At 42.0% G+C, this 125,041-nt stretch overlaps 4 protein-coding genes across 12 annotated transcripts; 2 read left to right on the top strand and 2 right to left on the bottom strand.

Annotated features, from left to right (window-relative positions):
* Positions 1 to 255: 255 nt before the first annotated feature.
* IQCE (IQ motif containing E) lies at positions 256 to 29,530 on the bottom strand. 6 transcript variants are annotated; one of them, XM_075058527.1, is made up of 22 exons: positions 29,352 to 29,530; positions 27,906 to 27,953; positions 27,201 to 27,243; positions 25,647 to 25,787; positions 25,222 to 25,353; positions 24,182 to 24,252; positions 23,373 to 23,486; positions 21,456 to 21,506; positions 20,853 to 20,923; positions 20,562 to 20,634; positions 20,091 to 20,140; positions 17,296 to 17,453; positions 16,739 to 16,812; positions 16,213 to 16,421; positions 15,313 to 15,417; positions 14,452 to 14,554; positions 12,063 to 12,158; positions 11,323 to 11,346; positions 10,153 to 10,245; positions 8,988 to 9,118; positions 8,168 to 8,301; positions 256 to 3,902 (listed from the first exon to the last, which is right to left on the bottom strand). In XM_075058527.1, exons 1-22 carry the CDS (start codon positions 29,391 to 29,393, stop codon positions 3,772 to 3,774), a joined length of 2,094 nt encoding a protein of 697 aa, XP_074914628.1. In that variant the 5' UTR covers positions 29,394 to 29,530; the 3' UTR covers positions 256 to 3,771. The 6 variants fall into 6 exon arrangements, with proteins under 6 accessions (XP_074914628.1, XP_074914632.1, XP_074914629.1 ...); XM_075058531.1 differs by having other exon boundaries at positions 27,906 to 27,949; positions 29,352 to 29,529; XM_075058528.1 differs by having other exon boundaries at positions 257 to 3,902; positions 8,168 to 8,286.
* A 624-nt stretch (positions 29,531 to 30,154) lies between these two features.
* Positions 30,155 to 41,085, top strand: BRAT1 (BRCA1 associated ATM activator 1). Of its 2 annotated transcripts, none has more exons than XM_075058368.1 (13): positions 30,155 to 30,353; positions 30,697 to 30,851; positions 31,660 to 31,804; positions 32,710 to 33,082; positions 33,173 to 33,292; positions 34,449 to 34,540; positions 34,797 to 34,915; positions 35,430 to 35,616; positions 35,979 to 36,052; positions 36,634 to 36,736; positions 37,020 to 37,118; positions 38,101 to 38,279; positions 38,497 to 41,085. In XM_075058368.1, the coding sequence occupies exons 1-13, from the start codon at positions 30,170 to 30,172 to the stop codon at positions 39,226 to 39,228; spliced, it is 2,562 nt and encodes an 853-aa protein (XP_074914469.1). In that variant the 5' UTR covers positions 30,155 to 30,169; the 3' UTR covers positions 39,229 to 41,085. The 2 variants fall into 2 exon arrangements, with proteins under 2 accessions (XP_074914469.1, XP_074914468.1); XM_075058367.1 differs by having other exon boundaries at positions 31,657 to 31,804.
* Positions 41,086 to 53,764: 12,679 nt separating this feature from the next.
* AMZ1 (archaelysin family metallopeptidase 1) lies at positions 53,765 to 69,768 on the top strand. 3 transcript variants are annotated; one of them, XM_075058375.1, is made up of 9 exons: positions 53,783 to 53,871; positions 60,097 to 60,140; positions 60,242 to 60,564; positions 61,109 to 61,442; positions 62,089 to 62,256; positions 63,137 to 63,265; positions 63,604 to 63,767; positions 65,147 to 65,323; positions 69,072 to 69,768. In XM_075058375.1, exons 4-9 carry the CDS (start codon positions 61,139 to 61,141, stop codon positions 69,639 to 69,641), a joined length of 1,512 nt encoding a protein of 503 aa, XP_074914476.1. In that variant the 5' UTR covers positions 53,783 to 53,871; positions 60,097 to 60,140; positions 60,242 to 60,564; positions 61,109 to 61,138; the 3' UTR covers positions 69,642 to 69,768. The 3 variants fall into 3 exon arrangements, with proteins under 3 accessions (XP_074914478.1, XP_074914476.1, XP_074914475.1); XM_075058377.1 differs by lacking the exon at positions 60,097 to 60,140 and having other exon boundaries at positions 53,765 to 53,871; positions 60,284 to 60,564; XM_075058374.1 differs by lacking the exon at positions 60,097 to 60,140 and having other exon boundaries at positions 53,797 to 53,871.
* Positions 69,769 to 75,634: 5,866 nt separating this feature from the next.
* Positions 75,635 to 120,340, bottom strand: GNA12 (G protein subunit alpha 12). The gene is made up of 4 exons (XM_075058893.1): positions 119,528 to 120,340; positions 106,500 to 106,715; positions 83,920 to 83,970; positions 75,635 to 82,927 (listed from the first exon to the last, which is right to left on the bottom strand). Exons 1-4 carry the CDS (start codon positions 119,846 to 119,848, stop codon positions 82,358 to 82,360), a joined length of 1,158 nt encoding a protein of 385 aa, XP_074914994.1. The 5' UTR covers positions 119,849 to 120,340; the 3' UTR covers positions 75,635 to 82,357.
* Positions 120,341 to 125,041: the final 4,701 nt, after the last annotated feature.

The following is a 125,041-nucleotide window of genomic DNA, read 5'->3' as shown; positions in this document are numbered from 1 at the left end:
GAAGGGAAGACCAAAAGCAAAAGACCATCGCCTCTGTCAATTCCATTAGGCCTTGGTCAAGAACACTGTTCATTCCTGATGGGACAATCTTGAATGCCTACTGAAGAAGAAATTTCACACCTTACATGTTAAAGAGTTATCTTGTTACTATTAGCTCAGGAAAACAGCCGGAAGTAAAATGTCAACCGAGGTGCAAAGTGAAAACAACAGGAGCACACAGCAGAGGCCAGAGGAGCAATGCAAACACAGCAACTGCAGCAGAAATGCATGAACAATTAATTTACAAACTTTAACTTTATTTGAAAGGTCAACAATTAGGAGAAAATACATTGCAATTGTTTTAGCTTTTAAAAGATCCCCAAATAAATTACATAAAAGACTTGCACAGTTCTAAATATTAAAAAGATCATAAAAATTAATGGCGCTCTCATATGCCAAGATTAATCTTTTTCCATTTTGACTATATTAAAAGTTGCCTGGGATTATTTTTATAGCTATGCAGAAAACAGTACAGTTTTCAGGTCTTGATGCCTCAGTAAAGATTTACAGGCGTAGGCACTTAAGGGTAAAAAGAGATCAAGAGCGGTAACATCCCATGAAAGTCAGAAGTCTATATTCACACACGATCTCTAACTAAACGCTACTGTAAATTGCAAAAGGTTTTAAGTAGGTAACATTATCCCCTATCAGTAGAATGGAAAGTGTGCTGTTAGATAACATAGGTTGCAGTGCAGTTTAATTTTAATTCAAGACCTTGATGCCCCCACAAGGTCACCAGTACTTTTTACAGAAGATGTATTTTTCAGAAATTGAGTAGGTTTGTATTGGGCCTGTCTTGACAGGTTTGAGCCACACCGATTTTTACTGTCCTCAGCTCCCTGTTAAGGAAAAACACCATTTATTCCAAAATTAACTTTTTCGTCCTTCATTGTTCCTCACTTCTTCCCAGATTTACAGGTGCTGGCATTCAGAGAGATAACCACAGAATGAAACCTAGTGTCAATTACTATTCCCTTCAACACATTCCATTGCAGTATATAACAAAACAACATTAAAGGCCACTAATACTGTGGAAGTTTCTCCTTCTGCTGTACCACACCAAACTTTTGATGTGCAGTGAGCATATTGTTATCTTCCAAACTGAGATAGCAGTCTGAAGCCCGGCTCAAGTTAAGTATCAGATTTTTGATAGCTAGGAGATAGCAGACTCAAATTTAGGAAGCTCTAGACACATCTTCATTCATCCCAGAAAACTGGGATGGAGTAGAAAATGAAGAAGATGCAGAAAACTGCTCCTTTTCACCCTGATTTTTGTCTGTGCCTTTGGGTCATGCCAAGACACTATCTCCCCTTTATCCCAGAACTTGTGTATTGACAGCACTACTGCTAGTCATACGGTCAGTGAAAACACAAGTCTTTCTGCTCTGTATCTACTTCCTAATACTTTCATATTGGTTATTACAGCACAGTGAAGTAAAAGAATGTCATCTTCATTAGATTTGCTGTCCAAGTATTTCCCTATAGGAACAGCTAGGTAGGTATTTTATATCACTCTTGCTCCTGACACATTACATACTCTCCCCTTAATATGTCAGAGTCCTCAGCTCTAGTTACTCTCTCTGGAGGTATCCATGACAGTCACAGTTACAGACTTGAAATATTATACATAAGCAACTCAGGAGAGCTCTGCTTTTATTTAGCAAAATGACTCTCTTTCATAACATGACTTCCAGAAAAAGAGGGAAACAGGTCTCACCTTCTGCCAAGAGGATTCTGTCCCTTTTATTCTTTTATTTTATATACTTTTTTATCCTTTCTGCAGATGACAGTCATGTGACCAAAGTACCAGCAGGAAAAATTTACCCAACGGGAGTGTAAATGACATTCTTCAGACTGCTTTGGGTATGGAGAGCTCCCAAAACTGCCTTTGGAAATAGCACAGGCAGCATTTCCACTGATGGGATTAAATGAAATCAGCTGCATTGTGCTGCAGCCATCCAGTTTCCTCTTTGGCTGCAAGTACTGGCATGAAGTATGATAAGCCTCAGATAGTGCTTCATTGAAATCAAAGAACCGAGACAGCTCTGACTTATTAGTATTCTGTGAAACAGTGGCGACTGATTTTTAATTTAAAAAAGAAGAGGGAAAAGGTGATAAAAATCTTATATTTAAAAGTGTGCTTTCTGTTTACAGGAGTCTTTATTACTCCTCGATGACAATGGAACCATTAGGGTCTCCACAAAAACTTCACTGTGTGCTTGTAAAATTAAGTTCTCCTTCCAGTAAATACCAAATAAGTTATCTAGTTCACCTTAAAAAAAAAAACAAACACAACACACACTGTAATGCCTATGAAGGATGTTGGCATGATAGTAGGAACTATAAGGCCCTCCTTTCAGTCAAGAAGGGGTACAGTCTGCATTAAAAGATCTGGAAAGACCGCTCGGACCATATTCTCCAGAGCCCATTATGTCTTTGGTCCTTCCATAGACAACAATATTATCAAATAGTGTTATTTCTGGGTGTAGTCTTAATTTCTCTTATAATCCAATCTACCACTTCTGTTCCTAAACCAAACTGCATGGGTTAGGCTTTGTATATTATGCTCATCCCAATCCGTATCCCTCAGAACAGAGCTGGGAGTGCCCATGCTTTCCAGCAGTCAACCTTGTAGCTGTACCTAATGACAGAAGATGGGTGTATATTGTGACCCCTCTCCCAGCCTGTGACTGGACTTAGTGCACGCCTGCAGTATATATGTATATATTATGGGTGCACATGCAAAGTAGTACTGAGAAGAGAGATCAACAACAGAAAAGCAACATTAGACTTGAAAACCCCTTAGTGTGCTCATACACTGAGTGCTATTTAGGTGAAAGTTTCAGACAGTCAAGTGACGTAAACTAGAACAGAACATAAAGCAACATATCTCCTATTCCAAATGTTTTCACATATTAGAGATGATCCTGCATAATCCACTCATATTTGTGACATGTAAGCAAAAAAAGCAGTCACAAGTGTAGCCTTCACAGAACACTCCTGTTATTATGCACCGTCTCTGACAAATAGAAAAAATTGATTATGTGTTTGGACATTTCAAATACAAAATAGTACTATACATATCATAGCAAGCACACTTGGAAAAAGCAATAAATAAGAAAACCCTGCTGATACAGTAGGCCTAGAATAGCCCTATGACAAAGAAATGGCTTTCTAAAAGCCTTTACAAGGTCTGCACAGACTGCAAATGTTCAGTATAAAAATAAACAAAAAAGATATTAAAATATCACACAGTAAAATGTTTAAAGAGAGGACCTAGTAACAAATACAAGCTGTTCCCCTTCACGTACATGGGCTGAAAATTGGAGCCATGTCATTAATCACTTTCCAATAAAACAAATTATTTTAGTCAAACTGAAACAAAACTGTTTGACATGAAATAGCTTAAGGCTTTATTGCTTTCATTTAAATTTGGCAATTGAATTTATAATCCTCATTGTGAGACAAAATATTAAAGTGTTTTGGTTTAGTTTTTAAATCTAAACTCTATCCGTACCAGGAGGATAAGGTTAACAGTTAGTCAGTGGCTTTTAGCCATAAAGTCTGCAGAGATGGCATATCAAACAATTAATCGTTTATGGCTGAAATAATGACAACTGTCATTAAAAAGGGTCTGATATCTCCTGTTTTTCATCTTTGATATGCTTTATCTTGGTAGAAACAGTTTCGTGAATCGAATAATTCAAGATCACCAGAGCCTGTTACCAAAACTTAGAAGTGGGTGTAGTTTTTCTTCATCTGCAACAACGGAGAGACAATGACAATATCATCTGAATCGTCTGAGTGAGCTTCATCCACAGACAGAGGGAGAATAGGCTGTGATTGCTTCTCAGAGGACCTGGCTGAAATAATTACAAAGAAAACAAGGTCATCAATAAACAACATTGACAAAAACAAGCCCTTGTGGGAAGCGTAATATTCTCCAAGCCATTAAGTTTCCAGAATTACCTACAGTTATGAATAACTCTGATCTACCTTCTTCTGCGTAAAACTATTCCCATTCCTCTTTAATGAAAGAGCGTGCATGGCAGGCATTAAGTTGACATACTGACCACACATGATTTGTCTTACTGTCTTTAAATCTTTGCAAGTGGTTACACACCACAAAGTAAAGCAATTTGATACTGAAGCCATCTCAGGTCATAAAAATAAATATTTATTAGATGGCCAGAAAAGGAAAAATTGACCCAAGCAAGCTTAAGCTAAGCAGAAAGGTCATAATGAGAACTTCAGTCAGACATAGATAGAACAAAAGGAAATAGAAAAAAGATGGAAGCTCTCAGTGACTGTTTCATCCTTATACCAAAATATTCATCCAAATACCAAAAATCATATTCACATGCTGTACTACCTTAATGACAATAAAAATGGTGACCATATCATGGGGTGGGGTTTTGGGGTTTTTTTTTTTGCTTCTCTGCTATTTGAGGAAACGTTCAGGACATGAACAGATAGAACCCTAATGATTCCAGTAAAACTGGAAAATCAGAGGAATAAAATGGACAGATATGAGGCCCCTAACATCTGATGAGCAGAACCAGCAGCTTATATCCCCTCTGCAAGAGATCTATGAACTAAATGACGACAGCTATTAATACCTTCTAGCACAATATCCTCCCCTCAGCTATTAATACCTCCTAGCACAATATTCTCCCCTGAGCTCCACTTATTTTTCAGTTTCAAATATAAATTCTCTGAAAAGACTATCTCCCAAAGAAGAAAACAAATTGAGACAACCTGTGGTAGAAAGAGGAAACAGACAAGTAAGAAGCCATATACTGAGATTTTGACACTGAAATGGAAGGGAAAATGGAGGGCATACAGGGATTACTTGGGGAGAAGAACAGACATGCCATGGGTCTCACAGTGAAATAAGAGGTTCCTGACAGAAAAAAACCCCCAACCTCCTGGTATGGAAGAGGAGGCATACACAGCAACTGGAATATGGAATAAAGAAAGGGGACCGCAACCAGCCCAGAAATAGAAAAAGAGTGACAGACAGAGAGCCTGTGAATGGAAAGGAGGAATGCGGGGAGGCCATTACACTGACCTCAACCTACAGAAGCAAAGAAACACATGACTTCCTAGTTAAGTGAATTATTCTCTGCATCAGTTAACAAATAACATAAGAGTTTTTCAGGAAGATTTATGAGCCAGTAGTACTGGTGAGAAGGATGAGCAAAGAGAACTTCCAGAAGCAGGCATAACTAGAAGATGCAACTCCAACAATAAACAGATATCATATATGAAATAGCTTAATATTGTCCAAATCACTCTTGATTATATCCTGCTCTTGATGTCTGACATTTTCTTGTCCTCGTCTTCAGTTTAATACACTTCAGAGTGACAACTTTATCTTTGTGCTTGTGAAGGGTTAAGCACTGATTAGACTTAAGGGTTGTATGTAAATTCATTATGATTTCAAAAAAGCCTCAAATTAAGTTAACAGTTGTATCCAGAGTGGCTAGTGATATGCAGAGAGAAATGCTGCCCTTATTCAAGATTGCTGTGCATGTACAGAACATATTCTTCCTTCCTGCCACTCCCCTGACAGAAACAAAACGCTAAGCTACACAGACTGAATTGTTATCTGTTCCATTTCATGGGAAGCAGCAGAAATGGCTTTACAAATCTCCAAGTACTGGCCACATTCTGAAGACAAGCAAAGCCATACTGAATGCTACACCACTTTTGCTATTTTTTTGTTAATTTAGAAAACAGAGACATCTAACCTGATGCAAACAATGAATTAAAAGTCTGCAATGCTAGACCAGGATTATATAAATCTATTCTAGCAGATACATAAGGTTCTTTAAAACACATTTTACTCTTTCCCATTCCTCTCAAAATAATGCAGAAAGGCTAGTGAAATTAGATTACTTACTGCAATATATACTTTCACTGAAATTTAAGATCATTGCAAGATCTAGAGGTCACAAAATGCAAGTTTGGACTTGGGACAAATGAAGCAAGAGCTTGTTCAACAACTGCATGATTTAAAGCTAAAGGAATTTGATTGCTTTAAATCACTCAGCTGTTAAACAAGCTCCTCGTCTCATGTACTTTCCAAGCTGCAGGATGACCAGTGAAATACATTACATCAAACCCCAATTTTTCTAGTGGATTTTTACATCAGTCATGAGCTACAAATGACAGATGTTGGACTTTTAGTTAACTTCAACCTGTTTAAGCTGCATGAATTCAAATGGCAAAAAACCTGCTATAACCAAACATATTGCTGAGGGGTCAACATTTCTTCACACAGGTGGCATTCACACCAGAACGCTCTCCTTCCTTTAGTAGGTTTTTCCTGATTTGTCTTTTGGGAGAGTTTGGTTAAACCCTCCAATGCACCAAGAGCTAATACTTCACACAGCTACTCAGTGCAAGGCAGTCTTTGGGCAGTTGTGCAGTTACAGAAGCACATATCCAGTATGCCTCTTCACAAGCTGCCTAGATACATTCTATCCTCATCCCAGATGTTGAGAACATCTCCCATATTTCTAAGATCAGCAGCAAATATAGCCTGCTTTGCTCCTGATATCTCCTTTTTGATATTCACCAGAAAAGGACTGCAAGGAAAAAAGTTTGAATGTTTACGGTCTCCTCCCTATCCCTTCCAGTATAAATTCTTCCAGAACTTCTTCACTCATCACTTTGTCATCATAACCTCCAATAAAAGTTAGCTTTGGAGACTTCATAGCTAGACAGTGACTGTGCTCTATTAGTATTCATACTATTGCATTTACCAGACTAGCTTCATCTTACACCCTTCTCTGGGTCTTAGAAGCACTTCTTCAGAGGCACAAAGCATTTTTTTAAACTGATTCTTTCTCTTTGGGTAGAATTTCACAACTGTTTTACTCTGGCTTTAGACTGAGCATACCAATAATGACTACTGCAGTACAGCCCAGGCAAAACAGGATGCTACAGCTTTTTTTTTTTCTGGATACGGTCACCAGACATAAGTAAAATCACTCAAAACTCTTAACATCTTCAGAAGCAAGTACTACCTACTCCTTCACAAAGTAGAATAAGCTCCTGAATATGGAATACAGTAAAGTTTCTTAAACACATTTTCCTTCACTGAAGGGTGACTGTATTCACAACTGCTGCAGATCTGGCTTATTCCCCATCTCATATCTTAGAGAAACAGCCTCAGCTGCTTACAGCATGCTCTGTTTCTGAGCAAGTCTGCAGGGACTGTCAGCTTTTCATTGACAAAAGAACAAGTAACTGTTTCTCAGGTCACCCTCAAAGTTGCTCTTTTTTCTCCAACTGATCCATAAAAGCCTAAAATATTCCACTCTGGATAGAACCAACCTTTTCCAATTTGTTTTTAACCCCTTTGAAGTTGCTTGTCTAGGGCTGTCTTATCTGCATCATTGTTTTGCCTTTCCTACTCAGTACTTCTAACATCCTCTTAAAAGCCTCTTTGGGTTTAACTCCACCTTCTCACAAACAGCAATGAAGAATCCAAGAAAGAAACCAAATGGCATAAGACCCATAAAAAAGACAGACATTCTCCCAGTTTGTATTACAGTAGTACCATTTGGCAAGGTTATCCAGGACTTCATCTTTCCTCTTACAGCAGCAAAAGAAGACTGCTGAAGAAACGTGACTAAAGACACATGGCTGACTAGGATAGTTCTTTTACCAGATGTCTGTCCCCTTCAGAAACTAAGTCAGGATGGTGAAAACGTTCTTGGCTTGTCTATGGCTTTGGGCCCAAAATGTAGTGGAAAGTACCATACTACAGCTGCAGGGCTGGGGGGATTGAAAAAGGAAGTAGAGAGGCAATACAGGGGAACACCATGTTCCTTGAATAACCACCACTCACACCCAAGAGCGAGCTTCCAAACCACAGTTGTGACAAAAAGGCAAAGCACTGTGAGGAAGCTGGTGCTCATACTGTTAAAGCTTTTCTTTTTTATGTAAGGGACTGCACATGCTAGTATAAGCAACATGTCATAAAATTAAAGGAAGGCACACTCACAGAGTACATGTACACATGTGTGTGCATGTGCAGATGTTCTCCATAAAATTGTGTGCGCGCCCACCCACTCAAAACACCCATACTTCTGAACACAGAGGGAAATGAGATTACCAGGAAGAGGCGACATGAAGATTGAAGGAGGTCTCTGGAGCACTGCTGAGACCGGTTTCTTCTCTGTAATGTAAACTGCAGAATCTGCTTTCTCACTTGGTGCACTGGACACAGAGGGCCTGCAAAAAGACGTACTGCATAGCATAAGGCACAGAACAGTAACTGCACTCTGTCTTCAGAGGGTACGCTGAAAAGTTTCTTGTGTTGCTAGCGTCCAAGAGACAAAAGCTTATCACCTGCAGAAGTGAACTCAGACACTAAGTGAGGTGACAGCTATGCAACTCTGTTTGTAACCATGGCAGCCAATATTTAAACTTTCGGAGGAGTAAACCCTGGAGAGAAAGGAAGTATTTTTCAAGACAGAGTCACCATAAACTTAAGCAGTAAGTAAATCACTGCATTCTTCCTCAGCAAGATGGTATCCTAGCTCTTCCCTGTTCTTCCTCCACATAACCCTTAACTTTTACATGCCAGGGCTTCAGATTCACTTACATTAAGCAAGTGTACTAGCAATCAGTTTGATAGCAACTGTAATTTAATTTTTTTTTTTCCAAAGAGTAATTATTTTACTTTACTTTTCCTCATTGCTATGGAGAACAGGATATGGGAAGACTACTGCTGCAAAAAGAAACCCTTTTAGTTGCATACCCTTTGAATTTTCTCAGGAGCGAGCTCTCCCTTGTCTTTGTTGGAACAACGGCCTTGTTCTCCTTCTCTGCCAAGAAACCCACACTAAGATTCTATTAAAAAAATGAGCCCTCTCCTCTAATAAAAACAATTTTGCTACTGCATGTTGCAGAAGTATCTATTCCTCACTTACCTCTCCTCAAGCAGTACTGTACGTGCTAAGTGAGCCCTGAAAATGGACTGGATAAATGTCACAATCTCATCTTTCTCCTTGCAATCAGAAGACAAGCTCAAGGAGGTTGACGTGGAAGACATGCAGGAGTTCTGCAAAGCAATCAGATTAAAGAAAACTGACCTTTTACAGATTGCACAGAAGCTTGACAGACTCTTTCACAATCTTGTTTCTGATTGTGAAAATGGTAGTAGAGCAAATATTCCCATCTTTTGGTCTGCAGTCTTTAAGGTTCTATAAGACTAAATCAGCAGGAAATGCGAATCTGATCATCATACAAGCTTGAAGCATCTGTATTCAATTAATGAAAGAGCAGACACCTGCAAGGAAAGTTCATTTATTTTCCAGGAAGGAAACCTTTTGAAGTCAAAGGAGATAAGGCAATCTTCATGATGGATATATCTTCTGCTTATATCAAGCAAAAGTATTCAGTCCTACTGCATTGGGCCAGTTTACTGAAATAAAAGTACATGTAAAGTGCAACCAGATGGACAACCTGGATGGAGAATTACAAATTAACTTTAGCCTGCATCCAAAGGATGTTCATATAAATTGGCAAATGATTTACCGAAACCAAATGTTTAATTGGTAAGGAAATTTTTTCATATTTAGAATTGAGCAATCTGGAGTGAGTTTGACTTGACAGAGGACCCTACAAGTCTTTGGTTGAGCATACCACATGCAAGACTCCTTTACTTTTCAACCCAATCAAAGATGCTTTCCAAATCCTTATTTCTGAACTTCAGTGACAAAGGTTCGTCTATTACTACAATGATTCAGTAGTGAACGCTTGACAACAAGTACAGTTTTCAACAGCACTCCGAATTAAAAGTTAAAGGGTACACTATTAGCTGATGGGAGAACCAGAAAAAAAGAGGAGACCTGACTACAGTCCATAATGCAGAGAAGTTATAGCTTTACTTCTAAGAAAAACTGTGAACTAAAGAAGATAGAAAGGGAGGCTAGGGAATGAGCTCGATATCCTTCTGGAATTACAGCAGTGCTGCCAACTAGTGCGTTAAAACATCACCGGGTGATTCAGAGAATTAAGTCTGGAAGTACAGTACTTTACACTGTAAACTAAACATAATGGGATGCCTGGATACCCATTTTCCCCAACAATTACCTTGTGAGATTTTGCATCATGCATCCTGTTATTCAGTAACAGTTTCTGTCGAGCTAAATGTCCTCTGAAAGCTGCCTGAAGCGTAACAACTGCCTAGCATAGAAAGAAATAAGTAGATGTTAGCTGCTTTGAAAGATGGCAGCTATAAATTAAAACAAGAGTCCAGAGGGAAGAGGCACATGGGGAAAATAACTTTTCCCTGTGCAATGGAAACTCTTTGATGTCTTGACATTTTTTTATGTTTAAGGGAAACACACACATCCCCATTACTTCATAGGTACTCTGCTGCAATCCAAAGAATCCCCAGCCTGTGACAACCCACAGACATACAGCTCCATGGTTTAAATTCAATCTGGGAGATGTTCATGATTGATCTTATCAAACACAGTTAAGTTCTAGCTGCCAACAATAGCCGATGTTTCACAAATATAGCAACAGGCTCCCATTCCCATATTAGATTCTGGCTACCCAGCAGGCTCTGTGATGCTCTGATACAATCAGAAATCAAGCCAAGTCTGGTAGACCATTGTGGTGATTACACTGAACGTAAGTCTTTCCTCTCTACTCAGAGATTTTACTGGATTCTAATCAACAAAAAGCATCTAGATGTAAAACAGTATGTTTGTGTCACATGGCTAGAATTTGTTGTAATTTCTGAAAGTAGGATTTTTAACTTTCTGGAAAAAACAAATGTAAGATGCTACATTGTGCTATTTGAAGAAACAGCTTAATAAAAACCTTCGTGCAGAACATTTATCAAAAAGTGACAAGTTTGTCAAAGATGTTTCTTCTTAGCAAAGGCTTCAAATTCCTACTTCAAATCTTTCTGAAGACTCATCATAGTGAAAATGAAAGCATTATTAGAATTATGTAATGCAGAAAAACTTCCCTGTCTGTATCAAATTTTGTTCAAAATTTTCAGAAGCACTCCCCTTGCAGAAGGTGCTAAGTACAGAAAATTTGAGACCAGAAGGGGAACACTTTGACAAGATATATCAAACAAAGCCAGGATGTCAGAAGGTAGATTATGAGCCAGCCTGAAGAACAAACATGACCTTGGAACAATAGTTCATATTACAATAAAGCCTCTTTAAAAGTAAAAAAGTTATTTGTTTGTCCTTCGATACAAATTAAATTTTTACTGTTTTGTTGGGTGTCAAACACACTCACCTCATCCAGAGCAATTTCTTCTTTCTGCAATGAAAAATGCCTAAGTTAATACCACAAATATGTGCAAGTTTTAGCTAATAAAGATTTTCCAAATTTTTCCCCAACAATTAAAACACATGGAAACACCTGTCCCACCTCCCCCTGAAAACTCAAACAACAAACTTAAGGAAAAGAAAAAGCTTTTAATCTTTAAAATATGTATGGATAGTTCTTTTGTCTTTAGTTTCCTAAGCAGTATTTACAAGGCCCACCTCACACCATGTCCTATACATGGAAAAAGCAGCATTATGTTGTTGCCCATAGAACAAAACTTAAGGTTAACACTTTTTCTCTAGATCATTTTGTCCTAGTTGAGTGTAACAAAATACATGAAACTTCCTGTATTGTTTGGAGGATTTCTGCAAGGGAAATTTAACTCCTCAGTCATACCCCAAGGAAGCAACAGCAGCAGTGCTGCTTCAAACACTGCTACACTTCCTTAGTTCTCTGCTCACCCAAACTCCCCCATTCAGAAACTGGCTATCTCACAGCAGGAACAACAGGGTTCTAGGGAGCAGAGGCAAAAGCAGCAGCAGGGAGGACTTGAAAAAAAGCAGTGGAAGAGAAGATGGTGGTAAAGAATCATACTGGGAAGCACTGCTGCAGTTCCTGGAGCCTGGCAGCAGGTTACTCTAGATGCTAAAACAAGAGTAAGATTCAGAGGGGGATGTCCTCATTGTTCCCTGATAGGAGAATCTCACCTTATTTCGGTACATCTTCCACTGTCTCTGGATGATTTTGGCTGCTTGTTCCTTCCTGTGATCTTCTTCGCCTTTAACTGTGCAGACTGGTGAAGACTGCAAAGGAGAATCTTGAACTTAGTACACTAAAGGCACAACCTGGAATTCTATGAGGGAAACAGGTTACAAAATCAGCACCAGAGCTGTTAAATGTTCATCCGGCCTGCAGGGTGGAAGGAAGTTTAAGAGGAAACTCTTAGTTCTGAATACTGCTAACGTTCAAAGTCATCATCTAGATGACTGTTACAGTGAAACACATTTCTGTCCCCATTTTAGCTGTTAGCAGAGCATGGGAGTGGAAAGGTTTTCATTTACACACACTCCTATTTTTCTGTGCATTGCTAAAGCAATAGGAGCTCCAACAGTGGAACCCACTGCTTTATTGATCAGAAATGGTTTGTATGTTATTGACAGACTGAGAACAAATATCAGGATACCTAATTTTGCAATTCTTCTCCAGGAGAGACTAGTATTAATTAACTGGGGAGTGCTCTCATGTCTCATCCTGGCTTCTGTGGCCCCATAATCATCTGTTAAAGCTTACTGATGAGTTGGCCATCATATGACACCGACAAGATGGAGAACTTGTGTATATTGGCATGACTCCACTCTTCTATCTTGAAGAAATTAATTAGAGGAAAAATAAAGAAAGCAGGAACAAAACAAGATTTTGTTCCAGTTATTTCTTCTGCGCTGTGGTTGCATATTCCACCTCTCACCATCTGATCCTTTTGATCCCTAATTATCCCATACTAATTGTCATACCTCACTTGCCAAACAAAAAGTTAACTGCAATTTTAAAAGACTAATTTAATTTGTTGGTGTAAAATTCTAAGTCGAGGAACAAGAGATTTTACAGACTCTGAAAAAAACCTCGATTCTGTGAAAAGGATTTATTTATAACCTAAAAACGCTGAGTTACAGGCTTAAGTTTAGCAAATGGATCATATTATATTAAAAATGACAACCTACTATTAAAATGAAAAATTGGTAGGAACTTAGTGATAATTACAAATAATGGGAACATTTCAATAAATGGATGGTTACTGGCCAAGAATATATATAGTCTGCAGAGGAAAAAAGGAGCTGTTTGTTGGCTGTTTTTAAAGACTCAAGTTATTTGGTATTCCAAACATCATCTAGCATCCATCAACCTATAACACACAAAAAAGAATCTAAAGAATTGCACAGTATATCAAAAACCAGCACCCTCTTAAGCTAGTGGACATTTTTATTCATATTTTTTACTACCTGTATTTCAGGGTCTATTTATTTTTAAGTACAAACGATCAAAATCCCCAGTAATAATTTTCAACTAGTTTTTAGTGAAATGAGATTAACATGACCACATTGCATCTGAAAGCATGTCTGTCAGTGCCCATTCATCTCTACTGGCCAGTTACACATCATTTGGCAGAGGGATGGAAGATTGCAAAGATACCAAATTCAGTCATATTTCACAAAAATACCCCAACTGATTACAGAGGCCCATTATAGACTGCCCAGGATCAACAGATGCACAAATATATTTGCTAGATATCGGAAAATCCAGAAAGATAATGTTATGAATACCTCAACTCTAGAAAAAGATCAATTCAAAGGAAATAAGGGTTTATTTTATTGTATTGACGTCTTCCCTAATTCTTTACTCATATATGGTGTCCCATCAGCAGTGGAATTAAAAGAAACCCTCAACTTCCGTTATGATTAGTGCTCTACATCCTGTAAACCTTCCCATGAAAAAGTACCCTGCTGCCATCCAAATGGAAAGGCTAATGAATATTTTCTGACTGGACAGCACATGTGCCCTAACTGATCACCTGACCAGCATAAAAATCATTGAAAAGGAGTTTTTGTCTTTTGCTAGTCTGCCAGTGAGCAAGCTTACCTGTGTGTCTATCCTTTATCTGTCAAATCCTACAAGACCTCCCTCCCTCTACAAAATTGGACTGAAATTAGCTAATGGGTTCAGATGTTATAAGAATATATAAGCAAAACCACAAATGTCTGGTGTGTTTGTTGGTCTTTTTAAGGCAAAACACACAAACACTTAAAAGTGTAAGCTTTTTGCAACATTCCACTGAAGAAGAAAAAAGCGATGGTGAGGCAGATAACCACTAAGAGAACAGCTCCAAAAAAACCCCAAGTTGCAGTGGTAATTATTGAAACAACTTACCAACAAATGCTGGGAATTAACCATCATTCAGAATCTCTGACAAGATTTAATGCCTCTCTGAAAAGGCATGACTAGCAGCTATTTAGACTATCAGGTCAATTTGCAATATATTAGATGCAAGTGGAAAAAAAACAACCCACAAACAAAACCACAAGAAAAAAGATGTGTCTATACCTTATTAAGCTTTTCCATTGTATCTTCTGCTATTTGACTCTTCTCTTGCTCCAATTTTGACTCCAGTTTCCCTACTTTCTGTGTCAGGTTCTGGATTTCCTCACTACAGTTGGAAAAACAAAGATATTTATAGCGAGAAATTTTCTATTGTTCCCGCTTTGAAAATACTGAACCTATTTCATAAGATTTGGTTTCTTTGGGTTTTTTTAAGGCCGAAGTGAGGAACTGTTCAGGATAACATGATACATATTCTCATAGTAACAGACACATGACATCAATTCTCAAGTTGTGATAGCACAGCCTTATGTTAAAAAGTCCCAGAGTTACAATGGTACCCTTGATACTATTAATAACGCATCTAAAGCTCTACAGTTTCATATTTGTCAAAGTCCTTTCTTACAAAGCAGTAATGAAATAACTTTTTTTTTTTTGACCACCCTTGCACAGGATTATTATCAACAGTTACACAGAATACATGAAGTTAATGGAATGACTTATTGGCAATGGTCTAGAAGCATAGGCTAAGGTAAAGATACTATAGCTTTTTCTTAGAAAGAGAAAAAAAATGTCTCTGAGCCCAACATGGCAGCTTTCTTTTTTCATTTATCTTATTAATTTTTATTATAATTTCATTCTTAATTTTACCATACTTCTTAAGTCTTCCACTTCTTCTAAAACCACTCTGTAGAATTCCTCCCCTAATAACTTACTCTATCTCTCCAAAACAGTTCTGCTTAAATGAATTCCCAGCTTCCTGCAGTTAAGCTCATCTCCTACAGATTTTGAGCCACTTCAAAAGAGAATTATACTTTACCAGATTTTTTTTGTTCTGAAAGGATCTACTAATACAAAATATGATACCTTAAAGTCTGCTCTTCTGTACTCTTTTCTTCCACCTTATTCTGCCACTTCTGCAGCTCCAGCTCCACTTCAGCCTTAGCCTGCAGTAACTGCTTGATACCTGATCTACAAAGGTATAACGAAATCTAAGCAACGCTTGAGACATTCATAATTCAACAAAGTAGTTATTTTTTGTTTAAGCTTCTAAATAAAATAGGTTCTCTCAAGTTTGCCAAGTAACTAAATGTTTAATTTTTCCTTTTAAACAAAACAAAGTGCAAGCATACATTGTTCAGAAGCAAAACGCCTTTTCACATGCTCTCACTATGCATTTTTGTTCAGAGGCGAGTTGACACAGGAGGCAGAATGTCTTACCAACAACACATAGATGTGTGCACATCTCTGCTCATGATCAGATTAACCTGCCTGCCCTTATGCAATGACACACCAAAGGAGTCCAAGCAATACAAATTGCAAATGAATCGCTTACTGGGGAGAAAATAAGTCACAGTGCATCACATGGCAGAAGGCAGGCTTAAATGGAGAAAGTGGCAGATCAGGACAAAACATGTTGAAAAAAAAAAGAAGACATTTTTACAGCAAATTACTTGCAAGAAGTTGCTGTGTAAAGTGACACATAACCCTTCAAAAACCCTTTTCAATGTGGTTGGCAAAAAAAAGGGCCTTGAAAAATGTGTTAGAAACAATGAGAAATTCTCATTTTCTATCCTCTCTCTGACTTTTTTTCTGCAATATAATTTTACAACGCTAGTAGGACTAGAAGAAGCTTTTGAAATAAAAGCTGAAGGGACCCTCAAAATTCGTTTTCTTACTGAAAATGTGAAGGACTTATTACATTGTTTCATAATGTGATAGGAAATAAATAATTCAGAAAACAACTCAGACAAGATTCACACTTACTCTTTATTGAGTAGGAGATTTTGAAGTGCCTTCCTATCACTCTTCAGTTTCTTCACTAGCCCTTGGAGGCGACGACATTCCTCAACACGGTCTACCGGTTGAGAGGCTGGATGATCCAGGTCTACAGAAGGCAAAGATGACACAGCAAGTAACTGTGATGACTCACTATCTGCTGATGACACCCTGGTGTTCTCCATGGCACATACTTTCTAAACAGGATAAATTTACACAAAAAAAACACAAAAGAAAAAAGAAGAAGAAAATTAAATTTAGCATAAAATTATTTTCTTTAGGCCATGAGAAAAGATCAAATGGAAATAAATTCTAAAATGCGCATCTATATGTAAAAAGTATGAGAAAAGAAAAAAGGGAGGAAGGGTACATGGTACAGACATCAGTGTACATGCATGAGCCAGAATGCGCAAGGCTGATACATTGAAGGACAACATGCCATGAGCACAAGCCAGTGGTTCTGCATTTTCTGTTCGAACACAGGTAAGATGGCCACACCACTATGATCACTTACTTTTTCTAGTTCCGAAATCCGCCTCACCAGCCTCTGTCTGCTCCACTCGCTGTAATCTAAATACAATAACAAATCTTTAAACATGAAACTATTGGTGAGTCAACATTGTTCTTGATTTTTGAAACATCTGTCCATATAGAAAGACCATCTAAAGACCTCTGAACCCCAACTTTAAATATGCAGCAATGAAAAAATGAGAATGGTCTTAAAATATCTGACTTCTACACCAGTTAGATCAGAAATCAATATAAACTATTCACATTCATCGGTTTTGAACAACTGAAACCCAGTTTTCCAGTGAAGCATTAAATCTTCAAGTGATTCCAGTCCAGAATTCTCAGGGATAATAATAAAGGAAACCCACGTCTGACCGGAGCAGCATATCCACAAGTCAGAGACTCCTGTAAGTAGCTTCTCATTCCAACCTCTGCCCCTCCTAAATCTTTACCTTTGTAATAATTCCCTCATTTCTACCATTGTAGGGGCCTGCTCTCAAACATACCTTTCAAATGTACCTAAATCCCTTGCCCCATGTTCACCAACTTTTCAGGACATACTTTTTGTTTTATTGGAAGGAGGAGAACTGCTCAGTACATGATCTAGATCTTCCTTCAGCCTCCGATTCTCATTCTGCAATTCCTTGATGTTCCTGGATAATCTTAGGACAGCAGCATTCAGTGCCTTTAGTCGTTTTTGGGTATCTCTGCCCTCTGTACTTGGAAACAGGGTCAAAACCACAAAGTTAACTTAAAAGCAGAGAACAAAGAAGCAGCATTAAAAAAAGTGGAACAGCCTCACTATTCAAGTCAGCTGGCTATGTTAACTGACTCTGCTCCCCCCCAATAGCATTTCTCAACATTTTTTACTTGAGGACTTACCTATTCTTTTAGGGAAAAAACATGCAAAGACCATCTTGCTCAACACTTTCACAACTGTTTTAATTTGCATCAAAGAAAGAAGATACTCTGAAACTTTGAAAGTTCATTTATTACTTTTACTTCCTCCCCCACTCTGTTTCATTAATGCATAAACAAGGGTGCTTGTATGAGTTTTACTTATTTGGTTTTCTATTTGTTTTGTTAACCAACCTTACAACGCTTTACCAGTGCTCTATGGACCACCGATTTAAAAACACTTATCTTCAGCCAATTGGGAGACTCCTCCAAAAAACTGTTCATCACAAAAACTAACCTGCGTGCTCTGAATTGCTTTCTTTCACTTAAACAGATTGAGATTGGGAGGGAGAGAGGGTAACTCCCAAACAAATCCAACACACAAGTGTATTTTCAGATAAGTGTGAATGCTGCTGTAATGTAAAAGAAACTATTCCTGTGAAAGTAAACCCCAGAGAAATTTCTTTCTTCCTTTAAGGCACATTTCAATCAATGAGAGATTTGAAACACATTTGAAGAATACAGCTAACATCGATGTGATGGCAATAAAAGGCATCAGAAAAGGGAAAGCCTGCTATGTGTTAAAACTGTTTTAAAAATATTACAATCATTTTTGCCTTTTTTAATTTTTACAATAAAAGGGGGAAGAAATCTCAGCTTATAGATGCACAAAGTCATAATGCTTGTTCACTAAACAAATTTATAGTGAGATGAAATACCTGTTCTTTATTGCTATGAGAAAGTTCTAAAGTAACTGATTGACCTACTTTTGGACAAATGACACTGCCAATGACAATCACAGAACAGTTTGTAAAGGAATCTTACATCCCATCCACTGGAATAATTATAGGGTAAAGGGGGAGACAGTCTACAATTAGCATATCAGAGTGAAAAGCTGAATCTAATCTACCTTTTGGAAATTAAAAGGAAGTTAAGCCATAAAAACAAACAAATAAGGCTGTCCAGATGTCATGGATTCATACAGCTGTCCCAGGAAAAAAAGTAAAAAACAAAAACACAACACACCACCAAAACCGGGAAGTGACAGAAATGATGGAATCATAACTGTATCACTGAGTGCCATTATTTTAAGCTCATCAAAACCTAAATGAAAGAATTGCAGACCATTTTGAGGACTTGAAAGGTTGCCTAGTTTCTAGCTACAATTAGATACTACAGCTTCACATACAAATAATCATGTTTCAGTGTTAACACTGAAAAAGAGGAGGTAAATGCCATTCACTTCAGCCAGAAATAATCTAGATAAGCATCATGAAAGAAACACTCTCCTACAACTCCTTCTATGTGCCAGAGTCCTGACCTTCAACATCATTTATTATTTCAGTGCTCAGCCTCTCAAGTAGAGACTGACAGTCATGTAATGGAGAGAGACTGCCCTGACCACTGCTTTTTGAAGCTGTGAATAAATGAGGACAAGGAAGAGACCTGATGACTCATTTTCACACGTAAATAAATAAGGTGTGATTGCTCGCAGCCTCAAGAGGCTTGTCACTGCACACCTGAGCCAAAAGAGATAAATATTTTTTTTAAAAACAGTGACGAAACAAATTGCAGTTTTCAATCCACAAGAGACAGTGAATTAAGGAAACAGAAGTAGTATACATAATGACCCATAAAGAGTTCTCATATGTTTCTATCAATCTAAATAATTACACCCCAAACTAAGACAGTTGCCTGTACTTAACACTAGGAGGGCAAGTATATTTTGAAGTGGTGTGGTAACAAAATTTCCTATCCCACAAGACTCTATTACCCTCTTCGCAGCTCAAATAACACTCACTTGCATAGATGCTTTTAACTTGCTCTCTTACTGGAGCTTTGTCTTTTGCCTTTGTGCTTTGATTTTTATTTCCTCTATAGACTGTTTACCTTCACCACCATGTATACACCCGCACACTAGTGACAAGCACTAGTACAAGCTTCTCTGACAGTGTCTTACTAGTGCCACTCATGGATATCTCACAAAAGCTACCCTGACCAGTGGATCTGTGTGTACCAGAGGAAAATAACGTTGACTCCAAAATACCTTCTTTGCAGCATACACCCTAGAGCAAGATGCAGAACTGACTCAAGAGTAAATGCTGAACATCTAGTGAGTTTGTTTCAATCACCAGTGATGTCAGAATAGGTGTGATTATGGAGGAAGATGGATTTTATTTAACAGAGGTAAATTTTCAGAGCTTTCATGTACTTTTAAAATAGCTCTAGTATTTTTTCCACATCCACAAAATGATCTATCCACAAGAAAAAAAACCAACCTTGACTAAGACATATGCTAAGGCTGTGAAGCCAACCAAAGCAGTAACAAAAAGCAAATCCAGCAATCTAAATGACAAAATAAACTGTTCCCATGTAGTTGTTTTCCATCAGTTAAAGTAGTATGAGTGATACATCAAACACATATACTCAAACATTTGCCTCAAAAGAATTAAACATACTTCTTCCTCATAGTCTCAGATTTTGCCAGGAGGAGCTGGAGACGATGAACCTGCGAAATATGAAATATAGATTCCATTAAGGAGCTAGCTCTGGAAGCTGACATTGCTAATGCAACACATTTGTCCATTAGGTGAAAACCAGAACAAGACTCTTTGGGTAGTAGCAGAGGCAATGATGCCCTCACAGAAAATCAGGCTACTGTTATATTTGCTTTCACCTAGACACTACACTTATGGATGTACATTAGTTTATTTATTTCACCATTTTGGTTAACACACTCAACTTATTGAAGAAAAAAGGTTTTTCAGTACATATAGTTGGAGCTATGAGAATATCTATGAAAATCTGATTCCAATGACAGGTGCAGCTAAGCTGTAGGAAACCTATCTGAAACATTCCATTTATACTTTGACTCAACAATTGAACAACTTCCTCTCCTGTATGGACACTGAAGGACCTGTCAGACGTACCTCTTCATAGTAGGTTTCCATAGCTATCCTCATTTCTTCCAAATTAGTGGTCTTCACGTCTGCCTGGAATTTGCTGAAAATAGAATAATACAAAAAATAATTCCATCAAACCAGCAAAGACGCTGCAATACCTGTTGGTTTACAATTTCTGGGTGGGTGGTTTATAATTGCTAACATGTTCTCAGAGTTCATTAAAGTGTCTTAAGGAATACAGATGAAAAATAACATGGGTTTCACATTCCCTTTATTATCTCATCCTATACAAGCCTCTATCCCCTGCCAAAGTCATACTTAATAGTGTTGTCTTTCTCCTTGCACTGTTGTTCTAGCTTGAGAATCTTCTGCTTTAATCCACTAACCACCTACAGAAAGAACAAAGAACTCATGAGTCCTAGAATAATCCATCTCTTCACAGAAGTTCAATTTCTCCGTAATCTTGCCCTCTCTTTATAAATTGTACTTAACCATATATACTTACTCCTACATACTTCAGTACTTAGTAAATCATACACATCTGCTACCGTGTGACAAAGAGAACACCAATGAAATCAGATCCCTAACTTACCTCTGTGGTAACATAACCAGCTCAATAATATTTATACACTATCATTAAATAAAAACAACTCTGCCCATTACCCTGCTAAATTCAAAGCAGCAAATAGGGAGAATACTCCTTAAACAGATTCAAGACAGTGATAAAGACGACTCCCTAAAATAAGGTTAATTCCAGATCTTTGTTACTGGTTTCTTATCTGACTACAGAAATAATGGTTATGTGATTCCCTAATTGCTTATTCTTTCTTGCTTCATTTTATTTTTTTAATCAGCAGTGTTTCAGCTTGGCAAGAGGGAAAAAGGAAAAATGAAAGCAAAAGGTAATGAAGAAACTATTACCCATCCATTATCAGTCATCTTTTCTGACAAAGCTCGTGCCAGCTCAGAGCCCTGCAAGATAAGACATATAAAGCAAGTGACCAACCTTGCTACTTTATTCTACCGCCAGCTCTTTCCACAGAATTTTCTAACCTATTCATCTCCACAGTCATTTCACAGTTGTGACAGATGCACTTGACCCCCTTAACCAAACTAGCAGTAGTTTGGTACAGGCTCCAAAAGAGGTAAAGGCCTGAGCCGTAGCCAGGCCAAGAACTCCTCCAGACAACCCACAAAGGAGCAGAGTGACCCAGTGAGCATCGATGCATATGAGCTTGGATTACCAATCATGTGATTAACACATGAAAAGCAGGTGTTTTTTCTAACAGTCATCAAGGAACAAAGAAAGTTGTGGGTACGAGGAGTCTCATGCATACCTTCCCATACCTTGTATGCAGTTTGACTACAAGCCAATCACTTTATCTCATAAATATGACAGCCTAAGTGAGCCTTCTTTAAGCTCTCCCTGCTAGGCAATGTGGCTGCATGGCAGTGATCTCCTCTTGATCTGGGACACCTCTCAAGGTTGCTCCTCGAGGCAGAGAGACCTTTTACCAACGACAAATTGCTGGATGAGTCGAATTTGAGCGCTCCCTGAATTGCAGCTGGACTGCATGCCAGGCAACTCTCCCTGTGAGCAGGGATACCGCTTAAGGTTTGAGATTCTTTACCTGAGACTAAGAGATCCTTCCTTACCCAAGATGGAGACACCCCTTATTCACAACAGATCCTCAGTAAGTGACTGAGAGCATGCTGAACTAATACTCATGAAATCCATGTGTCTAATTCTATTAGACAAACTGTTGACCAAGTCTGGGACTAAGTTTGGATCCAGCCACACCTAGACTGCTCTCTGAGAAGGAGTTTAGAAAGCAAGGTGGTCCATTCTGAACCTCATGACTCAATGAGAGGTTTTCCTTACCCTTTGTATTAATTCCATTAGACATAAACTGCTGTCCAAGTCTGAGACTAAGTTTGGACCTAGCCACACCTAAGCTCCATCAGAAGTTTAGAAAGTAAGGGGGGCCACTCTGAACCTCGTGACTCAACAGAAGGGTCTCCCTTACCCTTTGCGTCTCCAGTCTCTGTGTAAATCACTCTAAATCGATTCTAACTTGATTTCCTTTTTATGTTTCTTCTGTGTAATAACAGAGTGAACCTTGCCATCAAACTTTGTTAAGTCACACTTTTACAAATTCATGTTAAAATCACTTTTGCTAATACCTTTGACAGTGATTCTTTAAGTGATCTAAATCACTCATTTGCAACACATTGGCATAGTTTACAGGACCCTTAATCAGGATTTGCGACAACAGTCCAACAGCTTAAGTTCTGAAGTCCCTACGCTCACTGTTTTATATTAGCACACTTCTCCCAAGATGTAGATCTGCACACAGAAAGTGACAGCCACAAGGAATTCAGTGAAATTTAGGTCTTCTAACTATGACCCTAAATGATCCTCAGCCTCATGGCCTGACAATAAGGCTTATCTTTTGCTTCCTGGTTCAGGTCTCATGATCACATGCATCAGTCACCATTCAAGAAGTTAACTCCCCTCTACTCTCAGGCAAAACATTCAGAAAGCGGACCTCTAAAGAGACAGCATTTTAATTTTACCTTGAGAAATTAAAAGTATCTTTGCTAACTAAACTTATCTGCACAGTGTGGCATGATCTTCCTTTGAACTGAGCTGGACTGGTGAGCTAAGATACACAAAACAGAAATCCTTCACACCAACCAACCAACTCTCATATTCAAGCTCATCATTCCTAGCAGCCAACGCACTACAGACTCCTGAAATCTAGAAAGACAAGGAAAAGACGATCAAACTGCTCAGCACTCTTTTGCCCCACTTTTATCCCCCCAAGAAACAGTCACCCTGGAAGGATCCAACAGTTGTTCAATCTGTTTATCCTTTCTATAGTTCTCTTCTTCTAGTCGACGGAGCTTAGTTTTCATTCGATCTCCCTCATTTTTCTGAGCTTGTATTGTCTAAAAGAGGGGAGAAAAAATTGTAAGCACATTTTAGAAATAGAAATACACTGAGTTTTCACATGGAAACATGTTCTGATGTCAGTAACAATCCAATTATGATGGTCAGGATGAAGCAAAAGAAAAAATAGAGACCATCACACTGGACCAGGGCTGACAGATAAGGGAGATGACAGGGCAAAGATAAACGGAAAAGGTTTAACAGAAAGGCAACCTTACACAAATGATCTACAACAGCCCAGATACCTGTCTATAGGTATCCCTAGTGTTCAACACGCCCAGTCCTCATCTTTCATACACTGCACTAAACTCAACTGACAAATCGTTAAAACATGATGGGTAACAGCCAGGAGAGTAGGGGGGTGGGAGGGGAAAAAAAAAAATAATGGAGGGACAAAGAAACCAAATGCAATGAACCTTTTCAGCATCCAGCTAGGGCCATGGCTGGGGTTCGGGACTGGGTATACTTCAAGGCTTCCACATCCAGTACTCAGAAGTATCTATCACACCATAAGAACAATGAAATTGCCTTAAACAGACACAAGTTTAGTTTAGCGTTACATCACGAAAGAAAAAAAATTTCGTGGATGTCCCAGTTGTAGAAACCAAAGTATTCTGAACCAACAAGGCCTGAACATCTACAGGTAGATGGAGCGACGCTATGACTTTCTATCCAAGTATCACAGAGACTGTACCTTTTTCAGTTCTATAATTTCATCATACATATCTTCTTTTTCTTTGTAGTCAGGAGTTCCAGGAATGTAGCCTACAGAAAAAGGTACATAAAATAAGCAGATCTGCAAGAAGTATTTTTAACTAACGAGAAACCTTACAGTTAAAGGAAAATATCTAGAACAGCACCAAACTGAAAACTAGGCTTTTTTTTTTTTTAGAAAGAAGAAGAAAAATCAGCAAGGAAATTAATTTTAGAAATAGAGGTGAAATAGAAATGTTACTGTATGAAACTTCTGCCAGATTTTACAGCCAATTTCTCCTAATTACTTCTCTCTGGTGCTAGATTAAAATATCCATCTCAAGAAAAATAGACGCTTCACAGAAGACTGCAGTCTTCTCACCGCAACAAATCAATTATTTACAAAAGATTTCTAAAAGATGTCCAGAATATATTTTGCTATTTATGCCTAACATGTAAAAGTCTATCATCTTTCAAAGTTACCAGAAACTCTGTATCACCAGTAACAGTATAAGTGTCATTTTAAATGGAAGTTGGATTTTTAAGTTTACAGTTCTCCTTTAAGAAAAGCAGGATAAAGTTTTAAATTTTGCTCCTCTCATAAAACTCAGTTGATTTTAATATCACAACCACATGACAAAACACTTTCTAGAGAAGAAGTAAAAGGAGTCAATTACATAGAATTTCAGGCAAGCAGATGGTTTCTATCAATGGCTCCTAAGCTGTGTTTTGCAAAGTCACAATAAATTGTCTACAGCTGGCCCATTGAACCATATTATATTTGCAACATTTTCAGCTGCAAATGCATGGCAATTTGCAAAAAGTTCTGAAAGCTAATAGTGATTCATTGCTCAAAAAAAATTTGGAAACCCCTGTCTTATCCAATTTAGAAATCTCAAAAAGTATCTCATGAATCATATTTTGACACAGGCTAAACTGAAATGGCTCTTGCTTTCCTAAAGCTAAGATCTTAAGCAACGTATGCTTTTACACGGAAAAAAGATCATTAACTTTTATTTACTACACCATTACATAGTTTACCATTATTAGAAGAACGAGAGTGTTTTGGCTTCTTCATTCCTAGAGCTTCCTTCAAATATTCTGGAGTGCTACTAGAAATGTTAGTTCGCATATGCCCCATGCCAGCATCTGATTTCAGAGGATGGCTCATTCCTGCCAACGAAAATGGAACAAAAATGCAAAAATTGGGGATAATTGTGAATTAAATTTGTGGATTTATTCTGAACAAATGCAACATAGAAAGCTCCAGATGCTGTTAATTATTCCCTCTATAAATTCCAGTGTTCAAGATCAGATAATTCCAACCACCCAAATAAATAATAGTGAAATGACTTCCTATGTAGCCTATAATGAAATACAAATCTGTTTTTTAAGAGTTTATATGTTAAGCTGAACACAACACTGAATGTTATCCATATATGCAGATAAAGTTTCTATAATAATACCTTGTTTCAGTGATCCCAGCCACATCTGCCTTGGGTTTTTTACAGCTGCATTCTCAAGATGTGCACTGCCTGTTCCCTGCAGAGATCGCCAAACTGCAGGTTTTTTAGGATACAGTTGTGTGCTAGAACTGTATGGAGACTCTATAACAAAAGAAAATATCTCAGTATTGCCGTAAAAAGCTCAAGGTCATGAAAATCCTTTCTGTCTTGTGCTTCAAGGTTCCCAGACACAGTCCTATTACTTATAAAAATAGAATTTAACAGCATACTACATATTGGCTTATATGGAGCAATGGGACATTCACCTAAAAAAAAAAAAAAATCACAATAAAGAAAAAATCCAATTCCAAAAAAATGAAGAGGCTTACAAAGAGGTATAGTGACAGTAATATGACTAAACGCATGTAGAAATATTTACACGTATAGTTTGGATAGGCATCCCTAAGATACCTGCATGTCTAAATTAATACATTAAATTGCCCTTTCAATGAGTGTATACACAAACGTCCTATCAATGAGAAAAATATGTATGGCTAAATAGACAGAACTAACTCTATAGCTACTAAACCACTAGCAATTTTCTTGCAGTAATCGAAGAACAGAATTGGTCTGATGCAATTGGTCTGTGCTGGGGAGCCCCTCGCATTACTACTTCAGGTATGGCAGTCAGGTTCAAATACTGACACTAATTACACTTCAAATTAGTATAGCTGTGCACTATATGGGCTAACTAGTTAGTCTTCAAATTACCAAGAGAAGTACATACAGGAAGAGGCAATGTCACAAACATCATAGTTGAAATTAAACAACTATTTTAAATTCCATCATTTAGGCAAGCAAAGGGATTTCAGGAAAAGAAAGAAGATAGATATACATCTACCAGAAGAGCATGCCTCCTCCTCAACCTAAAGCAAAATTTAAAAGCACAACATTATTTTTTAGAAACAAAACAAAGTAACAACAATCAGCAACACTCTGAGGTAAAGTCTTCTTTGAAACATTCACTGGAAATATAAAAAGGAAGGTAAATGGAAAAGTACAGTAAGAAACAGAAACCCCAGAAAAAAAGGACAAAACCCCACATTAAAACCGCAGGTCTAATAACGTTGTACTTCTAAGGTCACGTGAATAAAAAGCCCAAACAACAAATGCAACGGAGAACTGCTTAATTTACAAACACAGGTATCTGCTGGATGGTAGGTACTCCAGTAATTCCAGATTCTTTCTACACAGCAAGTATCAGGATTTCTCCAAAAAGACAAAGAGAAAAAGAAATGCTTGCCATTAGAAGGGATAACATCAGAAGAAAGTAGTTTATGCTGGAGAATCAAGAATTACAACTAACCCACAAACTTCAGTATTTAGCCCATGAAAGTCTAACTTCACAGGTTACAGAACAAATCTCAGATAGGTGTGCTCTGCACAAACCAGTGAATAATTTCTGAAGAGAATAATAAGATGTTGTTTCAAGTAAATCTTCCAGTTCCTGTGTCCCACAAATCTATCTTGTTCAGCAATAACAGAAGCAGAAGAAAAAAATTTTGGAACACTTACTCGGTGACTTTGGAGGCTTGTGAAAGATTTTCTTCTTTAATTTCTAGAAGAGAAAAAGAATGTTTTATGTATTTAACATATTTCACTCTTCAAAAATTTCAGCATATAAACTCAAATCTCAATGGCTTCAATCTCCATTTTGTATGGAGATCATTTGTTCTAATAAGGCAAAATCTTTTGTGTAGAAAAGAAAAATAGTAGCATTAAGTATATGCAGATTTGGCCACAGCAATCGTCACCAGAATTAAGGTGGTACCTACTGGAGTTTTATGCTACAGAGAAAAAGTAGTCTGTTCATGCTCAGAACACCAAGACCTTCCCCATCAGTATTAAATATGAGTAGCAGGAAATTAAAGATGAACACAGAGTAGAGGCTCATCTGTAGAACCATTTAGCTAAAGGGAAGACTTATTCAATTCCATTAAAACTCTGTAAAAGGATTACTTAGGCCTGTAACTTGATATGAACAGCGAAATGAAGCCAAACATTGTTTGCAGCCCCCAGTGCTGAGAATTTAGAAGCCAGAATTACATCTGGAATCAAAGGAGGTTTTTGAATCAAACTACATTGCAATAACGTTGTTAGCCCTCCTCTCTGAAGGGTGTCTTATCAACCAGGAGGCATCACATGGATGTAGTGTGTGCAAGAACGTGTTGAGAGGCCTTTTAAGGCATTCATGCATAGTGTGCCATTAATAAAACTCACCATTTCTGTATCTGATTCACAGGTTATTACAGACAGGCTGTCATCTCCCTAGGAAATAGAGACATTAACTGTGGCATTTGCTACTAAATAATTGGTTATAATACACCTCCAGAAAACTTTATATCCTTTTACTATCACAACAAAGTTTGAGTGCCATAAATTAAAATGGTAAACGTGTCACCACTGTTGCAAAAAACAGCATCATTTGCTCTAACACAAACGTTCTGCGTGATATAGCGCAAGTCACTTCAGACTTGAGCCAGAGACTTATGCGCTTCAGTGCACAGCATTACAACAGCTGAACCTTCAGGTGCCCCATCTTCCAAGGTGCTGGTTTTGCGTTAATTTCTCCACCAGTAAGAGTTAAGCAGCAACTCATCTGTTTGCCCCTTTCCTCACTCACTTGTTCCTACCCTTGCTATGCCATGTGAATGTTCAGTAAACTCAACTGGAAAAGTGACCAAGCTGAGGAAAAAAACCCCAAATCAAGGAATCAAAAAAGTGGTTAATTTTTCCTCAGATTGAGCTGACAACTTTCCCTGCTTCTCAAATGTAAGCATATCCACAGCAGAGGGAAAATTTCCGCTTTGCTTTCAAATTTTCTGAATGTATGCTGCCCTCACAGAAAGAACATTTTCACTTGCTGCTGACTCCACGGTACTCACAGCTGCAGCACCATTCATTGGACAGACGCTGATCTATCTCATTGTAAGAGGCAGCGCGGGGTGCAGTATTTTTGAGAACCCTGGTTGACAGAACAGGAGCTGGGATTGACAGCAACAAAGCAGTAAACTTTTTGTGCTGGCTGAGAGCAAGCAGGTACACATCTCACACACCATGCCGTACAGTTTTTAATTTCCTGAGGCAATATTCCTTGCAGCACACTTATTATTTTTGATATTTTAAGGCCTTTTTATCACTCTGGGAGATCTCCCTAGGTAACTGCAGCTATCACATTAAGAATCAGAGAACGTGGAAGGCACCCAGCCTCGATAGGAGATAGTAAACAACAAAACGTTCACCAAGATATAAACTTGCAATAACAAAACCACCGCAGTCTTTGGAAACCTTCACAGTCCCTTTGCTCTTGCAAAGGAGGCCCAACAAGAGCCACCTGCAACAGACGACAACAGAACACGGTGGCTCCTAGCAAAAAACCCTCCAGCTGGAAGCCGAGGGGGAAGGAGAGGAACGCTACCATCCCCCCTCCCCCTGCCGCGCTACCGGCCAGCCAGAGAGATACGGGCAGAACCCAGAACCCCACGGACTGGAGACGGACGAAATTGTCCTCCTCCCCCTCCTAGCCACCGCCTCGCCGGCCCGGCAAAGCCTGAGGGAGCTCGAGGCTTTATCCCAGCCCCGCAGGCAGACGGGAGCGTTTCGCGGGCCGGGCCCCGGCTGAGGCAGCCTCCTCCTCCTTCTCCTCCCCACAGGCCCGCTCCTTACCAGCTCCCCCTCCGCGGCCGCCTCGCCGGCCCCCCGGGCCATAGCGGGAGGGTGGCGGGGAGGCCTTAAGGGGGTGGCAGAGCGGCGGGGACCACCTCGGGCCACGGCGCCCGACTCGGGGCAGGGGGGAGGCCGCCGCGGCCTAGTCTGAGCACCAGCCTCCCCCCCTCACGGCACTTCCGGGTTGCGGAAACCATGGCAACCAGCCGCGCGGCGGAGGGGCGGGGCGGGCGCGACGACGCCTGCGCAGAGTGACAGCGGGGAGGCGGAAGTGGGGGGGGTAGGGCCGCGCCGGCGCTTAGCAGCAGCTCCGGCGTCGCCTGCGGGCACAGCCGGGCGGGCCTCGGCCTTGCTGCGGAGCTCGAGTGCCACCAAGCGGCCCCGAAAGACAGGAAACCCCGGAGGGCTGTGGAAAAGCCCTCACGACAGCCGGCTCCGCTCCGCCATCCTGCCCAGGGACAACCGCAGGCGGAGCACGGCCCTGAGAGCAGCCCCTTCCCTCTCAGGCACTGCCTTTAGAGCGACGGCGGGACACCCGCCCGTACCCCCCCCCGCGACAGCACCCACGGGCGCAGCTCGCTCGTCTCACACCGCCCGCCCGCCCTCCATCTGAGCGCGCCGGGGCCACGCCCCCTGACCTATCCCCCTCGGCCACGCCCCAGCCTTTGCGACACTCGCTTTGCGGCCGCGGCCGGTAACGGCGGTTTCTGCTGGTTACGGGGCGGACGCGGAGGGGTCCCCCCGGGGCCGGTGTCGTGTCCGTCCCCTCCGTTCCCCCCCCCCCCCCCCACGCACACGCACCCCCCGTGGCCGTAGCCATGGCCATGTCCTTCCAGAAGCCGTGGTTCCTCGCCCGGGCCCGCCGCCGCTTCGCCATGACCCGCGAGTGCGCTCTCCTGCTGCCCCGCGTCTGCGCCGCCCTGGCCGACCCGCGGCAACCCGGCTCCGACGACACCTGCCTGGAGAAGCTGCTCGACTGGTTCCAGGAGCTGACGCTGTTCGGTGAGTGCCCGTCGCTTGCAGGGTCCACACCCCACCTCCCCTCTCCCAAAAGCCCTGGCCGCCGGTGACCGGCAGGGTCTTGTCCGAGGGGGAGGGAGGCCTGCAGGCCGGCACCCCCGGGGGAAGCCTCCCTCGGGGCTGCTGGTCTCTCGGCGACACCTGAAAACGCTGTTCAGTACTCGAGGCCTGTGCCTGGGCTTCAGGTGAACCCAAATTCGTCCCTAACAGTTGTGAGGGGTTATGCTTAGCTCAGGCAAGCGCCTTAGAGTTGTGAGAGGGGATGGAAGTCCTGGCAGTGACCCTCTGTTTTCTGGCCTTTTCTCGGGCAACACCCGGTTGCTAGATTCTACCGTGCAGCTGGTGCAGGATAACCCCTGTCTGACAGAGTTCATCACCTCCGTGCTGGCACTGCCAGAGCCTAGTCCGAGCATCCTCTCCTTTACTCTGCGGTTAGCTGGGATACTTGCCGCTTCTGAAAACCGCTTCCAACACTTGCAGGTGAGTCGGCTACCCAGGTAACTGCTGCCGCGTGTCTGTTTCCTCCTCCTACACAGAGGGTGCCTGAAAATGAATGTATTCTGCTTATAAAATTTCTGGCATGCGTCAAACGACTCAGCAAACAGTGATACAGTAATGAATACCTACAATCATACCGTTCCTTTTCAGTTCTCATGTAAAGCATGACTTCTTACTTCTGTCTTGCCTCAGTAGTACTATGAATGCTAATACGTAATGCTTCTCATTTTCAGCTCAAAACAGTATATGGGATAACACTATTTCACAGCCATCATTGCAAAATGTATCCCTGGACAGATCCTGTAGATTTAAACTGCACTAACAGATGTAGTTTTTCCTCCATAGTAGGTTGACAGGAAATCTCTGATTCCCTGCAAAAATGAGGGAGCTTTCTAAAGCCCTGCTTTTACAATAGAATACATTGATAGTACTAAACTCAAAACCCAAAAGGCTTTGAGGGAAGAGCCCTCTTATGGGCATAAAGATGCCCTTTATGCATACAACTGCATAAAGCAGTCTAATGGAACTGATACATACATAAGTTGTCCCTAGCATCTTAAAACCAAGCAATTTTGGTCTTGAACACCTCTATTGCTTACTCCATCAAAGGGACATGTGTTGAGTTTAAGCATGGGATTCTGAAAATTTTCTATTTTAGTGATGCTTCTAGCAAGAGAAGGTTTCACTACAGTATTGATACTCGTGACTTGGATGACAGAGCAACCTCTCCACTCCCCTTGAGCCCCTTTGCTTACTGTTTACTCTGTGTGTTCTCCTCTGGCCTCAGCAGGAGAAGCTGTTGGCCAGGCTTTTTGGCAGGGATGGGCCTCCGAACAGCGCAGTGTGGGAAGATGCATCTGTGCGAAGTGGCTGGGTGCAGGGTGTGCACAACATGATGCATCACCAGCCTGCCCTCCACTTGCTCTGCAGTGGTGGTGAGTACTTCGAGGACTGGGAACTCCCCAAATCCTCTGTCTCTTCCATTCCAGTCTGTTGCTCAGATCTCAAATGAGAGAGACAGGCGTTCTCATTTATTTAAGACAAAAATAAGCCATTTGTCAAAAACGCTGAAGTCATTGAAAGATGGTGGGGTTTTTGTTAAATTAGTTATACTTCCTCCCCCCGACCCCCAAACACTGAAGGAGATGCCCTTTTTAGACGGGAAAGAGGCACATCTTATGAAACACATGATAAAAATAGCTTATTAAAAGCTTTCTTTATTCTTACTTGTAACTCTTACTGAAAGGTACGTTTCAGTATGATTTTAGTGCAGAAAAACTAACCAGGGGCTCATTTAATACTTGCACACATTTGCAGTCTCGTTGTTATGTAGATATGTAAATTCTGCTGTTAACACCAACTTTAGATCCCATGTACAGAGCAGCCTAAAAGACTGGATTGGTATTAACATGCAGCATGCGCTGCTGTCCATGTGATGGAAAAGTAGTACTGTTGCTGCTGTTCATGTTTTTGTACTGCTTGTGTCTGGAGAAGGTACAGGCTACTTCCATAAATACAGTGGGTGTGCTGTCAACTCTCCTAATATTACTAATGTTATATTGAAGTTCTCTTGTGTTCCTGAGTTATTAAAACACCTGAGGATCTGAAAACAGTTTTACTTTCTTCTTTTGTTTGCTTTTTGTTTGTTTGTTGTTAAGGACTGGCCGACTTTGAAACGCCATAGAGACTACAAAATAAAGTATAAAAAACCCCACCAACACCATTTAAAGCTGTGTAGTACTTGAATTAGAATAATATATGGTTGGAGTGCAACAAGGCTCCACCTCACAATAGGAAGGCTGTTGTTTTTCCTCCAGTGACTTGTTTTGTTTTCACACAGGGGGCATAGATGTGATCTTCACTCTGCAAGGTGATCCCAGCCTGTTTGTGGCTTCAGCTGCCAGTCAGCTTCTGGTGCACATGCTCACCCTCTCTGTAGAGTCTGAAACGACTAAACCTCTCAGTACAAAGGACTGTGACTGGCCAGCGTGTGCCCAAATGATTATAAAGCGTATAGAAGATTCCCTTCAGTCCAGCTCTGCCTCTCACATCGAGCAGTCATTAAAACTGTTAACTAGTTTGTTTGGCAGTTGTCGTGCTACGTGGACTGAAGTACTTTGGTTAGGCGTAGCAAAGCAGATAGAATCCTTTTTGACGGAAGAGACTGTTCAACTACAGCACATGCTGGCGAATCTTTTGCTTAACATGGCATGGTAAAGATTGGGGACCTTGGATCCAGTGATGAGATATATCTGTTTTCCACCGTCTGATAGGATGTATTACTTACGCTTCTTTCTTCTCAGGTCCCCTGTGTTTCGTGACACTGAAGGCAGTTTTTGGGCACTAGTGACTTCTGCTCTGGAACACTTAACCCCAGTACAAGCAGGTCCTTTGGCAGTGGGAATTCTGAGGCTCTACAAATGGTAGGACTTACTGCAACAGAATTTTTGCACTCTGCAAATGTTTCTGTACTATCATTTCTGGTGTCTTTCCAAGAACTGTTTTTTTCCTCACTGCATTTTTTGATACATTCCTTAATATATAAGACTGGTTGGCAAGAACCATGCCAGTAGCTAACAAACTTCAGACACTGATAGTAAGAATAATACCATTTCAAAGAGAGAGAAATGAAGGGAGCTAATATCGTGTTTATGTGCATACACTTGTATCTTACCTACAGCCACCCAATTTCAGGAAGAAATAAAAAACTCCTTTAACTTTGTACTACCAAGATTGATTAAGATGGACACGATTTGACTCCCTGTCAAATCCAGTAGTCTCTGTTCAGTTTTCGCTTTCACAAAAACGCTGCCTAGTGTAAAAGCTTTCACTGCTCTTACAGAAGCGTGCATCTGGAGACCCATGTCAACAGTGGTAGAATAACTTAGGTTAGAAGGAACCTGTAGAGGTGATCTAATTCAACCTCTTGCTCAGTTCAGGGCTAACTTCAAAGATAGATAGGGTTGCTCAGGGCCTTCACCAGTCAAGTTTCAAATATCCCCAAGGATGAGGATTCCAGAGCTTCTCTGGGCAACGTGTTCCAGTGCTCACCCACTTTCATTTCACTATGGAAAGAATTTTCTATATATCCAGTTGGAATCTACCCTGTTGCAATTTAAGATTCTTGTCTTGTTGTGCACCTCTGAGAAGTCTGCCTGCATCTTCTCCATAACTCCACTTTAGGTAGTTGAAAAGCATCAAGAAATCATCAGATGAATACAGCACATATGGATACTGATTTACAGGCTAAGTAACACCTGTGTCTTAAGATACAAGGACACCATTTTGTTGATGAGAAATGCCTCTCTCTAAACCCCCTTCTTACACAGAATCCCACTCTTTATTTGCGTAGCTTGATAAGGCTGCTTCTAAATTCCAGAGCCATTTTCCTCTCTGCTTTCAGTTAGCCAGGGAAGCTTGGAAGAAGGCTTGAATTGTGATAATACTTTCATTGCTCTGTCATTGCTGGCTTGTTTAAAAGCCTGCATGAAAACATTATTCTGCTCAGCGTTTGGGGGCAGATGTTTGGGAAGGAATTGAAGTGTTCTTGTTTTGGTAACTGCTGTTTCCTCCTTGAAGCCCACAAGATGTGAGGATTCAGGCACTGACTGTTCTACTTCAGCCAATGGACTGTATTTTGAGAGCAGCCTCCCAGCCTCTGGAATACGCAGGTACAGTTGTGACAGAACAGTAGAGGCTAGTCTGCTTGCCAGTGTTTTATGTGGCTGGTGCAGACAAAACTGGAGGAGGAAGAGTAGAATTAGTCAAGGACAGTACCAGTGTTTGTGGCAAAATGCAGCATCCTACTGACAGTTGCATTTGAAGGGATATTCATACTGCATCACCTGAATATCTTGATTAACTTTAAAAATCACAGTCCTTTGTGTTCACTAACAACCTGAGCTCTTCCCTCTTTTGGTCCTCTAGGTTTGCTGGATGAGTCTGTTAGTGATCCCATCACTGTTGAAAGTCTTCTGTCCTCCAGGTCATCTTGTGCTAATCTCCTGTGTCAGACCCTCGCTCATCTGGAGCAGCTGCTGTCTCTGGTAACATTCAGAGAAGGAAAATAACCTGGGGATCAAATGGGTCCTTGAAAGACAGCATTAAGATTGCTTGCAAACTTTTGCAGTACAGCTTAACAGAACATGGAGAGGAGTTGACAGTGAGGACTTCCATATGTTAAAGAAATCTAGTACAGTAGACTCCAAATAGGAAAACAGAGGAATACTGAGGCTTGTAAAGAGGGACTGCACCTAATTTTAAATCCATCTTCACAAGCTTTGTTAACATACCTTACTTCTACTGCAATTATTGATCCAGTGAAAAAACATAAATTGAACTGCTTTCCCAAACAGTTAGAAGAATCTCCTTCCATCTGTGCAATAGTTCTTGGGAGAGAGGAAGATAATTTGTTTGTAGTTATTAGCACTGTGTTACCTTAAGAACACACTAGAAATTGCAATTTTTGCTGCCTCCTGACCAAAAAATCCTGCTCTCTATGCACGCTTGAGACTTTTGCTAGAAACTTTTGTCCATTTTTTCTTTCTCCCCTCCCATTAGAGTCGTTTGCCAGTGGATTTACCCTATACATCTTTGCTGCGCTCTCTCATGACAATATTACAATTCTGTAATGGCTTCCTAAGTCCAGCTTCTCCTCTGGGAAGCACGATAAGCCGAATCTTGATCAATTGCTTCAGAGTACAGAGGTCAGCTCTTGATGTCGTAGCAGCACTCTCAGAACGAAAAGGTGAGTTAATCTTTGCACTTTAATTTTGGAAATACTTGACTATTCTGTAGTTGCAGAATTTTTCATTCCCCTTCACTGATCTTTCTGAATGAAGACTGCCACTTCCAGTTCTGAAGCTTGTTAATTTTTTCCAATTCTTCCTACTGTCTTGGCTAACCTTACATTCTGTTGATGAGCTAGGGCAGGTAATACTGTCATTGCGAGAAACTGGATGTTTCTTCTTTACTCTGAGGACTGTATTTGCTTTCTTCTCCAAACTGGTTTTACAATCCTGTGTCTCTCTGTATTTTAGCAGTTGAATTGTGATTCAGCTGCTCCTTCTCTCAGTATTGGTCCTTTAGGGTTTTTTTAATATGTTTCAGGCAGTGACACACTCATAGGAAGTCTATTTGATCTCCTTCTGGCATACCTGGAGAGTCCAAACACCAGCCCTACTGTGAGTATAGAACTAAGGAGAGATCCAAGTCTACTAGCTTGCCCCAGTGGGATGTAGTTCTGAGAAATTGTCTGACAACAGTTGTTTCTTAGCACAGTTTGTATTAGAATATGTAGGAGACTTGTCTTGATTCTGGGTGGTTTGCAGGAAATAGCTAAAATTCTAGTGAGTGTGTAACTGACCAATACATTGAGTGTTCTTGAAAAGACAGGAGTCATCGCATCTAAGAGTAGCACCAACATACTCAACTTGGCATGGCCCTTAAGTATTGAATTCTTTGCATTAAGGGGTTTTGTTTTCTTGCTTTGTTTTGTTCAAGTGACTGATGACAACTGCAAATCAAAAGCTGGAGGTACTAGAACTTCATAATACTAAGCTGAGAATGGACATTTTCTAAGTGTTTGTTAGAATGTTATATGAACATCATTTATTTGTGGCTTACTTCTTAGTAAGGAAGCATATGTACTTGTTTACTCTGAGAATTTCTCTGGAAGTTTGAGGCTATAAAACAAATTTTATCTAGCATAAAGGCAACAATGCCTCCTCCTTTAGTAAAGTGAATCTGCTTTATATTTCTTCAGGTTCTAAAGAAAACATTTCAAGCTACATCCAAGTGGTTGGTGCGCTTGCAGGAACTGTCCTGCTCCAACAGTCAGGGGCAACAAACTGAGAAGATTTTGGAAGGTAACAAAGCAATTCAAGCTGGGACAAACAGCAGCTACTGGCATACATGAAATCTGCTCTTGCCTACCTTTTCTGCTCAAAGCACTTAGGATTCATTTGTTCACAACTATGTTGAGTTTAGGTTTAGCTGTCCGAATAGTGCTTTGAAGAACTCTGGGAGAAGCATACAGCAGCAGTAAAAGGGATTGCATCAGATAAAATGATATAGAGGCTGTAGAGTGATTGCTTCAGTAAGGTTTGTTGCCTTTCATGTCCATTCAGGCTTGTCACTGGGCTTTTACAGATGTGTTTCTGGTGCTGCAGAAGCGTTTGTGCAGTCCTTGCTGGGAAGTAAGAGATTCTTCTCTGGAGTTCCTCACTGTCCTGATTAAATGCTTGAGAGGTAGGTGCAGAGATTTAACAGTTCATAGTGGAGGAGTATTTCTTTTAATGTTATGAAAGTCAGGCTGGTGAAGCATCCTCTGACCTGTAACTGGAGGGCTAAGAAAAGAAAGAAGTGTCAAGATTCTTACTCTTAGATCATGACTAAAATCTGACAAAAAGACTAATAAATTTATCCTACTTTTCTGTTGAACTCAGATTGCTGTACCCTCCTTAATGGCAGTTTCAGTGAGTTAAACTGAGGATGATGTCAAGGCAGGTGACAATGCTTAATGGCAGATAATACTTTCCCTTTTTTCAGTTTGCTCTGAGGTGGAGTCTGTTTGGTTTCACTCAGCAGGCTGGGAGCTGGAATTTAGAAGGCTAAAAGCCTAGATCTACTTTGCATGATTTGGATTAATTACTGATTTTCCACTTTACTGGTAGCTCAGGCTTTACAGTAGGTAGCACTAAGACAATGTTAATTCTTCTACAGTAGCTCTGTGATATTGGAAGAGCGGGGGATGTTGCCAACTACTGTTCTCCCCAGGTCACAAAGGAAGTATCCAGCACATTCAGCTGCATTAGTGCTGCAGTTGCATTCTTGTTCTTTGCCATATGCCTTGAAAACATGAAAGGAAGACTGTTTTTTCCTCCTTTAAGCAAAGGCATAAGTTTGATGAGGCTGAAAGCATGTCCCCGCTTGCCCAGAGAAGTTTTTTCTTGCCCCTAGAATATTTACAGTGTAAATGGATTTTTCGAAGTTTCAGTGTCTAGCAGGCTTGACTGAAAGTCACCAAGCTGCTGGAAAATGGGGAGCCTGACACAGAGTATCTGTGCTCTTGTGAGCAGCTGCTGGTCTCTGCAGTGGCTCAGCTCACTGGCAGCTGTCCCTGCAGTCAGTGGGCATCCTTGTATGACGCAAAGAACTGTTTGCATTGGAAACAGCTTCATGGTCTGAGAGAATAAAGCCTTGCTTATTTGGATTGCTGTCTTGTTTACAGACCAGGATGAGTTCAGGCAGTCTCTCCTGTCTTCGGAGGTGCCAAGGCTTACAGAAAATCTTCTTGAGGATCCAGAAAGCTACGTGCGAGCGAGTGCTGTGACTGCTGTGGGACACTTGGCCTTCATTACTTACTTTGCTCCAGAGTCACCTGTTGTAGGCAATCAGTATAATAAAGAGGTATGATGACTTTGTGTAGCCCACTGCAGAATCAGGCAGAACTACACATCAATTTACTGCTGTACTACTTAAAACTTTCATCACAAGTTATCTGCAGCCTCATGCAGGCAGATTTCACAATCAATAGTGAAAAGACTAGACTTTTTACTTTGGCTATTCTTGTTTCTTTGCGTGCCCATCACCTCATTGTGCTTTTTCTTTGTCTTTTTTCATTTAGAACACTGTAGCAAAGCTTCAAGAAATCTTGTCAACGGACCCAGAGGGCTTCCCTAGGAGGGCTGTGATCAGCATCTTCATCAAGTGGCTGAGACAAGGCTGCACAGGTCAGCTGGAAGATACAGAGCAGTTTGTCTCTAGAGTGATCCAAACTGTGGAGCATGACTTAGACTGGGAAGTTAGACTTGGTGGTTTGGAACTGATTGAAGTTTTCTGTAGTCAGACAATTTGCCAACTTGGCCTTCCTCAATGCCCTTATGCTCCTGTCTCATCTGCAGTCACTAGTTCCATTCATTGGAATGAGTCACTGCAGGTATTTTGCCGAGCAAAACTGTTCAGCTTTTTGTTTCGGTCTTTGTGTGACTGTGACAAACCAGTAGGTCAGAGAGCCTGTGATGTACTGCTTGGCTTAAAAAGTGATTTCTATCCAGTTAGTACTCCGGAGGGTTCACAAGAGACTGGAGATTCAGCTGTAGGACAAGGCATTGCCTGGTTACAAAGGACGCTAAGGCAGGGTTCTCTGGCCCAGAATTTCCCCACAGATGGTAGTAATGGGGTAGATTTTCAAGATCCGGAGAACATGATGCTAGCTTTGGGTGCAGTAGAGTTAGAAGAGCTACATGATGAGCTAAATAGAAGTAGTGATCATGTGGAGAAAAGCCCTCAGTCCCTCTTACAGGACATCCTTGCTACTGTGGGGACCATAGAGGAGAATGAAGCTGACTGTTATTGAAGACATCTTTTGCTCTGAGGGAGCAGTGTTTTAGTAGTTTTCTTCTGGGGGAGAATTTTTTGCTACCAGTTGTGAAGTCTTTCTTGAGAGAGGATAAAAAGAAGTGTTACACTGAACAGAGAAAAGGATGGTTTTGTTAGCTTTAATACTGAAGAATTTTTTGTTAAAAAGTGTAGTCTCCAATAAACTGTGTTTTGTTTTTCAAAGTAAACACATTAAGAAATGCATTTGTTCTTTAAGTCCTGTGTCTTTTAAGAAAGCACCAGACCATGCCTACATAAGGAAACATTTTTTAAAAACAAAACAGTGACTGAAAACAAGTTGTTGCATGCACCTTTTAGAGCCAGAGTAGCTAAAACTGATGAAAACTAGTTTTAAGGGACACTTGTTTTGACCTTGTCCCTATCTCCATTCTAAAAGCAAGAGTTCTCGAGTTCCCTGTTGCATTTTGAGGTCTACAGCAGAAGGTGGCACTTAAGAAGTCAAAAGCTGATCATCCTTAACATTACAAACTTTCTTCTGTAGATAACATACTTGTTTGATCTCAGCAGCGATACTAAAAAACTGACTTTGTTTTTAACTGAAGCCAGAAACCAGACTATTTTGCTGAATTTTAAGTGCTCCTTTTCTGCATTCCTAAAGAACTAGATAAGCTTCTAACTAGTAAGAGAAACTGACACCTGCAGCTTTTTATGATAAAAATAGATCTATCCTTAGCTTTGGTAAACAGTTAGAAAACAGCAGCTATAGTGTGAACAGCAACATTGTTTTCTGAGAAGAAAATCGCCCAGTTTTTTAAAAACAGAGGGAAGACTGTGGTTTGCAACTTACTCCAATGTCTTGCCATGTGCTAAGAAGCTTTCTGAAACCTAGGAAAAAACAACCGAGTACCTTTAGTGTAGGTCAAACCATGCTGTATTCCTTTCCAGCACTGTGGTGTTACTTAGCATCCTTTTTCCTCCTGCAGCCTAGGCAGAGGCAAGAACACAACACTCGTTTTAGGCTAATGCAGGCTATAGCATCTAATACAGTGGAAGAACTTCTACAGTCTCCTCCTTCAATATTATCCCTGCAGCAGTACAACAGGGTGAGTTGTAGTTTGAGTTTCTTGCTGCTGAGGTTGAAGATGTACTCTATGCCTTTTAATGAAGTCAGCGCACTTACCTATAGCTCTGTGCACAGCTTTATGTATGACAGAGCCCTTGGGTGTTGTACCAGCAGCTTTTATTGGGAGAAGGCAGCTCTGCTTCTGATACACAATTCTACCTGAGCATGGTCTACACCTGGCAAAAGACAGAAGATATTAAAAATCAGGTCTTTTCCTGCCACTGCATTTTTCTCAGAAATTGAAAGGGTTAGCGAGAGAGAAGGGATTTGCTTTTAAAGAAGTGTGGATTGTTTATGGAGTTTTAGCAGTCCTGTCTGGTGAAGGGATTATATGCTCCAGGAAAGGAGACAGCAGGTTGCTGGGTCAATGTCTTCCTCCTGTTCAGCACTAGAATTCTTGTGATTTCAGGGTTGTGCCGTTTAGGAGACTCCAAGGAATTATTCAGATATCAGCAAATTGAAAAAGTGACTTGTTATGGAACGGAAACACTGCTTATTACCGAGGTCTCTTGACTCCCAGACCTATTAAATTTTAATGGAACTTTTTTTTTCTTTTTAATCGGCTGGGGTGATGGTGACATTGTTAAGTTTATACCGTTTGCCTAATTGCAGTCCAAAGTCTTGTTTATACACAGGATGCTTGTACACTGAAACCCAAATGTACAACAAACTGGGGGGGCTCCTTATCTTTACAAGGGGAATTAAGGACTCCTTTCATCTCATTAAAAACCGGTCTCTACCTCCAGCAATTAGGTGACTCAATGCTGATTCTGTACTTCTCTCTCTTCTGACCTCACTGCATTGCCTTACTGCCACTTTAGGTACAGTAGAGAGTCTTATTAACACAAATGCTTGTACTGACATCCTGCACCTGATAATTGGGAGAAATGTGAAGGGTCATGAAGATCTGAGCAGTGTGAGGAACAAATAGCAGGGACCAGAGAGGGTGAGGGAGATGAAAGCAAAATAAGAAACCCATGATTCTTTCTACAGAAGACAATGGCAGTGGCATTTGTGAGCTGAAAATTTAGCTACCAAATTTGTAAACACGCACCAATAGCTACTAATGTGAATCATCCATCATGCTGGGATACCCTCTCTAGGATGCCCATCTTTGCACACGTAAGAACTCATACAAGTCCTGCCCCACTTACTTACACTGTTAACTCATTTTCAACCCACTTCTTACCTACCAAAGCTTTTTCTGCACCTCCACAATATCCTTATCCCAGCCACACAGCTTTCTGCTGGTTTAAGAATTTACACCATGGGGTATCTCTTGCTAAGAAGCTGTGGTCGTTGTGCACCTAAGGGGAGGGTTTAACTCTCAAGGAGACAGTCCTGAGGAGCAGACTTGTTACCCCCACATGCATACTGAACATTCACATCAACAGGCGCTATTGCTACTTACCACTTCACAACATGACAACAGTGCATAAACTCTACACACCCAGCTCGCTCCTGTCACACAGTGAGGACTTCAACGACTTAGAGAAGGCAGTGGGCTGCCTGGCCTTCCATTACGGACACAGGAGAAAGTTCAAAACTGCCTTTTTGGGATGGATTTCTATAGAAACTGCTGCTTTCACACCATCAGAGCTGTAGCTGTGTACAGTTCCTGCAGGAGGCAGGCACCACTGAGAGAGTTTTTCCAATGCGCACACACGCACTACAGCGGATTTCAGCAAAGGCTGTGGCCAGACACGGGCCTCTAATGCAAGAAGCACCAAGGTTCAGGACTGTCATTTGCATTAGTGTGGGCTGTGGCTAGCAGGCACTAGCAATACAAGTGGTATCAACGCAAAACGTCACAGATGAGAAAAATTTGTCTCTGATGGCTGGTACTGTGAAAGAAGATTACAAAGCTCATTTCAGCTCTCTTCATCTGCACAGCGCAATCTAAGTTCTGATACCTGATCTGTACACAGGTATGAAATTCCTAGAATTGCTTTCAACACATTTCAACAAAGCTCTGAAGAAAGGATTTAGCCTTTAACTGCTCAGACACAGGAGAGAAGGAGAGAACAAGCATCTTTGGCTCAGCCCTACACTAGCAACAGCTTTATAAAAGCTGCCAGAAGAATGGCTGTTAATTTTCTGTTTTAATACACTGGACATTTAAAAGCCAAAGACTAGTCTTTGCCTAATTATACTAATTGCACAACTTAGTCAAAAATGGGCCATAAATGTCTAAGGCTGTTGCTTTAGCTTAGATATATGTGATCTGTGATTACTGACCAATTCATCCATATCTTCGCAATTTCTTTTGTCCATCTCTAATAAAATTTGCTCTACCTTTCGATACATATTTATCAAAGCTTCTGAAAACCACCATGTGTTAGAGAGGAAACTCATCAACCACCTTCACAGCAGACGTTCTCAGCAATTTACAATGGAAAAATGTATCAGTAGCAGCACCTCTGTAGTGTGTGTCATTTCCCTTTAGAGCAGTGGGTTTTGTCCTCTGCTGAGAAATAAAGCACCACTTTAACACAGCCAGACCTCAGCCTGCGTCAGACATGCTCCTCCACAGACAGGACAGATCTTGCCTATAACCTTGCAAGCCAGCATGCAGAGAAATGGGAGGGCTTTCTTTCAAAGAAGCAGTGTGTCTGTCTGGACAAGGTGGAACAAAGCTGGTGATGTAGAGCTGTAATGAAAGCATTCGGGGTTCTGCAAACACACATCATAGGTACACTTACGACTCATCCCCAGATGGAAGGGGAAATGAGCAGTCCACATCAAAGGGCCCTGCACTACTACAGGTGCAATTACACAACTGTTTCAGTTAAAGCAAAATGAAACTAAAGAAAACAGTATTTCTATCCATAATATCAATACCAAGTCTCTGCTTAGAGCACAGCAGCTTAATGTGTTTATTTACCATAAACATATAACTGGGCTGTGAAGATGCCTTTCACATGGCTGTGTCCAAACCAAACCCATCCAAACAAAGTTACACCCCAGCTCATTCCACAGTTGCCCAGTTGTCAGACTCCATGCAAGGGCAGGAACATGCTGTCCAGGACAGAGGGTGCACCCACCCCTTTGAAGGACAGCATTGCTCGATTAGACCACATCAGGTGTAAAGTAAAACCACAACCTTAAACAGCTCCTGTAGAGCGTTAGGGCTTGAACCGTGGTAGGACTGCCCCTTTTCAGTGAAAGATAGATGGGAATTACCCTTAAGAGATAGATACACTTTCAAGTCTTCAATTCTCCCATTTCATTATCTCTTGGTCCTCGTATTTCCAGTCTCCGTTGACCCCATGTTCCCTGGCCTTTCAGGCAGGGTCAGTAGAAGAGAGCAGGGAGCTTGGCTGCTGTGTGTTAGGGACATCAAGGCTTGCCCCAGCTGGTCCCTCACCACCACCACGCTCAGAGCTTTGGCCTCGAACCAGCTTCTGGGCTGGGCTGTGTCCAGCACGAAGGAGCCGCAGAGCCAGGTCTGGCAGATGGTGAATCCAGGCTGTACATCTTGAAACACGACTTGGTCCAGCCAAGCCAGCTCCAAAATAAGCCCTTATTAAGCTGCATTAGCCATCACACATGAAATTCTTCTGATTTAGCCCTTATGTAGGCTGGGCAGGGACACAGGTGAGCCCTGGAGCCCATCGCTCTCAAAAACAAACACCTTTGATGGGATTGATCTCGTGATTACAACTCTCATTACATGCCAACAACAAAAAAGCTGCAGTTAAAACACAAATGGCAATGGTTGCTAAGTGACAGCATCCGTACAGGCTTGTCACAGCCGTGAGACAAACAGCTGTGGCTGCACAGCAATCCCATCTTGTCCATGTAATTGAGGATAAAAATGCTGTTTTCATTACTGCCTAGTAACCCTAACTTGGACCTGTCAGAATATTTTATATTTTAGGTTCTGGCAAGAAGAGCCCCGTGAAAACAAGACTAAAGCCTCCACTGAAACCAGTGGAAGTGTTTGATTCAAAATATCTTTAATATTGCATGCTCTTTCAACATATTTTCTTCCCAGTGAACTAGTGCATAAGACAACAACATGGCTTTCTTGGCTAAATGGTCCATTTCTGAAAAACAGGGAGCTACGTGACAGTATTTTCAGTGAGGTACATTTGAAAAAACAACAACAAAAATCAACAAAAACCCCACCTGTCAGCCTCTAAAGTGAACCTGTGGGCTATGTTCAACACTGAAGGTTTCTGCAACACTTGGAAAAGATAGTAACTTTTTCAGAGCTGCAAACAACATATATCCTTATAAATAAAGTATTTGAACTGGAACTTTAAAATTACATAAAGTGATGGTTGAGTTGTTAAGGAGTCTGGGATCCAGCAAGGCACAAAGGGTTCACTTGCTCCAGCGAAATCAGTGGTGGGACCGGGTGGGGAGAAGCCATAAGAGGTACTTAAGCACCGTTTTGCCAGGGTGGAGTATTGCAAACCCCTAAAGTAGAGAGACCCTAATTAGCACAACCGCCAGCTCAATGCATCCAAGGAAAATATTTTTTTTTTTAAAAAGGGGGAAAAAAAAAAAGAATTGCAACAGGCTGTATACAATAGCTTGCTCACCCTATGTACTCTTACATGCTGCAGAAAAAAAACCTGTTTGAGGCCATGCTGGTAGTGGAGACAAAGGGACGGATCTGTCAACGTCCTGTGAACAGATCAGAAGTGACCAGGAAAAGCCACCACCCGGCTGCCAAACGGAGCGAGAAAAGCACAAACAGGCATGCACAGCCCGGCACGCACGCCGGCCGCAATGCCAACGCATGAGCTGTACGGGCATATCCAAGCACTCAAACACGAGGGATCATCTTCAGCTGCTGATGCAGTGCATCTTGGCGTGAAACATCCTACCGGAACGTGTGTGATCACATTTACTCCAAGCAGCAGTTCTCAGTGACTACTGAAGCTCATTATGCCCCTTCCTAATGAATTCTCTTTCAGTTCCATCCACAGAAGCCTCGATTTCCAGTGCCAGGAGTAACAGCCCTGATCCTGCCGACAGCTCAAACACCACACGAGTCGTGAGTGCAGTCAAAGTTCATCCACGTGGATAAAGCCAACTTGACTGTTGCCTTTGGTCACTATCTCCACATCAGCATGTTAAACACTTCTATTTTGCACATTATGCCAGAGTAAAATGTGATTTCTTTTTCCCCCTGTATATTTTATCCATAAATGCAGCACTCCTCCTAGCTGTTCTTATTCCGCAGATTACTTCACCACAGTCAAGCAAACAAGTGTGTCTCATACTGGTATTAAACCCCTGTGTCACTGCTCTCTAAATCCTGCAGCACAGGGTGAATATTGCTGTGCAGACAAAGGTCTGACTTTTCAGCAGCATTAAATTAGCCAGCTCAAAGGTGTAGCACGCCGTCTGGCTGGCTGGATGAAAGGCACGTCCTCCGCGTACGCCGCAGCGCTGGCGGGCAGACAGCTCAACCTCGCCGTTACTACAGACGTGGCATCATGGAGGGGAAAAAAAGAGAGAGACCTCCTGTCTCCCTAATTCCTCTTGAGAACTTCTGCCCCGTAGGGATCAGCCTTGCCTTCCTCCCTAGTTTGGGAGCATCTTCTCCGCCCGCTATTTATTACGAGATCAAAGATCCATCTCCATGGAAACGTCTGAGCTCAAAGAGTTTCTGCACTACGGCTTTACATCCTGCACATCGCTTTTGGCACTGTTTTTTTGAAACAGAAGCTTTGAGATGATCAGCATTCAGGTCTCCACAGAAATAGTTTGATTAATAATAATTGATAGCCTGAGCAGCGTGCGTACGTGTATAACTAACATGCACACTGCAGAGCAGAACTGCGGTTGTGTTATGGCACCTGCGGTCCATGAAGAGCACAGCCACTTGGCTCTGCATGGAGGCATCCCGCGTCTTGGCCCCTATGGCTTCCAGGCTGATGTCCAGAGTAGATGAGGGACACCGACACATTTGTTCTTCGATAGCTGGCACCCCAGCACTTTGTCCCCACATCTGAAGTTTGGTAGGACTTTCGGCAGATGTGGAGATCAGAGCCGTGTGGGCAGAGGGGCTGGAGCCCATTACTGCCCGCTCTGTGCTGCATCTCCAGCCTCGGAGGAGGCAGCTGCAGAGCTACTTGGACTTACTCAACAGAGACCGCAAGTGGCCCAACACCCAGCCCAGCAAAGACTTCATGAATTCTGCATTCAAACTGTTATGTCTGGACCAGCAGTGGCTGGGACACTAGTGCTGGCTCATTCCAGGGACATCCCTCCTGGTAGCACTGAGCTCCAGTTCCTTCAGCAGTCACTCCTACAACCAATTCCCAGGAGAGGGACAATAAAAGTAAAACAGACATGGTTTATGATATTTTTGTTCCCTGTTCAGTTCACCACATGGCCACACAAACTGTTAAGCTGCCGTACTGGGGGCAGGAGCAACTAGCCAGGAGGAAAACTATTCAAACAGCCATTGCAGCTGCTGCCAACAGAAAGTTGATGTGGAGCTGCAGCCTCACAGGAAATCCTGGGTCCAGCTTAAACCTCCTACGAAGAAGAGTCAGGGCAACAAGGAGTGAAACAGAACTCACTTGTGACACTCACATTTTCACGGACTTTTTTGCCCCGAGAAGGGCAAGCAGGGAGTGCAGAGCACGCGGGGCTGTGTTAGCACTGAAGCAGAGCTAATAGCACCGACCTGGAGAGCATCACCCAGCACCTGGGGCAGGAGGAAGCCCCACCTCGCAGTACTACAGAGGGCAGATCCTGCTTCAAGGAATTCAGACCATCTCTCAATACTGCTCGTGGCAGTGGCGAGTCCCGAGTTGCCCATATGCACACAGAATGTGATTTTTATAATCACATTAAAAAAATTTCAGAATAGCAACTGTGCAGAGAGCAATCCAGCTGCCAGCATTTAGCCTGATGCTAGGGCACAGGCAGAATACGCCAGGCGTGGATTAATACCGCATAAGCTGCACCATGCTGAGTTTCATGGCTTAATTATAAAAGAGAAAGCAATAATCAAGGGATCTGTAAGGCTAATAAATGTTCTGAGAACACCGAATGTGACACAAGAGCCGCAGCCAGTGCGACAGGACATGAATGCATTTAAAAAGCACATTAATCACACACCATGTATTAATTCACAGCTGGTTTCCAATGACAGCACTTGGCCTTTAGCTGCCTTCGTAGCATCACTGGGCACAACTGGATCATCACCCAGCCCAGAGCAAAGCGGGCTGTAGTCTACCCACGAGCAAAAAAACCCCAGCCACGTATCAGTCCAACAAGACACAGACATTAGCTCTGGCTTAAAGCTCTGCAGCCCTGTGACTCTTCACTGCCTTATGCCTAAGCTCGGTTTAGCACTCACACCTGTATCGGCATTTGGAGGTTTCTGGGTCAGTGACGGTGTCCACCAGGCCACACAGCGTGAGTCACCTGGCGAAGGACAGCGCAAGGAGAAAAATCAGGCCCCTGGCAAATTCTCCAGTCATCTCTGCAGTAAAATACTTGAAAGCGCTTCTGTTTCTCAGCGTCTCCAACCATCTCTCCTCTCCATCTCGTATTTCATCTCATTGCAGCTTTTTAATTACGCAGAGAGCTCATTGCGGGGCTTTGCCTCTCATTCACAGACTTCCGTTCTTCTATACGGAGTACATATTTCTATAGAGGGTACTGTCTCCAGTCAGATTATTGCCCATGTGAAACTTGATGTCTCTATGTCTCTGACTCAGGGAAAACTCCAATAAACCTTAAAACGGAGATGCCACCAAGAAGAACCCCTCCACCTGCGCTGTCACAGAGTGATCCCCAAATTCCTGCAGACCAAGATGCCAATGCAGGACATGACTCAGCCCTTTACCGGTTGTTGACATCAGCAAGATATTCCTTGGGCTGAAATGCTGCAGGACTGGGTGCCAGTCAGGGCTGCATGTATAGAAACTTGAAATGCTCCCAAACATCCACTTCTGCCCAATAATTCTTTGCATCAGAGACAGTTTCCTTACTGCAAACATCTCATTCTCTAGCTCTCTACAAAGGGCAGCTTTTTGCAGTTCTCTGCCCAAAGATCTATTATCAAACCGAAGCATTTCAAGAGAAATAGCTACCCTTCTTCTCTTACTAATAATCCCAAATTTAATGATGTCCTACTTAACACCTCCTCTGAAACCAGGAAGCGAGATGCTATTTCTGCTGGCCTCAATAAGTGGACTCTGCTGAACACCAGGGAACACACAGACCAGATACCAGGCTGAGTTTAAAGCCTGGGCTGGATTGCTCAGGCAGCAGCCTCCTTCTTCGTTGTTCCTAAAGCCTAATTAGCAGCCAAGAGGAAGCAATCATTAAAAAAAAAAAAAATAAAGAAAAATTGAGAATCACTCTGTACATTCCCCAGAGCCCCTATGCCAGGCCAAATTTGTACACTGAAGTTGTATTCTCCTTGCTGTAAAAATATATATCTGCCCCCTCTTCTGCCTCTGTGACCATATGGGGACCTGAAATCACACTTCCTCATGGGAATGAATCACGGAGCATCCACACTGACTTCCTACAGAGAGACTTCAAACATGAAATCACTGGTAAAAAGGGAAGAAGACCCTGTATATGGGCACAGCTTGGGATAAAATAAATTTTCCTTAGATTGGCACAAGACAGATTTGGACCAGCTACTGCCTAGATCTGTGTGTTGACAGCCTCTTCTCAAGAGTCTCTAACACCAGTAAAAAGTCTGAATAAACCTATAGGATTAGAAGCTGCCCAGGATGTACATGGAAGCATGATCTAGCAACTTATGTGCAAATAAATGGCTCCCTTTTATTCCCCTGCAGATCTTCTGCCCAGTGTTTTCATCTTCACTCCATAGCTGTTCTCTTTTTCTCTCCCTTATGTTTTCCTCCTGCATCAGCTTGTGGCAGCAGATCGCACTCACTAATCAAAGAAGGGCTGGGCTCTTTTTATTGTTTCTTAAAGTCTGTGGCGCTACAGTAACACCAGCCAAACACTTGTTTTCATTATTGTTCCTCCCCAAGCCTGCCAATAGAGCCTGGACCCTGCCAGGACACAGCAGAGAGCGACAATTTTACTGGTCCGGTGCGTTTCCAGACTGAGCACGAGCATTGCCTTAGGGATACTAATGCCTCCACTCCATCACCTACCAGAAGGTGCCTGCTGCTCTCTTCTTTTCTGCCACCTCCTACTGCGGGAAGAAAGCTGTCCTTCACTGCTGCCGATCCGAGCTGCTTCACTTGGATTTCTCAAGGGAATCACGGAAAAGCCAAATACCACACTCGCATCGCTGTTCACCCATGCCTCCACGAGGTTCATCCATAGGGCTCTTTAGGGAAGGGTGATGGATAGGGCGCAAGGCAGCATCCCAGGGCACGTCCTGGCACGCAAACGGGGATGGCTCGGGTAGCGCCCAGGGCAGCAGCTGGGCAAAGGAGTGGCCTTTCCACAGCACCAGCACAATACACTGCATTTTTAGGGTACTAAATGGAAGAGACAAGGAACATTTCATCTCCCTTTCACGCCCTCTGATGTGCGGAGGGAGCCAAAACAACTAATTTCAGTGAGGAAGCACAAAGCTCCTGTAGGCTTGTCGGACGTGGTCCCTCAGACTCTCCTGTTCAAGGTGAAATCCTGCTTCAGTAATTCCTCATCTCTTGCTTCAGACCCTCTGTCTACCAGACACACACCACCAGATCTTCAGCTTGCAAAGGGAGCTAACCTGTCCCCAGACAGGTCCATGCTACATCCTCCCAGTAACTCCCAGGATGGTAACTCTCAATCTCCACCGCAAACCAGTCAGTCCTGTTTCTCCTCTTCCTTTCCATCACCATTAATATCTAGCAGATCTCACCCTTTGGCTTTTGTGCCTGTTCCTCCTAGCAAATTTTGCATCTGCCTCATTTTTATAGAAGCAGCAACATAAGACTAGATTCTTTTTTTTTTGTGTGTGCATTCCATAATTCTCCTCCTTGTGCACAGCACAGTCCAAAGGTGAGGCAGCTCCTTGTCCAGCTGTGGCTGCAATTGTGTTAGGGCCAACAGCAAAGTAGCTACTAGTAATTCTGCAGTGCTGCCCAAATATAGGTCAGTGCTTTGTGGTTCACCGGCAGAGGGACAAGGGCTGAATCCCCAGTGCTTTCTCTAGAGTGCTACTAATATCCAAACTTTAAGAAAGTTTGCTCATGTGCATTTATGCTTTGTGATGGCAGCACAAACTGAAATTAAAAGGCACCCTGGTCCCTTCGAAACTGCCTCAGTATTACAAGGATGCAGAAATAACACTCTGACTTTTGAATAGCCAAAACTCCAATAACAGGAGAATATTTCACACCTGCAGCAAGCAATTCTCTTTCCAAAAAATAACTGCACAGATATTCGGAGTATAATCTTACCAGGAGAGAGCCCCTGCAGAATCCCTGGGTCAAACTGAAAGGCCAAGCAAGGCTGAAAAAGAAACCAGGAGTCAGAAGGGAAACAATTTGCTCCAGTCACACTGCAAGTCAGTGGCAGAACTGAAAAGGCCCCGACTGCCACCGCAGAGCTCGCTCGTCGTCAGCTCAGAGCCAGAGACAGATGCTGCCTGGGGGTCACCTACCTCCAGCTGGGCACCCAGCAGCCTCGTGTCAGCCTGGGGTGACAAACGCAGAGAGACCCGACGCAGGTCTGCACTGCCAGTCTTGCACGCACCAACACCCCAGCTTTGCTGGCAGGACAGGGCAAAAAAACCTAAACTAACCCATCAGACAGGCTGGGTCTGAGCGATCCTCTGGCCGCCCTTGCCCGGGTGCTGTTCAGAAGGGGACAATCCAGCGCAGCACCATCACAGCTATCCAGGAGGGATTTAGAAATACACACCCAGAGCACAGGCTTTAGTTCATTTCCTAAAGACCAGGTGGGACCACAAAGTCACCTCTTTCAAAAAAAGCAAAAAAATCATAAAGCATCCTTCCACTGCTTCTCAGAGCAGAGACCACTACATTTCTTCCCATCCTTGCTCTGCTGAACCCAGAAACTCATGTTTGGCTGAAGCCCATCTTGCAGAAAGGCATCTTATCTTGATAGGAAAACAGTACCATATGGAAAGACTTTCACTTTTCCCAGTAATTTGTTCCAGCAGCTAATCAACTTCATTCTTAAAAAATTAATGCCTATTTTCTCATTTTAATTTGTCTGGCTTCAGCCTGCAGCTGTGGGTTTAGGCCATGTCTGTTCTCTCTGGCTTAAACAGTACTTGGGTACCTGCCTTTTCTCCTTGTGGAGCTATTTGTGTCTCACTATACAATTTTCTTCAGCTAAACAACTACAATAATTTAAGTTCCAGTCTTAGGCACCGGTTTGGGGATTTTTTCATTCCGTTTCCTCCTGAGGATGTGCTGCTCCATGAAGTTTCCTGCACTCACCTCCCAAGGCACGTGCCTCCGTACTTTACATCCCTCCACGCGGAGGCAACAGATCGTGGCCTCTCTAGGAAACGCAACTCGGCATAAACAACTGAGTTTAGAGGCAGAATAATGATTGCTGCTGCTCACTGCAGATAAAGGCCACTTGTGGTGAGCATCACGTCTCAGCTGTGACCAGCTTTAATCACAGCTGAGCTAATGTGGAGCGTGGCCATCCCGGTGCTCTTCCACTCCCTCCCCAGCCTTAAATTGCCATCCACTCTGATTCACTGTATGTCTGCCCTCCCTAACTCCTGGCTGTCTTCTCACCTGATTTTTGACCACCTCCTCCTCCCTTTATCCCTTCCCTTTGTATTGATCTTCTCTTAATAAATCCACTCGCCTCCTAAAAAGTCAGAGAGTGAAGGTACACTCTCCCTCACTATAAGCTCTCCTGGGCAAGGACTACCCACCTCCTCCTGTGTCTGCCCAGGATAAATGCATCATTATGAGAACGTTTAATAACACCACCAGTCCTGTTTACCTGTGCTGGTCAGGCAGTGTTCTGGCAGCTAAGCCAAGTATTAATTATTAAGTCTAAATGCAATAGGTTTCTTAGCAAAAAAAAAAATAATGCATTTTGGAGCATGCTGTATTGGGACAGTATTTTTGCCTGGTTTTAGCTCACGGCTTCCTCGGGCCAGGAGCTGGCTCTCTGAGGCTTGTATTGTTCTAAACATGTTGATGGTGTACTACGAGCAACTTGCAAATAGATAATTTAACTTAATTAATACAAATAAACTCTAATTACAAGCGGCAGCCAATTAAAACAGCACAGAGGGCTTCTCCTGTGCTTGGGGTAGCAGCTGAAGTGGAAGATGATGCTATTGCAAGGCCTTAGGACTCCCTTCCGCCCTCCCCGCACGCTGAATCTCGGGAAGGTTTCCCACAAAGAGGCTTCGCAAGCAGCTGCCGCTGCCAGGAGAAGCTGCTGCTTCACCTCTCGGTCTGATTATGATAGCAGCAAATTAGGGCAATTTTTCACCAGCGATGCTGTCAGTGCCTTAAGAGCAATGCGGGTCCCGGGGATGGCAGGCTGCAGCACACGGTCATGGTCTTACTCTGGTGCTTGCTAGCCCCCCAGCACGGCACGTGGCCATTTGTCCATTTCTGTGGCCACCTCGGCTCCGGCAGGACATTTCTGCTGGCCCTCGCGAGGCCCTCGGTTGTGCTGGGCGTGCAGGTGGCATTTGGGTTGCCAGGACCACTACGGCTCCTGAGGCTGTAAAACATACTTTTTTTTTCCTAATTTCAGCTTATGTCACTTAGGGACACGCTTGCGTCCCAGCCAGGGTGTTCCTTATTCCTTCCATCTAGGGATGGCAGACATGAGGGATCAAAGCGTTGAAGGGATCAAAACATGAAAGACAGAATAAATGAAGCCGCGGAGACATGGGAGCGGAGTTCCACTCCTCTAACGTAATTAACCTTTCCAACAGCAGATAATATTCCCAAATTAAAGGACACCGTGGGACACGGAAACGCATCCAGGCCATGTGGGAGAGCTGTACTGAGGCAAAATGCAAACACGGCTCCCACGGAGGAGATGGCATCAGTCGCCGGCATAACCACCTAACCAGCGCGCCGGTCTCCAGGCACCCACTCCTTCGTTCGTTTCTCATTAAGAGCAGAGATTAAAGAGCTTTGCCGTCCTCGGGGCGCTGCCGCCTCGCTCGGCCCCAGGCTCTTTGGGGGAACACGTTTCCCAAAATGGGATCCCGCTCCCTTCTTCTCTCCCAGGCTCCACCGAAACCGGGAAGGACCCGTTCCTGTCACCGACCCTCTCACCACGCGTGGACTTGGACCCCCCTTTCCCGCGTAACTGCCCCCCTCACCCCGCCGGGGCAGCCCCGCTCCGAGGGCGCCCCCTGGCGGTTGCCCCGCGCATCGGCGTGAGGCGACTCGCGGCGGCGGCGGTTGGGCGAATCCCGCCGTTTCCAAGACTGAGGCACCGACACCCCCCCCCCCTCGCCTTTTTTCTTCTTCCTCCTCCTCCTCCTCCTCCTCCTCCTCCTCCTGCTGCTCCTCCTGCCGCCGCCGGGCTCCGCTCCGCCTCGTCAACCCCCGAACCGGGTGCCCCGGCCCTACCGCACCTCTCCGGTCTCCCGCAGCCCCGGCCCGGCGGGCGGTGAGTCCTCCCCGGGCCGCTTGAGGGGAGGGAAGGTGGTGGTGGTGGTGGGGGGGGGACGGGAGGGGGGGTTCGCCCTCACCGTGAGGGGGGGAGGGCAGCCCTCATCGTGAGGGAGGGGAGGGGGGGCACAGCCCGGCATGGCGGGAAGCGGGGGCACGGGAGGGCCGGGGAGGAGGGGGAGGCATCTTACCGGGTGATGGGCATCGCCCCCCCCCCGGGGGCTGGGGGTCCGTGCCCGGGGTAGGGTCCCAGGGTGCTGGGGGTCGTGCCCGGGCCGTCCTCGGTGCACCCTCCCGGGGGGTTGGGGTGCCGCCGGGCTGAGGTTGGGGTCTCGTCCCAGGGTGCTGGGGGTGGAACACCACTCGGTGCTTCCCCACACACCCACCCGTGCCGGTCCTGCCCCGGGGATCGGCACCAACTGCCCCTTTTCCAAATCTGGGGGGGGAGGGGAGGGGGATGCTGGGATGTCCCAGGAGCGGGACCTGCTTCTGCAGCGTTTCCAGAATATCCCTCTCGCCCAGCAAACCCCCGGGCTGGTGGTTAGGGTACAGCTGGCCACTAAGAAATTTGGGGGTTGGGGGCTGTCGTTGTCCCCCCGCCCAAGCCATGCTGGCTTTGTGGCTGCTCGGCCATGGTACTACCTTGGAGCCCCCTCCTTCTCCTTGGCTGTAAAATGCACATAAACATCCCCTACCTGGCGGCACCACTTAAAAAGCACTTGATTTCTTGGGAGGAGGCACAGCATTACAGTGCATTTATACTGCGTGATGAACCACTTTTATAATGCCTGTGCTCGAGGGAATATCCGACCATAGCCGTACCTGTTTGGGCATTCATCTGTACGGAAAATGCAGCCTCTTTCCTGGCTAACACTGGGGTTGTCTTGCAGAAACCATTTAGTCTGTCTAGACAAGTATGATGAAGAGCAAAGTGCCTGGAGCTGTGAATGATTAGAGCTTGGGTATCTCTGCAGCGTTAGGTTTGTTGTACAGCACCGATAAGTGTTGCTCTCTGCATCTGGGTGCTTTTGGGTCTTTGGTCAGCAAATGCACAGGAGCCAGCCAGCAGATTGTAGAGGTTTGTTTCACATAAGAGCAAAGGGAGAAGAATGCAGCCAGCCCTTCATCACACGTACACAGGAGAAGCATCACAGAGAGTTTAAATGGACTAAACCAAACAGAGATAGCACTAAAAATTATGAATAAATGGGTGATGAGGGGGAGCAGGGAGAAAGACATATACTGTCAGCTTACTTTCTGGAGGGTAGCACAGAGAAGTTCATGAATGTTTGTATGGCACTTAGAGATCCCCAAATAGAAGGCACTAAAAGAATGTACCATTATGTGTGAGCATAGGATAAATAAAATCCTTAGGACAGAAGAGCAAAACTAGGGATAATGTATGTCCTTAATACATATTCATAGAAAGAAAAGTGTATTGAAGAGATCAGGTTTAACGTAAAACAAAATTTAGGGGAAAGTGGATGTGTAGGTGTTCTTAAATACTTAAGAACGCTTAAGTAAGAATACTTAAATAAGGACAGATGCAAGCATCTGTCTCCATCTTAGGTATTTAATGACCTTTACAAATCTAGTCTTTAATCCTGCAAACTTTTCTGCATGTGAGTTGTCCATCTAACTTGTCCAACAGTCTAAGTAAATTAATGAGGAAGATTCATGTGAGGACAACCTTCCAGGACTGAGCCCTGTGGCAATAACATACAATCACTATTCCAATATGACAGGTAGGTTCTCCTCCCAGTAAATGCACGTGTGAATCCCTGATGGTTTCCACAGCACCAGGAATGACTCACTTTGAGAGAGACCACACAAAGCATCTGTTTCCAAGTCACAAACATATTCTGGTGACATTACACATAAGTATTATTGTGATCCAGCAGTACGTGAGGCCAGAAGGTTTTATCTAACTTTATGGTCTGGAACACATAGAGATCTGACTCAGTGTTTTGTGGCCATTTAATGGAAAATGAACAGAAGATATGACAGCTCCTTGTGGGTACAAGCATGGGGTTGACCAGGTCCAGAGTGTATTTTCTCCATAAGCAGAGGAAATCGATTCTGAGAAGTGCTCAGCATTTTTAAATTCCCCCGCAGCCCCTGGAAGTTGCCCCATTTCAGGTCTGAACCTGGCAAAACAGATTTGGTCTGACCCCAGCAGCTGAGCTTATTCAGCAGGCAAAGCCTGGCTCTGTGCAAGGGGCTGCCTTGAGGTCCTCGAGGAAGGAGCTGGACTGCTGAGAATTTTATTTGGACCCAAGTTAAATGCTGTTACACCTCGGTGTCCTCTCTCTGTCCCAACACACTGGACTTTTTTACCCATTGAGAGTTCAGCTTCTCAGTCAAGAAAAATCTCTTTCTATATATGTCAACAAATAAATTGAGAAAATTGCTTTCAGCCTGTCATCTGTGTTATACTGGGAAGGAAAGACTGATCCTAGAGTGGCAGTAACAGATACCAATGGCAAATCTCAGGAAAAGAGCTATTAAGCAACTAGGGCATGTGTTGATAATTAGTTAATGCTTGTTATGTTTGCTCTGGGCTTTTCATTTCTGTTGACTGGCTATGAATTTTCTGCATTATCAGTGCTTGTTTACAGTACAGCACCTAACTTAGGCAATTAATCAGTTTTAAGAGACTCTGCTAATGTCCCTCTGACATCCGAAGAGCCCAGTTAAGTGAGTCTGCCTCTAAATACTTCAGAAGAGCTGAGAGGGGATGGAAACAGAATGAATGTCCTTCTGTGCATTTGCAGCCTGCAGTATATATGAGAGAGTCAGAGTTAGAAATGAGTTAGAAGTCAACTTATAAAATAAACAACTTCAGAATGACCAGCTTAAAAAAAAATAAAAAATACAATCTGTACAATGTTAGGGCCAAATTCCATAAAATACCAAATAAATCCATTATGTACTGAGTGCCCTTCTCTGAACCTGTACAACAGATTTTCTGCACGCAAGACCATTTCTATCTTGTCAGAATATCCGGAATGAACTCGCGCTGTGTGATATTGCCTTGGCTTTTGAGAATTACACTGTTACTGTCAGCCCCAGGCATATCTATCCAAGAAAGCAATGTCAATATAACAGAGAATAAGTGACATATCTGTGAATTACAAAAAGAATAATTCATAGGTAATTTTCAATTACAGAGAATAATTTATAGGTGCCTGATTTGCAAAGAGAATAATTTATGAGTAACCTGAATTGCATATAAAGCACGTTTACAGGTTACTGTAAGAAAGGGAGTATACCGACTGCTGAGCTGTTACGTGCTGAGACTGGATTTTGGGAGCATTTCTTGTGAAAACACCACCATGAAAAAAATCCATCAAATTTCATAGTAAAAAGATTTGTGTGATATGCCAAATCTGAGCTGAAACCTCTGTATGTTACCAAAAGCCAGACATACAGCCCATGTTGTCCTTGGAGCTCCTGCCTCACAACATGCACCACAAGCAGAAAGGTCACAACTGGGTTCCTACAACACAATCATTGGAAGAAGCTGTCTCCAAAAGCGGACAAGGAGTCAAGTGCCAAAACCTTTGGGTTATGTCTGTCTCCACTGCACTGTGTGGATGTGATGAAGAAGAATATGAAAGAAAAAGGAGGGAGGTCTCCATAAACTGGACTAGGATTCCCAGCATAGGCTGGCTCCTTCCCTGCTCTCTTAGGGATCTTGCAGGTGCCAGGAGGGCACAGGCTAATGTTTCATACTGCACAGACAGCCATCGCTCATTTGTACAATCCAATACAGGTGCTCCTTGTTTTGGAATAATTACATTAGCAAATGGCTGCAAGATGGAATGACAAAATGCAGATTGGGAATAGGATACTTTTATTCTAATGGTAAAAGTAGAAAATGGCACATCAGTGGACATGATGAGTGTCTCCACTTGCAGCAGATCTTTAAATTATTATTTTGCTTAAAGCATTTCCTCCAGTGCAAATACAAGTTACTGGCCTTTTAAATAAAAAGAGTTACTTTCTCCTCCTCAGGACTTGCTAGTCAAGTCCTACGGCTTGTCATTAAACAAGGGGCCAAATTGGCTGCTTTTTTCCTTAAAGACGTGATGTCTCCTTCCTATATACCTGAAGGGCAGAAAGATGCATCAGTGCTTCCACTTCTTCATCACCACCTTGGCATCTTAAAAACTGAGGGGGAAAAAAAAATAAAAAATCCAAGTGAAAGTGCCATTCCCTCCTGAAGCACTGCATCAGGGAGTAATACAAGGCACCCTCAACACAAGAACTAAAAATTACAAAGCCCTTTTGCACTACTTCAGTTAATGAAACACTATATCCATATATTAGATCAAGCACACAAATAACATCTACTGTGGTTAATGTTGTAAAATGGTTTCTTTTTTTAAACTGCTAAAGTTGTCCATAAAAATTTTCTGAAGCATTAATTTTCTCCAGTGAAGTATTTTAGAAAAGCTTGTTAAAGAAAAGTTACTGTGTTGGATTTGGAGAACATAATGGGTTGCTGCTGTTCTGTCAGAAGCAAAACCAGAGTCTCCAGGAGACAGAGGCATGCATCGCTCCAGACTGTGTGTTGCAAGTGAATTCCTGTCCTTGAGCTTTCAAACCACTAAAGTGTAATCATGGGCATCCTTGGGCACGATGGACATTCACAAAACACCCATGGTCATAGCTGGGAATGTCTGGAGCTGGGTGAATGTCCCCTTTTAGGAAGCCTTGGGAAACAATGTATATCCCATAGCTTTGGGTACACACTATGTTCCATGAGAGAGCCCCGGGGAACACACGCTGGAAGACTGTGCGCTCATTGTATCTGCTGTTGCATACATCCCATTTAGAAAAGAAAAATTCATTCATTTTCTAACCAGCTCCTCCTCCCCCAGACCCACACTCCATTTATTGCCAGGAAGTGCTGATGAAGTTGCTCGTGCTTCTCAGAAACCTTCTTTGACAAGATCACTCTCAACCTGGACCAAGTGCAAAGTCTCCTTGATTTCCCTGGGAGCAACACACAGTCAGTAGCTCACAGGATCTCATCCTCAGTCATTTTAATATTGCTGATAGTTTCCAAGTGTAAGTTCTGCATACGGCTGGAAAAACGATGCTCGTATTTAAGGTTTGTGCAGAACAAGTGAAATCTTGGCCTTAGGAAAAGGCAGATCTCCACCCTCACCCAAGGCAAAACTCCTGATGACCTGGTGGAGTCAGACTCTCACTTCATCCTCCCAAATCTGGAAGCAAGTCAGAAGTGTAGAGATTTGGGTGACAAAGCATAGAACAACATCACATGAACCCTTGTTGCTACCTGTAAAAACCAGCAGAAGCACTTGAGACATTTTTTGGGGAATAAGAAGAGGTGGCTGAGAAAGCATCGCAGATTTTATTTCTAAACTTTCATTGTATTAGGGCCCTTGTACCACTTCAGGTCCCACTGTGCCGTCTGCTGTCAGCCTTTAATGCTAGTGAAACACAAAGCTTGCAAAAATAAAAGGAAATGCTTACCTGCTCCCTCTTCTAGGCTATATACCCTTAGCGCCAAAAAAGATCATACAAACCGAGTCTTTTTTAAGGACCGCTTATACATACACATATCTTCCCAAGGGTTAGCTGTAAAGAAATTCAGTGTTAATTTTAATGGGCTACTACCTTTCTCTTACAGTGCAAACTACCAGAGCCGCCTTTGCATAACTGAGCAAAGACTTTGGCTCATATTGGTACTATTTTTTAAATATTAAATTTTCTTGTTACATTGCTGTCCTCAAGGACGACTGAATATCACTTACCTGACAGAGCTAGGCTGCAAACCTACTTAAATTATAGACTTAACCAGTTTCTCCTAAAAATATTTCCCCTTTTTCTGTGATTGAATGATGCTATTATAATGATGATGGTCATCAGCTGATAAGTTTGCTTATCCACCCAGAAAGCTTGTCTGGTTTCTTTTCAGTTAGTATTAACTTGCCTAATAGAAGATTATACTTATCACTAGAAACCCTGTGCTTTTGTGCATATATACCTATGTATTTTTCATTCTCCTGTATACAGGTGGAGCACTTACCTGTGGTAGGCAACTTTGCCCAAAGTGCTGCTCCAAAATACTCTAGTTCTACTTGGCTTGATCTCCTTACAAAAAAAATGAATGTCTTTCTTTGGAAAAATCCAGACATAGGTTAGCCATAGGGGTTGTACTTTGTTTCCTCTTTGTCTTCCCTTTCCCCAGGATGTCTACTGGAATCTCCATAAGTGCATAAACTGCAATGGGAAGTAGGTGCTTGACTTCTACAGCTTTGGAAAATGCTGGCCTTAGAAAGGACCCTGGAGAGGATATTTCTGGGATGCTCTGAATTAATTTCTTTCTCCTGCAGGCTTTCATTTGCTCTTTATTTACCACTTTACATCATCACCAGCATTCCTGATGCTAACACGGTGTGACATGAAGTTATTCACGAAGTGACATGATGGCAACGGGCCCGGACATATCTTGCTAGAGAGGCGGCAGCACCAGCAAACACAAGTCTTGCACACCAAGTCCCACCTGTGGATCAGGCTGGGCAAACCTTCCCACATCTTGGAGCCTGACAACAGCACTGGGAGCTGGCAAATGCCCCGGGGTCAATACCTAAGAGTGAGGATTGAAAGCTGTTAGAGGAAATTGTCAACAGTGAACAGCTGCTTTCACTGGTGTCAGGTAAGTCAGAGGTTTAGGTTTCTGACAGCTAGACAGATAAATAAAGACCAAGATCTACCTCTTCTTTCCTGCCATGGACCTATGCCTTCGAGAGCCCCAAGGAGTGTGGTTTAGCCCCAGCAAAAAGGAGCACCACCTTTCAACATCATATGAGGGCCAGTGCAGCCAGTTGCACAACACACAGAGGTATTTCCCATGTTATTGGGACTTCAGGGTAGAGCACCAAAAAAAAAAATAAAAAAAAAAATTATCTGATTTAATCCAGTCTTCTGGTAGCAATAATAAGGCTGTGCATTTCTTGAGCACCATCTACTGGTACATTGTCCATAAACCAGTGACATACCCGCAGATGCAGAGCACCCTATAACAGCTGCTCTCATGTAAACACGTAGGGCTCCTGGCCAGCGCTCTGTACAGCATTTATAAGCTCCCAATCAAACCTTACAGCTGGGATCTTGGGGCAAACTGCTTTGAGAGCAAAGTGTGAGAAGGTTTCCAGGTCCCTCGCAAGGCCCCGTGCTGATGGTTCTATCCCCTCCTGCAGGCAGTGCCACAGCTGGTGGGTTTCTCCACGATGCTGCAGTGCAAACATGCTCAGGAATTCAGTTTTGGGCCCCGGGCTCTGAAGGACGCACTGATCTCTACCAACCCAGCCCTGCAGGAGCTCTATGCCAAAGCTTTCTCCAGGGCGGAGAAGCTGTTCCTTTCTGAAGCCTACAACCCTCAGAGAACACTCTTCTGCACACTGCTCATCCGGACGGCTTTCGACTGGCTCCTCAGCCACCCCGATGCCCCTGAGGACTTTGAGACCTTCTATCACGCAATGCTGAGGAGGAAGCAGAACTTCTGTCGAAAGCACATTTACTTGCAACCTATAGGTAATGCGGGCATCTTCACTGAGCCACCTGGAAAGGTATGGGTGGGAGGTGGGTGGTGCTGAATGCTACTAACATCCTCTTCTAAGGACTAACCTGCAAAATACAATTGCCATAGCAAAGGTAAGTGTAATACCAAATGCTCTGACATGTCCCCAGTCCAGAGCCACAAGCCATGATGACAACCACTAGTAGACCTGCCCTGTAAATGGTATGTGTGCCCCTGGGTGAGATTTGCTATGAATATATGTATGCATACATACACACATATACATCTAGATGTAAAACAATGCTGGATAAAACAGCATTTCTGGAGCTCCATCCCTGATGGTTCATTAAAAACAGCCACCCATTCCCACATTAATCTTTCTGCACAACTTAAAATAGGAGACAATGTTCCTAGCATATCTGCTGTGCTAATGAGAGAGCGTACTAATGTCTCGAGCCACCTCTCAAAAAGAGCCCCCTCTTCTCCTCCATATCTGTATAACCATCTATAGATGTCTGCCACATCCCAGAGTAAGCAATTAACTTCAGAATGAACCAGCCTTCCTCTTCCTCAGTTGCTGTGGCCAGCCCCACAAAACCCCTTCAGACCCCATGGTTCACCCTAGCTTTAAAAAACTGATAATAGAGCTTCTCTTCTTAGACTTAATCGAAGGGCCTGCCGGGCTCTCGCTGCTGGATTCCCTCCAGAGCTGTGTTGAGTCTTTCTTCCTGGGTCTCCGTGTGAAGTGCCTTCCCTCCATCCCCATCTCTTCCATTCACTGCTGCTACCGCCACAGCCAGGACTCGGACAGGGTGCAGCTTCACGCAGGTAAGGACCTGGGAGCGGGGAGCCCATAGAGACATCAGCTTGGCACGCGGGCACGAGCCCTCCCTTAGGAAATGCCTGAAATAGCCCTTCATTGCCTGAGCAGGGAGGGGATGAGGAAGGGAGTAATCCTGTTCCCATGGAAAACCCAGAACTTTGAGGCTGGAAACAGGAATAAAACACAAAGTGACTTTCATCATATTTTCCTCTGCTGTTTGTATTTTTCAGTGCTATTATGTTTAGGTCCAGCTCTGCAAAGTGATCAGATCAGCTCCGCGGGAAGGCACTGTTGATTTGGTGCAGTCTGAGTTCTCCCATCTCTTGTCCAGAGCCAAAGTAAATCAGTGGCCTGGGTGGTGCAGGTGGGGAACTCATTGGCCTTTCATGTTAGGAAATCTGGGTTCAAGTGTCACACAGCTCCCCAGGGAAGGGGGTTTGTCAGCTGCCAAACTCTCACTGCACAAACATCCATCTGGAACAAGCTGTTTGCAGGTATCGTGGGCAGCACGTGCTCAGCACAGACCTAGCACTGCAGCGATGTGGCTGCTCCAGGTCAGGTCTGAAATGGCTGTAGGGAAATTTTTCTACTTCCAGGTGCTCATTTCCATGGGTTAGTACTGAATTCACCTACATCTCTGCCCTTAGCTCTGCTTTGTTTTAACTCTGTGCTCAGCACCACTTCCAAAGTCAGGTCTGCTCATACTCTGATTTGAGGAGATGGGCTACACAGCCGTGGTTCTCCATCCGAGATGCTGAATCCAACAGCTCTGGCTATCTGTGGCTTGGATTACATCCTCCTCCCCTTGAGCAGCAGAAATTCTGGCTTTTGCATGCCTTCCAGGGATGTTTCATTTTAATGAACATCTCTCTTGTATTTCCCCAGATGGGATCCTGAATTTCCTGAAGAACAACAAGCCCATGGATGCCCTGTGTGTCCTTGGACTCACTCTGCTGGACCTTTACCCATGTGAGACCTGGAGCTTCACTTTCAGCAAATTTCTGCCAGGACAAGGTGGGATTGGTGTCCCATGATCTCCTAGCACAGCGTGCAAATAAGGCAGCACTGTACCAAAAAGCCCTCGCTGCGAGGCTGGAATAGTCAAATCCTATCCTTGACGTCTTATTCTCTCCATGATAAGAGGAACTAGGTTTTCCCAATTTAAAATTAGCAGAGTCAGGGCTCCTGCTCCAGGCAAAGGTAACTGAGGTGCTACAAACCTTTTGGGAAGTGTCTCATCACACCCTTTGTGCTCAACTGGACTGTGCTACAACAGCTTTCTTTTCATGCTGCCCATGGTGAGAGATGGTCATGAGAGCTGATGCCTAACTTGTACGTGCCTCTCTTTACAGAAGTGGGAGTCTGCAGCTTTGCCAGATTTTCTGGGGATTTCCCCCAGGCTGGCTGTAGCAGCTTGAATCCACTCACACAGAAGGAACTGTTATGTGAAGTCAGCAAGGAGAGCAGAGACCGGACATTGCCATTCAGTGCCCAAGAGATGGTCCAGTGCTGTAAGGTAGGACCAGCACCCCATATTTCTTGCAATGTAGGGTTAAATATTTCAGGCCTGGGCATAATCCACATCTCGGCCCAGTGAAGCAGGCATGAGACTCTGCTCCCAGAAGATGCAGGCAATCACTGCTTAATCACACTTAACACAGTCCTAAAGAGCTTGTATTTTAGTGCACCGGATAGACAACTCTTACTCCCCTTGTCACTGGAGCAAACCAGAGCATCAGCTGTATAGTGAGGCTACAGGACTTGCCTTATGTCATGGAGCAACACTAAGACAAAAACCCTGCCCAGCTCCCAGGCTTGTGCTTGGGTAATCTGGGTATTTTGCTTGCCAGATGATGCATGTGCAGTAGGATCTGTTAGGTGATATAGTATTTGGAGGTGAATCAGAGTATCTAGTGGAGTTGTGTGTTAATGAATGGATGGCTGGGAAGGGGTGACCATGTCTTCCTCAGACATCGGTATCGATAAGGGGAAGGGACCACTTGCCAGACCTGCTTACACAGATGGATAGGTGAGAAAAATACCTCAGACAAGTTTGCACTTATATTTACATGCAGATGCCCTTAAACCCCATTATCTCCAACACATCCCCTTCACGAGTGCAGTCCTCCCTCATCCCAGCATCTCCCCTGCGCCCTCGTGCCAGCTCTGCTTCCAGTGCTTCTCCCAAAGCTGGCCCACGCGGAGCAGCCGCACCAACACCTTTGATGCCATTTCTCTCTACCTCCCCTGGTATTTGCTCAGATTTCTGAGTCTGAGGTCTCTTCCTGTAGCAATTTCAAATGATGTTAGGTGGCAATGGGAGGAGGAGGGGAATCCTCCATCCTCAGCCTTTCCACAGTTGCCAATTCCCAAGGCAGTCATGCTTGGCCAGCTGACTCCAGCTTAGTTTTTGCTTTGGCACAAATGTTAAGAGCATCTGCTTTGGAAGGACCCAGATCTGTTATTGCCAATAGTTTCTTACAGTTTTCTCACGTGGACTGTGCTGCTCTTTTCAGACCGCAGTGGGACTGTTTTTCCCCCCTTAAGAAAACAAAAAACCCAAACACCACACTGTCCTTGGGGAAGAGAGTGACAGCAACACTGCCCTACAGCTCTCAACACATGATCTACAGGGTTTTCCCACAGCTGCTTCTAAAAAACACACCCACCCTTCCTCCTCCACCACACAAACATGGATGTTGGGGTACCTGGGAAGAAGGGAGCTACGTTCCCCTTCCACCTTGGAAAAGCCTAGGCTGGAGAACTGCCAGGGCTGAGCAGCGAGTCAGTTAGACTGTTGGGGAGCAGGGAAAGGGAAACAACAGAGGAGGAAGAAGAGGTGACAGTGAAAGCAGGAATGACCATACACTGCTGTAATTTTTGCCTTCCTGAAAGGTGACCTGCCACGAGATCTGCCACCTGATGGGGCTGGGGACCTGCCGCTGGCTGCAGTGCATCATGCAGGGTGCGCTGAGCCTGGACGAAGCCCTGCTGCGGCCTCTGGAGCTGTGTCCCATCTGCCTTCGGAAGCTGCAGCACGTCGTGGGTTTCAAACTCATCGAGCGCTACAGGGTGAGAGACAGATCCATTGGCCCTTCCTAGAGCAAGGGGACATAGCAAGGAGCAGAGCGGCTCACCCCAAACCACAGCATTCAATGCACTGCAGCAGCATATTAAATGCAGATGCTCTCAGTGCAAGGTGCTAAGAAAGCAAGCTTACACCTAAATGGAGGGGGGTGGTTGTACACATGGTCTGTGACTAACATAGCACTTTACACAAGCTCTAGGGCTTTTGGCTGTTCACAACAAGGGACAGTGCAACAGTCTGACCACATTTTGCTACTCCCAAAAATGAGGTGGGGAGGGCAGGCAGATTTCAAGCCAGAGGGTCAGTGAGCACAGCAATTCCCATATCTATACCCTTTCCTGTGTGCCGCCATGGTTTTCTGCCTCTCTGGGGCTGCTGGTAAGAAGGAGAAAATATTGTGTACATTGCTGCAGTTCCTCTGTTTAAAGATATGAGAAAGAATCCCAAATTATTACCCCCTAATAAGTGGAGGGTCTCAGACTCATCATTTGTCTCTTCTCTCCCACCCATAAAACTCCTAACACCACATTTAGACAACACCAGGAATAGTGCTAAGATGCCTTTAGCTCTAGAAAGTGTGTTCTCCCTCTGCTGTCTAAAAAGCAGGATTCAGTAGCCAAGCTGCTGGTGGAATAGAAATAATGTCATCATTCTCACTCAGCACCCTATCTTCTCCCTGGTTATAACTCCTGTCTGACACACATCATGTTCAGAGACAGCGCTTTTCACGGCTGCCTACTTTAAAGTATGTGGGTTATATTTGTAACAATATACATGCAGAATGAGAACGGGGATGCCTCTAGTTTCATTCAGCTTGGAATCAGATGCACAGAAGCACAGCAAAGGACGTGGGGAAAAAAAAAAAACAACAAACCCACGTTCATGTGGTTTTGCTGCTTGTCTGTGCATCTGCAGTGGTGTTAGACCATTCTCTGATTTCGAGGCTGGCTGGTGCCTGCTTCTGTCTGAGAGATACCTAAATTGCTGAGACTACCAGAGGAGTAAATTCCGGTTTATTTAAACACCCAGCCTGTCAGCATCCAGCTATTGCTTTCTAGAAGAGAACTGCCATCTGGATTAAGCTTTTCTAGAAACATTTTTGCATTTACACCTGCAGTAAATACTGTAATTGGCTCAGCATCCCCTGCCAACAGTGAACACAAACCTGAAGAGATGATACACTTGCCAAATGTCACATCTGCTTCCTTGACAAGGAAAAGCTCAGCTAGATGTAGTACAAGCTGGCATAAGACAGTTGTGATAATCTCTGTGAGAGGCTTTGCTATAGCATGAAGAGGAAATATAAATGCCAGAGATGAATTAAACAGTTAAGGAACCAGACAGAAGAGAGCACAAAGCATTTGGAGACAATATCAGATAGCAAAGTTGCTTGCTAAGCACATTTTGAGAGGTTGTGGCTGGCCAAGTGCAAGTCTAAAGTCACATTTCCCTTTGGAAAACTACCACAGATCCCCACCTGCCACACAACAGCCCCAGACGCTCATAATAAATACAGGAAATGCCAGATACAAAGCTGTTCCTTGCCAGCAACAGCAGGTAATGCTGCTGAAGTCTGCAACTGAGACACAGTTACCGGCAGAAGAGCGTGTGGGACAGGAAACCAGTCCTTATGCAGGAGGAAGAGCCCCTCAATTTATTTAGCTGAGTTGCACGCAGAAACATACTCAATTTTTTCATCACAGCTGCTTATTCCAGCATGAGTCATCTTGAAAACTGAAAGCAAATCAATTCTCATGGTGTTTCCCCACCACAACCAACATTTCCAACTGCTGCTTCTGCAGCATCCCAGGCTGTTCTGCATATAGCAGAGGTTAGGTTGCAGTGGCCACGCTGCAGAAGAAAACAGCGTTCGAGCTGCTCTTAGAAGTTGGGATAGCTACATCCTTACCATGGTGTTAATCGCAGTAGCTACTCTTAGGCACAGTGTGGCTGCACTGCTGCTGGGGATGACAGTGGTGCCATGGCAGAGGGGTTTGAAAAACTTCCCATGCCAAACCTGGAGCCCCTTGAGGTGTCAGACAACAGGTTTCATTCTTAGTGACTTACCTGGGGTGGGCATCCACTTCGAATGCTCCTACCTGCAGGTAAGCTAAAACTGTGAAGAGCTTATCCCTTTCTAAGTATGAGAACATAAAAAAAGGCTGCAGCCCTACAAACCCTTCCCAAATTTGAATCAATAAACCACCCAAAGGGTGAGAGGCAGGAAAGATTTTGGGGTTTTGGTAGCAATCTTGAGTTGATCATCCCCTCCTTTTGCCTTAAATAATCCAGATACACTGTTCAAACATCCTTATCTCAGCAGCGCTCTCTCTTCTTAGGAATCATGCTAAGCAGCAGTTGTGATTTCTTTGCAGACTCACTACTCTTGGGAATTTTAAGAGACATTATAAAATCATGGGGAGGTTGCAGCTTTCCAATAGCTTTGCTGTTCCCTGCCCTAGTCCCACTCCTATTGCAGCTTCTGGTGCCGTCTTTGTTTTTTAAACCCAGAGGGAGGGAAGGGCTATTGGAGGTGGGATGAGGCAGGAGAAAAGTTGTCCCTTTACATTTTTTCTTGCCCCAGAAGGAGGGGGGCAGGGTGGATTAACTTAGCTGAAAGAGTCCATTTTATTCTCGTATGAAATTCTTCCCTGAGGCTTCATGCACAGACTGAAATGAGAAACAGGGCCGATTTCTCCCACCCACTCAATTTGAGCTCTTTTATCCTTTCTGTCACTCGCCTGAAGAGAGAGCAATAGAGGAGGGAAGGGGGAGGGAGTAGTGGGGTGGTGCAGGAGAAGGGAGCTCTGCAGGGCTGGAAATCTCCTGCCCACTTCTCAAACACTATAGCTGACTCTGAGCTCAGCACATATGGACCCAGCACAGTGATGAGCACACCAGGGGCTACACCTCGGGTTAATACTCTGACTGTCACTGCTGTTCCCTAAAGCAATCGCAGGGCTTTGCAAAGGTATCACCTGGGAGCTGCAGAAAATAAAGATGAAGAAATAGGCCACAAGGTGTGAAAAAGCTGAAAAACACACAAAAAAAACCCCAACACATGCCAACAAGGCAGACAAGGAGATCACCTTTTATCCAGTGATGACTGGAGTACTGCGATTCATTCCCCAAAGCACAAGGAGTAAACGTGCCAGAAGCAACCCGTTATATGCCCTATTGTAGCATTTAATATTTAAAAAGGAAATTGTCTCAGACATTTTCCTTTCATTAATTCTTTCCTGGAACCCAGCCTTCCCACTTGTGCATTGCAGCTCGAGAGGAGAAGAGATATTCTTAGGAATAAAATGCACATTACCACAGGAGTTAACAACATGATGAAACAAGATTTTTCACCACTATCTCAGGAGCTTTTATGACACAGCTTCCTTCAGAGAAGCACTGGTCTGGCTCTCGTGGAGATCACATCCACACAGCAGGGAGTGATTTTGTGCTGTTTTCTCCTACCATCTTCAATAATAGAGCAGATACAGTCCACATCTGACTGGAGGCAGCTCTGCCACAGATGCTGACTCCAAGCAAATGGGACAAGAGGAAACCCCTGCTTCATAGGGTAACCATGAGTTGTCTGAACCCATCTTCTGGCAGAGGGGGCCACAGCATCATCTGAAGCTGAGCCACCGAAGATTAATAGGTTTGCCTGACAAACACTGGGAAAGGCATAACTGTTTTCTTTCATTCTCTATAATGAAACCTTTTTTCATCTCACCACAGAAGCTCTATGCTTGGACACAGACTGTATTGTCCACGTGGCCAAGGCAAGAGTCAGCAGACCTGTCCGCCTCCGAGGACATCCTTCCATTCAGCTCAGACTCTGGGATGTGCTGCGAGAACGACTCCGAAGCTGTGACCTCCTTGTCCGAGCCACTGACACCAGACACGTGCAGCCAGGCCCTCTCCATCGGCCAGGAGCTGGAACAGGACGAGCATTCGTGTTCGCTGGCAGAGGCGCACAGCCAGCCGCCGCTCGCCGGACCCACCAAGTCCACAGATATCATTAAAGATTATGAACTGTGGCTGGAGACGTGCATTGCTGCCTTAGAGAGGAACGTCTCCGAGGAGGAACTGGCTCAGGTAGACAAGACCGTGGATGCCCTGGCTAAGTGGGAAATGTTCACAGGACAACTGCCTGCTATGAAGAAGGACCTACCCTTCGCTAGGGACAACACCGGGCTACGGAAAGTTCTCGGAGACAAATTTTCCTCCTTGCGGAGGAAACTGAGTTCTAGAAAACTGTCCAAAGGGGAATCATCCCCTCATCGTTGGAGGTGGGAGGAAAACTAGGCTGGGTCTGCCTTGCGTTGGGCCAGCTTTGCTCCCGCAGCTTTGGTTATGTTAGTGCCCTGCTTCTGACCTTTCTCACCACAAGTTTTTGCTGTCAGACAGAAACAGCAACTCCTCACAGGAATAAAAGGTGTTTCTTTTTCTGAGATTGCTAACATATTTTTTATGTGATCGGTTCTTCTCTAAGGGTTTTTCCTGTGCTGGTCTAAGAGACAGCACTACTCCAAACCCACATCAAGTCCTGTGTGGGCACTTGTATTTTCTTGCTGTATTTCATTTGGTCTGAAGTCAGCCAGGAAGAGGTCCATGCTAAACACTAAACACATTCTCACAGAAGCTTGGGCAATCTGAACAAACAGATGCAAATTAAACCAGGGCAGCTCTCCCATACACAGAGCTCTCCTCCGCTTAGCATTTCAGTCTAAAGCACAGATTATATTTCTCCCTCTCCTCATCCCTCATACCAAATGCTCATCTCTGTTCTGGTCACTGCCTCATCAGCTGGAGGTTGTGTGGAACACAGGAGCACAACCACGGCCGATGGACTCACACTACGAGTAGGGGGCAGAGATGGCGGAGGACAGGCAGAGTCAGCAAGTAAAGCACAAAGATCCCTGGCAGCTCATCTGCCTTAAAGAACAGTGTTAGTGTGACGACTGCCTTTTGGCGGACACTCAAGGGGATCTCCAGAGCTGCTTCAGTTCAAACAAAGCCAGGCTTGGAGCCCTGGGCTGTAACTACTCACATCCACTGTAGATTGGCACAGGAGAGAAAACCTTTGAAACAATTCACACACTCATCATTACCTTAAAAGGGGGAACTACACATGCATTCCTCTCTTTCTGCCTTGACAAGTTAACACCCTGGCCCTTTCCCTCTTCTCCGCTCCATAAGTCACCCACTGACCAGGAACGGGTGCTGTGCTGGCACCAGGAGCTGCAGAGCCTGCCTTCCCATTGCCGGGGCATGCCGTTCCTCTCCGGCTATTTATAGACAGAGATCAAGAGGCCAACGGGTTTTCAAGCTCTGTAACAGCAGCACGCCGGGGGAAGGCTGGCTCTCTCCATCCCCAGTTCACTCAGACCTCAGCACTGATAACGCTCGCTGCAGGTCACAGCTATATGGCCACGCTTCAGATTTCTCCCGTCTAAAAATATCAGCAGGTAGGACTGGGTCCAGTTCGGGTGGGAGGAAAGAGAGGATGTTTCCCTCAGAGGAGCTAACAGTTTGGCTTGCCTGAGCGCTTGCCCTGTGCACTCTGAGGGCCTCAAACAACGCAGTAACCCTGCAATGCATTTCTGGAGCCGGGAGAGAATCGGTGGAAGACATCTCAGAAAAGCTTGGGATTTACATGTGCAGGTGAGTAGAAGAGATGATCTCGTAATAAATTCAGCTGGGTTCCGGAAACACAAGCGACTTCACATCCGCATGATTCATACAGGGAGAAAGAGGGAGTTCTGGCTTTTGGACAGATGACGGTAGTTCCTGGAAACATTTTTTCCAGGCTGCGCGCCTGGACTCGGCGCAGGCGCGGTGCAGCAGAGCCACTGCTGCCGCCCTCTCCTGGCAGCGTCAAAGGCAAGGGGGTTCTCATCCAAGACATTCTTCCCAGCAGCAGAAATTTTCCAAACAAATCCTGCTTGAATTACAAATCCATGTACTGCCCCATACTTGCTCAGTTGTTGCCTTAACAGATTTACTATTTTAAGCAAGAGATTACTTTTTGGTCAGCCTTATTTGCTCTTACTCGATTCTGTACTGAATCATTAGGCTGAACTTTAGAAACTTTCCAGGAAGAACCCATAAACTTAGGATGACAATATTACTTAAGGGAAAGAGGCAGCTTTCTATCATAACAAAGTCCAAAGACAACAGAGAAAAGGGGTGGCACAGAAACAAAATGAACTGCTGGCAGAAGTCACCAATGGGAAACTCCCTATGTGACATTTGTCTTACATACTCACGTTAGCTCTGTCGTGAAAGCATGAATTTCTGCTCAAGAGCTGTTGCTTACCAATAATAGATATTTTTGACACCATCACTGACAGAACTACCACTTACCAGCTGAGCTTGTCCAGAAGTGCTCCATGTAACAACTAAACAAGCATGGCAACTCAGAGCTTCAACTAATCACGTGGGCAGCTCAGGAGAGTCCACAGGCAAGATGCAACTTTGCAGTGAAAGGTAGAAAGTGGCTGAATACACTTTTAAGTCCTTAGGCAGCTGGAAGAGAGAAGGTCCATGGAATATTACACTGCAGGTTTTTGTTCATGCAAAGACATTCCCATGGAGGTGGCTACTCTTCACATCAGCAAAGGTTTCCAGCACTGCTGCTGTACATTACAGTACAGCGCAACATTTTATTCCCAGGGTCATAAGTAGTACTTTGCACTTGCACTACACAGTCTACACCAGTGTGAGTAAGGACTGGAGGCAACCTGGGTCACAGGGGAATGAAATGACTGGCCAAGGTTACATAGAAAAAAAATCAAGGTTATAACCAGGACTAAAGCACAAAGGTGCTATTCCTACTCTTCTCTGTGTGTACCAGAGTTGTAGAAGGGCAGAAAACAGCTGACAAAGGAATTAAAAGTAAAACAAATTGAAGGTAAGCCCCTAATTAAGATTTCCTGTATTTTAAGCAGCAGGTTTCTGAGGAAATACTTCTCCTTAGAAGGGTGTGGGAACAGCAGCATAACTTGCAGCTAATAAGCTGCTGAGTAAGCTGTGGAACAGAAATACAGATGAGATACTTAGGAGTCATTTTAGAAGGCCAAGCTGCAGATGAACTACCAGCAAGCAGTAGTAGTGCACTCTCTATATAAATACACACCCAGAAGTTACTTGCAACTCAGCAGCCAAGATTGGAGTTGGTTACAAATGGTCCAGGAACAGAGTTTCACTGTGTAGTAGGCAGCGGGCAGAACCTGGGTGTTCATCGTGCAGCACTTCAGCCAGTTTGGTGAGCCTTCTGCAGGAAGACAGGCAGCAAAAGGAACTGAGCACTCAGATGGGAAAGGAGGCAAGTCCCAAAAGGCAACAGGACAAGCAGCCTGCCACAGAGCTCCCCTCGGCATGGCTTCGGGGGTCTGCCTGGCAGCCTCCCTCTGCAGCCCTGAGAAGGCTGCGCTTTCGTTTCTCTGCCTCGTGAGCTGTGGGTGCCTTGTTGTGACAGGTAGATGATCTAGAAATTAACTCTGCACATGACCTGCCTTCAGGAGATCCCCCAGCAGAACCAGGTCAGTCCTTCCTCAAGCTGCTCTTGGCTTTCATGTAACAATCCCTAAGGCAATGGTGCAACACAGATTCCCATTAGACTCCGCCACACCATCCTGTGGCTACCTAGAGCATCCTCCATGATCAAAGTAACTTGTCATACCCTTACTGCCCCAAGTTCAAGGATACTTGTTTTGAAGCAACTTCTAAAGTCTATAATCCTGAACCGAGCAGAAAACAGTCTTTTAATAGCTTTACGAGCTCATAAAGACAAATATCTTCTTCCAAGAATAAACAGACGGAACATTCCACTCCTACTCTTAAAACAAGAAGTTGCTGTAACTGAAGGGAGTGGGGGTACAATGCAACTGTCCAAGGAAAGTAAAAAAAAAAAAACAACAAAAAAACCAACCAAGAAAAATACCCCAGACTCTTTGCTAGTTAGGCATGAAATAGGCTACAACGGCTTGCAAAGGTGGGAGAGGAGAAACCAGCAACTTCCATAGACATTTCATTAGCAGTATCCAGCACTTTCTGATTTAATAGTCAATGTGACCACCTCCCTCCCCTAAAAATGGTACTTTTAACTGAAGTCTGTTTCTGCTGTAAAAAATTGAGGCTTTAAAGGAAAGCTACTTTTCGTAAAAATCCCTGAACACTCTTCGTAAGAACTCTTTTCCCTTAACACCATGCAGCTTCCCAAGATGCTGGTCAGTCTTGGGGAGAATGGCAAGAAATTCAGTAATTTTTGTTAGTAACTGAATAAACTTCCTCCCAGGTCTGTACAGGATAATGAGACACCAGACTGAAGCGAGGAACCACAAGGGTTTAATTTCTCTCCTCAAAGAGCTGTAATGAATTCTTAAATATTACTATAACCACTCCAAACCTTATGCCTTGTACACTTTCGCAAAAATACAAGCTATATAGCCCTGACTACTTTGCATTTTAGAGAAGCCTCTCCCTGGGGAAATAGCCATGTTTTCCCTTTTATCTTTGGAGTGTTGGATTATTGAAATTGCAGAAGAGATACTCTAGTACAGGTAGCCATGCTTATCCAGTGAAGAGAATTCAAAGTTAATATATCAAGTTTACGGTCTCCCTGGAGTACAAGCATTCATCAGCACTGAACAAACCTACCTGCAGAACCACCTGCTTCAGCTTCTGTTCTTTTTGGCAACATCTGTGCAGATGAATTATGAAAGGGACATCTTTGCTGTATGAAGTGAGATAGTTTGAGATACAGAAATTTTGGCAAGTATGGAAAAATGGGTGTCACTAAGATACCCTGATTCAAGCCTCCAACCATGTGGCAAATAAAAATTTAAATCCCACTGAAATTGGTGCAGTTTAAACACCTGCTCACAGCTGCTGATCAGGGAAGACCTGAGCTTGGGTAGGCACTCCACTGACAACGCGATTCTTATTTTGATTAAGGCTTTGGAGATTCAGCCATTCAGACATCAGAGTAACTCCATCAATACAAACCAAGCAAATCCCAACCAGTTTTAGAGCAGGCAAAAGTGACAACTTAAAACCATCCCCTTCCCTGTCTGTTGGTCAAGTGTCTCAGCAGCCTGGCATGGCCCCTGTTACAACGCCAATGTGTTCCAGCAGATATTGCCAGAAAGCTCTTTTCTTGCTCCAGTGAGAAACCTGTTAAACTTTTTCTATATGCTATCTTGTAGGGCTGTAATTCACAGGACTCTCTTGGCCCCAAAAAGGGCTAATTTGCTTTCACAGAGCTGACCAAAGAGATCACTTGGAGCTGCTGCTGTTGCCGAGAGCTTTTCAGACTACAGAGTGCATGATCACACCTGGAAACCTCCCATCAGCGCATACTGAATTTGCAATTCATCCACCCTCATTTTCAGAGATGCTGAACACCGACAATACACGTTGTTACCTGAAAGTGCTCAGCACCTCCAAGGAAAAGGAGTCAAGCATTCCCAAAAGCTTGATATAGCTGAGGACCTAACATTTCCAATGATTAGTAAAAAGGACAAACAACACTCCATGAAGTGTCTCAAATTGTGTACCTGCCAATGTCATTGATTCGGCATTAATAGTTCACATAAGAAACAATTAAGACTTGCCACAAAAATCTGCCAGCTGTGACCTTTCAAAGTACAAGTGAGGAAAGGTTAATGACATTCCTAAGAACTGGAGCTCAAATTCTGGCAAAATTAGTTGATGCCAGGATGGCGATGCCATAAGACAGGGATGCCGATGACTCTCCAAGGGTCAGTGGTTCTGCACTGCCATACAAGACCCCACGGCACACAAGTGGGTCCAACAGAGGGGACTGGCATTGGAAAAGAAACAAGTATAGTTCTCATGGCTATTATCAGATGCTACACAGCAGAAGAGGAATCTCTAACAGGTGTTGCCAACTCAACAGGCTTAATTATCTTCTCTTGCTGAGCTTAAAATACATAAGCACAAACTCTAGCTGTGTCTCCCCTTCCACTTCCCATCAGTTTTAATGCCTAAGTTAGCTAATGAAGTGCTATAGACAAATGAGTTAGAAGTTTTATATAGGTTAATGTTTCACCAGCCTTCAATTCCTGGACACACTTGAATGCTTCAGACCAGAACTGGAGAAGGGGGAGATACATAAAGATTAGAGAACAAGATTTCATTGCATGACAGCTGTAGTTTCATGCAGTCCATGCTGTAATTTATTCAAAAAGCATCTCTCTTGCAGGATTTTTTCAAATAAAGCAAAAAACGTCACTTTAGACTCTGTTGAAAGATAAAACCCATAAAGAACAGTATAACAAGTCAAGTTTTAATAGATTTATAAAATTCATATATACAAAACAGTAAACTAAGTCACCAAAGCTATAAAATACACTTTTTACACATCACAATATAATTTTATCTAGTACACAGTTTTCATAAATTGAAACTATTACAGCAAGTAGCTGCTTCTATCATGGATGCTGTTTTGGTGCTAGAAAGACACTTATGTGAGCAGTCTGGAACTGTGCTTTTACTTTATGCATTTTTTACCTTCTTTTAGTTTGTCACTGTTTTTAAAGTACTTTCCTGTGAACTGTTAGAAAATTAAGGCTAAACTCAGGCCTTTCTTGCCCAATGCAGTGAATCGATTTAAAAAAAAGAATGATATTGCATAGTATGTGTGTTACAATGCATAGGCACCAGAGAGCAAGTAAATTGCAGTATAAAAGATAACATTAATTGGCTTCCTAGTTACACGATTGTGTCACGAGATAACTTTGTGTTTTGTCAGTTTGCTTTCACACATATTGATTCCATAAACAAGACAACTCATCACAAGAGCAATAAATACTAGCCATTTTGTTAAGTGGAGTCTCCAGCAATACTTTCATCATCATTTCAAGCTCATTACACGTTCCAGATAACGAAACCTGTTCACTGGAAGAACACTCATTATCCTAAAGAGAGATAATGGCTTCGATGCAAATGGGAGTTTGAACCCACGTTTTCAAACCTAAGTCCACCAACCATGCTTTCCAAGTCTCGTGAGCTACCAAAAGATCATTTCTCTTCCACATTCCCCTTCTCCCTGCTATCTTCTCTCAGCTTTTGTGCCCAACCACCTGCACACAAGCTCAGCACAACAGATTGACGGGAAGTATTAGCAAAGAAGCAGTGCTATTCAAAATCTGTTACTTCCCTTGTAAGATGCTCTCTCACATCCTACTTATCAAAAAAATCTGCTCTCCATAAGTTGTAGTTTTTTATTCAAATAATGAAAACAGTCTCTTACCTAGCCATTCCCCTGGAATACTTCTCACACTCTGGTATCTTGAAGAAAGTTTAAGTAGCTGTTAGAAAGGAGTAAGATGCCCTGTCTGGCCAGAGATCCGTATACTGTATTTTAGTAGAAATTGAGTTTTCGCACCCAGTTATGAACAGATGAAGAGAGATTTACAATGGAAGGGTGTGCAGCCTGCTGCTGCTAATTCACAGCCAATAGCTCTCTGGAGTCACTCAAAGCTTTTGGGGTCAATGCAGATGGCATTTCACTTCAATACAGTCAGTCTTCAAGCACCATCAGCTTTTGGGATCTGTTTAGAAAATAGCTCCCCTCTCTTGCTCCCTTCCAACATACTTTGGCTTTTTTACCAGAATGCCCACCTCAGAAGTCAGTGCTGCTCTTTTTTTCTCTCCAACTGTGAATATTTTCACATTGGACAGAAGATAAGGCCTTCGGACATATGCCAAGAGCTAGGTTGTGATACAGTTTGACAAGCCAGGCACAGAACCACTAGCGCTGACAATCTAGTACCTCCATACTCCCCACCCAATAAGAAAACAAGCATATTGACACATAGACAAACTTCAACACCGCTTTCCAAATGCCATTAGAAGGACAAAAACATCAAGAATCAAGCTAAACTGCCCAACCACCAAGATGAGCAAAGAGATAGCATCACCTGGTTAGCAGAGCAGCAGTTTCAGCTCCAAATATCCTGGCTATACTCATTTCCATCTATGTAAAAAAAGATTAGTGTTAAAACAAAGAAGTGCCCACTTCACAGCACAAGGCAGAGATCACCCCAGCTAATTACAAAACAGGTAATATTAAAAAGCACTAGGTCTTGTGTTGTCTTGCCAATTACTTCCTCACTAGGCTAGTCAGTCCTCATCTAGAAGTGTGCGGAGTCAATATTAATTCAGGCCAAGTCTGGCCCAGACCACGCCAGCCTTCCTGATCTATAATGGATATGCTTCCTAGAAATCTGTTAAAAATTCATTTACAAAAGTAGGCACAGATGTTTTAATAGTTGCTACTGAAACACCCTACCCACCGCTTTGTGTTACAGAATTAATACAGAGTCTACTGAGGTAAAGAGTTGGCAGTGCTATGTTAAAACCCCTGACTACACCATGTGATTTTATACTAGAAAAATGATATAGAACAGGGGCTACTACTAAACCTAGAGGAATCAATATAGTTCTCATCATGAGAGATCAGTGTTTGGGTTACATGACAAGCTGCACTGTATGGAGGTGTTATTGCATATTTGTGTCTCAAGCTGGCATGCATCAAATTGTCTATCAACCCAGTAAGTACTGCTTCCTGAAAATTTGATGACACAAGCAAAGTTAAGTCAAGTGTCAAAACTTACTACTTGAAAATCAGAGGGGCCTTCTACTGAAGTCCTGTAGTTCCATGCAGCAGAATGACTTTTTTCCCAGAAGAACTGAAGAGGTACATACATAGAAAAGACTCCAAAGCATGAAGTTAATATTCACAAGGCAGCCAGCTAAAGGCAGCAAAGGGCTTGTTTTCTGAAATGATATTCTGTGGAAGGTAGTTGTCTGTCACTAAAGAAAGCTGCTAGTTTCTTCAGTGGTTCCGTGTCTATTCTTTTAATTTCTTTAATGCTACAATTCTTTGCAGCCAGGACTGGTGAATACCCGGGGGAGGATAGGGAGATGGGGATGGGGGGACGACACACAGACAGGATGGGACACACTTTTCAAATGCACCACTTTTCATACCAAAACCTACTTTAGCTATCCTAGTGGAATTATATCTTTGTCTGCAGTGCAACATACAGATGAGCTCTTTCTACTCCATTTCACTACAGTTTTTTTGCTGTTAGTTTCTCCACTCTGTCTGCTTGGCTGAGGTTCAGGCTTTAGTTGGCTCAGAAAGCCTGTAAATGGTCATCTTCAGGAGCTTGCCTCATTCTAGGTTTTACACAGCAGTATTTTAAAAACCTGAATATATTATCAAGTTAATAAGTCAAATAATCTATGCTGCCATATTAAATAAAATAAGACCAATTCTTTGTATCAAACTGGAAGCATCTTTGAGTTGTAGTGTAAAGCTGAGTGGCTAGTAATTTCCATTCCATAATCAGTATTAATTCATTTTCAACATTAAGAACTATTTAATTCCTTCAAAGTGACAATTGCTTATTAAATATGTCACTTACAGAAAACCATTCTTCTTTTTTAATTCCAATTCACCATGTCACCTCATAATGCCATCTAAGAATTGTTCAGAGAATGACAGCACTGCAATCTGAAGGAATGGTACTGACTGACACGCCATATTAGCTTAAAGCCTGTTTTGAGAACAACCAATACAAAGCAGTGTTTGATAAATGACTCCCATTTAGCTAGTTTTTCTACTTAAACTGCAAGATTACGTAGGTCTCTCCTGCAAGCACATGCTGCAAGCACTTCCTTTCTTTGTCCTTGTGAGAGACAACCCGTTTGCAAAACCCCGTCACTGGTCATTGACCTGTGGGTGTCAGAGGAGGGACAGCAAAAGGCTGCCTTTTTTTTTAAAAAAAAAAAAAAAAAAAAAAGTAGTTGTTCAAGGTCTCCATCTGATGATCATCCTGCCTGTGACCCATTTCCTGACTAGCCAAATGAACAATAAGCCTATAAAGTTAACAAAAAAAGATGTTCTCTCCAGCTGTGTTTACCTGCAAAGTTCTCCAGGATGTCACTTAAAATAAAGTTCCCCATTTGTTTCTTGTGAAAGGACTAAGCAACTGACCAAGCCTGTCCCGAGATGTTTGTACAATCTAACCTACCAAGTTCTGCTTTAGTAATTAACTGATTTACCATAACATGATTTTCTGGCTTTATTATACCACAACTTACCTTGGAAAAAAACAAATACAAAACGCCTCAGTTGTGGCAAGAAGTGGAGTGTATTTTGCAGAGAAAGCTGCCACTTAAAAAAAAATATTCTTTTTACTCATGGGCCAGATCCTTTGCAAACGTGAGAAGTGCTTGACTTTTGCAAGAAGATTTTTCTGATCTTTGATTCCTGGTGTGAACCATCACTATCAAAGTTCAACAGAACACAGAGCCTACAGAGTGAAACTACTGATTTCCATCTGCAGTCTACAGCATCACGCTTAGGCCCATTTTATCAATAAAAAGAAAGGCAATAATGGGCCTGAGGTGATCAAACTGGTTCCCTAAAACTATGACTTAGTGTGCAAAACTGCCCTATTATACAAACAAAATGCTTGAGAGCTCAATATGAGATATCTCATGCTGTTTCTTTTCCAGGTGCAGATTAAGTTACTTAAAATATAAGTTGCATTATTAGCTCTGTTCAGAGTTTTAAATCCGTAAGGTGACTAAGGATACAAAACCATGGATGAGCATGAAAAGAAAAACATAACAGGAAATTCTATGCTATGCCTCCCAGCTAAAACTACAGTAGATTCAGACATAAACCTGAGGTAATTCTTGAGAAAAAATACAGTTGAAAGGGAATGTTTAACTCATTTGAGGAAACAAGGATAATATTAACCCATCTAGAAAATTTAGTGAAAGAATAAAGCTCACAGCAAACTAGGAAATAAAGCCAAGTCAACCTAGAAGTCAGGTCAGCCCACAACTGCCGCCTCTTTCCCAGTGCTTTGTGTGAAGTGGAAACCACTACCAAGAACTCCAAGAATATCTGAAAGCTTTGAAAACAGTCTTAGTCTTCAGCCAAACAAATGGGCTAGCTTAGAGAAATGAACCTTATATGATTAGTATATTCGTTTGCATCACTCTGTGTTGAAACATTTACCTTTTCAAACGTAATAATCTTAAGAGTTTCCCCCCATCTGAATATTAGAGTCATGTAACATTTTTTCCCCTTCAAGGTTAAAAATGAATAAATATTTAAAAGACAGAGTTGGTCCTGGCATAAATAAGACTTGTTACAAGGAAGCTAATTCCTGTTTAAGTTTGCTCAAATTTAAGTTAGATTTTCCCATCTGCAACTTTTCAGTTGCTTCTTACCTCAATACTGCGCGCATTACATAGCACTGAAATAGCTACATCTTTTCCACTCTGAAGCTTGTGCAAAGAAAGCCAAGAGACTGCTACATTAGGGAACTACACAAAAATACTTATATGAACATCTGCAAGCTTCAGAGGGGAAGAAAGATTCCAGATTTTATCCAAATTAACATGAAAGGACAACGGAACAGGACTTTTTTGACCACATTTCCCATGGGATTACCAGCTGAAGTAAAACGTTGCTTGTTTTGACATGCCATTGCAGGCTCAAAGGGGATAAGAACTCCAGGGAATCTGCTGACTTTTTACGGGTGCAAACAGCCCTTCAGGTTTTATTCTTGGACAAAAACTATGACAAAAATTGCACAGTAAACTATGTTTGAAAAATTACTTAAAGGATAGCACTACAATGTTGTTATAAAAGGCAGATCTTCCATTTGTCCATGTACCCCACTGCAGTAGAAAAGATCTAATATATCTGTACACAAAAAAGGCACCTGACAGTTAGTTACACAGATTGAGAGAGCTAGGAAATTAACAGTTCGTATCAACATTATTCATAGCCTCTTGCAATTTTACACACAAACCATTGCCCAAAACTGGCAACTCCAAACTTGACTGTACTCAGAATTACATGTGCATTACTATAGGCTAAAGATCCCATTAAGACACAGATTAAAGGCTAATTTTACAGCAAGGTCTTGCTGTCCAAATACATCAGTGCAGCTGTAAAACTGGGATCTCTAGGGTGTTCAGTCTTCCTATAAGGTCAGCTGTTGGAAACTAATCAAGCAGCTGCTGTACTACCAAAACCTTTGCTTAAGAGTTTAATCAGCTTTCAAACCTTTTGAATATAGATAAATACCTGTCACGTGAGATACTGAACCTTCACAAATACTGCCAACTGTGAATGTGAGAACAGTGCTGAATTTCCATGAAGTACATCTCACTTGAGCACCCACTGTGCAAATACATGGTCAGGTGCTCTAGCACAGGCTGCTTCACCAAGGAAATCAGTTTTCCCATGATGTAATACCCTTCACACATAGTGCAAAATAAACCCTTCTCTATATCGGCGAGGCCTTAACTTCCCATCCAATTTACTCCAACATGGGTTTCCTTATACAGTTTTAGACTTTTGCCTCAGGAGACTCATGCAAAACCTTCAGACAAGAGCTGTGCATCCACCTTGGTAAGTGGATTCCAGACCCTTGGCAAAGCTGAACACGCACACAAGATCTGGTTATATTCCTACGGGTTAAGAACGGAACTGCCATTAATGTTCTCCAATACAGCTGCCAATCTCATTACATTTAGATTAGTTTGATCGATTCAGCACCTCCAAACTACCAAAAAAAAAAAAAAAAGGCAGTTTGTACGACTAGTGTCTCTGAAAAATGAGCATATTCATTTAAAACGTGTCTTCCACGCCTGGTTTGTCAGAGATTTCTTTTTTCTAAGAAGGCAGAAGGTGGTTGTGTTATTCAGCATTCCAAACTAGGTACAGAACCTATAACAGCCATGTTTCAGTAGTGTTTCTAGTCCAAATGATTCAGTAGCTAACATTAACATTTGACTCCTTCGGCCTATAGCTCCTCTGTTTGGACTGGCTAGTTCACAGCATTCCTGAGCCAAGTAATTAGCACGGGTCCTACACCACATGCAAGGGCCATAAAGAAAGGATAAAAACTTTGATCTAACCCTCCGGCAAATTTTAACAGAACATCAGCTGCTCTCCTTCACTGCAACATAATATCCTTCAGATTCTCTTGAAGGATCGTGTCCTTCACGGCATGAAACACAAAGCGGATGTTTTCAGTGTCTATGGCAGTGGTGAAGTGGTGGAAGAGCGGCTTACTACGGTTTCTCCTCTTTCTGTCGAAGCACTGCACCAGATAACGTTGAACATCTTCTAGCCTGTGAGGGTCGCCTTTGAAGTCCGAGAAATACTTCTTAATGCTGACAGTCTTTACCTTCTCTACAAGAAGATCCATCTTGTTGAGGAATAGGATAATAGAAACATTAAAGAAAAGCTTGTTATTGACTATTGTCTCAAAGATATTCATGGACTCCACAAGTCTATTTGTGCGCCTGTCTTCCATGAGAACCTGATCGTATTCACTGGAGGAAACCATAAACAAAATTGAAGTTATTCCATCAAAGCACTGGAACCACTTTTGACGCTGAGATCTCTGTCCACCTACATCCACCATCTTGAAAGGTATTTTTTTAATGATGAAATCATGCTCTACTATCCCCTTGGTGGCTTTTCTAGCCAGCAAAATATCTTGTTTGCTGGGGAAATAATTCTGTAAAAGAAAGGAGAAAAGTGTCACAAAAGTCCTTCAAAAATGCTGGCTAATGCCAGAATATTGAAGTGATGGGAAAAATCAACAAGACCCATGTTTTTTTAATTATCAAGTGAAGAATGAATACTCAACTTCAAAAAATGGACTGGTGACCATTTATCTCAACACATTGGTAAACAGCTACAGAAGATCCTGAGACACACGAGAATAAAAATATAGGACTAATGCACTGGTTCACTTTTTATCTTTCAAGCCTCTCATTTTCAGGCTGAAGTCTATTTTTTCATTATGAAATTCTTAGCTACAGTGTTATTGCCATTTAGGTAGTGTTCAGTAAAGCAGATCACCAAAGTCATCACTGAAAGGATTTTTTTTTTTGAAATCTAGTTTTTCACAGTCCATTACTCTTACAAAGAACATCTTGCAAGCTTTAGCAAAACTACTTCTTCCAGGCTCACACTCCATGATTGGCAAGTACAGCAACATGTTCTACCACAGGCTGTGGCCCAGCCCACCACTGTAGACAGATATGTTCTTCAGAAGCTTATCCCTGTTACTGTTTAGGAAAATCATCTCCCTTCTTTCTCCTCCAAGTCTCCTGACAGATATTTTCATTACAGATTTTGAATCCTATAAATGCTAGTAATTTTTTTGATTGGTAAGGTTTCACTCTGGTATCTTAAGTAGCACCAGCCATCAGATCATCACAAAAAGTGAATGAGATCCAGAGACTGCATAGGACTGAAAAGAAATACATGCATAAATACAACTTTCATAAACAATATTTGTTCTCTGTCAAAAAAGATTAAGCAAATACTAAGCTTCAGTTTCATTAGGCTGGCGTTTACTATTTCCAGAGAAAGAACATAGAAGTTATTTGATGCATTATTATTTAAAAAAAACAACCAACCAAAAAGCATTAATTGTAGCACGCCCAGGCTTCTATTATCTCTTTGAGCTCTTTTGGTTCAGAAAGAAAAGGTATGTCTTACCAGCTGACCAATCCGATCCAGGTTATCCAGGAAGTATTTCACCGATTCACCCTGTGGAAAAGGAAAGATAGGAACTAAGCTTGTTTCTAGGATAGCAAATCCAACTGAACTATAGCCTTTTTACTTTCCAACATGCACTGAGGTCTAACAGAGCAGCATCACAAGTGGAAGCTTGGACAGCACCCTTCAGGAGCTGGAACAATAAAAGTTACGCTACATAGCTTAATTCACATAAACTGCTGATAATAAAGTAGAGCTGCCATAATATACTACTGACGTGCAAGTAAGGTAGTATTTCTTATAAAAGCAACTCTCTATTAGTTCTAGAAAAATCAAAGTTGAGTAGAGATCTGAATAAATGCTCAATCTATCTAATAAATCTTTACAATGAAAAGAAAGCGTTATTAATGTCAGTCCTTTGGCTTAAAGAATTAGTTTTTTCCCCTTGTATGATGAACGCAGTTAACTGACACTGTGTGGGAGTAAAAATGAAACACATAAGAAACCAATGTTTTTTGTTTAAAATTCACAACAGTGAACAAAAGCATATCTTAGACTGGTTGGCATATCTTTAGAAAAGTGAAAGATTTAAGTCACCCACAATTTGTGATAATTTAAGCTAGACTTGCTTGTCAAAAAAAAACCAAAAAGGAGCATTCTGAAGGACTTTCTCTTCTACAGATAGTTTCCCTTTTAGGCTCAGGAGTTTTAATAATGGATTTGCTTATCTTGTACAAAATCCTTTAGCAGTTATATTGAGAAGAATATAGGCAATGTTTACAAAGAAAATGTACTCTTATGTGAAAATGTGTAAGAGGCTTGGGGGGGGGGGTTTGTTTGTTTGTTTTTGGTTTTTTTTTTTTAAACAAGCTTGCCCATGTATTACACTCAAATCAAGTGCTGCTTTGCATTAGTGGATACAATAAGCCCTGCACAATTGTTTCCATATAGACACAGGCTTTACTTCTGGAGTGAAACTATCTTTGACAGAAGCACATTCTCCTTCAAACACTTCCCTTTCATTTCTTCAGATGAAGATGATCTGTTCAGTAAGAAAGTATTCTTCATTGTTTAGGACATATGTCTTGCAGTTGTAGCCATGTCATAAGAATGATAAAATGGAAAATCCTGCTGCCTTTTAATAATTTTAGTCAGCAAAACACATTACATATATCACAGACCAGGGCCATGTCAGTAATGACCAAACTGACAGTAGGTGCCCTCACCAAATTACTAATTCAGAATGAGAACATTCTCAAAATACCATGTCAGATTCCAATAGCAATATAAATTCTTAAACCATACATTCTCCTCTACACCATAGGCTTGAGACAGCAGAACAGAATTATTCCCCTCCAGTACAACTGTAAACAGATGCCAACACAACGGTTCATTTTGGAGAATCAGACTGGAGATCAGAGGATTCAGTGTACTGTACAAGTACATACTATCAGCATACTGCATAGAGAAAAAGGAGCTGTAGCTTATTTTTTCCTAACATTTAAAACTAGAAGTGTCTTTTGATAAAGGAGACAGAACACACATATTTGCAAAAAAACTACCACATATTGCAAAAGATTTACTGTGGATTGCTACAAGAAAAAATTACTTTTTTTTGGGGGGGGGGGGGGGGGAGGAGGGAGGGTATGCGGCGCAAGTTTCCAAAGAACAATTGCTTCAAGAGCTTCCTTACAATCATGAATTTTCATAAGGTGAAAGTAATTTCCTGTATTTTTTGGCACTCTGTTGGATCAAAAGAGATATCACAGACCGCATGAATAAGAGAAAAGGCCTTCCTGTACAGTGTTAGTCATATTTAGGAGATGGAAGAGCCCAAAAAGAAAAGGTCGCTGAAGCTACAAAAAAACCCTTCTCTATCTATTGTGCTTTGTCCTACACAATGCCTTTAGATGTGCAACAAGACTGCAAACGGGCCATCTCTGATACAAGTTGTTCCTATTTTCTACCCAGTTGCTTTAAGAGTCTTTGCCTGGTCCATATACCCTCCCACACTGAGAGCAGGAAGCAGCTGCATGCACATCAACTGCTGGGACACACACGCAAGTTTACCTGATTTACAGCTTCTGCCTCCCTTATTTCCTGCCCCGCGCATCAATCAGTTTAACATTTTGCACATTTATAAGAAGGTAAGAAAAATAATCTGATTCATGAAAAAAACCCATGTTCATTTCTGCAATGATTTAGGGAAACTAGACTTCTCTAGTTTCTTACACAGCTCTTCATAACATTGCAATTAAGACAAATAATTAATTCTGGGAAATTTTAAGCAGTAATCGCAAAACATTTGGATAGCTGGGTAACCAAGTCAGGCTGCTGGAACAGGTGTGAACACCATACACATGGTCTGACAGATCTGAAGATGCCTGAATATTCTCTTCTAGCACAGAATTCAAAGACATCCAGTACTTAAGTCAAAATATCTGTTTCTAGTCAAAACAACAAATCCCCAACAAGTTCCAGAGGATTTGAAGTCAAGAAAAGCTCAAAATATTAAAGCACACAAACCTGAGGGGAGAGTCCCACCACCACCCCCAAAAAACCCAAACAACAAAACCCAAGCCCAAACCCACACCACACACTCAAAACCCCCCTACTTTAAAGATGATTCCCTGATTAAGTTCCTGCTCCAAAGCCTTCTTGAGTAGCCTTGCTCTACATCTTGTTCTGATTCACAGAAAACTTGGTTGCTTCTGGGAAGCACATGGGGTATTTCAGTTCATCGATCAGGCAGCACAGAACAACTGCAGACGGCACCGACTGACTTGATGAATAACTTGTAATGTATTTAAATGAGGAAAATATGGAAACTCCTGGTGTTAGGACTGTTTTGTATTAGTATTTTTAATCAGAACAATAGCATTAACTGAACATTCCTTTAGCTTTTAATTTTTTCCTTGTCATCCAGGGAAAATAGATAGCAATATTAATTAGATCAAGAAGTCAAATTTATTAAGCTTTATATCAAGCTGCATTTGAATGCAGTTTTGAATTCCATTGATAAATTATTATTCATGCAAAGCTATCTCATGCTTTTGGCATTATACACACATACAAATATACGTGTGTGCATATATATATGTACACATATAAAAAATACACACACACAGAGTTTATGAATTGTTCATCAAGTAAGGTTTTCCATTCAAGGCAAATTACTATAAAAAAAAAAGTATCTGCTGCCCCTCTCATGTTGAACTACACTTTTTCTCTTGAAGATGCTGACCATAAACGAGCTGGTTTGGCTTTTTCAGTGCAAATTCTTAGCGTTTGTCCAAAGTCATCTAGCCATTCAACTACATTCAAAAGCAGGCTTAGCACTTCAAATGCTCTCCTTTTCCAGATCTTAGCCAGCTATTTCTGGTTCACTAGCACAACTTGCCATAGAAGTGGCAGCAAATATTTGCAATTGATTCATCAGATACTAAAAATATCTTTAAGCAGATTGAAGACTTCAACCACACTATTTTAATGGTTCTAGTGAAAAAAATTAAGTAGTTTTTTGAACATTGCAATTTATTTTGAAATATGGTTGCAAGCAGCAAAACAGAAATGAAAGCCATCAAAGTTATTTATACTATATTTAAATACCTAAAGATAATTATATCATGGCATGTTCACTTAAAAAAAAAAAACAAAAAAAAACCAAACAAACAAACCAAAAAAAAAGATCCAAGTCAGATGTGTCAGTCTTTTATAGGCTGGTGTGTCAAGAAAAACCATGGCAGCTCAAGAAACTTCCTAAGTTAAACTATGTTTATAAAAGATTGTTGAGCTTCTGTCTTTTCAGATTTAAAAAGACTCAAATCTTCTTGTATTTCCCTGTCAGTACACCATTTCTTTAAAAAAAAATTCTAACAATATTAATAAGACTCTTAAAATCTGAAAGACATTATTTAATTTCAACCAGCACAGTACTTAGGTACGAAGCACCATTCTGTCACAGTCACAGCAAAGTATGTCAGTGAAGCATGTCTGTACTGACTTTTTTTTTTAAATTTTAACTATTAGTCTATCAGTATATTTCACATCTGAAAGTTGTATCAACAAAGCCTGAGATGACCCTCACCTTTTTTGCTGTTGATACAAACCAGCAAGTTGTTTCTTTTTTTTCCTCATCCTCCTTGATAATAAATCAAGATGTCAAAATGCTGTCTGTCATCCATGCCCTGTGTTTTCTGGGACAGTGGTGGGGGAGGGAAGAATGACCTCTGAGTTATGAATTTTACATAATTCAGATACTCCATTTTAGTACAACAGAGCATAGTACAGACCATTAGTCTTCCTTAACTTCTTGCTCACCACACAAGAGTTACCACAAACGCTTGGATGATTCATTCTCTCACTGCTAATCTCTTCTCCCTCTGCAATACATATCCTCTGAGTAACAGTTTTGCCAACTGGGACCAAGTGAAGGAATAAGAGATGCTGTTCCCATTGTTCAGTAGGATGAGTCACTGCACATCTGGGAACTGGGGGAATCAAGAAACACAAACAGAAGGCCTAAAATGAGCCCAGAAGTTCCACAATGCAGCACTGCTATTGGATTTTTTTTAATTATTTTTTTTTTAAACTGCCCTATCTGCAGTATAAAGTTTGGTGAAGCCAGAGGAAAAAAAGTACAATTTCCTTAAAAACTGGCTGGTGGAAGAGAAAGGGAGGAAAGGTAAAATGTAAACATACACTCTTGCTTCCTGAAATAGTGCTCTAAAACTCTTCTTTTATATGCTAGATTATTTTGAACATAGCATTCTCAAGGGGCAAAAGCAACAAAATTAAGTAGTTTTTATTCTATATATTTTGTACGACATGAATGTCATCTTAACATTAGCTCTGGATAAGTCACCATGAAAATAACTAATTGAATTTAACGTCTCTGTCCCTTTAGGCTAGGTTCACAGCACATAAGACATCTCCCCACAGACATATTACAACTAATCTGGCATCACTTCCTTTGCCATTAATAGCCTCATTGCAAAAAGCAAGCAGAAAACAGTTGGGCAGAGTTCCCAAGCAGTATTCATTTAATGAAAATAAATGCACAATTGATTGTATGTAGATTGCTTTAAAATACCCATAGAAACTCAGTAATAAAAAATGTTCTGCAAGGCTAGAATTTATCAACTTGTCACTTTAACCCTCAGCCAGTTATTCAGAGTGACAGTTGAAATGATAGTGAAATATCCTATTGTCCAGTTCCCTAAAATACAGGCTCATTTCAAACTTTTCCTTCTGAAAAGCAGTTCCTCTAAATTCTCCTATGAACTAAAAGACCTGAAAAGGGACCCTCTGTTCCAAATTGGCTTTTTTCCTTTCCTTGTCCCAAGGCCTTTTTGACATAGTATTAAATTAGCCCTTCCTGATCATTCTGTCTCTAGCTGCTAAATTTAGAGTGCACAATTTAAGGTAGACCTGTCAGTCTTAGCTTGTTGCAGATGATGAATTAAACCACACAGGAAGGAAACTTTATACTTCAAGGAAGCATATAATACAGATCTAACACGATTCCCACAAATACAGCAAAACACATGGAGAAATGGATACTGTAAGTAACTACCACAAACTGCAGCTGAATCTGCAAGGAAAAAGCAACAGTGATCCAAATAAAAGAAGAGCAGTGTTTGTATCCCACCCTCCATTCAGGAGTTGTAAAACATTTGGCAGCAGGGCTGAAAAACACAGAGGAAATCCAGGAGACCCCAGAAAGAAGTTTGGGAATCTCCCAGCCTTTAACCTCTGAGATCTCAGATTAACAAATGGGATGGACTTAAAGCATTAACACATAATTTCATTTGAAGTTGGCCTTTATATAAGGTACTATTCCACTAGGACTGCCAGAGACATATACTGATGGAATATCAATGCTAATGCTAATGCTAACTTTCAATGCTAACTTTGTTTTTATAAAAGCAAGATATCCAAAGCAGAGGCCCAAGAGAAGAGCAAGGTTACGAGCACAGAAGTAGGACAAAAAAATAGCAGGAGCCTAGTATTTGAAAATGTTGGAGGCATTAGATCAGCCAAGTTTCGGGGTACTGAGATTAAAACCCAAAACGTCACTGGCAAAGAGAGACACAGGAAACTTAGTGGTTTTCACTAAGCTTTTTTAAGTGAAACCTACTGGACAGAAGAAGCAGGTTAACATCCTGCCACCATAATACATATATCCTTTGGAAGTGAGCACGCAGACACGGCTCCAGGTTCCGCACCCTGGTTTTGTCCAAGGGAAGTAGTAGTCCTTCCCAAACTCCAAAGGCTGAGGGTTAAAATTCTCATGAGGGGCAACTATAAACAAACAACTCCCCCTCCCCAAACCTGCAGGCTCTTCCAACAGATTACTTCTGAATCTGCACTTCTATTTAGCTTCACTGGTAACAGGGCATGGATTAACTACAGCCAAAAGTGCGCTCTCTTCTCCGTGACAGCTGATGAATTCAGTGTTATTTTCCAAGGAGATAAGCAAGTCTGTGCTTGTTAAGAATTCACTCAGAAGGATGCTGAAATAACCTAAATTGCCCTGAAATGCTGATACCCATTCTACGCTGAAATGCTGTTCTACAGATTCTACATCCTGTCTGGGCACTAAAATTTATTGACACAAGACAAACATTAATTTTTCATTCAATCACCAGTTCTAAGGGAGAGACTAACCACTTCTCTGTATTTAAGCCATACAGAATTCTAACTATCAAATCTCTCTAGTGTTATTTAACTTCCTCCTTAACAACAGACCGAGCTACTGGCTCTCATCCAGCAACTCCAGTGCTTATCCAAGTTGCTGCTATCTGTACCCTACAAACATACCAACTACAAAAAAGTACTGTTTGGTTCCAAGCTTCTTCTAAAAACTACCTCTTCTTTCTACCGCCTAGTCGTACAGTGTAGGTATCAGATATTAAAGTTTGAAAATGTTTAAAAAATTCATTATTTGTCAGCTCAGTACAAACAGGCAATGCAAAAATCTGTTTGTCCAAGTCAGGATGGCTTTCTATAAGCTCATCCTACATGACACACTGGCCAAACTTTTTATCCATGTGCTGTAAAGCATACAAATAGGTGATAAATATTTATTTCATTTTCCCCCAAAAGTCTAGGCTAATCTGAGCTCCCACATCAGTGGTAAAATTTGTGGATCCCTGTGACCAAGTGAAATCCTAGCCTTACAGCAAAGAAACACTCTTAACAGGAGCAGAGTTCTTGTGGTAAAGGGCAACTCCTACAAGCCTTAGCTTTTCTCAGCAATTAAATACAGCAACTCTTTCTCAAAGTGCTGCAAGGAAAAAAAAGAAGTTACATTTTTTCCTGGAATTCTAGGTGTTTCTACATCAACAGGATGTAGGTGAGATAAATTACTATTAATACTATGTAATTCCATCCATTTGTCTCAAATATGCACACTAGCAACAGTACCTCAGGGGGGAAAGGACTTTTCTGTTAATAGACTAAGGCAGGCTCATGCTAGACTATAAGCTTCAAGAAACATTAACAAAAACCCCTATCATTTTACTCATACTTACTGTCTCTTCATCACTGCTATTCCTGCTTCACAGATTTGCAATGACTGGAAGAAAAGCAGGTGCAAACAGCAGAGAAAACAGTACTGGCAACAAACAACACACAAAGATGCACAGTGTGATACAAAAGTGTTAAATTATTGCTTTTAAAAAAAAAAATCTAGAAAAATCCTTAACCAGACTTGCACATTAGCTACAGTGATTTAGCATTTCCTAGCCTTCGCTGACTAGCAGCTAGCAAGATTCAAGGGGTAGATGCAAGGGGATATATACCCAATTCATGTGGAAGAATCACTGTTATGTTTAAACAACAACAACAACAACGAAGTCTGATTACTGTATCCAACATCAGCAATGCGCCCAGCTCACACACACTCATCCTGGCACAAGTGGACGACAGACCTAGTCATAAGCATCCCATGAAAGGATTCCTTCCTGTTTCCCTGCCAACTGTCTAAGTGAATACATTGTCTAAAATTGCTGCCAGAACCCTTTCATCTCAAACACCGGAGGTTCTCCGTGAAGTTGAACTAACACACGCCAGCTCAACTTCTCATTCCAAGCACAGTCAGCTAAAACGCACAAGAGAAGGCAACTGAAAGCAGCAATCTTGCCACAGTTAAAAGAAAGTCCTGAGCTGTAAATGGAAGGATGGATCCAAGATTCTGGCCAGTCACTAGCAAATTATCCCATTTATTCTCAGTGGGCAGCTGCCATGCAAAAAAGGGCATTTCCAACTAACACATCAGAATTTAGAAGCAACTGGATGTTTTTACAAATCGCGAGGAACGATGCACAATCACATTATTATGTGACCCTAGTTCCATTCTTTGTTTTCAGCAGCTCAGTATGCAAACCTGAAACTTGCTTTGTTTACAGAAGACATCTGCAGAACTAGAATAGACATTGACAAAAAAGTATTACCTTATGAATTAGTCTAGTCCACAGTGCTGACTATCTGATCAAGACTAAATCACAAGTTTACCAGTGAGCTTCCCTTTCAAATCTTATCAGATCAAGGGATGGGAAATAAATATCTTAGATCTTGTGGACTGAAAAAACAGCTAACACCAGCCATGAGAGAATGTTGAGCTTGGACTTTTCCGTGGCAGGTGGCCAGCTGGAAAGCTAAGCAACTTGAACGCATTTACAACAGGCATAACCTTGAGTATCTCACAGAACAATGCTTCCTACTCCACTTCTACACCAAAGCATTTGTTGCAGAGTGCCCCAATGCTCCACTTTCTGTGGAAACATCAGCTCAGACATGTTTTACTGAAATTTGTCTACATCTGTTGTGAATGTAAGGATTGGAAAGAGTCATTTATCCCTCAATTTACTTTAAAAAGATTTTCTCATTTTGCCTGTACCTATACAACCATTTTTAGATGCAACATAGATTAAAATGAAGGTCTTGCAAGATTCAGAAAGCTGCTCAGTATTTGAAAGTTAGGTTTCAGGTGGAAATCAGACTGAAGTAAAATGCAAGTTAAGTCTTAGTTGCACTCAGATGTGCTATTTAACAGTTTGATTCCTATAAAACCAAGTGTGTAGGCAACAGAGTGCAGAAAAAAAATACTCCACCTTGCTTACATTATTCTGAAGTTTTTCACCATGCCCATTACCTCAGCATTCAGCAGGCTCAACTACAGAGAACACAAGGCTTACAAGTCTGAGGGATTCCTCAAACCAGTTTCCGTGTCTGATTTTAAAAAATAATTTGCTCTAGAAACAAAAACCTCCTTTTTCAATATTAGCTTGGTATTTGTTAATTCTAAGAGACTGACCAACTTTGAACTATGAAGTGCACCATTTCTGCCAGCTGTTACTATGCTTGCTTTCCCAGTGACTTCTCAAATCAGTGGAATTTCACAACATATATGAGCTTGCTCTCAGCACTGAGAAGCTACTCAACATCTCACGTTCACCCACTTAAACTGAGATTGGTATTGCCTTCTACAATGTCTAACCCTTATATGCACCTGTAAGCCTCCTAGACCACTAGTGATCAAAGTTGTCTCATGTCATACACCAAGAACATTTATTTCATTAGTTCACAGCTGTATTTTGGGTCTGCAAGAGAAGGTTTCACCCAAGAAGTAACTACCCTCCCTATAACCTCATCTCTCCTGCTCCAGTGCCAGTGACAACACTGCATGGTGAGTCCAGCAGATGAGTGATAGTGAACTTCAAACAACCTTTGGTGATCTGAAATAAACTTCAGTTTCCGTTCACAATCAAGTCAAGTTTTCTGTGATCTGTTTTATAGTCATTATCTTGAAACACTTTTTATTTATTCACATCCAGCCATGACATATCAATTATTCCAAATATTCTCTCCCCTACTGAAGGTTGTTTTGGCATGAGAAGGGGAATTTCTTCCAAATCTGCACTTAAACCTTAGCACTACCAATTGATATACTTTAGTATGAAGATTTCAAGTAACCTAAACTTCTTTTATTTCATTTCAGAATTTGTTCTCTTTCAAAACATTCAGTATTGCTTTTTCTGCATTTTTCACTTCAGCCTATCCTACCACACAACTCATATCATTACTTTCACTTACGAAACCAAAATCGGAATGGATTTATGTGAGTGGAAAATTAAAGCTGTTCAGGCACTGATTCACTAAAGGACCAAACATCCCTGAGTGAGGATTCACTAGGTGAGATGGGGTTGGTAACTGCATGAACAACAGGTGTATTAATGTGCAACTCCATCCTAATTTCATGTGCATCTACAGCTGAGTTCTTTGACACAGTCCTCAATCATTATAAAGCTACTATGTTGAAGCTCAGGCTTATGAGAAATGACTTACCAGGGAGGAAAAAAGCCCACAAGTAATACTGAAGTCTTATATCAAATGGAAAGCTTTATTTTTATTCACCTCCACATGCATCTGCTTTATACAAATTAAGCACTATAAGCATCTGAAAACAAATCCAAAGATGAAATAAACATTTGAAATAAGTGACTAAGCTTCCATCCTTACGGCCTCATCTACACATCTAAATTAAGCCACAGTGGAAACTGAAGTGGGTTTAACGAACTTCTCAAGCTGTTGAGCAGACTAGCTTATAAAGAAAAAAATATCTTAATTAAAGCCCCGGTCACATCCTACTGAACTGCAGAGGGGGAAACAGTCCAGCCACACGGACAGCCATCTGAACTCCTTGCAGCCTAGAATGCATGTGCTGGACTGGGAGGAAGATGACAGAAAGAGGATATAGTAGGGTGGTTCTTTTGCCTCCTGCCCACATCTAACATGATTACTGATTCAGTACTGTACTCTGACCAGATGGATCCAAGTCTTAAACAGGCAGAATTCAGAGATGGAATTAAATGGGAAAGAGTTCCATCAATAAACCACTATTTTTTCAGTTTGAGATTTTACTGAGTTTTCCAAAGTAGAATTAAGTGAATATCAAGGAAAGCAAGTCAAATTAAGAGGCTTTGGGGGTGGGGTGGAGAGCAGACCTTCTAAGGACAAACACCAACAGTTTGTTCAGGAGTAAAGCCAAGTGAAGCACAAGCCTGCCACAGTCTGAACTGCAGGAATCTGTGTTGTATACAGAGGAGACATTTGAAAGGTGTCAATAAACTACTTCAGAGCAACACGTTTTCTCAAACAGAAAATCTTGCATGATGTTTCCAAGAAGTTTTCCTCCCCTCCCCAAATACTACGTCAATAATAGAGCAAAATAGATTCACGCCACAGAGCCACTTTAAGTATAGCTACAAACTAATGAGAAGGTGGAGACTGTTCTGCTTTCTGCCTTTGTAATAGAAAGCCTTCCCAGCTAATGCAGGTTCACAAAAAGGAGAAGCAGAGTACTGAGCTAACCTTACCCTTCTCTTTTGAGGAGACAACTTAACAGGTCTGCTCCTTCTATTAGTGTTCAATTATCAGCTGGTTGGCTTGTGGCAGTACGGAAGCTCAAGAGATTTTTCTGGAACAGCATCATGTTCGGATGCATCCTTAAGTCATGTATTCTATGAAAATCTCCACTGTTGCATAGCTATCATTTCACATAAAGTGAAAAGTCAAATACCATGTTTCTTCCCTCCCTATGCTCACCACCTCCTCCTCCTCTATACTCAATACCTGTGAAACTGACCCTTAACTTTCAACAGCATGCAAACACTTAAGATACTTCCATAACATGGAACACAAACATTTTAAAAAAACTAAACAGCATCTTTGAAGTACAGTCATCTTATTTTAGCATCAGGAAAGACTTATGGAAGAAGGGAACCATTGCTTGGATGAAGGATCAGCAAGATAAAGACACTACCATCATTCCTTGGCAAGCACCAGGTTAAGGTGACTCGTGATCGCTTGTGATGCCAGCTGCTTGTTCCTTCACCAACATCACAGCATGTCACTACCTCAGCTCTGCTTACAACCAGTCATAGGTTGCACTCTGCCTCAGATGAGCTTCCCAATTTACAGCAGAGTTTCCAAAAAACAGTTGTGCCAACATAAGCAAGAGCACACGTAGTGCAAAGCAGAACTCCCTAAACCACCATTTCCTATTGCTCACCATGATTACTCTATCACAGAACTACAGCCCAAGTTAAGCTCTACCCTTGCACAACACATTGAGTAAAACACTCAATGTTTTAAGGCAGAGCAGGCTTGTTAGGGAGACAGCAGGAACAGGGGAAGAGAACAGAAGAAAAGTAGGCTAAAGAAAATTACAGTCTCATCAAGAAGTCATTGCAAAAGGATCAAGATTTTGATAGCTAGCAAAAATACAACATAGCCAGCTGAGCAAGTTACTGCTACCTAACTATCCTACCTCCATTTTCCTTTTCAGCTTTCTGCCAGGTCCTGTGTTTTAAAGAACACAGGCTCATTAAACATAATTTGTCACACTGACAGTGAATTAAGAATAACTTCAAATACCTGTTCTCTTAAGTATAAAAGTCCAGAAGATATTCCAGAAGAAAATATCCAGAAGACCTCATAAAAACAGACCTAGTTTTCAATGTTTTGCTTATTTGTTCATCTGTGCTTGTTACTTGTTCTTGATCCTACATAGCTTACTATAAACTAGGATATTCAGGAAAGCTTGAAAGCATTCATTACCCATTATCCTATTAAATTCAGTAGCCTCTTTGAAAAATCCAAGCCTTAACCTCTTACTGTTTTTCCTCAAGGGAACACTTTAGAGAATTTTGAAAGACACTGAGATCACCCTTGCTTGCTGCCCCAATTCTAGGTGGAGAGGACAAGGTCTGGTACCAATATGAAAGAAAGCTGAATTACTAGAGAACATACAAATGGGGTGCAGAAGGCTGACATGTAAAACTGGGCCTTTCTGAAGTGCGTTGTCAGCACTGCTCTTCTGAGCACAGAGCCAGCCATGTCAGGGAGATGGGCTTAACAGAACCATCCACCTCTTCTTTTGCAGTGCCTTTTTTTTTTTTTTTCTGAAACCAGCCACAGGGTCAGAAAACTGCTAATATAGCACACAGCAAGTATCAGGAGCCCCCTCTTTTCTTTTACACAGTTAAGCCAGTCCTTACTGGATCTTCAAGTAGTGCACATAGCTTTAATACACCAAAAATTTTGAAAACCCATATGATGGGAACACAAATACAACAGTCTCCATTTCAGCTATATCTTTGAGATTGAAGGGTTGAAACCAGTTTGACAAGCCCTTCCACTAGAAACAATATTCTTTGATTGTTTTTAGACTTCAGTGTAAACAGATAAATATTAACATATACATCCCTGCATAATGCAGGTATTTTGTTGCAACTAGAATAAAAGTCATCCTTGTGCTACCACAGTTTTAACCTATGCATATGCTCATTACTTAATATATGAGCTCTCTACTGCTTCCACCAAATTTCAGTAGGAACTCTTTATTAGACTCCCTTAAGTCATACAAAGAGTGCACCTTTAAATGTACTTAACTTGCTCATATTTCTGGAATAACATTCTCATTACTGGCAATCTCTACAGAGATACTAGGTGCCAATTTTGAAGTCTCTTGAATTATTGAGTTCCATTAGAAATTTTGTGATCATGAAATTAAACAGCATAATCAAAAGCTAAAGGCTGCTTACTGAGTTGGATTTGTCTCTGCCCAGAACTTTCCTGCACACTAGAAAGGGATAAAGAGATTACTCCAGTGGTTTTTAGCTGCAGTTGGGTACTGGCTCAGACAGCCTGAACTGAAAGTTTCCTTCCTTGTTTCTCACAGCATGTGCCAGCATTTCTTGATGGGAATGCAACGATTAATTACAGCTGTACTTGCTCTGAACAAATCCTTATATTCAATACAGTCCTGCAAGATTTAGAGTAGCACTAATTAGGGCTTAGAACAACAATTCTGCACAGACAGACATACTGAGTATTTTTTCTAATTATTTTATGCATAATAAAATTAAAGCTTCTTTCCAGAAGCAGGGTGGCATTTATTCTCAAGAGTTGGGAGCCAAAAGGACTTTTCCAGTCTAAGAACATTACATTTTGTGTTTCAGTGCTATTGCTGAAGGTAAGACATCAAACTATAACCGCTACCACACGCATACAGAGAAAGGCAAGGATGAGTACAGTATTTATTCTGTAAATCTTTTGGGACTCCCAGACAGTTCTCTAATGGGCTCAATGACTAAGAGGTAAAGACAAAAAAGTTTGTTCTTAATAAAACACACATGAGTAAAAAGAAATGTTTCAACCAGAAAAATGGCAATCATTAGGGAAGATGTAAATTCTCATAATGAATTTTCAACATGGGAGCTGTATCTATGAAGTTGTTTCTCTTATTCACCTTAACCACACCAAAAATACAGTCAAGATTTATTGGCATCCAAGGGGCAAAAGCAAAAACTCCTACAGGCAGCCTTACACAGTACCATAAAAATACAAGGCTTTTTAATCTACCTCCAAGAACCTAAAAGTTAAAAAAGTAGGACCACACAGTCTGAATTTCAACCTTTTGATATCCACAGACAGCAGGACATTAATGAATTGCATTAATGCACTGTACATTTTACAGGCTTTAGAGGTGATTTTGCCCTAAGCTTTTGATCTTTTATAAAAAAAAAAAAAAAAAAAAAAGGAAAAATTGTAGAGTGCCAGGAGTTCACTATACAGAGTACTAGAACAGCCAGTAGCACAGCTCTTTTTATTCAGCATCCGTCTTGGTTCCCATATGGTAGGCATATCAATTTCTTGTTATCCACTTATTTATTATGTATGATCTGCTCGTTACGTTCCAACTTATCCTCCCAATTCCATGCAGGCTACATTTCATCCAGCTGTTGCGTTTTGTTATAACCTAAGGCCAGAAGCAATTCATAGCAGGAATCCTTTTATTTTTCCACAGAGCATTTAGTACAGAGGGCTTTAATCCTTGGTTGAAGCTTCAGGTAGGTACTGTAACAAATTGCTATTCTCTAACACTTTTCCATTTGCACTGTTTTGAAAAGGTCATAATTCATGACCTTTCTGGTTCTTGTTATTTCTCTCCAATAGCAGAAAGTATTTAAGAACGGCTAATAACTGTTCTGCCCATCACACAGCTTTCTATGGATGGTTCTGCTTGAGAGAATGGCTTCTGTCATTGAGAAAAGGATATTGCAGAAGTGGATTTTGCTAGAATTCAAAATGATTTGCAGTGTGAAATGATTTACGGCCTTTGATTCTCCAAATAGTTTTGAATCCAGCCTACTTTAAATGCAAGTTGTTCTCACCTTTTGCTCACTGGCACTTGAAACAAAACTGAGATTATGAAGAGAAGCATTCCTTGGTGTAAGTGACAGGCAATGTGTTATGAAGGCATCCTCAACTCTGCCTCCTGTTCCAGTTTAGTTCTGAGTTTGAATCTCAGTGACTGTCAAGACACACTAGTGCTGGTACAGCCAAACACCGTGCTGCTCAAGGAATTATTCTGGTAGCAGCAGGCCCATTAACATATCTCATTTAAGCATTTATTTTTAGAATACTGCAAATATAATAGAAGACTAAGCATTTAACTTCTGTAGATGCAAACTGACAAACTATACAGTATTAGCCAATATCCACAGAATTTTGTGCAAAGGTGTCCAGCTGCATTTTGCTTTATGTTACCTCTCAATCTTTAATAAAACGCAAACTATAATTCACTAACTCTCACCTCCTTTAACAAAATGCCACTTTTGTTTGAGAGTTCTTACTTGAGACTTTGATCTGAAAAAAATTTTCCTATTTGGTCTTAGAGACAGGATTAGAAACCAGGGACTCCAACTGCTAATCCTTCCTACTACAGACCAGCCACAATGCTTTGCAGTATTATACTTAAACAAGCAATTAACTTCTTTTGCTGTACAAAGATGAGTCAAACTTACTAACTTGACCATAAACTTTTGAGGTCTTGGGATTAGAAGACAGAACTAGAACTAAGAATTTAAATCTGGACCTCTGGCACTTAATTGCCACAATGCTGGCATAAAACCTTGCTTAGATATTTAACTAAAAAGAAACATCTCCATAACTCACCCTGCTATATGAGTCCAGAGCACGATATTATTCAAGCTGCATAGATAAAGTCTGCAAGTTAACGATCTCTTAAATTAATCTGACATTTTATGTCAGATTAAGCCACTGTTTCAGAATTCTAACGTAACATGATCAGCTTATAACAAACAAGAGGCACATTTAAGGGAAGGCTTAGGTTATATAGCACTATCATTCCTTAAGTGTAATAGCTAAATTCAAACAGGCCTATTTACCATCCACAGCTTCAAAATTAGCTTTAAAAAAAAATAATCATGTAAGATACAGATGTACTTGACTTTTAGCACTAACATTGTGCAATTATAAAATATCAAGGCTCAGTAACAGCAAACTCGAGTTTCTGGTTTGTAGCACTACTGTCAATTCATTGTTTTTTAAAAAATTTTCTGGGTCAGAGTGGTATGTCCCATCCAGATCTAGAAAAGAAAAAAATCCACATAACTTCCCCAGCAATAATTTAGTTTCACAGGAGTTTGGCAAAATAGAAATACCCAAGCAAATCTCAAAAGTAATTTGGCAAAGAGTTGCCACCTAGTCCCAATTACATGCATTAAACGGTAACAAGATTTCCCATGCTGGCACTTTGAACAGTGTGGCTATTTCCTTTGTACATCTCACCAGCATTGGTCAAGCCCCAGTGGATTTCACGGATGAAATGTGAGTTTCACAGCTCTGAAAAAAAAAAAGATCATCCTTACAGAATAAGCAACATTCATAGTCTCTTGTGCAAGCTCATATTCAAGGAGTAGCTTGCAAAAAGAAGAGCTCATTTTTGTGTTATGGCCAATTGTATAAGCTGGAGTCAATTTGACACTTGGTATTTCCTCAAAAGGAGGTGCATTAGCAAGTGCATTATGTCAGTACCAGGTGCAAGTATTCCTGCATTTCAGTGCTGTAGCATGTATGCTGAAAGAAGAGTAAATGCTTGGAAACACACTTTTAAGGCTAACTCTACTCTGCCCTTGCATCTTAAAGATAAATGATCAGTTGGAAACTTTTTACTTAAGGATTCAAGAAATCTCTATTACAGTGCACTGAAAAATTCTGACAAAATAGAGCCCCCTCCTGTAGACTTCGTTTAACATGCCACTTCAAAAATCACCTACTTCTCATGCCAGGTCAGTATTCTGCTGCCCAACCTCTCAATTTACTTGGCTTCTCGAGGCAGTCAAATGCTGCCACATAACCTCCATATGCTACAGCTGCTGGTATATGGCCCAACTTCTGGTCATCTTACATACGACCATACCTAGTATTCCATACCAAAATAAAGACATTTAAGCAACAGTTTGTCCACTGTGAATCAAGAATTAGTTCGAATGACTAGTGCCTCACATCCATACTGCCCAAAACACACACCTGGCTGCCTATGAAGCTTTGAAGCCATCAGCTCCTTGCATGAGGAGAACGCAGCAACAAAGCTATACTAATGCAAGCAGCAGGCTGTTCACTATGCAACATTTCCAGCACACTACCTGTTCTGGCAGGCATAATTTAACCACTTCGATTTATTTTAAGTGTCTGCTTAGAGGAAAAAACCCACATAGTTAGTTCATAGGGGAATGACTCGTGTCCTATTACAAATATCCCCCAGACCCCCACATCTCAAAACACCCAGAGAATGGTGAATTGATATAAGCGAAAGGGTCTTTAAAATATTTTCCAGAGTCTTCCCACATCCAAGGCTTCAGAGGCTCTTAGTATTTGAAGTATTACTGGAAGTGTTCCATACAATTCCTTGTGCACAGACCTAAAAATAGCTATGAACACAGTAGTGAGTTTTTGTCTCTATTTGCAAGCCCCTTACTACCCCTCTCAGGAACCACTACTTCCCATTAATGCTGACATTTATTTTTTTTTAAAAACAGAGCTATTAAAACATTAGAAATTCTATCAACAGTGCAGTGAACATCAATAATAATAATACTAATAATAATACATCGATAATAACAAATTTAAATTGATACTTTAGTGATGGATCATGACTATATTCTGTGTATTAAAGAATAGTGCACTAACACAGATGGCTTTTGCAGCCTCCTTGGATGGCCATGCTCTTTTCTGTATCAAGAAGGGCGGGTATCTAAGCACAAGTCAGAAGCTACTCTGGCACAGTTGCCTTAACTACAAATAGGCTTTGGAGTTCAGAGTAAATAGCCCCATCAGTCCTGAAGAGATGAGAATATGACTTGTACCACAGAAGTTCAGCAGCTCTTGAAATGTATGGTTACGAGCTAGAAAGACTTGGTATTTTGAAGGGAAACAGTAAGAATCATTCAAATAAAGAAATTACTTCGACTGAGAGTAGTTAGGTTAGAGATTTAAAAACAAAGCAAAAAAACATTGTGCATGTTTAAAAAAACCTGATAAAACAATGTCAATTTTGCTTTAAGAATTGATAAAGCCAGATGTTGGCCTTTGCAGATCTGCTCACTGTTAACTTAAGCTCTGTAACAGTGCTAGCGTACAATATATATCTGTTCTGACCGTGACAAAAGTATCATCTTCTTGCCTGACAAGCCCTATTCATCTCATCTTTACCCACAATGACATGAAGCATGCTAAGATGCAAGACGTCAAAAAGTACCTAACCTAGCTTCAGATTTTGTTTGTTCTGGACACATTAAAACAAAAGTGAATGGCTTCTCACATTCTCCACTAGAGACCTTGGAGGAAGAAAAAAAAAAACAACAAAAACCAGCAAAACAGAAACCACCTGACCAAAGCAATTCCTACCTTGGCCTCAGTCTCCGTGGTTTATGACATAAAAGGAAACATCATTTATGGGTGCAGAAAAACTTGCAGATACATGCACCTGAACTCCCAAATATACCCAAACACTTGTTATTCGGCTCAAACTGAAGAAGCTTTCATCTTTTCAGCTAAATCATAACTGGAATCCGAAGGTCCTTTCTCTGAGAAGTCATTCAAACTTGAATTTGTCTCCACCTGCTGGCAATGAAGAACTAACATCCAGTTGCCCAAACTACCACAGGCAACCTCAAAAGAACAAATGTTACAGGACATTTTGAGACACACGATAAATGTATTCCTTTCTAACAGAGAGAGAGAAAATGGGGTAGGATAATGAGGGCGAGGGAGAAGAGAGAAGAATCACATACTGATTACAAAAGAATTCCTATTCTAGTAGTTAAAAAACGAGGACAGAGACATGACAATGTAACCAAACATACAATGAAGCTTTTGTCCCCAGACTACTTGGCCTGCATACAAGGAACAGAGGAACTTAGGTTGGTGGGGACAGGCTGGGGCAGGGGAAGAGTGAGAGGCTGATGTTTGCGAAAAGAAAGTGAAATTGGTTAGTCTGCTTTAAGAAAGATGGTGAAGAAAAAAAGCACTCTGCTATTGTAGAATCCACCCACTCACTTACGAAATGCTCAAAGACCCAGACAGGGATTTACAGCCACCACTTCTAGGCACTGAATATGCAGCAGAAAACACTCAAATGCCCAGAGGCAGCTTCTGTGGTCCCAGAAAAGAAGCCTTCAGATTGTACAGGGTTATGGTCAGAGCCATTTTCTTTCAACAAGTTTGCTACAACTGAGTCAGTCATTAAGCTTAGCATTACAGACCATAGGAAGACACCTGTACACTGCAATTTTCAACCACCAACATGTTTTATTTTTTATTTTTAAACAAAGTCATACAACTTCCTGGAGAAATAGAGAGTTCAAAAGCAGACCAATATAATCCTATTGCTTAGAAGCCAAAATAATAACAATAATAAAAAATGAGCTGGTGTTCAGTTGACTGTAAGACCAGGGTGAAAAAAATGCAACTGCTGAGCAAGATTATTATTTCAAACATTGTCAAGAAGCATTCAGAAAGATCATAGTAATTTAAAGCTTAAAAATCTTGGTGATGATTTAAAAACTATAATAAAGATAATAAATTCAGTTCAAACCAAGCATATTCCATTTAATGGCTCACTTATACTAAGTAAGAAAGGGAATGCTGATGCAGGAGTTTTCTTTAGCCTTATTTAAAATCAGTTCAGAAAAGATTTATTTTCTCAGAGTCCACTATATCTGGCTTCTATTTATTTACATGAGTCTATATCCAGCAAGAGTTTAAACTAAATGAAGGTATGGGTTTATACACATCATATGCAATTATAAGTGCGGCATCTCCTTAAACCACCTGCTTTCTTTAAAAAGCTATGCAGTTTTAAACTTTTTTTTTTTTTTTAAAGGAATTGTACTGCTGCTAATCCCCATGTACTCAGGGAATCAGACTTCTGCTGAACCTATAAGTAAGGCATGGAAACTTGTTCATGTTATTAAGGTGTTAATAATTTGTTTAGTGATCAATCCAGAAGTAGCATTTGTATCCTTGAGAACAATCTATTAAATTTAAACAACTTTTATGCAGTAAGTGCTTTTTATTTACAATTGAGGTACTTTATACTCTCCTGGTGATGCAGCCTGCACAGTAAAATAATAGCACCCAAGATTTTCAAGTTGTTAGTGCCACAGATGCATGCAGCAGGACTGAGTTACACAGTACTTCTGTAATACACCATATCATTGCACTATTGACAAGTTAACAGTTCTGGTGCCTGCAGCAGTTCCAGTTGCCCCAGTAACATTAAATAGGTTACATGAATGCCACCCAAAAAGATGCATGATAGAACTACACCATGATGTTGAAGATGACAGCATATTAAATGATCACTTGCATGCCTATATGCTTGGTTTTTCTGAGGCTTTTTTATTTTTTGGTATTTCCTGTTTAATCCTCAAAGCCAGAGAATGCAGAGGTAGGCCTACTAGTCTTGGAATGCTATTTATTCAATAAACTGGACTTCTTTTTTCCAGTTTGATGCAATTTTATTGCTAACCAGTACAGGAACGAACCTCCCACATGATCCCAATCTGAATCTCCCTCTAAAAATAAAACCCATGCTTGATCATAGCAGTTCCCAGAAGAAAAAAAAAAAAATTAACAGGCTGCCGATACAATTATTGCTTACTATACTAGATTCTCTCAGTAGTTGTCTCATGTTAAATTCAAGTTCCCTGTGGCATGAACCATCTTTTTATTCCATGTTTGAACAGTGCTTAGAACAGCAAAATCTTAGTCTGTGTCTACAGATGCTAGGAATTATGGAACAATTTATCTTCTCTCCCCCCCGCACATCTTCTACCCTATGCCCAGTACTGTAACATGGAAATTGTTACATTTTTTTAGCCTAAGGAAATGAGATTTATACAATCGTCCTGTGACAGTTTTACCTACCCGTTTTATTTATTCTTTAGCCATTTAGCAGTCCCAAGATACTTCAGAGATGGATTTCAAAGATATGCAACGAGACCCAAATAGGCATCTTATTAGTGGAGATAGATAAGTACCTAAGAGCTGCAACATGAGTTTAACTACAGTATTAGACACTAGAGAACCCACGTAGAGTAGCAGCATGAGGAAACAAACAAGAATTTCACTACTGAATTTCTCTAGTTTCCCTTTAGCTATGCTGAGTTCCTTTGTAAAAGTCTAAGGGAGACTATACAAAGCCATGTTTCTATCCTTTACCTAACCTAACTCTTCTAATTAAACATTGATAACATATCCAGGCATGAAGAATTCCACCTTTGTCTCCCTTTTTTTTTTCCTTTTTTTTTTTTTTTTTTTTTTTAAAAGAAAAGCTGAATGCAGCTTGGGGACAGAACACCCAAACTAAAGAATTCTACCTGCATAATGAAGCATAATTAATGTTAAAATCATAAAGATACATTTATTAAAACAATTAGGAAATTATCCCATATAATTTTCTGAGAACTAATAAACGTGGTACTAGGTTGCATGGATCACTACTTTGTTTCATTGAACAAGGAAGAAAAAGAAAGGAGAAAAAAAAAAAGCATCTCCATCTTGTACATGGGAAGAAAAAGGAGTGGATTATGAACAGCTGTCAGAAACATATTCCATACCAGAAGTGCAGCTATTTTGGCACAAGAGCATGAAAACCTAATAACAAGAAAGCAAGGAAGATAGCACATTTTTATGCTCGCTGTCATCTTTCAGTTGCTTATCCAAGTTTCACTTGGAGACGTCAGGATGAAAAGAAACAGTCAAATAGCAGCAGCCGGAATGGGTGTTCCATTCACTTCAAAAGATCTGCATGCAGGAATAGTTTGCCAGTATCAATATAGTGCAAGCTGGCAGGACTGGAAAGTTACAAATTAAGTGTGCCTTCATCAGTGACCTACTATGAACAGACCTACTGAGCTGCTAAAATATTTTTAGTTCAACCAATTCCTGCCTTTTTTGGTTCCTCTTGCTCTTCCAGTTTATCCAGTCATGTGCACTTTTCCACTCCCTCTTACTGCCATGTAGTTTTTCAAGTTTGGCTCCAATTACCACTTGTTTCTGCTGAAGTGCTCAGATTTACAGCATTACTACAAACGGCTCATACAATGGCTAGATATTGCACATAGCGAGCAATCTTTCAACTGAAGAGAGATTTATACAGCAGGGAACTTTTCTCCTCCCACCATGAAGATGGACGTACTCACCAGCTGGTACTCGCTCCGACGGCTGAAGGCTTCCTTGATTCCCGAATCCCTCCACAGCGCGCCCAGTGCAGGTACATACAGCTGGAAGGTGGCAGGCTCTATGGGCATTCCAGCTTTGTTTTCAAAAGCCATCAAAAACATTCCGTGCTTCTCATTCTCGGTGTACTGCCAAGGGATCCCCAGTTTGTCCCGTGCATCAACCAGAACCCTGCAGCCCTAAAGAATGATTCAGATAAGAAAGTCAGTGATAAAAAGATTGAAGTGTAAAAGAACAAGGACTCAGAGGTACTTGAAGCTTTGGGGTTTTTTGACACCATTCTGGTGAGACTGAACTTGGGAGAGTCATCAACATCATTTATTGCAACATCTCCAACAGAAATAAGATAGAAAGAACTTGCTTGTGTAAGCAACTTAGCCACAATGTATTTTTCCAGGTGGAAAAAAATACTAGCAGCAACAGCTACTTGCAACAAGCAATATACCAACAGACAATAGAAGTAAACATCAAATGTGTAAGGAAAGTGTCTGGGAACTAATGTATGATCCTCATAGCTGTCATTTTAAAAGTAAAACCACGCCTGAAACTGTATTCTTCCATCTTTCTCTTTGCATTTGGCTTTTAGATACCAGAAAGAGTATTAGACTTCTCTCTTTAGAAGAGCATTAAAAAATATTGTTGAAAGAACATACTCTATAGTCTGGTGAAGCATAGACTATTGGGCATCCAAAATTGAGGAAACTTAGTAACTTCCAGTGCTGTATGCATCCACCAATTAGTTAAACATTTAGGTAAAAAAACCCCCAGTGATACCAAACTAGCAAGATCCAAAAAGCATATCTCTGTAAAGCATGATTTTGACACAATCCACTTGGATGCTATACAACACAGCTATCCAACTTTACAGATTTCTTGAAAATTTGTTGTAAATGAGCATCCTCCACTGAGACACTTTCATACAAATGGTTACCTCCAGTAGGAAAGCCCAGCAGCAAGAGGACTGAAGACATTGCATAGATTTCAAGCTACTAGGCTCAGTGAAGCAATTTTCCATCAGCATCAGCTTACTTTTTGAACTTGCCACACATCTGCTAAGAAGTCATGACAGGTAGGTTTTGGTACCCTAATTCTGGAAAAAAAACCTGGAAGGAAAGTGATCTAGTTCTCAAATTTAACTAAGGATTATTGAGACTGCTTAATTTGACATTTTGCAGTTTTTATGGAAACTTAATTTGATATTCATGGCAACAAGCCAAACACATGAGCTTAAGTAACTTTGAAACTTCAGTCTTGAATCTAACTAACTACACCTATACTAAATAGCTTCAGATGGCCAGTAGTTATTTCTCAATAGTAAGCACCATTTTAGTAATGGATAGATCTGTTAAAGGTGGCTTAGCATCTCAAGTACCATCTAATTCATAAGTAAAATCTGTGGGTTATATTAAACTACTTTTCTCATTGTGCTGATCTTTCAGTTTTACAGATTATGAAAATAAATGAAATTAAAAAAACAAAACTGAAGTTCTATTTCCACAACTATTCACATGAACCTCCACATTATTGGACTGATTTTTTTTTTTTTTTTCAGACTTTAAGCTATCAGGACTGCACGTATGTTTTCTTAACACTTGAACCTTTCACCTCTCCAGTCCTTTAACAGCACCACAGAACAAGAACAGTAATTTTCCCAATGGAAATTAAGATTGGAGAGGGAAGTGAGAAGCAACTTAGTGTGAGTGTCACAGAATGGGAACTCAAAGTGAAGCATTGCAGTTGTCACTATGCAACAGTGTTCCTGTAGTGCAGTTTCCCAAAAATGTAAATATTTACAATTCTCTAGTGATTGTTACTTTCTTTATAAAAAGTAGACAATATATCTCCACAACACGTGAAAAGACTAAAATTGAATGTTTCCAAACTGCTGCTTGAAATTCCAGGCATAACTATTTAGTAACTGTCATACAGACCAAAAGCCGACTCTAATTCCTAGTTACAGAGTTTATCCCTTTATTAATAAAAGTCTTTAGATCTGCATTATTTGAACAATGTTAACAAATGTAAGCACTAAAAAACCCCACTTATTAGGTTCTGTCTCTGAACTGCATTTGCCTGCACGACATCTCATGACCTTAGACACTTTTGCAAACCCATCACTTGCACAGAACGCTCTCCCAGGTGCAATTCAAAGACAGCATCAGCTCTCCCCTAGCCCCAGTCGAGAACTTCAAGGTTAATTTTTTTCTGAAGCGTTGTGGTAACCAAGACTGGCGGGACACCGCTATTTCTAGGTATTTAATGCCATGTTTGTTACTGTTCAGCGAGAAGTGTTTATGAACAGAAACAGTTAATCAGCACTGCGTGTCGGCCACGATCACAGTCTCCCCACAGCCCACACAGGCCAGCTCTGACCTTTCACCTGCTTCGGCTCCAGCTCTCCTTCCCCGGCCTTCAGCTCCGGCTTTTCTATCTTACAGCTTTCGGACTGATTTAACCCTTACCCATCTCACAGCTACCATAGTCACTTCAGAGAGTCTCAAAGGAACGACGGCAAAATCGCATGATCCCTGTTCAGATAAAGCAGCACTGGGACATCAGGCTCGGTCCGTTTCCCTACACTGTCGCTTTGCCTTTTCCTGCTCCCACTGGAGATACCGAGGATCTCGAGAGACTGTTGTTAAGAAAAGTTTCACCATTTGTTTGGAGAAAACCACAGAAGAGGGTTTCAATCAAGGACATAGAGGCTGCTCCAGTCCCAGAATAGTCACTTATCTGCTGGCTGCTGCTCCTTGGAAATGCAGGTTTGAATCTCCCTGGGGCAAGAGAGAGGACTAAACTTAGACCTTACAGACGCTATGCGAGTGCATTAACTACTGTAAGGTCACCCATGGGGAGCACGCAGTGTCAGCACCTTCCTCTGACTGTTGGAGAGAGAAATGGTTGCCCGATCATATACAAACAGGCCGATCTGGGACAAAGTGGCAGATTCAGATGTAGAGACATCAGCATAAGCACTGACAAAACCAGATATACAGAGACACACATAGAAGGTCAATTTTAAACAGTGAACGAAGAACATAAAAAAATAGGAAATGGGTTTGCAGGAATGCTGTCCTACACACACCCACAGGAACAGCACCTCTCAAAATCAGAATTTTTAGAACACACCACCTTTGAGATATACACCTAAAATGCATCAGGAGTAAAAGCTTTACATAAGGAGCAAAATATCCAATGTTTCTTCCCCCCAGCTAGCTCTTAGTGGTTAAAAGCATTTGTGACTCAGCAAGATCCCCAGTAAAGTGAACCTAAACTGAAAACTTCTCCATCTCCACAGAACAGTTCTATAAATGTTACAAGCAGATGTCAGAAAGATGAGGAGAAACAGAGAAATCGCCAAATTTAGATCCCATGTATTGCTATTCTTGCATTTGAGAGTTACTGGTAACACTATCTTTTGCAGCCACAATGAGCATTTGATAATCCTTGCCCCATTAATTTGCAGAAGTAGGAACCGTAGGAAAGGGTTCCTCTTTCTGCAAACACATCCAAAACACTTTCCATACCTCTTTTCTCCAAAAAAGACCATCATGGGAGATGGCCAGAGCGTCACTTTTATCTGTGGTTAAAACGGCTTAAAAGTTTATATGTACTATTGATGCCCAGAGGTAAAGATTTCATTTAGAAGATTAAATTCAATTAAAATTCCTAGAATTTCCATTTATTATAGAATGAACAGAATAGTTTAACATGTTTAATAATAAAGTATATTTATCAAAACTGAATTTGGACTCAGACACCATCGATACAAATAAGAAACACCAAACGAGTCTTATTACACATACAACACTCCCTCCCAAGCTCTAACAAAGGTAACACCAGACTATTTTCATTGCAGTGCTCATTCCACAGTAAACCTTCTCTACATTGCTATGACAGTTTTTCTGATTTTCTACTACTATAGAAAATGTCAGTTCACTCTTTCATTCAGAAGATGGAATACTGTCAATTACCATTCTGTTTTCAAATTTGGAATATGGAAAAAAAAATGTGGCAACAACTTTTGATATGAAATAAACTTCTGAACAGTTCAACTGATCTAAAGCTTTTGTGCTGCAATCGAAGTAGGACCCAGAATAAGCACAGATGGAAAGCTGGAAAAAATTCACAGATAAGCATAGTGTCAGGTATTAGGAAATGGCAAAACAGCAGCATGCTAGAAGCACCAGTTAGGGAGGAAAAAGAGGAATTTCTCTGTTCCATTCCTTTCCTAATAATTTTTAACATATTCAAGTCACTGTATAAATCCCTGGCATGCACAAAACCTGTGCATGCAGGAGATAGGGTAGAACAAGAAAAGGTGTAACAAGAGTGTGACATATGACATGAAGTATCATATCTTACACAGAAGAAAACACTAAATAGATCTAGAAACCCACAGCTTTGAAAAGAGATGACTAAGTATGATATATCAGAAATCTACAGAAATTAGAAACCACTTGGAGAAAGGGAGAAGACAACAACTATTCTTTCCCCACCCCTTGCTACACAAATACCAGTAGTATAAAAGGGTTTTTCCTATACACCCCCCAGTGAGACAAACTCATTTACATACGATGTTGGACAAAAGTATAAAATGGACTTAAAAAGCAATCAAGACAAATTGATGGAAGAAAGGTCCAAAAAAGGACTATTCAGTTACATTCCAGATGCAACTCCTGGCTCAAGAAGTTCCCCAAACCAAAGGTCGCCAATAACTGGAAGAATATACCGAAGTATCACATTGCCTTGTTCTTGTACCCATTTTTGTGTTGTTTTTTTTCATGTCAGAGACAAAGCACTAGATCCTTGGCCTGACAGAGCGCAGCTGTTAGGCACGAAGCAGAATGTTTGCTACTCACCAGCAGTATGAAGGTTTTATAAGCATTTCCACAAAAGCTCGTTACTAGGACTGGCTCAAATATATTTTGTCTCCATTACTTTTGAAAGCATTCTAGCTTTGAAAAAAACCCAGGTTATCTTGCCTTTTTAAATAATAAATAATTAAATTATTTTGTGGGAATTATTAGAAAGGTTATCACCAGCTCATGTCACTTGAAGCCAGTGATGCTTGCCGATACATGAAAAGAAGTGTTGCAATATTTAAAGAGCAGCTTGATTTAAGAATATCTTACATCAGTAGTTACACTACTACATAAAACACAACATTCACATTTTAAATTACTCACATACTCCAGTACTTGAAGGATTCATTAGCCTTAAAATCTCACACTTTTTGCCAGATGGACCAACTCAGAGGCCAAGTGAACACACTACCATTAAGCACCAAAAGCACAATGGAAACAACAGGTTTGGGGAGCACTCACTCAAAAGTAAGGGCAGGTTCTTCCACATGCAAACCAACAGTCAAGTGATCAAAAGATTTGATTATTGTAGTCAAGTGTCTAGAGAGAACTTGCAAAACTACTTAGAGTTTGTATACAAATAGAAAAGTTTCCTACTGTGCATTTTCTCAAAATAATTAAGGAACTACTATTGGGTATGAGATCACAGACAACAGAGTAACTGTTACACATGAAATACTGCAGCAACTACTTTTAAATGTTTTACCATTAATACACTGCTCGACCTCATACGAAAGCCCTAGACCACCAGCATCTATGTATCACTTATGGCAACTGTTGTTGTGAGAGAAGTGCTGATCACTGCTAAATACTTGATCAGGGGACTCCAAGTCACAGCTAACAGGCCATACTGTCCTCTCCTATGGCTGTAAACGTGAACATTGAAGGCTAGAGGGCAATTCAAACATGATTCCTACTGTGTGCTTTTCCTCCGTTGCTGTTGACAAGGAACTGGCAAAGTCTGGGGTTCACAACTCACAGACACCAATGTAAATCTGAACTAATGCCAAAAGCAGTGCTCCCACCTCTGCAAGCTATTTCTAATACACCCTTTATGCCAGTGGAACAGTACAAAGTGATGCAGCTATATGAACACTGGTCCAGCTAGACCGGCAAGTTTAACTGTACCAAAAAAATGCAACAGCTCCATGATCACTGGTGCCAATACAAGAGGGAGAAAGCTGAATCACACAGCCATAGATGGGACTGGACTTTTCAGCAGCAGCACTTACTGGCAAGTAAAGAAAGATGATAAAATGTAACCTATGCTTATTTTTAGAAAACACCTCTTAGCTTCTAAAAAACACATTTTCAAATACAGTTTTTAAAAATAAAGTTGTCAGTGCTTGCAAATATAGTCGCATGCACTTTTTTTTAGATTGCCGTCTGGATCACTGGGAAGCAGGTGATCTACAGCTAACAAAGTAAGAGCAAGATAATCAGATTTTTACAGCACGCTATCATAAAAGCATTAACAGCGTTTTTATTTGATCTATATCCTTGGAACTTTATAGCCAAGCAGCAGCCAAGATGCCAATGTCATTAAGGATAAGGTTTCATATTACAGAGCAGTCAAACAACTAGGTACCATCAAAAGGGGCATCTTTTCTGGTAGTGTAGTTCCACCCTCTCCTGTCTGATAGGTTTGTCATTTGTCTGAGCCCACAAGCCAATCCAGTGAGCAAACATCACCAAAAACCTACTCATTTATATAAAAAGTGGTTTCCACTGCTTATATTAGTTTGCTGTAAGGTGAGACAGACACGAGGGGAGGATTGGAAGCAGCACCAGTTAACCCAGTTAGACAACGAAAAGGCTCACCAGTTATGCATCTATTTTCACCATTCACATATTCCCGTACCACCCAGGTGAGAGCAGGGTAAGCAATAAAGATGACCTACCTTCCAGCCCAACATACAAATAAAAAATGGGAACAAAGGGGAAGTGTCATTTACTTAGTCCACAGGAACACAAACATTAAGAAACGTTTGGATTAGCCACTGAATCTCTGAATTGGGAGCAGCAGTGATGTCTGCTTGTCTGGAAACTCTGAAAAGAGTCCTTGTCTTTGACTGAATCCAGCAAAATGACGATAAATGCAGCAGAAGAAAAATACTCTCACTGCAAGCTTTACTTGCAACTAGGCACGAAATAGAGAGATGATCTCAGAGGTGATGACTGGTGCAGAACCTTAAGAAATTTAATGCTTTCAGAATTACATTACCAGGTTTCTCCTTTTCCTGGGACCATCACACTAATATCTAGTTCATACATAGTTCACACTTGCAGTGGAGCAGAAGCAGCATCTGCAGTTCCAAGAGTATCCTCATCAGGTTTGGCAAGATCCTGTCATGCTGCCCTTATAAATATACTGCCACAGTACCCAGCAAATATGCTCTGACAGAAGGGAAGGGTAGAGAGAGAGGGGTCTTCAACACTAGGTTAAGTCCAGCTCCTCACCCCCATGAGGGTGAAAACCACCCATCCAAGTAAAGGAAGCTCATGTGGAAATTCTACAGCCTCTGATTCCTTCTAGCTTTTTCTCCTGTTGTAATTTGTCTTGAACTTACTTTTTCAAACAATGTGTACTAGTTTGCTCCAAAGTTTTCTTGTAAACATTATTAGTAGCGTAATTTGCTAATTTCTTTGCCAATACTGTTTCCAAGTTAATTATAAAAATGTATGTATACTCAACCAACTGAATATAATGTAAGCTCCCAAATTTAGTCACTCAAGTGACTAAACTTTTGTCTGGAAAACATCAAAGTATGTGTCTACAGTCTCCAGGGACTAACTCTTATTCTGCAATACTAATGACTACATCACAAGACCATTGTAAGCTTTATTTTGGAACAACAATGAATATTTATCACTTACTGTTGACCATTACTCCTCTTCCACTATCCACCATAATGAAGACAGATTGCTCTCTCCCAGCCCAACCAAGAGACACCCCAAACGCAAGGAGACCACCAGAGCTGACAAATTTATATTTAAGACACTGAAAATACATCAACTAGAAGTTAGTAAAAGTTTCATTGATTAAATGAACCTGGAACAGGAAGACCAACAAGACTCATAAGGGTTTTTTTTTCTTTTCTATGTAATTTTGTGAATATTATTTTTCATACTAAAATAACCACTACATGGTAAAAGCACAAAGCAAAGATAATCAGATTTAAATACCAATTCTGTCTCAGAACTAATTAGTTTCTAATTAGCCACAGTTCCTACAGAGTATTCTCCTGGTCATACCTTTCAAAAGAAGCTGTCCCAGCAGAAACAAGATTGACACTTTCCTGTGACCAACTACTCAAGTACAGCTAGATCCCAACTCTGAAGTAACAGATTGAGTGTCACTGTCATAACCTCCTAATGGGTTAAATTCATTTGCACGTAAACCCAAGGAAATGTGGAGTCAAGTTAATTTAAAGAGTAACTAGAGTTCACATAATGGAAAGATGTATTCCCCCTTCCTCTCTAGGCTATTAGAAGAAATATGCTTGCATTATAAATAACTAGGTAATTTGGTCACTTAAAGCGTAGCTCCCAACTAAATTGAGGAATATTCTTTTCCCACTTCCCAGAGTTTGTACCTGTACCTGACTGAAACCTGCAAGTTGCGAGTTTTCTTTTGTTTTTCAATGACACAAGGTACGACTACCTTATAGTCAGAGACCATAAACACAACCTAAGCCCATTCAAGGTATACAAGGTACCTGCAACAATGAAGCAGCAGCAGTCTAGTTTTAGTATTGGTTGCAGAAGTCTGAAGTTCTTAAAATGGACTTCAGCACAGGCTACTCATTTTGCCCACTTTACTGTCACTCATATTCAAGCTGTCAAGGAGAAATGCTCTCGGGTATGCCCACGTGTATTGCAACTGCACTCAAAAGTCCCAAAGCTGTATCCTCGGGGAGTTTTTGTGTTCAAAATCTTTGGTTGTTTTTTTCCCCCCACTCAGAGCCCACAAACAAAATTACACATCATCTTCTGAGTAGTCCTTTCCTCCGCAGTTCCAGGCTTTTCAATTCCATAGTCAATCATCACAATTCAGGCCACAGACAACAAGAAAACACTCACAGATGTATTGAAACCTTGAGCTGGCCTTCTCATTTTCAACAGGGAAACTAATATTACCCCAAAATTCAACAGATTATTATTTCAGGCTTTTAAAAGCTGAATTTTTTTCTCTCTTCAGATTGAAATCTCCCAAACAAGCTGGTGCAAGTACCACTCCAGTGCTTGTAGATTACTTTAATTATTTTCTTATGCAGCTAAACCGGGTTTTTTCAAGCAGCATGATATTCTCATACTTGAAACAAAAAAAACATTTAGACAAGGAACATCAGAGCTATGATTCATCAAGTATCTAAGCTCTTCAACTGTTATCAAAGGAAGCAAGCAGAGTAGCAAGGCCAACCCATCTGTTTTGGAAGGTATCAAAAGATTCCTTCAGCTACAGTTGGAAGGCATCAAAACGCTTATGTAACACCACCAGCCATTTCTTAGATTTGAAACTTAAGGTACACAAAAGTTTTCCAAGTTTCTCTGTATATCCAAGTCGCCTTAAAATTCATGCTGCAGCAGCTAGCCCTGTCATATCCACTTTCCTTTTCCAGGTGGGTGTGCTAAAGTCGTGAAGCCTGTGTACTCATACCAGAACATTAACACTACTGCTTTTCACTTCAATCATCAAAAAGTTCCAAAAAGTTACTTTGAAACTTAGCCTCGATTAACAAGCAAAACCCTAGTTAACCGATGACTATTTACCTTAAACCAAAGCAAAACTAATGTATTTGAAGACCATCCCACAAATGCCAGAAAAAGCTAGCAAGCCCCTGAACCATCACCTGTACTAAATGGAAAAGTAAATTCTCTATCACAGATTTATTTAATTTCAGCATTTTGTTTCTAACTAGGGTTTCCCTGAAGTGGGGGATGAGAAACAGACAGAACAGGGTAAGGAAAGAACCCAGCATTAAGAAGATATCAGAAAAGCAAGAAGCTGAAAACTCAAAATAAAGTGGAAGCTGACACTAACGTCAATTCATACTTAGCACTGTTATTTTCAAAGAGGTTTCAGATTCTGTTCTCTGAATCAATTCCTTCATTCTCTGTAAGCTGTATAGACTGCCTAAATACTACTGCAATAAGCACTTTAGAAATATCAAGCACTACTGAGTAGAAATCCTCCTCCCTCAGAGAGAAGTTTAGTCATGGCTGGAAAACAAAAATTGACCATTTAATCCCAAAGATTTACACTGCATTTCTAACTCAGATCTCAGTGTTGTAGAAGCTTAACAGAACCATTGTTTGACCATGCTGAGAACTGCACGGAAAAAGGGGCTAAGGTTGCTGCAGCTGTACTTCACAATGTCAAACAGATTTATATGCTATTTGATAGGACCGTTTTCACTTCACATTGTCCACATATCGTATTATGAAAACTAATCTTCTATCTTTTCTTGTAAGTTAGATACATGGTAATCTCCACTCCATTTAATCTTAATGGGTGATCATTCTAGTCTGAACTTCCTGAAAAAGTGAAAAGAACCTGTAGTCTAAACACTTTATTATACCAAGAATAGCAATCAGGTTCACTTGACAATTTACATTGTCAAAGAAGCAAAATAAGTTTACTTGAAACATTTTATGGTTATCCACAGAACAAAGTTTAATACAAGAAAGTATTACACAATTACCCTAAAAAAAAAGCACTGACAACATCACTCTGTTTTGAAAGCCCTGGAATCCTCCTGTCTTGGTATTTGATTTCTTCCTGATGATTATGGCAGAATATCAAGGTGTTATCAGGTTTCTTTCAGATGAGCAAAACACAAACCGAACATCTACTGCCTTCTCCCCACACTCCAGTCTCAGACCTCCTTCCCACCAGAAAACTCATTTAGTTCCCCTTGTTTGCTCTCCCTCCTTCTGCCTACTCTTTCCATAGCAACCACTCCCAAGCCATTCCCCAAAACCTATGGGTGAAGAGTAAATTGTATTCTTATATGCAAGAGCCACCTCTGTCATCTGGAGAAATAAGAGAAGGAAGAGTCAGACAGATGCAGTCCATGTACCTAGAAGGGTAGCCTAACTTAACACTCCCAAATCACGATCTGTAAGGCCAAAAGGATGATCTGTTGAACCATATGAACTCATTTAAAAAATACTTCCAAATTTTAGTTTGATGATTAGGAGGCTTTTTAAGTAGCTGACAGTGTTCAGCTGACAACCATCCAAGAAGTGTTGTTAACTACCCATCTTGAAATCAGAACACCTGACTGCTACCTTGAGGACCTGGATTCTACTCCAAGTTCTGCAAACTTGCCCAAAGCCATCCAGCAGACAAGTGTTTCAAGTGCATAACTCAGCCTCCCCTACTACAAGATGGAGACACTTTCCTCTTCAAAGCACACCAAGTTCTACTGCTGAAAGCTCTATGCCTTCTGCATACATAAAATGTTACAACATTTTACCATAACTAGTATTGCTTAGACAACTTAAAGAGGAAGGAGACTCGGATTTTTTTTCTGTTTTTACCAATTGCTTACTTAAAAGCCTCTGCTACTACTTTAAATCAGTAGCAGTAACAAATAAATCACTGGCAGTATCAAAATAAACATTAAGACCTCTAAAATAAGACTCCTTATTTCTAGGTGTATAGATAAAAAACTCATAACACTCTCTTTGCTCACATAACTACACATAGAGAGAAGCTTCTGAGCTTCAACTTTCTTGCAGTTAATGGGCTCCCGCAATCCTGATAAATGGATGAAAAAAAGGAAAAGAAAATTAGTCAACAATTTTCCTCTTCACTAACAGAAGGAAAAGCCCTTCATGGAATAGCGACATTCTTAAAAACAAGAGTCATTGCATGCACGCACTTACTAAGTGCATATAAAGCTTCTATTTAAAATAAACCTGAAAATTCAGAAGTAACCCTTGTTATCTGTAACTTGCACAATTCCCTTTCCTTAAATTTTCTATGAAATCTCACAGAGCCTCACAAATCCATGCCCACATGAGAATGGAGAGTCTCCTGTGGAAAAATATAGGCAGGAAAGTAGCAGTTCTTTTAGAGAAAGATTATGAAGATGAAGAGAGAGAGATTTTTAAGTAAGCTTTTTATGCATCTTCAGGTATTTTCTGAAATACGATCACTTCTACCTGCACAGGGCAAAGCTTGTTTCCCAGTAAGGAACAGTATTTCCCAAGGCTGATTTTCCTTAATTGTCTGCAGACCAAATGCTCTACCTATAGGCTCTACCAGTAGCTTTTATATTCGCCAGTCAACTAGAGAAATACACTATCAGCACTATAAAGCTTGCACACACATTGAACAAAAACTTTTTTGCAAAGGTACCAAAACAAAGTCATTTCCATTTCAGCGCTATGCTTGAGAACATCCCACGCTACCCAACTGTAAGGGCCTACTCTTCCCCCATTTCTAAAGATGTACCAAGTAACAACCACTCGCAGACACAACTTCAATACAAGGACCCGTTTCTTGTCTCATCTCGAGGTACGTGGACTCAGGGCACTTAGCAGAGGCACGGAAATTCCTCCTCATTTCTTCAAATTTTGAAGTTTCTCCAATTCGGACTTCGAGGATGCTCTCATAATGTTTTTTCCAGAACGCAGGCCACACCTATATCCTCTTTCCTCTGCGCTTCCACAAAGCGATTCTCAATCCCCTTTGCAGGGAAGTTTCCTCCGAGCCTTTTCCATCGAGGCCTTCCGATGGGTAACGCTGGAAACGCAAAGCCTCGCCTCCCGCAGCCCGCCAGGCAGTCGCACAAAAGGTACACGCCTTCCGAAACACCTGCACCACAGAAACCCCCTTCCCCGAAGAGAGGGTGCATCCGAGAGGTGCGGGGGAGCAACTCGGGACGGGGGGGAAGGAGACCGGGAGGGGGGTGGGCAACCGCCGCAGCCCCCGCCGAGCTCACATCCTTTTCCGACGGCGATTCTGGACACGGCCCAAACTCCCCAAACTGCGGGATGTGTCGGCGCCGGCCTCCATCCCCGACTGCTCCGGGCGAGGGCGGCTGGAGCTGGAGCCGCCGCCGCTCCCCCCCCCCACCTCCGCCCCCGGCCCGGGCCCCCTCCCGCCCCCTCACCTTGAGGATGTTCTCGTAGATGGTGGCCCGGAACTCCAGCAGCGCCTTCTGGTCGAACTCGCGGCCGTGGATGATCCGCATCTGCTTGAGGAAGGTGGACTTGCCGCTCTCCCCCGCGCCCAGCAACAGGATCTTGACCAGCCGCCGCACCGCCCGCCTCTCCCGGGCCAGCATCGCGTCGATCTCCCGGCTCCGCCGCCTCGCCTCCCGTTCCGCATCGCGGCTCCTCTCCTTACCCTCCCGCCGCGGCTGCTCCCCGGCGCGGCCCGTGGCCTCGGCCGGCAGCAGGCAACGGCTCAGAGTGCGCACCACGCCGGACATGGCGGCTGCGGGACGGCAGGAGAGCTCACGACGCCGCCGAGACCCCAGCCAGCTCCGCCAACATCGGGCGGAGGCCACCGAGACGCTGGGACCCGGGAGGAGGAGGAGGAGGAGCAGCAGCAGCCGCCGCAGCCGGGGGCTAAGGGCCGGGACCGCCCATTCCCCTTCTCCCGGCTCGGCTGGGCGACGCTGCGGAGGGAGGGGAGGCGGGGTGCGGCCCGGGGAGGCCGGCCGCCCGGCCGGGGGGGGAGGGGGAGCGGCGGCGGCGGGGCGCGGCCCTCGGGCCCTGCCCGGGGAGGGGGGCACCGCCGCCCCGCTCCTCTCCGAGCGGCGAAGGGGACGCCGCGGGGTCGGGGAGCGGCGGGAAGACGGCCCCCGGGGCCCGGGTTCAGTCAGCGGCCGCCTCCGGTCCCGCTGAGGCGGGGCGGGGCGGGTGGGGGGACGACGGACGGGACGGGACGCGGAGCCCCCCGGCCCCTTCAGTCAGGGAGCGCCGCCGCCGCCTGCGGAGGGAGGTGCCCGGCCGGCTCGCCCGCCCCGCTAACGCTACCGTCTCATTGGGGGACGGGAGTGTCGGTCAAACCTTTCCCTCTGCCAATTGGAGAAGCCGACACGTGAGGCGGGGGTTAAGCGGGCGACAGGGCTCAAGGCAAGGCAGGGCCGGGCAGCGCCGGGAGGGACAGCGCGGGGGCGGGCACGGGGGCGGGCACGGGGGCGGAGCTGCTCCGCGGGAGGCGGGGAAAGCACCAATAGGAGGCGAGAGGGCGGCCCCCCCTCCCGAGAGAGGTGGTCTCTCGCAGGGGGCGGGGCCTGGGCCTCGGTGTGAGAGAAGGCGGGTCCGCTGCCGCGCGGCGTGACGTCAGGTCGCGTCCCGGGGCCGTTGGCGTGAGGTGGGCGCTGAGGCGGCGGGGCCTGCTCGGGGCCTCTCCGTAACGGGCCCTTCGGCGTCCCCAGCCGGCGGCGGTAACCGGGGACGGTGTTAGTAACGTGCAGGGGAAAAAAGCTAACCGGCGGGGGTTATTTCATACCGGAGCGATTCAGCGGTCGAGTTGCCAAAGTCAGGCAGTGACAGAAAGAAAGGTGTCATCGCTGACGCCGTCAAATGAGTACCTGCGGGTGGGGCGCTTCAGCATCCATAGTGTCTCATTAAACCAGTTTTTAACAACCGTACCGGGATTTGTCTCTGCAGGCCGCAGCCTGAGGCTCAGCTGCCCCTGGGAGCTGCTCCCGAGCGGCTTCGGCCTGTCATGGCGGCAGCCGACGTCCAGCCTCTACCTGGAGAGCGGCCAGGGGCCTCTGCTGCGGCACGTGCTGGTTTTCCGCGTGAAACTTAGATTTCTTGCTTGACGTCGGGTGTAATTCCTTGTAAAGCATATTGAAGCAATCTAGTGCTGGGCTGACGACGAGGCGGGGATTAAAGTGTCAAAGTACACATCTGAAGGAAAATCCCCTTGGTCTCCTGATGAGGTAGTAGAGGGGAAGAAAAAAAAAAAAACAAAACATTTTCGGAAGCAGCTGGTATGTGATCACCTGGCAGTAGCTGGGATCCCAGACCTTCTGGCTGCAAAATGAAATAAAAGACGGACACATGCCCTCAGTTCTGCAAGATTATACGGTCCTTTCTGTATTCTTTTGTCTGTGCTTCCAATTATTTATGTCATAAACATCTAATCCAGTTTAAGCTTCAGATAGCTTATCCTGCCCCAGGCCTGTACCAAGCACTGGGCCAAGTGACACTGAGCTGAGGGAAACTACCAAAATGACTGGGATTTTATAATAAGGATGTTAAGAAGCCTTAAGACATAAAAAAAAAAAATAAAAAATCGGGGAGTCACACATTTAGGACAAAACCAAAAACAATTAAACAAAACCTTTCATGGAAGTGAGAATCCCATGTGACTATTAATCACACTGAGATATTGTTGTCAACACTTCCCCCCAAAGCAAGTCTTTTTTCTCCTTAGCAAGAGGAAGCACTTAAAAACACCTTTAGGTATTGCAGAAGTCAGGAGGAGAACATCACAAGACTTAGTCATGAGCCATTCGCTATAGCACAAAACCTTTCTCTTCCAGGATCTTATCCTTCGATTGTAGTTTGGGACTTTGCAGCAGCTCATTCCACGTATAAAATACTGCTGTAATTCACGACTTTCCCCACAGGATGTCATCATTGCCCCACAAGAAGCCAGTCAGACCAGCATGATGAAGACAAACAACTCAACCCTGAGCCCCCCCATACTCTGTAGGTCTGATTTTCGGAACAGCTGAGTACTCAGAACTCCCGCTGGAATCAACAGATGCTAAGCTGCCTTCAAATCAGACCCTATGTAACTGTGAAGTGCCCAGATTTGTATTTTCTGATTAGCTCGTGCCCCACTAGCTTTGTCTGTGCCCTACTTGAGGTCCTCTTCAGACTTCTGAGGTTCTAAGGGGTTTTGGCAGAGAACTCAAAAGACCATGAACTCCAGCTCCTGCGATAGGCCTGCTTCATCTGTAAGTGAGAGTGAAATTATGGCATACAATAAACTAATGAAACAAATCAGTTGCCAGACGTCCTTAGTTCTCTATGCATTCATCCATGAAAGCAGCTTTCAACAGCTCGCATCTAATTGTCAAAAGGAAAAGGTCCACCCCTCCCTCTTTCCCCCGCAGCACTGTTGTTCCTCATCTAATCATTCAGAAGCTGTTCTAAAACCAGGACAAAACAGAATTTTGTTTACTACCGCAGATCTGCAGCAATATGCCTTCTGTTTCTCTGCTGAGGGACTGGCCAGAACCTCACAAATGTACGTGATGATCCCTGTTGGTGTTTCTGCAGATGTTTTGTTATGAACATAAGCAATAGGTGTAGGCACCCCAGTAAAAGCTTATGAGAGAGGCTTGTACTCAGTCTCAATGCCTTCCCTGTCTCCATTTCCTTATTATTTGCCCAGTTCCACGCTTCAGGATTTCCAGTTCATCTCCCTTCTTTGAGCTTAGACTGAAATTAAAACAATTTATATTGATACAAAATAAAATAAAATAGTATTGATGACTTCATTTTTCTATTCCTTCTTTTACTTTCTCAGTTTTCCAGCTATACCTTTTTTCTATTTCTGCTCTGTTTTCCTTCTCTCCATCTCTGTTTCTTCCTGTAACTCCTGTTCTCTTTCTGCTGAGATGAAGAAATACTTGTACAGCTGCTTCTATTTCTCCTTCCTTCATCTCCCATAGATACAGACAGAGGAAGGATACTGAAAGATGGAATAAAATAGAGGACTGCAGGACAGAAAGAAAGAGGCAACGAGGGCAACATTATTTCCATTTCCCTTGTTGGCTACAAAGCAACTGAATTATGAGCAGAAAGATGGGGAGCTCTTGGGGGAAAGGCCGGAGCATGAACTTCTGAGGCCCCGGCCCTGAAAACAGACGGCAGAAGATTAAAGCTGAAAAGCTGTATGGCAGTTGGAGAAGCTAGTGGACTGCTTGGGAGTGACATCTGGGCAGCTCCAGTAAATGAAGTAGTCACGGAAAAATCACTATAGAGAGCTTCAGTTAGTAAGTCCCATTTTCTGCTTACAGAAAGGCTGGAAGAGGACATGGCCTCACTGATGAATTCTGGCACAAAGTATGTGAAATGAGGAGGGCTGAGTTGCCTGACCTTGGTTCTTTCTATCAGTTTCAAGTCCCACTTGTTTCTACCTGGGTCAAGCACAGAGAGGATGTATGGATTTAGCCCTTGAAAGGATGCAGAGCTGTCATTTCAGTGTCTTGAAGCTCGTAGCTGACTAATCCCAAAGTCTTCCCAAGTCCCCACCCAGATGATGGCCCATTCTTTACCCAGTCCACTGTGATCCATAGCTTAAAGACTGTGTTCTTTCCTCTGAAAGTGTATTATCAACATCAGCAGAGGAGGCACAGAGTGAAGGAGGTGCTGCCACTTCAGCTGAGAATGCAGCTAATGGACCCTGTAAGTATTACAAAACTGAATGTTTGCCCATACCTGGGACATGGCCATTGTTTTCCTGAGTGCTACTAGACGCTGTGACTGCCAGGAAGAGTATTTTGCTCAGTGAAACTGGGAAGCAAATAAACAACAAGGAGGACATGCCTACCACCTTGCAGTACAGCACCATGCAGCAATATCAGAGCTAGTGCTAATGTAATTTAAACTTCAGAGTTTAGGCAAGAACCTGACAAGACAACAGCAAGAAAAAGTATGCACTAATGGAATCACCTGAGTTGATAAATCACCCACCTTGTCCTTTCTGACCACTGTGCTAGATGAGCAAACTGAGTCAAAATATCGAACTGTTGTTACCACAGGGCAGATGCACTCCTGGCTTAGCCTGACTTATTTAAAGATGTTGGGGCCCTTGAATTGCTCGTTGTGCATTCAGACAGCAAAGCTTGTAGATCTGAAGATTTATGATCTAAACTCCTTCTGCTTCTTCTCTGTTGTTGAGACTGTGACTCTCTTTGCCTGAGGAGGTGCTGGAGTTTATATGCACTTCAAGCCCTTACCTAAGCTGGTAGTTTTGTCATGTTAAAAGTGCCATGTTTTGCTTATTGCATTCTCAGAGGTTTTATATGGCTTTTTCAATAGCCTTTGCTCTGCACACTCCCCATAGCAGAATGAAAAAGTGGAGAGAGAAAAAGTGAATAATGTTCTCCTGTGGAGGAATGAAACAAGAATAGTTCAAATAGATCAACTGTTTTCTACTAACACCATTAAGTATATGGGAACCTTCCAGTATTAATATATTAGTTTTTTGCTATAGGTATTGAGACATTGGCTGGATGTTTTCTGCAAAACTTTATGATCCCTATTTTAATATGCTTTTTCTCAGAGATCCCAATTCTTTGAAATGATTGCAGTCTTAACTCCCATGAAGCCAAAGAAAACTGAAGTAGTTAGGCATCTCTCAAGGAAAAATCCACTTACTAGTGAAATTGTATCTCAGTATTTGCCTTGTCCCTTTTATCATTGCTTTAATATAAAGTTGTTTGGGAAACACATCAATTTTTTTGATCCAGATTTGTCTAAACCCGTTGAGCTTGTAACTATTGACATGAAGACATTAAAAACTAGGTCCAGACAAAGAACTAGAGAACCACGAGCAGCCTTGTAATCATAAAACTGGAAGAGAAATTAATAATCAACAAGTGCTTTCAAATTTTAATTGTTTGATTACGTTCCCCCCCAGCCCAGGG

The sequence above is a fragment of the Buteo buteo genome, chromosome 27 (genome assembly GCF_964188355.1).
Source record: "Buteo buteo chromosome 27, bButBut1.hap1.1, whole genome shotgun sequence".
In the NCBI taxonomy this organism is placed as follows: Eukaryota; Metazoa; Chordata; class Aves; order Accipitriformes; family Accipitridae; genus Buteo; species Buteo buteo.
The sequence above is the reverse complement of the archived record's forward strand: the minus strand, read 5'-3'. Positions and strand labels throughout refer to the sequence as shown.

Coding starts and splice junctions, on each gene's coding strand:
- IQCE (XM_075058527.1), bottom strand. CDS start 29,393: ATGGCCCGGGGGGCCGGCGAGGCGGCCGCGGAGGGGGAGCTG. Junction 11,347..12,062: donor GGAAGATGTACCGAAATAAG/GTGAGATTCTCC, acceptor TTTTCATTGCAG/AAAGAAGAAATTGCTCTGGA. Junction 8,302..8,987: donor ACAGTACTGCTTGAGGAGAG/GTAAGTGAGGAA, acceptor TATGCTATGCAG/TACGTCTTTTTGCAGGCCCT.
- BRAT1 (XM_075058367.1), top strand. CDS start 30,170: ATGGCCATGTCCTTCCAGAAGCCGTGGTTCCTCGCCCGGGCCCGCCGC. Junction 30,354..30,696: donor CCAGGAGCTGACGCTGTTCG/GTGAGTGCCCGT, acceptor CCCGGTTGCTAG/ATTCTACCGTGCAGCTGGTG. Junction 36,053..36,633: donor GTCCAAACACCAGCCCTACT/GTGAGTATAGAA, acceptor ATATTTCTTCAG/GTTCTAAAGAAAACATTTCA.
- AMZ1 (XM_075058377.1), top strand. CDS start 61,139: ATGCTGCAGTGCAAACATGCTCAGGAATTCAGTTTTGGGCCCCGGGCT. Junction 61,443..62,088: donor CATTTACTTGCAACCTATAG/GTAATGCGGGCA, acceptor TTCTCTTCTTAG/ACTTAATCGAAGGGCCTGCC. Junction 63,266..63,603: donor CAAATTTCTGCCAGGACAAG/GTGGGATTGGTG, acceptor CTCTCTTTACAG/AAGTGGGAGTCTGCAGCTTT.
- GNA12 (XM_075058893.1), bottom strand. CDS start 119,848: ATGTCCGGCGTGGTGCGCACTCTGAGCCGTTGCCTGCTGCCGGCCGAG. Junction 83,971..106,499: donor GTCGGAGCGAGTACCAGCTG/GTGAGTACGTCC, acceptor CCTTTTCCACAG/GGTGAATCGGTGAAATACTT. Junction 82,928..83,919: donor TGGATCGGATTGGTCAGCTG/GTAAGACATACC, acceptor TTTCTTTTACAG/AATTATTTCCCCAGCAAACA.